Genomic DNA, 144,179 nt, shown 5'->3' with positions numbered 1-144,179 from the left:
AGAAACTTAGAAAGATCATATTTTAACATAATTTTATAGTGATTTTAATCTATATTATACAATGTTTGATATAATATTAGACATTTTTATGATTTTATAGGTCTTTTACAGCCTGAATAATACACCATCACTATTTGTACTTCAAGGTATGAGACCATTATGCAACACAAATTATCAAATAATATATATAAAAATGCTGCCATTGATTGCCTACTGTATTATCAAAAAAGAAACAAACAATAGAAAAATAGTATTACTATTTTGTAGAAATGTTCAATAAAAAAGTAACTACATATACTTTCAAATTGATGATAACATTAGGCAACATTATTTAACCTTTATTATTTATCAGGCATCAGAATTAGTCTGTTCATGTATTATATGATTGAATCACAAAAGTAGTTTTATAAAGGAAATACTAACATTATCTCTATTTGCAGATGAGGAAACTGAGTCTCAGTAACTGGTACATTTTTATATAGACAGTAAATGGGAATGCCAAAATTCAAACCTAGGCAATCTAGCTTGAGAGCTTATGATTATCATTAGAGTTTTCTACTGCCTCAAACCACTGAATGATCCTCAGCTGTGGCTGTGGGAAAATTATTACTTTTGTTACTTCTGAAATGTAGTTGTCTCTCAGTTAACATTTTATAGGACAAATAAATTAATGAGTTTGATAGTATTAAATAAAATATTGTCTGTATCTTACTGTACTCACTTATAATAATGCATCTGTCAGTTTTACTCTTTATCCCAATGATCTAAGTGATAATTATAGGGTTAATTTTGTCCCAATTAATTATTAAAGTAAGCGACAAAGGAGATGAAAGAGAAAATGAGTAAAAGATATGAGGGGAGCAAGGAGTAATTGATTTTTAAATTCTCAAGGTTCAATATGTGCTTGAAAGCTTAAACTATAGACTTACACTTAAAGGGTACATCAAGAATTGAGGAAAAGAGAGAAAGGGAAGTGAGTAAAGCATTGGAGAGAAATCAGGAAATTTCCAATGAAATAAACAAAGAAATAAAAAAGGACAAAATTTTCTGGACCCAGTTTTATCTCAACCTAAAAAGAAACATCTCTCCCTCCATGCCTGCCATAAAGTTTACTATGCTTTTAAAAATTCTCTTCTATTGTGTATTTTAGGTTAATTTTATAAGCACAATGCTTAGTAATGCTGAAAAAGAAAAAATAAATTGAACCAAATTCTGAAGCAACACTCCATGATGTATGCAAAGAATGCTCAAACTATAAAAGCCCTAAAGAAATTTGAGATTCAATTTACAATTTTTATGTATAAGATTTCCTTGGGAGATTTTTTAAAAAGCTTTTTATATTTCTTAATGTTTTCCATCTGCTGCAGAACTTTCAAGTTGCTACAGTACAGTTGTACAGAGAATGCCTAGGACCTTTTTAATATGTGACTTCCATCCTGGTAGGAAATTACCTTGTTGTCACGGTTCACTTGATAGCACTTGGTGGACCAGCAGGTCATGGTTTAAGGACTTATGCCATAGTGGTAATTCATAACCAGTTCTCATTGCACTTCAGCATGGTTCTGGGTCAAAAACACCATTATCCTTCACTTCAAGTTCATACATGTTTCGACACATCACTTTTACTTTGATAAATCTTCTCTCGAGAATAGGAAGTAATTTTAATCTTAAAAAGATATTGTGAAACTATAGACAGTGAATAAGAAATAATTTATTGAGACAAAGCTATATTCCTTAAATTTATCCCATTTAGTCTCCATACAGAACACATGTACACATTCACACACATGTACATATCCTCCCTCAAACATTCATTCTTCATTTCTGTGCTTCCATTTACAGAAAGAGAAAAAAAAAGTACTTGGAGCTTCTCTTTGCAGACTCTAATCCATGCCCTCATGTTTATATTTTAAATTAAATATGAAAAGCAAAACCAAAAAAAATCTAGAATATCATATAGGTAAATATCTTTATAACCTTGGAGAATATGAAGATTTCTTAAGTATAACACAAATAAAACTAGCTATGATGGAAATACTGATAAAGTGGAATACACTGAACACACAAAAATGTGTGTTCGTAACAGACACTGTTAGACTGAAGAAACAAAGAACAGAATGGGAGGAGATATTTGCAAGTAATAAATCTTAAAAATGAGTTGTATCCAGAACATATAAAGAACTTATACAAATCAATAAAAAGACAGCTCAATAAAATTGGGCAAAATATTCATAGGAACATGAATATCTCCTTCAAATTTGTTACGAATCAGAGTTAATGTTAAAAAAGCAGTATAATACTAACACACCACCCCCTAAGATGGCTAAAATTTAAGTCTTAAAATATAAAGTGTTGGCCGGGCGCGGTGGCTCACGCCTGTAATCCTAGCTCTCTGGGAGGCCGAGGCGGGCGGATTGCTCAAGGTCAGGAGTTCAAAACCAGCCTGAGCAAGAGCGAGACCCCATCTCTACTATAAATAGAAAGAAATTAATTGGCCAACTGATATATATATATATAAAAATTAGCCGGGCATGGTGGCGCATTCCTGTAGTCCCAGCTACTCGGGAGGCTGAGGCAGAAGGATCACTCAAGCCCAGGAGTTTGAGGTTGCTGTGAGCTAGGCTGACGCCACGGCACTCACTCTAGCCTGGGCAACAAAGCGAGACTCTGTCTCAAAAAAAAAAAAAAAAAAAAATATAAAGTGTTAACTAAGATGAGGAGCAATTTGTACTTCTAGCACATTGCTAATGGCAATATATTTACAAGCACTTTAGAAAACTGGCATTATCTCTTAAAGTTGGACTTTATGCCTAGGTATACACTAGAAATAAATGCATATAAATATGTATTGAAATACATGCAAAAAGTATACACAGAATCATTATTTTAAGTTTGAAGGAATTCAAATATATATTGAGTAATATGGGTAAAAAAATTCAGTATATTTATACATTTCATGATGTTAATTGAAGTAATGAAAGAAGCCAGGCATATAAAAATACACCTGGTATGATTCTAGTTAAATTATAAAAAGTAAATACTTTTTGAACTTCTAACACCATGAATTTGTTTTTCCTAAATTATAGTGTGAACTCTGGGCATTATTATGGCATACACCTGAGTGGCCACCACCTGGCCAGGCCCCCTTAGTGTCCTAATCCCAATCATTATCTCTATGTTATGAATTTCATATTTGTATCATTAATTGAACCAAGTGGCTGAACTTTCCAATTCCCAAGGTAAGGTAATTAATAAACAAATGAGACTTATGGTGGAGAAAGTAATGTCTCTCCTATGTCCCCAGTGTTGGCCTCAATGATTTCTATAAGCAACATGAAAAGGAAGCTAGCTGGTCAGCAGGAGAAGCACTTCAGACTCAACATGATACCCTATTTGTTATTCCCTATCTATGATGGTTATCCAAGCCTTCTAAGTCCCACTCAGTCTCTCAAGCAAAAGTCATTGAAAATTAGATCTGTGAAATGTTTTAGAGTTACTAGAACCCTGATAGATGGCAAGAAGAAGATGGCTTTGAAAATATTGAGACATGTAACTCACTACGTCTTCAATACTTTACTTGACCAAAGCTTACTTCCAATGGTTAATAAATAGCACCTTGCCCATTCTGTTGAACATACTGTACCCATTTTTAAAGTGATAAAATGGAGGTTTGGTAAGATTTATAGCTGGTAAATATTATATTATTTTCAAATGTTTTTTTTTTTTTACTTTAAAGCTTATAATGCTAATTATTAAAGGCCATTTTAGTTATTATAGATTTTATTTCTGATTTACTCACCCTTATATAGACATGATGTTATAATGACAATTATATTTCATAATGTGTCTATTCATTTATTCCACCAATATTTATTGAGCATAGTTTGTAGATATTGTGCTAGATATTGGAAACTCAAAAGTAACATGTGTTGCATTCTTGAAGTTTATGTTGTAGTGGGGATATCAGATGGCTACAAATATAAATAAACATAATAGATAAATTATACTGAATATTAAAAGGTGATAAATTGTGAAAAAAATCAGGATTGAAGAATTTGAAATTCTGAAAAAATAATTGCAACATTAAATAGAGTGGTCAGATAGGCCTGTCAAGAAAGATGCAACTATGCAAAGACTTGAAGGAGGAAATGGAATGAATTCTTCAGATGTCTGAGGAAAATATATTACAGTAAGATAAAAAGATCTCAATATTTTAGGAAGGCACAAATGAAATCAAGGAGTTGGATATGAGACTAATTCACCACTCCAGGAGAGATTTGATTCATAGCATTAGAGGTGCTAAAACCTGGTTATATATTTTTTTTATTTCAATGGATTTAGGGGTACAAGAGTTTTTTTGTTACATGAATGAATTGCATAGTAGTGAATCTGGTTGTATTTAAAAAATAAATTGAACATAATTCTTGATGAATTAGATGAGGAGAGTAAGTGGAAAAATGGAGTCAAATAACGCTTCATGTGTTCTTACTGGAGCAAACTGAAGACAGTTGTCATTAATTGAGATGTGGAATTATATAAATGGAGCTGGTTTGAGGGGAGTATAACTTTGGAGCATGTGTAGTGTGAGTTGCAGGTAAAATATTGAAGGAATGATGGTGACTAGGATGTTGAGTATGTGAGTCTGGGTTATAGGATAGTGGTCTATATATACTAGAGATATAAATTATAAATCATCCCAAGTGAGTTTGGATGATAAATAAATATATATAATAGATGATATTACCAAGAAAGTGAGTGTAAGTAGGTGAAGAAGAGATGTCTAACAAGTAAGCATATGGACACCCAAACTTAGACAACCTAGGAAAATAGGAAAAGTTAGAAATTAAGACTAAGGAGCACAAAAGTGGTGTGAGAGAAACCTGGACTGGTGTCCTAGAAGCCAAATAAAGATCAACCTTGATAAACTCTGTTACTAAGTAAAATTAGGACTGAGAGTTGAACAATGGTTTTAATAATATGAGTTATTGGTGTCCTTGGATAGTAGAGTACAGTAGAATGATGGGAAAGAATGCCTGAGTGGACTAAGATTAAAGGAGATTGGGAGAAAAGATATTCGACTATACACAGTAAATATAGAAAAAAAAAAACCCTTTGAAGGGTTTTTTCCTATAAAAGTAAAAGAGAATTAGGGAGCTGGAGAAGAGAGTCAGTTCATGAAAAATTATTTGTAATTTTATGTGTTTATTTTAGGTGAGAGAAATAACAATATGTGTCTTGATGGGAATGATAAGCGTAGATGGACAATTTAATGATGTAAAAGAAGACAGAGAGAATGCTGCAACATTTATCCTCAAGCAGTAGAGAGGTGAGGGACTGATACCTTATTTACTTACCTATACTTGTTTCCTGTTTCATCCTATCTGTGGACAAACACATGATTTTCTTCTGTTACTTCATTGTCACCTTATGTCTGACCGAGGTTACTGTGCTGGAGGCCATGTTAAAAACCTTCCAAGGTTAAATACACTTGCTTTTTTTTTTCCCTAAGTTTCCCCAACTTTACTGAGGTATAATTTGTAATTAAAATCACATATATTTAAGGTATACAACTTGATAATTTGACATACATATGCTCTGTGAAATATTCACCAAAATATAGGTAATTAACATATTCATCACTTCACATTGATACCATTCCTTTTGTTTTTATAACATGTAACATCTTTTTTCTTAGCAAATTATAAGTGCACAATATTGCTAACTGTACTCACATTGTACAGAACTTATTTATCTTGGGTAACAGAAACTTTATATCTTTTGTCCAACATCTTCTCATTTACCCCTTTCTCCAATTCACTTTCTATCACTCAGTAGTAACTACTGGAACAAAATCAGCCACTTCCAGAACCAATTCCAAAATATGTTTTCTGGGCCACTAACAAGTATGAAAGTTATGCTAAGTAGCATTGGATCCCATGGCATATGAGTCTGTTTGGGCTGCCATGACATAAATAGTGCAGATTGGCTGACACTAAGCAACAGAAACTTATTTTCTCATAGTCCTCAAGACTGAAAGTCCAAGATCAACATGTCAGTAGAATTGGTTTCTGATGTGGTCTCTCTCCTTGGTTTGCAAACAGTATCCTTCTCTGTCTTCACATGGTTTTTGTAACTCAGAGAGAAATGTCTCTTCTTCTTGTATGAGGACATCAGTCTTATTGGATCAGAGCCCTGCCCTTATGATTTCTTTTAATGTTAATTATCTCCTTGAAGGCCATATCTCCAAACACAGTCAAATCAGGGCTTCAGTGTATACATTTCCGGAGAAACAATTCAGTCTATAACATGTGGATACCATCTAATTTGAAATTGTCATGTGAACCCTCTTCCACTTTATCCACATGATGGTCGATATTTGATGTCATCCAGCCTATACTGGAACAACATCAAAATGCCAAGGATAGACAATTCTGATCCTTTTTGATTCCACTTACCTTTTTCTGTGTGAAGTTAGCAAGTTGTCCATGCTCCTTGCTACTTCTAATGACATTCTTTCTTCCCCCATGTCCTATCCCAGCCCCCCTACCACCCCTGCCAGAAATGTCTCTGTGGGAGCCACAAAGACAATCTAGCTAAGGCTTGTCTCCCATGGCAGTTGACTATTCCCCATTCAACTGGGGATCCTGAAAAAACTGACTCTCTCTATATCAAATTTTGCTTAGAGGATCAAACCAAAGAAGGGAATCACAAGTAGTAAGGCAGCAGCAGAATTGTGTTAAAAATTACTTTTCTAGGAAGGAGAGACCTGATGTATGTATATATGTCAATAAAGAGGTAGAAGAAGAAGGGATGGGAGAAGTCTTTTGTACTGAGAATAATTATTCATTTAGGAGTTCAGACACTGTGACCTTATAGAGACTTTACCTTTTTTCAGTCTCCAAAGACTCACAGACATAAGCAGATTTTACTTGGTTTACAGATGAGGACTGCTCAAGCTCAATATCCCTTGGTACACATCAAAGAGTACAGCCAAGATTCCTTGGCTATGCCTTATTTGAATTTCATAAAACATCTTTAATTAACAAACTTTCCCTTTTTCTTTTTTATGTATGTTCCAGGTCAAGTTATCACCCATAAAATGATGAGATCCCAGAGGCTAATTTTTGAGGAATTAATGAAAAGTAATCATAAATGTATTTTCTAAGTATGTGATAGAAGAGAGAATTTAAGAATTAAAATAAACAATGAAAGATATAGTGCTATGACTAATTTCATTATGGCTTTAGGCCTTATTTTGATTTTAATTGCTTTCAATTTGAATGAAAATGTTTTCAATCATAATTTTTTTCCTTTGCTAGTTATTTGTTAGACAACTAAATGAAGTTATTTTACATATTATCTTAGCTACATTCTACTACAGCTTAATCAAGACAACAATGAATCACAAGTGAATCACCAAGCTGGAGCCTGGACTTTGGTTTTTAAAAGTCCATTTGCTTTGTATTTGTTAAAAATAAAGTGCCATTAAAAAAATTTAGGTTCATCTTTTTTTATGGATACTAAATGGAATTAGTTATGTGCTTCAAAGAATATGCTATTTTAATTATTGTATATTTCTAAGTTATTGTCAATATTGAGTTATACCTATTATTTATTAGTAAAATTCATTTGAAAACCAACAAAAGCTATTTCTCAATATTATTGACAAATGAGATAACTTTGTCAGTAATAATCTTTACTGGAAACCTTTAAGATAAAATTTTAGATCCATTGAATGTGGAATTCTTCAAACTACTTCTCTATTGACAAACCCCCTTAGAGGTAATATATGGAATTTATATTCAATAATGCATACTTCTAAATTCATCTCATACTGAATAGTTTTATAAACAAGAAAGAAAACTTGGTTTCATATAATTCATAAGAGAAAATGTATAAATAGCTTAAAGACTATAAAATGCAAAGCATTAAAGAAAACAATATTTTTTTATCTATGAAAGTAGAAACTACCAATCTGATTGTTCTAAGCTTATCAACCCTCAAACAGAAAAAAAAGTGCTGATGTAAATCATATTAAATCTGGGACAAGGAAAGCTCAACTCAAACAATGCACAGACATTCTCAAAATGTGAATAATTCCTACTGTTTTATTATCTGGAGTGTTTATTTTTACTCTAGTATTTGTATGGCAAAAAATGCATGAAATGTATTTGTTTACATTTAAGATAAAGGATACCAGTTGGCCCATCATTATTTAACATAAAATTGTTCCAGTCATTTTGAATGGGGTAAAAAAACAAAATAAACCATGATTACTAAAGAATATTTCTCTAGACATTTGGATTCCCATTTTAGATATTCTAAGTATGGTATATTTGCTTTGACATTTTTCTCTTTCCTATGATTAGTCAATTGCATCTTTCTGAACTGCAAGGCATGTGAAAGGTTATTAACTAGAGAAGTTCATGAGAAATATGATGAGTTCAGAATAGTTCTGGTATTGCTTCATTATAAGCTAGAGTAGAACTATGTGATAACTGATTTACAGAATAGGTTAGGTACTTGATAATGAATAATATGAATCTCTGACATACCATCCTATTATAAGTAACATTTGCTATAGAAAAAACCTTGTTTACATTTTAGGTATATATACCCTGAGGGTTAGTAACTTAAAACAGATGAGGTAAAGGGGAAATGAAACATTTATCTATCACTAATGGCTGTTTTCATTTTGAGCAAAAAGGACATGTCTGTACTTTTCAGTAATAACAGAATCTATCTCCAACTGTCAGACTTGGGGAAAAAATGTTGTTCATATAAAATTCATAGAAATAAAGGGGTTCCTGTCACAATGCTTTCTAGAGAGCACTGTCAAATCTCTCTAGGCCTTTAGTTTAAATGTCATTTCTAGTCAACTGCATGGATTTTTAAAGTGTTTCAGCATCAGCCTTTTCCTAGGGATGTATTAGGTCTTTCAGAGAATTTATGTTTTTTAATAAAAGACACTCTACTGACAATCCTTATAAAATTCCCTCCTACATTGTGTCAATTGTAAATGACTGATGGAAGAAAATATGCAGACATTTTTAATTGGTTTTCAAGTAGTAGAAAATGGACAAAGGTTTCCAGGATAAGAGCTTCATGAATAATAAGATCAACCACAAAGGAAAATTATAGTGGGATACTCCTAGAATTCCACTCACTACACGGAGGGTTAATTGTGAATCAAGATTGTCCTGGGATTCCTCCAAAGGGATTCAATTATTGAAGGATAAAAATTATTCTGTACTAAACTAGATCCATATAAAAGGCCATCCAGTTATGGTAAGCCTTAAAATGATCTCATAGAGACATTCCAATAATATCTTAATCTCTCTCACCAACCTTCATATCACAAATACCCATATAAATTTAGGATATTATTTTCCCCATTTTATACCTTATAATTCTTAATAAGTTTTGTAGATGCATGCCCTAAATGGGGTCTTTTCTTTCTTCCCAAAAATACTTGCAATGGTTTCTGGGGCTGGTCTTGGTCCTAGGTAGATTGTTGTCTTGTATACAAAACATCTATGAAGTCATTTTTTTTCCACCTACCAATCCAAAAACAAATTCAGACTTTTTAATTACAAAAACAATCCACAGTAATAGTCTTTTCTACATATGTCAGGTATTGTTAGCATTTGTATTTCAGTTTATTATTTGTTCAGCCTTCACAATTCTAATTTTAAGTTTTCCTTAATAGCAACCAAATTAGATCAAACAAATTAAATATATGTTATGTGAATGAAGAGAAATGTTTTAAAACTCAAATCAAATGGAGAAAATAATTCCATGGTTGCTAAATTTTATAGTCTGTGTCCAATCTGGAGACAGAAACCACACAGTTATTTGAATGAAGAAAGTTTGATACAAATCATTATTAAGCTATGATAGAATAACAAAAAATATATAAAGAGAACTTTAAAGAATGTCCTAGGGCTAAAGAAGAGTACCCAAGGAGGAACAAACTTGAAAGGAAGCCTCTTCCTTAGGACTGTAGTTCAGATCTCTTGGAGAGAGTATGGTTACATCCCATTGCATAGTGGAGAAGTTTACTAGGTTGGTTGTGGTAGAATTTCTAGGGAAGCAGGAAACAACCATCTGAAGAATGGGTGACCAAGGATGGTGAACAGTCACGCAGAAAGACTCAGAGTGCATTGCCGGCATGAGGACTGGAGGACAGAGTGCCTGTGTTGGGAGGAACACAGAAAGCTAGTCATGGGACCACACCAGAGCACTGTGATCACCAAAGACTATTTACTCTTGAGATTCCTGAGGCAAGATTTTGATATACCTTCACATACTCAAACCACTGACAGACCATGCAGCAAGAACAAGAAAAGGCACAACTCAGAGCACTAGAACAAGGAAGAAAATCCCTCTTCTTCCTGAAATGACCCTCCAGCAACCTGCACTGACAAAGCTTAATATTGTCCTCACTGTAGGGAAGAGATGCTCAAATTGTCCAATCATTATAGTATAATAGAACAGGTATTGTAAACTTTCAGCTAGGAGGAAGCATACTGATAACTAATACACTAAAATACTGAACACTTTTATATTTTTCCTCAAATCTAAGAATTATATTATTTATAATATTAGACAAACAGGTAAATCTCTGATGGTGGTTCTCTGCTTTGCCATTTGGAATTATTTCTAATAGGTGAGGCAGTGAAAATTAAGACCTTTCTCAAACTACTAAGTTGGGAAACTGATGTTTCTGTGGATTTAACACTTATATAAGAACAATTCAATATAAAAACATAAAACAATGTCTATTTCCACTTGAATCATTTTTCAGGGGTTGTGTCAGAGACACTTAAGTCTACATATAACTTCTGATTTCCAGTAGTTTTTGCTTTTTTCTTTGACATGGCTTCACATTGATTCAAATCATGGGTTGTGTGAAATATAATATTTGTTACTATATTGACTTACAATAAATATTCAAACATTTAAGATATAGGCAAATGATTAATTCAGCACAGATTGTCAATGTAGTTTACAGAAAATTTGAAAGGCCAACTTTTACATTGAAACAGAGGGATGTAGAGAAAATAGAATTATTTTTGAAGACGATATATGATTTTGCACTCCAGATATTCAATTTCTTAGCTGTTTAACCTAGAACATGTTTTATTTCATTTGAAATATTTGCAATGCAAAATATAAATTATACAACATAAATTTTAAAAAATAGTAGCCAGTGTAACAATACACTGAATTAGGAAATAGAATATTACTAGGGTCAATAAAGACAACTATGAGCTCCATTCCCATTCCTTTTACTTGTTTATATTCTAGAAGTGATGACTAACCTGAAATGTGTCTTTATCACTATTTTACTTTTTTTGTTTTTACAGATTTGTATCAAATAAACAGGTAATTCTAAATATTACTAGGATTGCTTGTCCTTTTAAAATTTTTAACTTAGTATAATTTCTACTTTTCTCCAGTCTTGCCTCATTCACTCAAAATTACATTTTTAACATTCATCTATACCAATATATAACAGTTGTTTATTAATTTTTTTATTTATATATTATCCCATTGAGAGAATCTAACACTATTTATCTATACATGTTTCTTACATAGCCATAGTTGTTTTCAATTCATTGCCCTAGCTAACAGTGCTTGTTTGAATATTCTACATATATATCCATAAAAACAGAGATTTCATAGCTTATATTTACTTATTATGAAAAATACCAGGTTGCGGGCTATGTGCATATTAAAATTTCAAAGTAGCTGTACAAATCTATACTTCTATAGTATAGTATTCCAGTTTCTCACATTTTCCAGACACCTAACATTTTGCCAATATAATGGATATAAAATGTGTTTTGCTGTTAGACAAAATTGTTTTATTGATTATAAATATTACCTTGATTATCTGTTCATATATTTATTTGATGTTGTGTTTTCTCTTATATGAAACTACGGTTCTATTTCTAGCCTACTGTTTTGCTTGTTTACTGATCTAGTTTTTATTTATTTAGTATATGAGTTGCAATATCTTCTCCCAGTTGGCGATTTTTCTCAGGAAATTATGGATTTTTTAGATGAATAGAAATTATTAGTTTTAGATAAATTATCAATATTTCAGTTTCCAATTGTTTTTATGAAAACATTCATCTATTCATCTATTTATAAAGACCTATACTTTTTCCTTTTCTATTGAAAACCTTGATATACCTTTTATATTTGAAGTTAAGTTGCTATAAATTTTATTTATTTTTTGATATGGAAATCTAATTGGATCAGCACTATATTTGTGGAGTTTATCCTTCCCCAGGAATATATAATGTGACTTTATAAAAGTGTTCATGTATACATTGATCTGTTTCTGTGCTCTTTATACACTTTTATTGATGATTTTTGCTGTTATTTTACGAGTACCAGATGACATAAATTACTCTAGCTTTGTAATAAGTCTTGCTAATTGCTAATTGTTAGGGGAAAATTGCATTATATTAATCTTTTTCTTCTAGATTTTCTTGATTTTTATAAAGATTTTACTTTTCTATGCACATTTAAGCAGCAGCTGTTTAATTCTTTTTAAATACCCTGTTGAGATTTTGACTGGAATTAAATGGAATCTAAAGATCAACTTGAGCAAAATGGACAATCTTAATGTAATGTCATTCTTTCCATGAACAAAGTATATATCTTTACTTATTTAGAACTTTTATCAACTAAAGAAGCCCACATCTCATTATCTTAATCATGTAAATCAGATTTGTCAGGTGTAAGTGAGACCTTGGATATGATCCTGGCGGGGGGCAATTTGTGGACCTGTGAAACTCACGCAATGAGTTACTTGTTCCCCATATACACTGATGGGGCACTCATAGGATAACAGTGTCAGATATTCTGGGTCAGAGAACTACATTATCCTTTGTCATAAAAAGAAATTTCTCTTAACCTGTTTTTAATATTTTAAATGTAATATTGATATTAATATGCTCCCCTGATATAGGACATAAAAGAAAACTCACAGAGCAAGGATATCTGGGCATTATTAGGAAACATGCTAGTCATTTTGTATGTACAGCATGCCAAGAATAATTAATTTCTATGTGAGGGTTTAATCAAAGAAATTCTTTCCCAGTTTTGGAGTCAAGATGGCGAGGCAGGCATGCCTCCTTTTATTTCTTCATATGCATGCTAATATTCCTTCCAGTTCCATTAGCTTCTGTTAGGATGATGAGAAGAAGGTAAAATTGGATAAGATGTGTTATATGGTTACAACAGAATATGGAGATTGTGACTTATATAATTTTGGTCAAATGTAATCCTTTTGGAACTAGGAATGAGAAATTGCTGCCTCTATTCCCATGATAGTTGTAGCAATAACAAAATCAATAAACCTTTCTAAGATGCAGTGAGCCAGAGCAGACTCTGTCTTTTTTGTTACCATAGAATGCTGAAGTACTGCAGGGGTGGGACCCATGCATTCTAATGTAAATAGAATATAAAATATAAATGAACAATATAATTAGAGAATAATATGTGTTTTATATCTTTATATATAATACATTTATTATAATATATGGAAAATTATTTTTTTCATAAAATCAACTACATTACAGATAGTATGCAATGATATTTACATAATTAGTTTATAATTAATGTAGATTTTGCCTCTGTAAAATGGAGTAAATAAAAAGAACATATTTTGACTTTTTCCTCTAAATCTTAGCTTCCTTCTTTGATTAAAAAAAAAAAAAAAAAAGTTTGTCAGTATTAGAGTTACTAATGCAGAAGGGAGCCCAGTCCTCTCCTTTGCCTGGAGAGGAATTCTGAATGCTCCCTCTGGTGACCTTTCAGGCTATGATGTCTTTCTTTTCTATTTGCCTGATCCTAAGAACTTTCTTCCTTAGAGACTGTATTCACCAACTTCTATGGAGTATCTGAGAAATGCTTTCTTCTGTGATGGAATGCTAACTCCAGGGATGTGCAGAAATCAGAATAGCTATTTGCTATGAGTCTCTACTACTCTCAGTGCTGAGTTGAACTACACTGAGAGACATCGAAAGGGAATCCGTGAACGTGGCTGACAAAAATATGACCAACCCTTCATCCTGATCCTTCTGCAGCTTTAAGAATTCATGCTGTCTCAATTCTCCTGTCTCCTTTCAAACCAGCCTTGCTCTTCCTGTTCAGTTTTTGCTTCATTAGGTATAAATGAAGACTCAATTTTTCAGTTTCCTAATGTGAATTTTAAACATGAGGAAGATATATTAATAAATAAATACTAAAATTAAAATATTTTCTATTTGACATTTTAGAAGTCTGTCTGAGCTATTAGCCCACTAATTATCAAGAAGAGAGTGTTATTACATTGTTAAGGCAGTAGGTAAAATTCTAATAAAGACAATAAAAGCAGTAACTTCTACATGTTTTAATAAAAAGGGTGGTATTACAGGAAATTCACTGTTTTTCACTGAAAATCTACCAAAATGAACTTGGATTCAGCTCAGCCTACTTGCTGAAATCTTCTTCCTATAGGTCAACAGGTTCAATGTGAATTCTCAAGCATTTTCCTTGCTGTATTACTTTTCCAATTGATACATACATCATTTTTTCCTTGAATTTATTTATTTTTTCCCAAATTCTGTGAGGCAAAGAAACACAATGTAACCAAAATGTCTAAAAAAAAAAAAAAAAAAAGTTTTGTTAATAGGAGGTGAACAAACAGATGCATACATCATTTTGACTTTTAAAACCAAGAGTCAAGTTGTGCCAAGGACAGATGCCTACTATTAGTAGCAGACAATTACTTAGTGGATTTGTTTTCAAGTTTATCAGATTGTAATGTGCCTTCTGGTTACAGTGGATCAGCTTTCATTCCAATTTAAATAAGTATGTCTACAGCTAAATACAGAATGTACTGGTTGTACCAAGTCTTTATTAGTGTTTTTCTTCTACTTGACACATATTTTGTTTCCCATCAACAGAACCTAAATTAAATGGTACATTATTCTTAGGAAGATTTGATAATAGATCGCATCCTGCCCCTTAAAGCTACTGTTGAACACTTCAGTTCAAATAATAGTAATAATAATAAACTTTCAAACACAAAAGATTAGTATAGAAGGTAACCTATAGAATTAAAATTCACACACACACACACACACACACACACACACACACACACACACACACACACATTTTCCAGAAACAAAAAGACAAAAAAGTATTATCCAGAAGAAACAACAGCCAGGGATTTTACCCTGTATACATGATGTAGAGAAGGTTGCCCTCTGCTGTTAAAAATGTGTGACTTTCTGGTAGAATTGTGGAATTGATTGACATTATTCTTGAAAATTCCTGTCCTTAATATTCAGAAATTTTCTCTGTAAATATTCTTCTTCAGAATAAGAACATATAATTAACAAATATAAAAATATTAGATAATGAGTAATTTCCCATTCTCAAACTTGGAAATATTACTGCCTCCTATTTCAAGCTTGAGGTTTCATTGCACTCTAATGAATGTAAATTTCTAACCACACTGGTAATTATTGCTAAGGAAAATATTATTTTAAAACCTGATTTGATATTGATATTTGATATTGATATTGGACATTAAACTAAGCTCAAATATACTGAAGCTTTAGTTTTTGGCTTTTGTCAGAGGAATTCTATCAAGCCATGGATGAAGAAGGTAGGAGACCATAAACTGAATATTCATAACGTCTATGTTGTTAATTTTTTCTACATTTATAACCATCAGAGTTATGTAATTTCTTGACATTTGATAGATACTACTGGTAAAAAAATATATATATAGATAAAAATAATAATTTCTCACTGAGAAGTAAGGAAATGATAGTTGAACGTGTGGGAACAAATCTTTCTGCTGCCATGCTGTGATGAATTTGAGGTTGATTGAATTTGCTTGGTAATGCAGCAGTAGCGGAAATGAAAATGCGATGTCAGTTCCAATAGCAATTAACCAGAATGATTACAAATGTCTAAATGATGGTGCATTAGAGTTGACATGTTTTTGACTACAACTTGACATAAAGTCATGAAGAGTTTGTCCTGACTTAACTCCAAACTTTAATAGAAGCTGCCAGAATAGATAGAAGCATGGCAGGTCTGCTCATTTAGCAATCGTCAACCTTAGAGTCAAGTGCATTGGCCATAATAGGTGTGTCACACATCAAATGTGAAGACATCTGTAATTATGTTACTTCACACTACATATATTTTTAACCCTAGTACACTCATTTCTTAAGAATTATAAAAAATGGATAAGGTTTCCCTCCCAATTCTGTATTTTGTAGATAGATTTTAAATCCATTTATTTCCCATTTTTCTCCCCAAGAGAAGGACATTTCAAAAGATGCCTAAAGATTTGGTTTGCCTTCAGGTTCTGTGTGCTCTGGTCCACACTGTAATAATAAAAAATTCTTAATGTGAAAACACTTTCTATTTAAATTTTAACCTAAGAGACAGCTGATGAATTAGGTATAATTGTTTATATTTTTGAATTCAGGAAAAAGATGAATAGTAATCTTTTTTAAGATCACAGCAAATAAGTGGTACAGCAAGGACTTGAACTCATGTTTCCTGTTTCATAGCACTCTTGATTCTGAGAGTCTGTCCTTTTAATGTAAAATTTTCTAGAAAGACTTAAATATTAGCTTGACTGGAATTTAATTTCAAAATTCATCTACCACCAGCAGGAAAGTGTGACTTTTCTCTGAGTATTGTTATTATTTTTTTTAGTTTGTATCTATTTTCAGTAATTTATGTCTTCAATGTAGATAAACATGAGTTGTATTTTGCTCTTAGAAATAAAGTCAATATTTGTTGTAATTTAACAATAATTTATTGAATAAACATTTTTCATTATAGGAGAAAATAACTAAAATATGAAAGGAAATCTATGCTGAGCAATAGCTTACAATCTCACTGTGGCAACAGAGCACAACAGGGAAAAACGAATATGAGTAACTGTTAAACAAAATAATAGACATGTGTATGAATAAGTGTTAAAATAAAAATATAAAGCAATGTTTTTTCCAGCATTATTGAGAATAAAATTGGCATACAAAAACTGCACATAATTAATGTAGACAATTTGATGAGTATGAATATGTGTACTTATGCTAACTTCACTGCAGTCAAAGCAATAAACATATCCATCACCTTTAAAAGTTTCCTTGTGTCTCTCTGTTTGTGTTTTGTGGTAAAAACACTGAATATATAATCTACTGTTTTAACAATTTTTCATGTGTTCAATACTTTATATGTTATGCCCTATCTGCATTATGTTGTACAGCAGATCATTGGAATTTACTCACCTCTATAACAGTAATTTTAAACCTAGTGAACAACAATTTTACATATAGTTCTCCCTCCATTCCCTGGTAACCACCAATATATTGTCTACTTCTACGTGTTTGTCTATTTAAGATGTCACATATAAGAGGAATCATGCAGTATTTGTACTTCTGTGACTGGATATTTCACTTAGTAACATCTTCTATTCCATCCATGTTGTATAAATAGAATTCCCTTCTTTTTCAAGGCTGAATAATATTCATTGTAGGTATATGCACATTTTCTTTATCCATTCATCTGCAGATGGATATTTGAATTGTTTCCATATCTTGGCTATTGTCAACAAGTGCTGCAATGAACATGAAAATATAGATAGCTCTTCAAGATCCTGATTTCAAGTCTTTTAGATATTGTTTTAGTCCATTTTATGTTGCTACAACAGAATTCCTCGAGCTCAGTAATTACAAAGAAGCTTACTTAGCTCACAGTTCTGTAGGCTGGGAAGTGCAAGAAGAATGACATCAGCATCTGCTTGACTTCTGTAAAGGGTTTCCTGCTAGGTCATAACAAGGTAGAAGATCAAAGAGAAAGCAGACATGTGAAAAGAGGCAAAACCAGAGTGGACTCGTCACTTTATAACATCCCACTGTGGGGGTGGAGGACAGCAAATCCCTTCCTGAGAGAACTAAATCCAGTCGCCCAAGTGTGAGAACTTACTACCAGGAGAAGGGCATCAAGCCATTCATGAGGGGTCGACCCCATCAGCCCCTTGACCCAAACACCTTCCACTGGTCCCCAACTCCTGATACTGCCACACTAGGGATCAAATTTCAACATGACTTTCCACAGGGACAAGATACATACAAACCACAAACCATAGCAGATGAATACTCAGAATTGAGATTTGTGAGTCATTATGAAGTTTATTTCTACTTTTTGAGTCACCTCCATACTGTTTTCCATAGTGGTTGTATCATTTTGCATTCCCAACAACTATGTACAAGGGTTCTATTTCTCCACAACCTCGCTAAAACTTATGGGTTTTTTTTGATAATACCTAACAGGTATGAGGTACTATCTTATTGTGTTTTTTTTTTATTTCCATTTTCCTGATTTTTAGTGATGTTGATGAAGTGATGATTTTAAAGTTTTTCCTTAATATTTAAAGGACACTTTTGAAAATGAAGCATTTTCTTATATACTTTTAACTGACAACTAAATTTTCCATAAGTGTAAATAGTTTAAACATTTATGATTATCTGTACATAAAATACAATTTGACTTTTAATTCGCTATGATAATGAGGCTGTAAGTTAAAAATTTTGAATTGTTATTGTTATAATTGCTTTTAAAATAGAGTTAATGATACACAATTGTATTGAAAATTTAGTGACTATTAAATGTAAAAAATAACATTGTAAATGCTTCTCTTTCTGAGATTACATGTTTTTATAGTATTTTATATCAATATAGGAATATGATTTATTGCTAGAATTAGACTAGTTCAACATAAATTTAATTTCTTTTTTTTTCTTTTTAGCCTCCTAGTTGAAGTGCTACACAGCCTTGTGTACATAAATAAATAAAAATTGTGGGAATTTGAATCCTTTGGATTATATGCCAACAATTTTATGACTTTTTCTAATAAACAAATATCAAAATGGTAGTTCATCTATTGATAAGATATATTTGTATTTTTTTCAAATTTTTCTCAATCAAATAATTTTAACATATGTGACTTGTAGAAGGATTGTGTCCAGACATAAAGTTAATTATTTTCTTTATTTCTTGGACACACACACATGTGTGAGCACACATACAAACACACATACAAATAAGCTTTATTAAAAATGAATTAAATATCTAATAATCATATCCATTACTTTTTCTACTAGAGGTACCTTATCTATGGAGTTGGAAAGACCTTTAATGAAAAGTTTATATGCAATATCTTAAAAAAGAGGAAAAGGGATTAGGCTTCTACTAGCTTTAACAGTCTCTCTCAGAAATCAAATTTTTCTATAATTGTTGAGAAACATAATAGTTAAGGTTTTGAAAATAAAACTGCCTATGCTGCCAGTATTCCACCTAAAAGTACTGTATATCTGAATTTTATTTCACAACATCCTAAATGCACATCACACATTCCACGCCATATGCCATACCTTACTCTAGACAGACACATGTGAACCAGTAAGAGTCATAAAGCCCTTCCAAATGGATGGTGTCTTCTTTAAAGGAGGTTTCTCAGGCAATGGTACTTAAACTACTCTTTTTGTTTGACCCTTCAATGCACTATAGGAAGATTCATGGTAAATAAGACACATAATTTTCTTCATAAAGTAGGAGAAGACAATAACATAAGAAGAGAAGGGAAAAGAGAATGCACACAAATCTTAAACAAGAAGACACTCTTAATGAGATTAGCTTCCATAAAGGAGCACATCTAAGTTGTAGATCCAAGCTGAGTCCATGAAATCCTTCCTACTTGTATATTCCACAGAAAGTTTTTACTTACCAGAGTGGAATGCACATAAATTATAAGGTCACTGATGTAAAACAATAAATATGTAGAATTACATGAAAATTAAAAAAAAAATCTGTGTTGAATTTGATGCCAATAAAAGCTTTCATGGAGGATGAATGGATTGATCTGTACCCATAAGTATGAGTAAGAGTTTGATAAGTGAGCAGTTGAGGACAGGTAATTCCAACTACAGCTAAACACAGCAAAGTTTTTAAGAATTACAAGACACTGTACTTGGGAGGGAAAGAAGAAAATAGCTTAGCTAAAGTAAGGAATTTAGTTGAGTAAGAGGTGTGATTAACAAAGTCCATTGTGCCTTTATTTGGGGGAGGGCTGTGCTTAAACTTTATCTTATAGAAAAACACTTGTGTAAACTTTAGAACTACCTGGGAGTAATATTTTAAAAATAATATTGGCTGACCAATATTCTCAGAGTACACAGGGATTGTCTCTAAATATCTGCTACCTGCATTAAACCATGTACTTAGATGATATTTATATAGTATAAAGATGGTAAACCTTTGTTATAATTGTTTGGAAATATTGAGTGTTTTTGAGCATGGAAGAACACTTCTGACACAGATATTTTGGAAGAATAAAACTAGTTATAGGCTGAATGGATGGGGAAAGACTGGAAAGTAAGTGAACCAGTTGGTCATGTACAACGGTTAGGCCTGAACAAGAGTTATCTCAGGAGCAATGGGAAGGGAGCAATGGGCAGGTAAGATACTTTACTGAATTAATCAACTGGACCAGGTGAAATATTTAGCTGAGTCAAGGGAAACTGTAAGCTTACCATCTGAGTGAGTATAAGGTGATGATGACATTGGTGAAACGAGGACAGGGACATTACTATTAGAAGATAATGAGGTTCTTTGTTTATATGGTTATTACTTCTCCATATACTCTAATTTTATTATTTTATTTATGTTTAACTTTATCTTCTAATAAGTTAATCATTTAATTATTCATACATGATTCTTTGAAATTCCCTAAATGCCACTTATGTTTCTAAGAACAGAAAACAATATCACTTCTTATCCATTTTTACTAAGACCAAGTGTAGTATCAGAACAGAAAAAAGAAACTAGTAACTTAAATCTACCACTTGATATATGTTACCTAAAACAAATAAGAGTATTGAATAAAAGATTATTTTACATCCTATTATATATAAACACTACAGTTTTCTAATCTGCAAAAGTGAAAAAAAAATAAGTCTAATACAACTTGCTTCCCCTAGTATAGCAGAGAAATGCATCATTCATCCTTCCTTCCAAATATGTTACCATTTGATTTGGTCTTTCACTGACCTTAATTTCTCTGGGAGCAGGCTCTTGTGGAAATGCTTCACGTCATGTTTGCTCAAGGAAGGAGACAAGTGAGAAAAATTTGTAACAAAGGTTTAGTAAGGAACTAACTGACATTAAAACAACCTATCCACTTCAAAATCTTGATTATTTGCCAGAAAGCCTAGAACAATTTTAGAAAATAATATAAAGATTGATAGGGAGAAAAAGAAAGATATAAAATAATGAAGACTCATTTTTATTCCTCAACTTATTATTTTTAACTCAAGGGAAGAGTACACTCTTGGTAAGGAAATATTGTATATAAGAATTCATTTCCTCAAAACCCAGTGCAAATATGTATAAGTTTAGCTTTATACATAACTCAAATATTATTAGTCCTTCTTACCTTGAAGATCTTCAGTTTGCTGTCTTAACACTTTTTCTGGTGTTTTAGGAATGTCTGTCCTCAATATGCTGAATAAGCACTAAATTCATCCTATCTCAGTACTTCCCAAATGCTTCAATTTCACTCTTAACACTTGACTGCAGATATTAAAATGCAACCAGGCATAAAATATACCTATATAGCTCTTATATATTGTAAAGCGTATGTGATCATGAGAGAGAAACTCATGCATATGTAGAGTATTCCAGGAACTCATGTAGGAAGAGTTTCAAGAAATTAGGATCAAAAGATCTTCAACCTACCTTCTCTCCCATCCTCTTCTTGCTTCTTATATGTGCATATTTTGTTAACTAAATATACTCATAGCAATTCATCAGCATAGTGGAGTTGATTTCAGGATTCTGAATACAGTAGAGGAGGCAGGATATTTTATTTATCAGGAAATATTAAACTGGGTGAATAAAAGAGGGAAAAAAGAGGATTCTTGCAATTCACTATGGATTACAATGACAGAACATCCAGAAATGGGAGAATATTGACAAGGGTTGGTTCTTCATGCCACTTTACACTTTTAGATTACATAGCTTAGAAATGATATATCCAGAGACAGAGTCAGGAATGGTAAAGACCAAGTCTAATTATACTCTGAAGCTTATATCTGAAGAGGATATCATTGGTCCAAAATAGGGAATCCAGACAGATTTGATATCAAAACATGTACTTAATTTGGGGCAGACTTTTTATCTTTAATCTTTCAACCTGAGGATAGTAAATGGGAGCATAGAGCTCTCTCCAAGTGGTGAAAATATTCAAGCTAAGAGTTTTATTGCTCAAGATGGTCCATGTTAGATGGAGTGGAATCGCAGGAAGCTGAGATACAAGAGACCAGTCCCTGCAAAACGGACTGGTGAGATTGAGGCAAAGTTACCATCTATCTCTAGGCAGGTTTCTAGTAGAGATCAACCTGTACCTGAAGCTAGGCTGTGAGAGGCCAGAGGACAAATGTCATGTCTTACTGTGCTTTACATCCTTACGTGGAACACAGCAGTTCCTGCCAAAATGTTTGAAAGAATAAATGATGAAGCAAACAGAGCAGAAAAAAAGTGGTATAGACCAAGTCCACATGTGAATGGTTGCAACAAAGAATGTAGACTAATACATATCCTCATAGTTTATGCTTTCCCAGGCACAGTGTGATTTGGAAATTAGACTCTGCAGCTGAAGATAACAAGATAAATTTCAGAATTCACTGAATTGTGAGACTGAGCTTTGTTTCATATCTTCTGCTTTAGTTGATATGCAAAGTAGAAGTCCTCAGTTGCAAAAGATAAACTAATTGAAGAATTGCAGACTGATATATCAAATTCTAGGTCACTCATGACTCATTCTAGCACATACTTTATTTTCTGTATCCAAGTGGCTGTCAATTGATGAGCAACTATCAGAATCTGCTAGAAATAACTGTTTTTGTGCAAGTAATTAGGAAATGTTTTTTCTTGTATCCAAAATGTCTTTTAGGAAAAAAAAAAAAAAAGAAAATTGTCTTGTATTTAAGCCTTCATGAAGTCCCTCATGAGATAGAAAGCTTTATTAATTGGTTTATTTGGAATAACACCCTACATTTGAGTAAGTTCTTGTAGGCTACTCCTTACTACTCAATGTGTGGTCCTTGGATCCTAGTATCAGCATAATCTAGGAATTGTATGGTGCAGAGTCTTGGGTACTTTCCAGACCTACTTAATGAGGATTTGCATTTCAATGATATCTTTAGGATATTCACATTTGCATTAAACTTTTAGAAGCAATGATCTACTAATATTGGATTTGGAATTGTCTAGAAGTTTTCTAACTAAATTGAGTATAAAGTAAAGAAATTTAACATATATTTAGTTTTCTTTCATAATGTTCGGATTCACTATTGAAATCGTTGGTGTCAGTGTATGAGTATGTGGGCAGGGTGTATGTGTGTGTGTGTGTGTAATTTTTCTCTTAAGCATAGTATACGAACAAAAAAGTAACAGTAGAAACTTGATAATGAAAGAAAACTCATACCCTTGTTCAGTGTAATGGAAACAATAGAAAGTGGAAGTGCTGTAACTAATTGGAGATTTGGAGATTGCAAGTTTCACCTCAAAGAGGCTTCTGACATAGTCCTGTCAAATTGAAGCCCTCTAAGAATACAGCCCCAGAGTTGCCAGATCTTCATATTTTTCAAGATATGGAAATAAATAGTTTCTTGCAAAACTGTCCAGTTATACTTACTAAAATCTAATTTAATTTTATTTAAAAGAGAAAAGCACTATCCAGACCAACACTTTATACAAAAATAAATACAAATTTACTGTCCAGGTTGCCAGTTATGATCTGTTTCAGTATTATTGAGATAAAATAAAAAATAAATGCATAATTATTTGAAAATGATTGTCATATAATAGATGTAATATTTGCCTATATTATTGATCTGCCCTAAAAATAGGACCCCAGCCTATTTTAGGCTAACTTTCAAGCCTTTGGTGTCAGTAAGCTTCATGTTGACAATCGTGTGCTCTCTTTCACAAGTATTCATTCAATGTACACCTATAAAACTGCATTATCATCCATATTCCTGTGAAACTATTTACACAAAAGTATTTATGAATGCCATTTATTGAAAGCTTGCTATATATCAGTCACTCTTTTGTCACTTTGTAAACTCATTTAATCTTCAAAACAACTCTGAGTAAAGTTTTCTCAGTACTGTTTTCTCCATTTCCTATTTAATGGAACCAAGAAACAAACAAACAAACAAAAAAACTCTGCAAAATAAATAAATAAAGTCAATAAAAAGACTTCCTTCTCACTGACTCCCAGACAACTGAGGTCTCTTGGCTATATAGATGTTTTCTAACTGCCAGAGGCCACCTTCCCACCTGGCCAGCCTCAGCTTAATCTCTAGAGCCAGGAAAATCTCTCTGGTAGCTACATCACTGGCTATAGAATTTCAGCTTTCTTCCTTGTAGGGGTGGGAAGATGTGATATCTTTCCTCCCCATCATAAGGATCAAAGATGACACTCCTATAACAAAAGGCAGGCAAACAAGGGGAAAGCATAACAGATTTATGTAATCGGAAGTTTTATGTGACAAAGGAGTCTTCAAAATGGAAACCTAAATATACAGGGAAAACTACCTGCTTTTATGCTTAGATTTGAAGACTGGAAAGCTGTCTAGAAATACTATTGGGCAAAAGGATATGATCTACTGGTCATAGACTGAGAGGCCTTTCTGTTCAGATTCTCCTTGGCCTGTCAGTGTAGTATTCCTTTTCCCTGGGCAGGGGGCAGAACGCTTTTGGAATGAAGATTTTATGACCTACTATTAGATAAGAATTACAACTAAAACTCTTGACAAAATACAAAAAAGCAACTTCCTGAGGACTTTGAAAAAGAAATAAAACCAGGAAAATTTGAAGAAGTAAATTTTATGGGGGTGTTTCCAGTTTTTGCTTATTTTTTTCTATTTTAACTCCTGCTATGACCTGGGAACAAGTGGGAGGAAGCTTCCATGAACACCAAAAATTCTAAGAGAAGCAATTCTTTCTGTCCAGAGGGCCAAGAAAGGAGTGCTTGGAAGAAGTAGAAAATGGGACAGTATGCCTACTTTCATTATTTTTTTTTTCTTTTTTATTATTTTGTAGTTTGGTTGCAAGGGCTGATCTGAATCACAAAGTTTCAGCTGCCATAGCAACATACAGAATTAAAGCTCCAAAAGAAACCTCATATTTTCTGATAAGAGAAGAGGGAAAGGGGCCCTCATATGGCCGAGAGTATGGAGGGTGTTCCTCATACAAGATTGCTGAAGAAAAAATACCCCTTAAGTCTGTGTATGAAATGGCCCAAATCTCATGCTCGGGACAGGTCCATAGCCTGCAGGATATATCTAAAGTAGCTTAGCTAAGACTATGAAAAATAAACTATCACATAAACCATTGCTCAAAGGCCAAACAGTGCTATATGCATGAGGCAAAGACAAATCAGTATAGAAAGGGTTTTGAAAACTGAACTGGTGCTGGTACCACTATCCAGAGAAAGAAGACAAAACTGTGGTCTCAACCCAACTGGATTAATTGCCTCCTAAAATAAGGCAGAACAAAACAAAATAAAAACATCAATATTCTCCTGAGAGTTTTAACAGGAACTGGAATCTCACAACTTCATATTCAAAATATCTAGAATACCACCTGAAGTTATTTGACATTCAAAGAATTAGGAAAATGTGGGAAGAAGTAAAGGAAAAGCAACCATTTTCAAAGGGAAAGCAATCAATAGATTTCAACGCTGAGATGACTCAGATGTGGGAATTATCAAGGACTATAAAGCAGCTCTTACACCTGTGCTCCATCAAGTACAGTTATACTCCTGAAATAGATGAAGAGGCAGAAGTTCTCAGAAATGAATAGAAACTTAAAAAGAGACAAATGCTAGTTTTGACATAAAAAAGACAATTTTGGAAATAAAAATTCACTGGATAATCTTAATAGCACAACGAAGAATATAGATGAGACAGTGGCTTTAGGATAAAGAAATACAAATCATTTCATCTAAGTCACAGAGAGAATGAAGACTAAAAAAGAAAAAAAAAAGGCAAATAAACTAAGAGTTTTGGACTTGTGGGGAAATATCAAAAGGTCTAACAATCATGACTGTGGAGTACTGGAAGGAAAGGAGAAAGAGAATGACTCAGAAAATTGATTTGATAAAACAATGACTAAAAATTCTAAAATTTCATGAAAAACATAAATATAAAGTGTCAAGAAGCTCACAAACTCCATAAAGAAAAACTCTAGAAAACCATACTCAGACAGTGAAACATCTAAAAGATACAGAAAGAAAAGAACAGTCAACCCAGAATTGTATAACTGGCAAAAATATTCTTCAGGAATGAGACAAAATAAAGACATTCTTAGATGAAAGAGAACAGTGAAAAATTTTCAACAGCAAGCATGCTTTACAAAAGATACTAAAGTAACTGTTCCAGTTGAGGTGAAATGATACCATAGGGAAACTTAGAACTTCAGGAATAAAAGAGAAGCAAAAAGATTTTTTAAATACTGGCAATATCTGAATGAGTTAACTATTTTTCTCCTCATACGTTTTTAAAAATATACATGAATGTTGAAAGCACCAATAAAATTTTAGTAAGATTTTTAACATTGTTGTAATATGTATATGAAAATACAAGTAATGAAAAATGGTCAAAACAATCTTTAAGAAGAAGAACAAAATAGAAGTGTTCCTACCATTAGCTATCAATATTTCCTACAGATACTCTGGTGAAAACAATGCAGTATTGCACAATAATAGACAAATTGGTCACTTTAACACAATAGAGTTAGAAAAAATCTACAAATATAAGGACATTATGTATACCAGTTGAAATTTCATATAACCTATGACTCAGTGAGTCTATTCCTAGTTAAAACCTTATAATTTCATGTGTATGAGAAGACATATACAAGGCTGATTTATTTATAATAACACCAGCTGGAAACTTTTCAAATATTTATCAACAGCCGAATTTTCAAGTAAAGAGTGGTTCATTAATGCAATGGAATACTATACAGCAATAAAAAGTAACTATAGATTCAAGAATCAATATGTATGGAACTTACAAATATAATATTGAGAAAAATAAACTTATGGAAGAATACATGTATAATTATTCTGTAAGGTTAATAGACATGTTAAATTATTTTAAAATCTGATTGTGTTTTTCTCTCAGGGTTAGATAGGGAGATATCATGAAAGAGCACACAAGGAGACTTTAAGTTACTGGCAATGTGTTGCTTAATTTATGTGTCAACTTGACCGACCATGGAGTTCTCAGATAATTGGTCAAACGCTATTCTGGGTGTGTCTGTGAAGGTATTTTTGGATAAGATTAACACTGCATTGGTAGACTGAATAAAGTGGATTGCCTTCCCTAGTGTGACTGAGCCACCTCCAATCAGTTGAAGACCTGAATAGAACAAAAATGCTGACATCCCAGAGCAAGAAGGAAATTATCCTGCCTGGTTGCCTTTGATCTGGTGATCTGGGACATACGTCCTTATTTTTTTGCCTTCAGACTCAAATGGAAACATTAGTACTAGCTAGGTCTGAAGTCATATGTATGTATGCATATATGCTTGTGTGTAAATTCAAATAAACCCTCAGTAATTAAACACAGTGGATATTATGACTTTAGAATCAAGTGCTTTTTATTACAGTTTATATATTAAAAATACAATTTACTACCCAGAAGCATTTAAGAAATAATAAGAACGGACTATAACACGTTGATTTTTATAGACTGGATACTTTACAGAGTCCTTTAACAGATTTGTTTCATTCAACCATGTTTTGATATTTCATAAAGCGAAGTAGATATGAAGCACTTTTCCATTATTGATGCAGCTATTTTTGTGCTTTAGTATTCTTTTGGAAAGAAAAGTGGCACTCTGGGCAACCACATGACATATGTCACGTAACAAAAAGATCGTTAAGCAATTTGAAGCATTTGTGTTTCAGTCTGTGTCATCATCTACCCCTTGAACCAAGAAACAATATAATTGATACAAAATTAGCTGTCCTCCATACTCTCCATTCATTTACATATCCAGGTCAAACATATGGCCTTGCTTATTTAAAAACACATCTTGCAGGAGTGCATTGACTGCATTGTGATCACTTCTGCAGCACAGAAATTACAACAGCATTTGTCATATCCCATAATTGGCACTTATGTCTGTCACCAGTTATCAATCTTAATATAATATTCAACTGGTAATTATAATACAACATTTGAAGATAGTATGAAATAACTAGCACTCCCAGAACATGAACTAGTAGCTCATCATGATGGTTCTGGGATGCTTTCGAGAATGCGATGGAAGCCATGTATCTTCTCCCCTGAAATATACTACACACGAAAAGTTGTATAAACTACAGAGCTTAAAGATGCCCTGAAGCCACTGTAATAATGAGATGGACCATCTGCCCACTGAGCTTTCAAACGGTGTAGTGAATTTACCAGTGAGGTAATGTGCCAGAAATATGTTTCTTTTAGAAACTTTGATCTAATCTTGAGCTAAAATTAAACTATGTCTTCTGATGGTTCTCTCCTTCCTTTTTGCACCCATGTTTGAATACAAGAGGAAACCTGCACAAAAAGCACATATTCACACACTGATGTTTTATGAGAATTAATACTCACTATCTAAGTTACTGGGATAAAAATGGAAATAAATAATGAAAAAAAATAAATTATCTGCTAAAAATTGAAAGTTTAACTTCTAGGGAAGAGTTTCATGTATGGGCTAGCCATTTCTGCACTCAGTTAAGCAGATTATGTAAGAAACCTCAGCAGAGACAAAGTGACATTTGTAGAGTGATAACTATTTATTTTGATTATATGTCTCATATTTTACTGTGGAATACATAAAACAAAAGAGAATATAAAACATATATGTAGATTTTGAAGAATGATTATGAAGAAAAAATCTTTATCAGTATCTCTGCTTCCTATATTAGTCAGGGTTTCCCAGAGAAAGAGAACCAATAGGATGGGTATATGTATAGGAAAAGATTTAGTGTAAAGAATTGGCTTACACAATTATGGAGGCTGACAGGTCCCATGATCTTCACTCAGTAAGCTGGATACATAAATATATATGCATATAAAGGCATATGTATGAAGATAAATGTTTTTAAATGAGCTGAAAAGAACAAAACATCTATATATTTATGTTTCTACAAATATACATAAATGTGTATGTATGAATATGTATGTATAAGCAATCATTAATTATGTATTATAATTACCTTACGTCAGTGAAGAAGCTCTAAATAACATTTTAAATTACTAGAGTATTGAAAATTATTGCATACACTCTGTCAGTAAGCATTAATGATTTCAAAGTGCTTGGTTAAGTATTTTAAATACTTAACATTAAATAAAATGTACTTCATTCTAATATTATAGTGAGAATTTTTGGTAACTGCAAATATTACAATATCAATATTTCATATTAATTATATTTTCTTATGTAACTTTTTCTTATTATAAATACAGAGTTATTGGGTTATAGTTTCACCTTCCAGAATGCTGAAGATTAGCCAATACAGCAAATACCAGACCTAAGGTATATATATATATATATAATAACTTAATATAATACAAAATATGTAAATTAACAAGTTTTCTTTTAGCTTTCAAAAAGTGGTACCCTTTGATATTTTTATTTTGCCTTAAAATGTTCTTATTATAGACATTTGTAAGCTTAAAGGGGAAAAAACCCTATATACATTATCATTTTAGTATGATTTTTCTTTTGTGAAGGGACTAAAAATGGTGAAGAGAAACTGCTTTTTAATATTAAAAAATTTTCATATTTTATTTAAATGAAGGAAATATGTTAAAATTAGATGATATATGGGAGACTATATATAAAAACATACTATTTTTATTTCACTTGAAGATTCTACATAGAGAGTCTACAGATCTATTTAGTGTCACTGATGAAATTGATCTCAGTGAAGAGACAGTGCTTATTTCTAATGTAAATATCAGACATCATGGTATTCACTTCATTTTACATGAATATATTGTTAAATAGTACATCTTGCACAAAAGCTATAATATATTTAGCTCGAACATAAAACTGAATGCTAAATAATCACTAAAGATTCTTGATTTATAATGTTCTAATTTTATAGTTAGAAAGGCAATTTAAAATGTTTACAAACAATGATCTCAGAGTAGATGTTTATAGAGTTGATTACAACCATAAACAAACTGATACCAAGGTTCCTCAGGTCATTAAGCAGAAACTAGAAAGAAAGACATAGTCAAAAGATATATGTAAATTTTTTTTTTAACATTTGAAAGTTCAAGAGAAGAGCACATTTACTGCATTTAAGAGCAATAAGATGTTTTTGAAACATCAAAATAAATATATTCTACACATATATTAGTCTGTTCCACCTCTTTTCCTATGACAGAAACAATTGCCTCATAAATATTGTCTCTCTATAAAAATATTTATGGTGGGAGGGCAAGTTTGATACCAGTAATTCAGTAACATATATAGGTGGAAATGTCATTGACATTTTGTTCTTATTCTAAGTAGCTATAATTCTTCTGTGTGTGAGACAGAGGTAGCAGAAATGGAATAGAAAAGGATATTTTAAATTCTCACTTCAGATAGAAAATAGTGAAGTGGAAAGTTGCAAAAATCATAATTCAAAACATAGATGATAGATAATGTTTTATAAATTAAATGACTAGACATTATCAGGCTTGTAACATTTAAAACATATGAAATAAAATATAGAGGATAAAGATTAAAGTAGAAGTGAACACTAATTTTTGCAAACAAGTTTAAATGATAAATATATAAATAAAAATAATAAATATTTAAAGTGATATATGGATAATTAATTGACCTGATTTTGACATTTCCAGTATGTACTCTGAGCAATCTGTCATCTTATTGATGTAAAATTTTGTTGAACTTTGATGTATTTTTCTAATATATTGATCATATTTCAATATCATTTTACTAATAAATAAATATTGCTAAAATTACAGTTAATGACAACTTATATATCTACTCTAATGTTGGGAAATATTAATATTTTAAAAACATTTGTTGTAGATGTTTACAACTTCCTATAACATTCTCTTCCTTTTGATGGTGCTAAATTTCCCAACTATCAATTTCTTCTAAAACTTTTTCATTTTAATTTGTTCTTTAATCTCTACATATGTTCTCTCAGCAAAAACACTTCTTGTATGCTCCATTCACATAGCCTGTTAATATGTGTGTTTGTGTGTGCATGTGTGCATGTGTGTGTGTGTGTGTATACTCTGTTAGTAGATGAAAGTGGCACGTCCCATCCACAAAGACATTTTTTTGTTAAACAGAACCAGAATCTTAGATACCAAAAGTGTTGGAACACTAATGATCATTTAGACTTCCTATGGTAAATGAAAAAATTAGTAGGATGGAATGTTTGCATGAGAGTTATCTTTGTCTTGGAAGTTAAATCATGTAGTAATTGACTGCTTGCTCAGATTTCTCAATGTGGCAAAAAAAAAAAAAATCATATTCATCTGTAGAATCCTAGTATTCTACATCAGTGATTGAGATTACTTAGCCAAACAAAACTTTTCCCATATGTAACCAGCATGTACCAACCTTAATTATTCAGAATAATAAGAATTAAAAAAAATATATACTGACATTTAGGATTAAATTCTTAAAAAGTCAAGAATGGTCCTAGTATCTATGTATTTTAGATACTAACCACCTAGTTATTCAGTGCAACCCAAGTTAAGCTTGTTAGTTTTCATTCTTCCCTGAGTTTTTAGCCCTAAGTTTTGTTTATAGTTTAATTGATTGGCATTCTCACCATAAAATCCTTCTGATTCATGATATGCTGTCTTTAAAACTGTTCTTTAAACAATACTGCAATTTTACCTTTCTTAATTACAATTTTCATCGAGTTGAATTAGCTTTGAATGATTTTTGACTATTTCCAAAATTTAAATGCCTCCTTAAATAGTAAAGACTCACTATCATTATACACATAAAAAGGAAGCAGCAATCCCCAAGAGTGCTGTGAAACTGTTTTATAAAATGATAGCATGGTTCCAAAGAAACTGTTAGAAATGGACCAGTATTTTTGGAAATATACAAGTTCTATTATATTTTAAGGAAGTTTAATTATTTTATAGTGACAATATTTATAACACTATCAACAAGGAAGTATTAATTATAATTGCTCTCAAACATCTCTAGTAATAGTGGAAATAATTTGTGTCTTAAAAGTCAGCAATTCAATTCTCTTAAATTGGAATTGCTGAGATAAAACCTAGATTGAGTTTATGTTTACTGTTATACTTTTCTTCTTTTTTTATATATGAAAGCTTTAAAATGCACTGAAGCATATAAGATTTCAAGGGGCATGTTTAGTATACATAAAAGAAATTATTTAAGAGCTTTAACAGCATTATTGTTAATTAAAAGCATCGTTCATCTTATGGTGAAAATGGTTTTCAAAGGATTTATCTATTTCAAAATTATTTTATCTGCAAGATTTTTAAATAAATATGTTTGTTTTGAAATGTTTGCAATATTTGAAACTACTACACTTTCCAAGTGTAATAAGACATTGATAAAAAGAAACAATATGCAACCACCTATATAAAGTTGTAATAATTTCTCTCTTAAAGCTGAATATATACACTCCTACTGAAAATGAAACAGCCATCCTGATCAGAAGCAGAGGCAGCATCCATTTCTCAGTGGAGCATCTTCCAGAGATTGTGACTAGGGGCAGCAAGTGCCAGTGACAGCATTAATGCAAGGTAGATTCTAGCTGATTTCAATAAGTTTAATTCTTGGGGTGACACCTTCCTTTGAAACATACAGCTAAATAATTCGTGGTCATGAAGAATTGACAGAAACAATTCATGTACCTACATCCTTAATCAGAAATGTCTAGGATCATCCATAATGCTCTTAAGCCAAACCTGGCATCAGCAAAGCCATATATATCCACATCCAGAGGAGAAAGAAGAGCTGGTGCTCATGAACAGTGCCATTGTGTTCAGCTTTGTAGAATTGTGGGCATCCCACTTCATCACAAGCTGTGATCTCAGCTGGGTTGTTCTGATTCTGAATTTGACCCACAGATTGACCGTGATCCTTTCACCCACAAAGACATTTACACTTTCTCTGAAATTTGAAAGACCACTTTCAATTTCAGTATTTATATTCTTGATCACTGTTTAGGTGCACAAATGTCATATCAGCCAATTTAAATTATATTTTATTACTGTAAAAATGGCTATACAAGGTGTAAAACATGACAATTTATCTCAAGTTGGTGGTCATTTCCAAATGAATACATTGATATAGTAGGCAGTCATTTTTCCTAAAAATGCAAATCTATTCTTTTTGCTTTATTGTGGATCTCTTATAATGTCCAAAATAAAAACATTTTCACCACCAGAAAATGAATGTGAGTTTCTGGTATAAAAGGAGATGATTATTATTTTTAATTTTTATTTATTTATTTATTTTTATTTCAAAATGTAAAGGGAGGATAAATATTTTTTACATGCAAACTCTGTATAATGCTTAATTCAGTGCTTTTGGTGTGTTCATCATTGAGACAAAAACTTATCTATAGGATGGATTTGTAAAGGATATTGGGGTAATGATTGCAGGAGTTTATGAATTCATCTCCTTTTTGAATTCATTTTCTTGTTATTTTATATACTTACAATGTTATAGAATGTTATTCTATACATTTCAGATTTTCAAAATGATAAACATCTTTGAAGGAAAAAAATTATTTCATATTTTTACTGACTACAATTTTTTACAAAAAACTTCAGTCCAAAATACTTAATAAAATTTGTACAAATTGAGTAACATATTTTCATAGTTCATCAATGTTATTTCTCACAATAGTAATACATTAATAGATAAAATTGTTAAATTTGTATTTTTTTTCTGTGTCTAAGGTAGGGATTCATAATCTGTGTGTGAAGTCAGTAGTCTCTCTGGGGAATGGCAAATGGTATTGAGAGCTCTGCAAACCTAGAAATGTTATGCATGTATATTTGCAAATGTTCATTTGCAGTTAAGGGGCTTCATTGGACTAGGAAGAATAGAACTGATTTTATACTTGGATATAATATATGGCATCCCTACCAGAAATATGATGGGAGAGAAAATACCTGTTTCATATTCTTTGCTCTACTAGCCTTATAATTAGAATGTCGATATATACTCGTGTATCAGAACAGTTCTAGTTTACACATGTTATGCCTTCTTAATTATTAGTAAAGATAGCTTTGCTTCCCAAAGTTTCCCATTTTAGAAGATAAATTATATGGTTATTCTTATGAGCATAGATTTTAATCCAAAGAAAAGTTTCACTTCATCCAAAGTTAAGCTATTAACATTTCCTTCATAGGGTTGTGGTAATTATAAAGAGGTTAATATTTAAAAAATTTTAAGAACAGTGTCATATACAAGTGACATATATGTTTGTTAAATAAATACATTTTAAAGAAAATAGATTGGTTTATATTGCTTTTATCAAGAGAAATGTTCTAATTTTCTACCTTTAAGTCTTTCCTCATTGCATTATTTGGGGGCATACCCTTTTACTCTGCTTGTCCAATTTCCACTTTCCTTTAATTCAAATGCATGTCCTGCATGAATTCTTCCTCAAGCATCTATGAGACTTCTTTTAAAATCTTCCATAATTCTCTACCTCTATTGATGTACTATCTGAGAGAAAATCTGTTTTGGTATTCACCTACCATTACTATAAGATTATAATTTTCTTAGATATTAAGAACAAGTTGTTTTTTTTAAATAAATATTCTATTCTCCACAGCACTTAGTAAATTTGTGACTTGAGTTGGTATGTAATATAATGAAAGAGAGGTGCCTTAAAATCTAACCCTCCTTTGGGAATAGTTCAATTTTATCAGGGAGAAGAAAAATTCTTAATGTATTATAGAGAACTACACTCAGGAGGAATAAATTTAAAAATACCTACAGTACTCTAACCACTATAGTAAACTAGCCACAAAGGGGATAGTCAGCCTTATGAATGGACGTACTTTGAGATTGACTACTCAAAGAATAGAAAGTAGTCTTACTTTGTATATTGTAGAAGTTCTTGGGAAGAGAAAATAGTCTCCATCTCCTCCAAGTCTTCATTTTAAATTCCAAGTTATATCTTCCTATCACCTTGAGAAGTGAAAATGATTCATTTTAAATCAGCAATAACTTCAGCAAAATAGAGACACAAGCCGAAAATGAAACTAGGTTTGTGACCCCAAACTCATAAAACTGTTTCCATAATCTTATAGTTTGTTAATTAATTTGGCCTATGTAGTTTATCATTGAACCTTGTGAAAATAGTATTCATGAGAAAATTTTAAAGTCATTTAGTTTTTAATTAGAATAGTCATAACAATTTTAAATGTGAAGAAGAGAGTTTAAGTACTTTTCCTTCAGGTTAAATGGAACTGGTATCTCCAAAATAATTCATTAGAAGTCTCTAAAATTTGAATTTAGACATATTTCATGTTTGTTGGCTATTTGTGTTTTTTATTTGTGAATTTTGTAACCACATCTTTAAAGATATTATAAGGCTGGTATTACCTTGCCACTAAAACCAAACAATGACTGATGGAAACTGCAGGCCAATATGTACCACAAATACAGGAGCTGGCAAAAGAAGAGACAGACAGAGTAAGAGCAAAATGGAAAGTACCAAAATAGGCCTACATAGTAAATTGAATTTCCAAAAAGGCACAAAGTCAGAGCAATGGAGAAAGGATAGTCATTTTACCAATTATGCTGGAAAACTTGAACATTCATAAAGAAAGAATAAATAAATATATAAACCTCAACCCATACATTACTTCATATACAAAAATTACCTCAAATCTGAGGTTGTTAATTATAAAAATATAACAGAAAAATTTGTGACCTTGGATTGAGCAAAATTTTCTTGGTTGTGACAAACAAACAAATTGATACATTGGACTTCATCAAAATTATAACCCTTATTAATGTGGTGTGTCATATTGATTTGTGTAAGTTGAGCCACACTTGCATCCCATGAATAAATCTCATTTGGTCATGGTGTATGATCTTTTTAATGTGCTAATGAATTAGTTTGATAGTATTTTCTTGAGGATTTTTTTGTGTAACTGGGATATTGGCCTGTAGTTTTGTTCTGTTTTGTTTTCCTTATAGTGTTATTGCCTGGCTTTGGTATCAGAGAAATTCCCAAAGTAGAGATACATCTGGCCAATCGTATATAAAAAGGTGCTCAACCTCACTAATTATCAAAGGAATGCAGATCAAAACAACAAAAATCATAATACCACCTCACAACCATTAAAAGCCTATTATAAAAAAAAAAGTAAAAACAAAAGATAACAAGTGTTAGTGAAAATGTAAAAAAATTAGAATCCTTGTGTACTGTTGGTGAGAATGCCAAATTGGTTCAGCAGCTATAAAAAATAGTATTGAGGTTCTTCAAAAAATAAGAATGGAATTATCATATGACCCAGCACTCTTGCCTTTGGGAATGCTTCCAAGAGAATTGAAATCAGAATCTGGAAGAGATGCCTGCACTCCTTTATTCATTACAGCATTATTCACAATAGCCAAGATATGGAAACAACCTAAATGTCCATCAAGAAAATGTGGTATATACATAAATGGAATATTATTCATCCTTAACAAAGGGAGAAATCTTCCATATGTGACAACATGAATGCGAAATAAATAAATTCTAGATATCTGTCAGTCAAAATTGTGCCTATAGTTAATAATATTGTATTGTGTACTTAAAAATGTGTCGAGAGGGTAGATTGCATATTGTGTTCTGACCACAATAAAGAAATATGTTCCTCAAAATGTGTTACTAATAAAATCAAAAGACAAGCTACAGGTTGAAATAAAACATAAGTAAAACACATATCTTCTTATTACTGGCCTCTGAGTAGAAGTTTTTCCAAGTTCTTGATATTCCTTGGGAAAAGAATTTCAGGACACAGTATGTAAGGCAAGCAAGAAACAGCTTTTTCTTGAAAGTGAAAGTACACTTTCAGGGAGGAGAGTAGGCAGGCTTAGGAAAGAACAGCTGCCCTAAGAGAAAAATGTTTTAGTCTTTTATAGGCTTACTGATCAAGGAAAGAAAATTAAAGGCTGAGGGTTTCATACTTTACATATCTGTATCAGAAATATCATGGTTATTTCAAGGGCAGAGAAATTTTAAAACGACAATACAAGTGATATTGTAATTAATCAAAGTTCATATAGGGTGACTGAGATGTTTAACCATCATCTTGATCAAAATAAATAGTTTATTCCCCCCACTCCTACCAATTTCCTTTTTTATCTGTTTGTAGTCAATTCCTTTCATCAATCCCAGTTTCTTGACAACCACAGAGCTCTAACTTGGTGAAATAATTATACTTGGATTGTAAGAAAACAAATAACTCAATATAAATTTGGAAAAGATCTGTATAGACTTCATCAAAAAGAATATATGGATGACATAAAAGCACATGAAAAAAATGTTGGACATAATTATTCATTAGAAAGATACAAACTGAAATCATCATGAATTACTATTACATATCTATTAGGATGGCTAAACAAAAATCAAAACAGAACAAAAAAACACTGAAATTACTAAGTGTCAGTGTGTACATATTGCAAAATAGAATGCTCACAATTACTAGTGGGAATGCAATACTCTACATTCACTTTGGATTGGCAGTTTCTTATAAAGTTCAACATGTACTTACCATACTACTCAGCAACTCCACAACCAGATATTTGCCCTAAAGCAATGAAAGCTGATATTCATAAAAATTGTATGCAAATCTGTTGTTACCAGCTTTATTCATGATCTCCTCAAATTGGAAACAAGCCAAATACACCTCACTGGTTAAAGTATAAATAAACTGTGGTACATCCAAAGAACAGAGTAGTATCCAGCAATAAAAAAGGAAGCAACTAATGTACTTATTGCACAACAACATAAACAATTCACAAATATTAATACATTATGTTAGCATGAACGAAGCCATATTTATACCTTATACTGAATACTGTATAAGATTAAATTTTTGTTACATTCTGGAAAATCCAAAACTTTTAGGACAGAGGGCAGCTCAGTGGTTGTCAAGGAATTGGGATTGGTGAAAGGAATTGACTACAAAAGAATAAAAGGAAATTGGTAGGGGTGGGGAGAGTAAACTATTTATTTTGATCAAGATGATGGTTAAACAACTGTGTACATTTCTTATAAATCATATATGCACAAAAGTTTTCATAATGCTATATTCTTAAACCCAATGTTTTATATATTTTGTCAAAAAAGAACTTTATTGTCTAGTTTATTTTTTGACATTGAAAATAAAAACTAAGAAAATTACAGTGATTCTACATTCAAGTCAAACTTTTGAGATATTGGAAATATTAATACTCTTTGTTGTCAGGGTATTATAGAGTAATGAACATATGAACATATTAAACTAAACTTATTTTAAAATCCCAATTTTGCCACTATGGATAAAATCCAACAGTTATGTTGTGACATTTAGTTAAGCCACGTTTTAAAAACACTTGTCATATAGGTTGGCAATTTTTAGGTACTCAGCAATAATTAGGTTTCCTCCTACCCCTTCTGCCTATAAATGAGACAAATGAAGGTACCTCATTAATTTCCTCCAGGGTCAAAGCTCGTATTAATAGTTAGTAAATGGGAACCTAAATTTATATTTCTAACACTGCGTTTCATGATGTTTATATGTACAAAACATTCCCTAACTCCTTACTATGAGCCAATCTTGATGTTTCATTGACAAATTGTGTCTTATATGAAGCAGACTATGAGACATACCTAAATAGAAACCACTAATACTACTTCGATAATACAATCATCATTAATAACTGGATACCAATAATATAAGATTTGGATATCTAAGAATTTTAATGGAGCAGAAAGAACATTATTACAATTTTCTTAAATGGTTTGTTTTATGAGGCTTAACAAAATTACTAATATAAATGTAGTGCTCTTTAGTTTACTAAGTGCTTTTCATATTAAAAGAAATCAACCTATATAATATTGGTCAATTTAATTCATACATTATTTTTATTGATATTATCATTATCCTGTCCTATACTGAGTTGAAGAGTACAAGATACATAAAACCATCTTCCCAGAGAATGGGAAGTGACAGCTTCTCGTGAGAATAGGGTTTTATAATAGTTTCTCTGTCCAAATAAATGGCTGAGAAAGCTTCACTCCCCAGCCCACAAATACAGCAAGAAAGATCATCTCTTCTTAGGCTTCTACAAATGGAAGAAAACTGCCTCCTGACAAATTAAAACTCCAAAGCTTTGCCTCTCAGATATGTGGCATCCACATTACCCGTGTGAATGCAAAATCCCAAGCTGAGATCTTAAGTATCATCACTGCTACTACACTAATGAAAACATTGAAATAGTCATCAGAAATTAATGCAAGCCTATTCTCTGGAGAAACTTACACAAATCAGATCATGTGGGACTTCTGTGGATTGAGAATTTACAATAAAAATGTAACTTGTAAGTGGAATCACAGAATGACAAAAGGAACAAGAATATTAAAAAATAACCTAAAATTAACTTATAGAAATGAAAAAAAGTAAGTAGATTTAAAAACATAGCAAATGATTTAAACATATATTCTACACAGATAAAGAAGTAATTCATCATCTGGAAAACAGATTTGAAGAAATTATCCAGAATACAGCACTGAGATCTGAGGAAGTGTGATTCAGAGACATGGAAAATAGGATAAGATGTTCCAAAATACAACTAATAGGGGTTATTGCCTCTGAGGCAATATTCAAAAAGATAATGCCAAATGATTTCAAAGAATTGAAGAAAACTTGTGCATCTTTCATACTGACAAAGCACATACCTGGACAGTTTTAGTGGAACATGGAATACCAATGACAAAGACTGACCTTAATAGTGATCAGAGACAAAAAGAAAGTACCACGATAATTAAGATGACAGTAGACTGCTCACTCACAAAGTACTAAATGACAAAATACAAACTACTGGATAAAATCACTTCCACCCTAAAGTTTTACACACCGTGAATTATTACTGAGAAGAGAAAGCAAGGGGGAAACATTTTTAACCAAACAAAGAAATACTAATCGATGCACTTTAGGAAGAAGGATCATCAATTAGAATATAGTAAGATTGGAGTGACAAGAAAATAAATTGCTAATCCTTATGGGATCTAAATTACTATTGACTTTTAAGTTAATAAAAATATTGACTAATTGTGAGAGTTGAATAAAATGAGGTAAAAGTTATGTACAATAAAAATCACTTGCAGGATGACATCTATTGTTGATAAATATTTCATTATCTTTAGTTCTTTACACTGACCATCACAAAGATAAAAAGTAACTTAAATTTTTATTACATATGATATAAACACTGAAATCATTCTTCAAATAATTAAAATAGATTATATATATTAAGAACTAATACAAAAGAGAGGAAAACAGAAAAAATGAAATACAGAAAACTTAATAAATCCAAGAAAAGTTAAGAGAAGGGGAAAATTAATCTCTAATAAAATCCTTTTAGTGCAGTCTGAGATAATACTATATAGGTATATGTGTTGTTAATATATTTAAAATTGATAAAAAATAATGTATTACCACTTCCAAAAGAATTTGCACTTGAAAACTATAAAATCAAAAAAGTGTGTTTTTCAATGTTATACATCATACATCACTGAGCATGCAGGACAATGCATATGGTAAAATTTGTTAGAAAGTTTTGAAGAAGATATAAATTCTCAATTTGGAAATATTCACAGGGGATAAAAAGTTGATTTGGGTAGAACTATAACATTGTACCTAAAATAGTATTTTTCTTGGTTGAACAGAGACAAGAAATATAGACTTATTTTCTTGAAGTTAATGATTATATTCTTTATCATGGTACCCCCTTTAAAACTTAGTACACTTCCTTGAATATAGTAGGAGCTCAAATAATATTGACTGTAGCACTGAAATAGTACTTATCATCTGGGATACAGTGTAGGGGGAATAATTACCTCATCTGAGTAATCTGGCTTCTTTAAATGGCTAAGGGTATGTGGTTTTGCTGAATTATGTCTCTAAGATTTGTAGATTGGAGGATGTCATCATTAGAACGAGTTTGAAGACTGACCTGAACATATTTCACAATTATTAAGTGTAAGCAGCTTGCTTGCTCCAGTATATATAGTTCTGAGAAGCAATTAGATCACACACAATTTAAACCCAGGGGCTGAATTAGACTGATTGAAATGTCTGAAAATCATATTCAATTATGACATCAAAGTCTTAGGTTGAATTGCTAATGTTGTTTGGTCAGAGTAATAGAGTATATTCCATTGACACTTTAGCATAAATTAAGCTAAACTTAACTAGTATAACTGCAATAATTCGGGCTGAAGAATTCTAATGTAGGATGAAATCTAATTCTAGTGTAAGATAGAAAATAGTCAACACATGATGCTGAATATTTCTTCTGAGTAAAGTATGAGCTACAGGGTAAAATGTGTCCTAGTGTATACAACATGAAATGGACTGAATAGGCTTTGAACAATTTTTAGAGATGTATTTACTAATGTTTCTTTAAAAGGGCCTAAAGTTAGTACTTAACAATTATGTTTTATGCCTATCTTTAATGTGAATTTTTCTATTTTAAAAATTAGTTTATCTAATAATTTAAGACTGCATATATATATGCGCAATAAATATATTATTTGTATGCAGAAAATTTTTGAAAATAATAACAGTATAAAATGTTGATTTGGGTAGAGCTAGCACTTTGTACCTAAAGTAGTGTTTTACTTGGTTGAGCAGACACTGGCAGTATAGAGTATTATTGTCTTGAAGTTAAGGATTGTTTTGTTTAGATATCATGTTAAGAGTAATGGGGATACAAAATGAAATAGATCCAAATTCCTATCTTTAAATTTTCTTTCTCTCAGGATACTATTATACAAATAGCAATTACAAAATACATGATAGAAACAATGGAAGCACTTGAAACATGCATAGATAATTACATAACTGATGGTTGCTGGAACCTATAGCCATTTTTTAAATATATATATATATAATTTTTTTTTGGTTAGATTTTATATCTTTGCCTCTCCCTAGTTAGGGTTAGAGGTATGGCCTTCCCCTCCACAATGCTCACCATATCCCTCAGATGTGGGTCTAGCCCCCCAACCCCCGAATCCCTGGTGAACACCACCACCCTTTGAGCACCATCTTGATAATTGGTCAGTATCAATTTGACAGCGAGTACATGTGGAACCCATTTTTCTGCTCTTGTATCACCTCACTTTGGATAATGGGATTAAGCTCGATAATCCTGGGAGAAAATGCTTCATCAGTTTGGTAAAGTTACCATGATTTTAATAAACATCAAGAAAGTTTTAAACTAAAAAAAAAAAAAAATAGTGAATTGTGCTACCGTAAACATTTCGGCGCAGATGTCTTTTTCATAGAATGTCTTATGCCCTTTTGGATAGATGCCTAATAATACTATTGCTTGGTCAAATGGTATTTCTATTTTTAGATCTTTGAGGTATCTCCAAATTCTTTTCCACAAAGGTTGCACTAATTTGCAGTCACACAAGCAGTGTAAATGTGTTCCTGTCTCTTCACATCCTCACCAGCATTTGTTGTTTTGGGATTTCTTGATACAGGACAGTCTCATTGGGGTTAGGTGATATCTCATTGTGGTTTTGATTGCATTTCTCTAATGATTAGAGATGTTGAAAATTTTTAATATGTTTTCAGGCCATTATTCTGTCTTCTTTGGAAAAGTTTCTGTTCATCTCCATTGCCCATTTCTTGATGGCATTGTTTGATTTTTTCTTGCTAATTCTTTTGAGTTCTAGATAGATTCTTATCAGACTTTTATCGGAAGTGTAGAAACCTAATATATTCTCCTATTCTGTAGGTTGTCTATTTGCTCTAATGATAGTTTCCTTGGCCATGCAGAAGCTTTTTAATTTGATCAGATCCCATTTGTTTATTTTCGTTGCTGTGGTGATTGCTTTAAGGGTCTTCATCAAGAATTCTTTGCCTAGGCCAATGTCTGAAAGGGTTCTCCCAACATCTTCTTCTAGGAAGATTTCATGCCTTAGGTTTAAGTCTGTTATCCATCTTGAGTGGATTTTTGTGAGAGGTAGGGATCCTGATTCAATCTTCTGCATGTAGCTATTCAGGTTTCCCAGTACCTTTTATTGAAGAGAGATTATTTTTCCCAATGTATATTTTTGTCTGCTTTATCAAAGTTTAGGTTACCATATGCAGATGGTTTCATCTCTGGAATCTCAGTTCTATTTCAAAGATCGATGCTTCTGTTCTTGTGCCAGTCCAGGCTGATTTAATTATTATTGCTTTATAGTACAGCTTGAAGTCTGGAAGACTGATGCCTCCCAGTTTGTTCTTTTTACTTAAGATTATTTTGGCTCTAGGAGGTTTTTTCTTGTTCCATGCAAAGTGAAAAATTATTTTTTTCTAGATCTGTAAAGAATGATGGTGGTATTTTGATGGGGATTGCATTTATTATGTAGATCACTTTAGGTAATATTGACATTTTAATGATATTGATTCTACCAATCCATGAACAAGGTAGATTTTTCCATCTGTTTATATCCCTACAATTTCTTTTCTGAGTGTTTCATAGTTCTCCTTATATAAGTCTTTCATATCTTTCATTAAATATATTCCTAGATATTTGATTTTCTTTGGTACTATATTGAAGAATTATTGGGTCCAGGAGGAAATTCAGAGGGAAATCAAGAGTTTCTTTGAACAAAATGATAATGGAGACACATGCTACTAAAACCTGTGGGATACAGCCAAAGATTACCTGAGAGGAAAACTAATAGCAATAAATGCTCACATTCAAAACACAGAAAGCTTAGATAATGACAACCTAATGAATAGACTCAAGGAATTGGAAAAAGAAGAGCAAAATAATTCCAATCCTAGTAGAAGAAAAGAAATAACTAAGATCAAAGCAGAACTAAATGAAATTTAGAACAATAGAATTATATGGAAGATCAACAAAACTAGAAGCTGGCTTTTAGAAAAGATAAACAAAATTGATAGCCCTCTTGCCAGACTGACATTATGTTTGACTGCTATAAAAAACTATATGCCCCAAAACTACATAATGAGAAGAAAATGGACAAATTTCTGGATTCATACAACCTCCCTAAGTTCCCCTAGGAGGTAACAGGATTTCTGAATAGACCAATCTCAAGCTCAGAAATTGGAGCAGTAATTAACAATCTCCCCAAATGGAAAAATCCCAGACCAGATGGCTACACTTCAGAGGTTTACAAAACATACAAAGATGAACTCATACCTATACTACAGAAATTATTCCACAACATTGAGAAGGATGGTATCCTTCCTAACTCATTCTATGAAGCCAATATCACTTTGATACCAAAGCCAGGAAAGGATGCAACAAAAAAAGAAAATTAAAGACTAATATCCCTCATGAATATAGATGCAAAAATCCTCAACAAAATTTTAGCAAATAGAATTCAGCAGCACATAAAAAAATAATTCACCATGACCAGGTGGGCTTTATTCCAAAGATGCAAGGCTGGTTCAACATACACAAGTCTATAAATGCAATTCACCTCATAAATAAAAATAAGAACACAGACCATATGACTCTCTCAATAGGTGCAGAAAAAGCATTTGACAAAGTCCAACACACCTTTATGATAAAAACTCTTAACAAAATAGGCATAGGTGGCTCATACCTTCAAATTGTCAAATCTATTTATGACAAACCCATGGCCAACATCATACTGAACGGCAAAAAAATGAAACCATCCCCACTTCGAACCAAAACTAGACAAGGATGCCCACTATCTCCTCTTCTATTCAACATAGTGCTAGAAGTCCTAGTGATAGCAATCAGGCAAGAGAGGGGTATTAAGGGCATCCAAATAAGAGCAGAAGAGATCAAACTCTCATTCTTTGCCAATGATATGATATTATACCTAGAAAACCCCATGGATTTGACCAAGAGGCTCCTAGATCTGATAAATGAATTTGGTAAAGTCTCTGGTTACAAAATCAACATACAGAAATCAGAGGCATTCATATATGCCAAGAACCATCAAGCCAAAACTCATATCAAAAATGCAATACCTTTTACTATAGCCCCAAAGAAAATAAATAACTATAGCCATTTATAACCCAAAGTTGTAGTCTCCCTTGTAAGCATTTGCAAAACACTCATTTGCCCTTTATTAGTCAGGTAATGCATTATTCCATTTACTCATTCATTCAGTTATTCAATAAATATGTATTAAACACATTCTAGTGCCATATAAAATTATAGGTTCTGAGAATATGCTGATGGCTAGAGAGAAAGGACCCCTACCTTCACTGAGATTACAGTACAGTGGAGTAGAGGTCTACATAATTAGAAGTACTACAATTAGTGTCAATGAATCACTGGAGCATGTAGTGCAGGAAGCAAGTTTGTGAAATTTGTAGGTAGTATATGAATTCATTCCCTATCTAGTATTAACAGAACTGACCATGACATTGAAAATAGTCTCAGGAATAGACCCAGGTTGGATAGCAGAAGGAATTAAGATGCTAATGTGACTTGACAGTTGTGAAGATCCCTGGATAGATAATTTTGAGTGTTCAAAATTGCTACATTTCTCCAGCAAATCTAGAAAGGTGTAACCTAATTCTCTTCCATAAAATAGTATTTGTATTGGATATTAATGGGTTGTGCAGGAAAAGAAGGTTCTGTGATCAATTAAGTTTGAGAAAGTATTTAGAACAGCGGGATAATAATTTTATTCATGTTGGATATCAGGAAAAGATAAAGAATATGTAGTATTTGCTGAATATATTGTAACATTAAACTTTACTTTGTAGAACATTTTAAAAATGTAACATTCCAAAGAACACACCTTGTGAGACATGTGATTATGGATGTTAGAACAGTCTTGAAATAAACCTATGCCTAATGATCTTTGATAAATTATACTTTACGCTAAATAAGGAAATAGATGGCATATTGTGATCTATCATTGTAATTTACACAGTTGTCTAAGTGCAATTTTAAAATGTTGAATGGAATGACATATTTTTGCACATGTATAATAGATGATCGTGGAGAAATGTTTCACTATGTTGAATTCCTAGTAAGGACAATAATTAATAACTCTAAATCAAAAGTGGTGTTAAGCAATACAAAACCAGAAATGTAAAGTTTATATGAAGATATCAGGCATAGCAACTTTGCATAAACAGTTTTTACTGCCCGGTATACTCAATTAAATAAGAAAAATGCAGGTAGGGTGAAGGGAGTACTAGATTTACATTTGGGATTCCAGGAGATCTAGCTTCCTTGTCTACGACCTTGGCTTATCATGTCATGTCTGAGTATGTTTCTATTGACTAATATGTCCCCTACTTATGCACCACAGTTTCTTTCTTCTTTTAATTCTTCTTTTACTTTTAAGCCTATCCTGACTGTGTGTTTTAACCTGCCTGGTGGTGAGGAGAATCAATTCAGAATTGATTTCAATTCTGTATAGCATTAACTTTGCTGCCAAAGTGTTTTTACATCCATTACTTCATTTCACATTTTAAACAACATGTTGAGGTAGGGTGGATACTGTTATCTTTATTTTGCAGATTAGAAAACTAAGACCTTGTCCTGAATATCATCCTTATGCATAACTGCCCCAAATTTGTTTTAATAGCCCTAATATGTCTAGAAAAATGTCCATTATTATGTGTCTTGTCTTCTTGATATATGTTGTAACTTACATTACCATGCTCCCTGACTGCTGGGCTCTTCCATTCGGATACACACATTGAACGGCCTCTATTTGAAGTGAGACATGTAAGGAAGGAGTGTGCAGAACTTCCATTTTACTGGCATTCTTGGAAGGCAGAGACCTCTCAGAGGTAGCCAGGATGCATGGCAGTGACCCTGGTGGTAGCAGTTGTCTCATAAGAACTTTCTTGTAGCTTAATCCTGTCTCCCTAAATACCCTGACAATTTGGTGATAATAAACTTTTATAAATCCCTTTGCAATTTAAACTAGTCAGTGAGGTTTCAATTGTTTGCAGCTAACAGTACAGGATTTGAGACTTGTCTATGGTGACACAGTGGCAGAGTTGGGACTAAAAACAAAAAGGAAGAGGTGAGAATGCTTGTAAGGTGAGGAAAGCAACATTTAGTTGTATATTATGTATCCAGCATTCTATCACAAATCTATTAAATCAATGTCTAAAAAGTTATTACTACTTTTTATATTTTTATTTTACTTATAAGACATTTGAATATACAATGATTTCATATTTTTAAGTAGTGAAACTTTGCACTATATTTTTTTATATGTCTTAAATTTTTAAATAACTATCAGAAAATGATCTGGCTCAGGGGCCACCTTTGAAGGGTTCAATAACATTTCACAATTGCTTTTGTATTATCAACATTACTGACCTCAAATTCCTTTCAAATCCAATTGTTTTTATTTGACACTCCATGAATTTATTTTGAATATTCACTCTCACTCTTTACTAGTATTACATATTACTTTTAAAAAATTGGATAGAAAAACTCTGACTACTTGATAGGTGAAGATGGGAACATATTTTTCTGTTATTTTTGACTAATATTTGTTCATATTTATTGTTTTGTTATATATAATATTAAACATCTTAAAAGAATTAAAATGTCCCATGGTAAGGAAATTATCATTTTAATAAGTATTAAAAATGTTAGCAACCTCATATGATAGACTAATATGAAGCCATGAAATACAATAACTTTAAGGTACATAAAATGAATAGGGAAGTGGTCATGGTAATAAGTATTTTACAAAATAAATATGAATGTTTTGTTTGGCATGAAAATATTTTTTCTATATTTGGAAAGCAACTGCTTTATTTATACTCTCATACAAGAACGAAACATTCTAGGTTTTTCCCATGATTTGTTATAATATCTCTATAGGGTATAGCCAGAAAAACTACAAAAATATGATGGGGAATGGTGTCTCTCCAATATAGTGGAAACATGGCATAATTACAACTCATCAGATGTTCTTCCATATGTTCACATTAAAGTGCAGTAATCTTGTAGATTCACTACCATTCTTGGGTTTTATATATTAGAAAAATTGTAAATTTTGAGATATTGATAGGATCTAAAAGATTATTGTTTTAAAACCTTGACTTTATAGGTAAGGAAACTAAGACTTAGAATGTTGAATATAAAGAATGTAGAATAGAAATTGTGTTGAAGGACAGAAGTGCATTAGGTAATGAGTATAAATGTAATATACCATTCAATTAATGGGGCAGGCATTACCAGAAACTGATACAGTAAGAGAGATAAGACTTAAAAGTATGTATGTGCTGGCAACCCAGGAATACAAAAAGCCAAGGACTCATTTTAAGTTCAATGAAATAGAATAGAAGATAGCACTAAGATGGTAACACACAGAACTTTCTAGGTTGCCTGGCTTACAGCTCTTCTTCCTCTAGTTATCTAAATATAAGGGTTGAAAACTGCATACAAATGAAATAAACAATAATTAGCAACAAAAAGTCTCAAGAAAAGATTTTGGAATAGATTTGTACTGACTTCAAGGAAAAGATGCCAACACAAAAGGATGGAATACTATATTTTGATAAGAAAAGAGGAAGTACTGAGCCTGTGAACTAGAGAACTTCTAGAGTTCTTCCAAACTCTGTATTTCTCTCTGGGTTGTGCAAATATACTTAATGTGGTGGCTACCTATTTGACCTGGTACCAATGATATAAAGAAAGAATTCTAGACTGTCAAAAGGAGCTCACCTTTTTGCTATTTTGAGTGAATTGATTTAGTTAACAGTAGTTGTAGCTGCTTGATACATTTTCTGCACCTGAAAAACAAAATGAACTATTATTTTTTCTAGTAGCAAAACATCCTTTGAATACAGATATATTCATAATATACATAATAAGCAGGTTCTAATTGCCAGGAATAATTTTGGCACTGGGCATATGCAGTGAACAATGGAGTAAAAAATGCTTGGCCTCCTGACGTTTATATTCTGGTGATAGAGTATGTTTCAGAAAGAGAAGGGAGTGCAGTGTGGCTAGAGCAGAGTGAGAGAAGAGTGGTGGGAATTGTGAACAGACAGGTGGGAGGGCAGGTGCAACTGATAAAGATTCTGTTAGGCATTTTATAGCCTTGGCCCTTTAAATGGCGAGAGGGAAGTCCGAAGGGACTTTGAGCAGAGGATTGACATAAGTACATGTATGTTTGAAAGGAATCTCTAGTGACACCTGACACCACTGGCAGTAGCTGGGATGAGATAAGTGGATGGGTTTTGAACATATTTTGAAGAAGATGCCTTTAGAATTTACTGAAAGACTGGATGTGTAATGTGAGAAAAAGAGAGACATCAATGTTGACAAGATATTTGGCCTATTAAACAGAAATATGTTTACACATTAGATTCTACATCTATAGAAGGACAAAAAAGCAGAAAATAGACAAAATGGTTCAGAGGAAAAAAAAATAACTTCATCAAGGTTTGTCTCAAATTCATTTATTGCCATCTAGTGCTTCCTCACTCCTGCAATCTGCATCTCCATGAGGACACTAGTCAGAAAAGAGACTCAAATCATAAGCCATACCTCATCATGGCCTTATGTTCATTCTGACATCCTTCCCAAGCCCTTAGTGATGGATTCCTATTTTGAGTCTCATCACTACAACACAGGCATGGTACAGCATGGTTTTTATCTTCGTTTTTCAAAGTAGAAAATATTGAAAAATTGATGATGGTGAGTGTAGCAGATGCTATCAACACCATCCATATGCCTTTGGCTCTCACTCTTACTGTGCCATTGATGACTTGTTGCTGCCAAAGCCTGTGATCTCTGCTAAAGGACTCCCTCTGGTTGATAGAGCATGCTTGGCCCACGTGCAAGGCAGGCCAAATGTCCTGAGTGTTAATGCCTTCAGTAGAAGCTCTCAAGCAACGATGGATGGGAGTTTTTGGGTACATTTCTGACTTTCCTCAATCCTCAGGTGGAAAAACTCTGAGGAATGTTCAATGCCATCACCCAGAGGTTCTGGGGCTAATTGAGTCCCAATTGTACAGAGCAGCAATTGACTCATGAATGCCTCCTGTAGGGAATATTTTTCATTTTTTTTTTCACACTTCTCCACTCACCTACCAGTGCTTTCTGGGATTACATTTCAATTATTCTACTTAACTGTTTCTAAGAGAACCCATCAGAGCTAGCTGAAAAATATTATTATTCCAACCTATATCAAAGAAAGGGGACATTAAATATAGAATTTGGTGTCTGAGGAATAAGCTAAAGCAAATATAAATTTATGAGAAATTAAGATTTGACTTATCATCCATCATTTCTTCCTAGGAGCTCCAAGTGCATGTACACACACATACACACACATACATGTGTGTGTATGTGTGATGTGTGTGTGTGTATAAAAGCTTGTGCCTAGATGAAGAATCCATTACTGAAAAGAGATGGTCAAAGTAAATTTTTATATTCCCATGCAGAAAGTGAATGGCAAATGTAAATAACATAGGCAAGTTTTTCATTATGAGAAACATGTGACAGGTAACATGAATAATATAATGCATGTTGTCTTCTTTGTATTAGTGATGTCATCAATTAATCAAGTAATTTGCTACCTAAAAATGTTCAGCCCTTCTTGGAAGACAGAATTTATGGCAGAACTTTTTGATTGCATTGACCATTCTTTAAATCTTTTAAAGTTTTAAATACATACAGATTCATAGGAAGTTTCAAAAAATGTATAGAGAAGTCCAGTGTACCCTTCACCCAGTTCCCCCAATAGTAATATTATATATAACTATAGTGCAGTATCAAAAGCAGGAATTAAAATTAATGTAATTCATATAGTTTGTTTAAATTTTACCAGTTTTAGATGCACTTATTTATGTGTATGTGTTCTATGCAATTGTATCACCTGTGTAGATTTGAATAACTGTCACTATCAGCAAAACATAAAACTATTCCCTCACTCTAATGCAATTCCTTTATAATAACACCCTCTGACTCCTAATATTTTGGTGTTGGCTTTTTTTTTAAATTAAGCATAATTCTTATAAGATTTCATTCAGTTTTGTTATATGTATCAATTATTTGTTTTTTCTAATGCTGTGTAGTATCCATGATACAGATGTACCACAGTTTGCTTATTCATTAACATTTTTAATAGATTATTTCAATAGATTTATGGAGAACAAGTGGTTTTGTTACATAAATGAATCATATAGTGGTAATGTCAAGGCATTTAGTATACCCATCACCCAAATACTATAGATTGTACCCAAAAATAGTTTTTGACCCCTCACCTCTCATTCCTCTTCTGAGTCTGCAAAGTCCAATATACCACTCAGTATTATCATGTGTAACCATTATTTAGCTCCCACTTATAGTTGTTGCAAAAGATAAAATTCCATTCTTTTTTTATGTCTCAGTAGTACTCCATGGCAAATATAGGCCTATTTTCTTAATCCACTCACTAATTCATGGGTATTTAGGTTGATTCCATATCTTTGCAATTGGGAATTATGCTGCAATAAACTTTTGAGAGCAGGTGTATTTTTTTACAAAATGACTTATTTTCCTTTGGGTAGACACCCAGCAGTGGGATTTCTGGGTTGAATGATATGTCTACATCTACTTGAGAAATCTCCACACTGTTTTCCATAGAGGTTGTACTAATTTGTGGTCCCAACAACAATAAACAAGCATTCGTTTCTTTCTGCATCTTCATTAGCATCCATTGCTTTTTTAACCTTTTAAGACCATTCTGACAGGGGTAAGGTGATGTTTCATTGTAGTTTTAGCTTGCATTTTCGTGATGATAAGTGATGTTGAGCATTTCTTCATGTTTGTTGGCCATTTGTCTATCTTCTTCGAAACACTTCTGTTTATGCCTTTTGCCCAATTTTTAATGGGATTATTAGTTTATTTCTTATTGGTTTGTTTGAGTTCTTTGTAGATTCTGTATATTAGTCCCTTTATCAGATGTATAGTTGCAGATATTTTTTCCCATTCTGAAGGTTTTTTATTTACTCAGTTGATTATTTTCTTTGCTTTGAAGAAGCTTATTAAGCTAATATCAAGAAACAGTTTGGTTCCATGTGACATGTAAAGCAATAAATATTTTTTATTCTAAATATGCCATAGAATAAATCAAGACATACTGTGATAATACAAATTTGTTCATTTATATTACTATTAATTTTTAAATAAACAGATTAAAAATCTAGAATGCTTTTTAATTATTTTCAGTTTTATAGGTGTATACATGAGCCACAGGAAGCAAAAGAAAAAAGCATTTATTTGTGAGCAAACCATATAGCAAATAGATTTATATGCTTATACTGATATAAGAATACAGGAAAAATGTTCTCCAATTCCTACAACCACTACATAGTATATTGTTTTTGCAATTGTCAAGAAGTCACCTAGAAAATTGCACATGCTACTGAAAAAGCAACATCAGCTTATTTTAAATTGCTGAGATAAGAGATTTTATAGCCAATACAAGAAACAGGTGTTTATTTTTATGACAGTACTACTCCCTGTAATAACTACATGAGGATTCCAAAATGAAATATTGTATTAACACTAAATAATTCCAGTGATGATGATGTAATGCTCAATTAAAGGTAATTTGTTTTGCTTGTGTTCTGTGGTAATATGAGTAACTTTAACAATTATTTTCATTATAAAATGTTGATGATTTCCATGTATTAATGCCTTCACACTGCCTTATAATATGTAAAATTCAAAAGTACATAAAATGTTCCATCAATTTTATTATCTTAATTGTTTCCATAAACTCTTACATAGAGTGTTATTGCAGAACTCTTTTTATTGAACCTATTTTATGCTGAGTATACTGTACACATCATTGCTTATTCATTGCAATATCTCTGCATAATTCAGTTTCAGATGGTGTCGCATTCAGACTTACTTAAAATGATGAACTTTATTTAAAAGTTAAAGTTAAGAATAACTTTGGTGGGCCATACCCCTTCTAATTGTGATGTCTCAAATTCTTTTCACTTTTCATGTTATTGATTTATTAGAAAACTTACCTGAAATAAATTTTATGAATAACTACAGTTTTAGCATTTGCATTTATTAAAGTAAATTGTGTAAGAACAACTATTGCTGATTCAACTTTTCTTGTTAGGTTTACTCCTTGAACTTTTCTGTTTCCTATCTACTGCCAGGCCCCTACAGCCATGTCTTCTTTCTTGGTACCCAATTTATGAGAGAGACTTAGTCAGAATTTTCCTTCCTCATCATTATACACCTGTGCATTTTTATACTCATATCCCTTAACAAAGATGCTCCACTAAAGGAGACATCTGCCTTTCCTCCTCAATATCTGCCTATGGCTTATAATTTATTTAGCTGTCTGAATGTTTTCTTTTTCCAACAAAAAAAAAGTATTAATGCATGAATAGTATATTATAACAAGGGCATATCCTAATAAAATTAACCACATTTCTACTGATATACATTTGATAGCTTTATTTTTAAAATATTTTTAAAGTAATGCTAAAATAAATTCTCATGAATATAACACTTATTTTTATCTTTATAGTTTTCTTTTAAAGTACAGTATTTGATGTCCTTGATTTCATTCTCTTGTCAAACTGTCGCTCTTTGCAGATGATATGATCTTATATCTAGAAAAGATGAAAGATTGTGTCAAGAGACTCTGGAATTGATAAATAAGTTCAGCAAAGTCTCAGGTTACAAAATCAATGTACATGAATAAGTGGCATTCACATAAGTCAACAACAGTCAAACTGAGGACCAAATAAAAGACTCAATGCCTTTCACAATAGCAACAAAGAAAATAAAATATCTAGTAATATATTTAACTAAGAAGGCAAAGGACCTGCACAGGGAGAACTATGAAACACTGAAGGAGAAAATAGCAGAGGGTGCAAACAGATGGAAAACCAGATCATGCTCGTGGATTGGCAGAATCAGCATTGTTAAAATGTCTATACTACCCAAGGTAATCTACATATTCAATGTGATCTCTTTTAAAATGCCAACATCATTTTTCACAGATCTAGAAAAAGGTAATTCTACACTTCATATGGAACCAGAGAATACCCCGTATAGCCAAAACAACCTTAAGCAAAAAGAACAACTAGACTTCAAAATATACTACAAGGCTATAGTAACCAAAACAGCATGGAATTGGCACTAAAACTAGGACATGGAACAGTGGAACAGGACTGAGAACTGAGGCATAAAATCATCCTCATATAGCCATCTGATTTTTGACAAAGCAGACAAAAACAGACACTGAAGAAAAAATCCCTATTCAACAAATGGTGCAGGGAAAATTGGATAGCAATGTGTAGAAAACTGAAACAAGATCAACATCTCTCATCTCTCACAAAAATCAACTTACAGTGGATAACAGACTTAAAACTAAGAAATAAAACCATAAGAATTCTATTAAAAATGTTGAAAAAACTGTTATAGACATTTGGCCTAGGCAACAAATATTTGAGGAATAACCTAAAAGCAATCACAGCAGCATCAAAAATAAATAAATGGGACTTGATCAAATCAAAGAGCTGTGCACAGCCAAAGAAACAATCATCAGAGTGAACAGACAAACTACAGAATAGGAGAAATTCCTTCATGCTATATATTCAATAAAGGACTGATAACTAGAATCTGTATAGACCTCAGGAAAATCAACAAGAAAAAAATCAAACAGCCCCATTAAAAAGAGGACACAAGACATGAGCAGAAACTTTGCAAAAGAATATAGACAAAATGGCCAGAAAAGATATTGAAAAATGTTCAACATTTCTAATCATCAGGGAAATGCAAATCAAATCACAATCAGATATCACTTAACTCCAGTGAGAATGGAATTTTATCCAAAAGTCCCAAAACAACAAATGGTGGCATGTATGCAGAGAGATAGGAACACTCATGCACTACTGGTGGGACTGTAAACTAGTCCAACCCCTGTGGAAAGAAATATGGAGACACCTCAAAGAGCAAAAAGTACAATTACCATTTGATCCAGTAATCCCATTACTGGGTATCTACGCAAAGAGAAAAAAAAGACAGTCTATAAAAAAAGACATCTGCACATGAATGTTTATAGCAGCACAATTCATAATTGCAAAAATGTGGAAAGAACCCAAGTGTCCAGCAATACATGAATGGATTAATAAAATGTGGTGTATGTATACCATGGAGTAGTACTCAGCCACAAAAAACAATGGTGATCTAGCACCTCTTGTATTACCCTGGATAGAGTTGGAGCCCATTCTACTAAGTGAAGATCACAAGAATGAATAAACAAACACCACATGTACCCACCATCAAATTGGTAGTAATTGATAAACAGTTATATGCATTATGGAAGGGGAGGAAGGGATGGATATATTCACACCTAATGGGTACAGTGAGCATTGTATGGAGGATGGGCATGCTTGTAGCTCTGACTCTGGTGGTGCAAAGGCAATATATGTAACCAAACTGTTTGTGCTCCCATAATATTCTAAAATTTTTAAAAAGTACAGTATTTGAAAATTACCACAATCATTTTGAAAAATGCTTCAAAATATTGTTGTAGAAATTCATAATTACACACAGACACACACACATATCAAAACAAAACAAAACAAAACAAAACAACCACAGATGTAGACATCCATCAACAGGGTAGAAAACTCAATTTTCCTCCCATTTGCCAATCTAAGGGATTATAGTTTTAATTAAACTTATACCAATTTAATATTATAATATAATCTTTTTTTTTCTTTTTTTTTTATTTCGGCATATTATGGGGGTACAGATTTTAAGGTTTCAATAAATGCCCATTTCTCCCCCTCCCCCCAAAAGTCTGAGTCTCCATCATGACCATCCCCCAGATGGTGCACATCTCACTCATTATGTATGTATATACCCGCCCCCCTCCCCCTCCCACCTGCCCAATACCCTATTACTGTAGTACCTATGTGTCCACTTAGGTGCTACTCAGTTAATACCAGTTTGCTGGAGAATATATCTGGTGCTTGTTTTTCCATTCTTGGGACACTTCACTTAGTAGTATGGGCTCCAGCTCTAACCAGGAAAATATAAGATGTGCTATATCACCATTGTTTCTTAGAGCTGAATAGTACTCCATGGTATACATATACCACATTTTATTAATCCATTCTTGGGTTGATGGGCACTTGGGCTGTTTCCACAGCCTTGCGATTATGAATTGTGCTGCTATAAACATTCGAGTGCAGGTGTCTTTTTTGTAGAATGTCATTGGATCATTTGGGTAGATGCCCAGCAATGGGATTGCTGGATCAAATGGTAGATTCACTTGTATCACTTTAAGGTATCTCCATATTGCTTTCCACAGAGGTTGAACTAGTTTGCAGTCCCACCCGCAGTGTAGGAGTGTTCCTCTCTCCGCAACCATGCCAGCATTTATTGTTTGGAGATTTTTTGATAAAGGCCATTCTCACTGGGGTTAAGTGATATCTCATTGTGGTTTTGATTTGCATTTCCCTGATGATTAGAGATGTTGAGCATTTCTTCATATGTTTGTTGGCCATTCTTCTGTCTTCTTTAGAAAAATTTCTGTTCAAGTCCTTTGCCCACTTTTTAATGGGGTTATTTGATTTTTTCTTCCTAATTTTCATGAGGTCTAAGTATATTCTAGTTATCAGTCCCTTATCGGATGCATAGGATGCAAAAATTTTGTCCCATTCTGTAGGTTGTCTGTTTACTTTCATGACTATTTCTTTGGCTGTGCAGAAGCTTTGTAGTTTGATTATGTCCCATTTATTTATTTTTGTTGCTGCTGTGATTGCCTTTGGGGACTTCTTCATAAACTCTTTGCCCAGGCCGATGTCTAGGAGAGTGTTTCCAACTTTTTCCTCTAGAGTTCTAATAGTTTCATACCTTAGGTTTAAGTCTGTTATCCAGCGTGAGTTGATTTTTGTGAGAGGTGAAAGGTGTGGGTCCTGTTTTAGCCTTCTACAGGTGACTATCCAGTTTTCCCAGCACCATTTATTGAAGAGGGATTCTTTTCCCCAGCGTATGTTTTTGTCTGCTTTGTCAAAGATTAGATGGCTATATGAGGATGGTTTTATATCAGGATTCTCACATCTGTTCCCCTGGTCAATATTCCTATTTTTGTGCCAATACCATATTGATTTAATTACTACAGCTTTGTAGTATATTTTGATATCTGGCATATTAATGCCTCCCATTTTGTTTTTGTTGCCTAGAATTGCTCCTTATATTCAGGATCTTCTTTGGTTCCATACGAAGCGTAAAATTATTTTTTCTATATCTGTTAAGAATGCTGATGGGATTTTAATAGGTATTGCATTGAATCTGTAGATCAGTTTGGGTAGTATACACATTTTGATGATATTGAGTCTGCCGATCCAGGAGCATGGTATGGATTTCCATCTGTTTACATCCTCTGCTATTTCCTTCCTCAGTGTTTCATAGTTCTCCCTGTAGAGGTCTTTCATGTCCTTGGTTAAGTATATTCCTGGGTACTTTAATTTCTTTGTTGCTATTGTGAAGGGAATTGAGTCTTTGATTTGGTTCTCAATTAGATTGTTGTTGGCGTATATGAATGCCTCTGATTTCTGTGTATTGATTTTGTATCCTGAGACTTTACTAAATTCATTGATCAGTTCCAGGAGTTTCTTGGTTGAATCTTTGGGGTTTTCTAGATACAATATCATATCATCAGCAAACAGTGAAAGTTTGATCTCTTCTGCCCCTATTTGGATACCTTTGATTCCATTTTCCCGTCTGATTGCTGTAGCCAAGACTTCCAGTACTATGTTGAACAGAAGTGGAGATAGTGGGCAGCCTTGTCTTGTTCAGTTCTAAGTGGGAATGATTTCAATTTTTCCCCATTCAGTATGATGTTGGCTAGTTAATTATTTTGATACTTAAATATTATACATACATTATTAATCATTCAATATCTTATATTTCTGGAACTTGTTTATATATATATATATATATATGTATTCATTCCCCATTTATAATAGGATAAAAACATATTTTAGAATATTATTTTGGCAGCCATGTGTGTTACGAAGATCAATTAGAATGACATCACCACATTCCATGAGTGGATTATGATTGCATGTATTTGGGTATCAGGGGTGAAAATATGAGACAAAGAGAAAAAAGAAGAATTTGTTAATCACAAATAAATGCTTGGGCCTCAGGTCAAGTGACTCAGAAAAAGGTGAAACATTAATTGAAAGGAGAATTGGTGTAGGATAAAGACTATGTATTAAATATTGGAGGTGAGGAGTTTAGTATGAGAATAGCATGTCCAAGCAGAAATGGCTCATACACAATTACAGATATAGGACAGTGTCTCAGTTGAGAGGAATGTTCACACGAGTTATTTATAGACACAGACTCACTAAACATCACCTTATTCAGACTCTAACAACTGGTGTTGTCAATGTCAGAATATGTATTATGTAACTTCAACCCTTAGCACTGCTCAGAGGTAACTTGGCTTAAATATAATAAATTATATATTATTCACACTAATGTACAATGCAAATGTGTAATTTTAAACAATAGAATTTTTTCCTGCTTCATAAAGTTTTGGTGAATTTATATTTGTATGCTATCAATGAGTTGTGATTATCCAATTATGAACAAATAAAAAATTCATCATGTTTTGTAACAAGAGAATTTGAAAAATTATCCAGAGTCCTTATTTTGCTCCAAAGCTTTTATCCCCTTTCAATTGCAGAAACCCAATTACTTCTCAAACTAAGATAAGGTAGCTGTCTAAACAACAGCAGCTTTCCTCTAAGCCTGCTCTACAAATCTGCTTCACATCTCCTGCCACAAACATCAGAACCCAGAAACATTGCATGCTGTTATAGGGAAATGGGTGAATTTATAACAACTACAAAAGGTAGAGTGGAAAATCTAACTGCAAAATGGGAATTGCCTCAATTTTGTTCAACATCCAAGGGACACCTGGGAAATGTCATTTTAATCTGCAAGTGGCAGCCTCTAAGGTGTCTGTCAAGAGAGGACAGAATGGAAGACCGAAGAGCAAGTGCAGGGCTGGGCAGTTCCGGCTGTTGTTGAGGATTCAGGCACTGCCTCCATCAAACTATAGAAGCTGTTTGAAGGAATTAAATGAGAATCAGAGTGTAGCTCTGAGACACCGGATTAAGAAAGAATAAAAATGTTCTCTGATTTATTTCTAATTCTACAAGTATAAATACTGAGAAATATGGTAACTGGAGGAACATATGAGAGCTGACAAGACTTCCCTGAGACCTCACCCAGAGGGTGTGGAGCATCAGTGCTCTTGACATGGCTCTGTCCATTGCCAGCCTGGGCAGTACCTGGATGAGAGGGTCCCCGCCTATTTCAAGGCCCTACATGATGCTGAGAGGAAGTCAAAATGTTTCTTTCAGTCTGAATGTGCATGGATCTTGGGACAAGGGGTGGTCAGTCCTCCAGAGATCCCTGAATTCTTGACATCTCTGGCAAGCTGAGCAGGGCATTAGAACATGCTAAAGCCCTGACTAATAGAGCATTATGTAGTTTGTAGAGAAAGACCCTACTACATTTCCGATTGCAAAGAAAAGTAATGTAAAATAGATACTGAATATATGATCAACCAAATTAATTGATCTAATCTCTTCAATTGCATGATGAAAACGTACAAGAGTTGTTTAAAACACAGAAGCTGGAAAGTCTACAATCAACCCAAATATAATCAAATGTGAATATAAGAAGAGAGAAAATATTGAAGGATTCAAAAGAATAAACTTATAATTTGTTTCTTTTTCATTGCAAATAGGTGAAAGTTATGTCACACATGCTGGAATTTTGATGTAGGCACATTTATATATGTATATCTCTAAGTACATTCATCTCTTCTCTGAATGATATTATACATAGAGGTATAAATGTTTCCAAAGTTATCTCTATAAATGCACTTACAGATATAACAGGATCATTCTTTTATTGCTTTTATCATGACTATAGAATCATTTCTTTTTCAATGTGGCCTATCTCTTTTCTAAATAGTTCCTCTAGTAAATAAGTAGTATGATTTTATTTTTTCAATGTGGGCTTAAGATTCTTATTGATTACTTCTGGAAAAGCGAGAATCCTACAAATTGCATTTGCTGAAAAGATCAATGGTCCATTAGACTGGCATTTTATAAAGACCTATACTAGATGCTTCGGTGGAAGGCTAGAAAAAAATTACCTTTCATAAAACACCTGTCCAATTGTTCAATATTACACCACAGGGGAAAATTTTTTCCAAACTCCAGCTGGTTATCATTTTATGCTTTGAAGCACCAGGATTGATGACCCTTGTAATTTTAGCCTGGCTTGTAAAATTGCACATAGTTTATTATTTATATTCACATAAATGCCCATTCTATTGTTTTAATCTTCCTAAGATATTGGCTACCATAATTTTTGAGAGCGGCAGGCTTCAAAATAAGTACTTTAAAACCTGATTTCTGAGAGAAACAAAAATTTAGAGACTAACTGAAATACAAATATATAGGACGAGTCTATCTGACATTTGTGCATTTCAGATTGTCTTCAAATGTGGGACAAGCAGAGCAGGGTGAACAGGGGGCAGCTATGGAAATAGTTTCTCATGTAATTTCTGTAATATCTTCTTTCTCTATTATATTTTTGCACAATGTGACTTGATTCTTTATTCTCCTTACCTTCATATATAATATTTATGTTTATTTTTTCTCTTCCCAACTAAGGTACTAGAGATATAGTAAATAATCGTGGCCCTGGAATTTAAAGATCTGGGATTTGTTCCTACTTGGTCATTGACCAGCTTCATGGTCTTGGAAGAATCACTTTCCTTTCATGAGTTTCATTTGTTTGCTAGGTCTTGCCATCTGCATCATCTGTAGACACTGATACTTTGGTCCTACATGCCTAGGTTCCCATGGGTTTATTCTTATCAAAAATTTTAAACTGGAATTAAGAAAGTCAGATATCTAGTGAGTCTGGAGTAGGCCTTTAGTTCTAGATGCTCATCAAGCCCCAGGCATATGCCAACTACCTTTGCAAATGTTACTGAGGGTCTGCTATTTTTCTTTCTGTTCCCCATGACCTTGCCATGCTCTATCTCCCCAGGGTCACAGGCCCTGGTGAAAGTCCTGTTCCAAGAGAGGATTGGTTATGTATGTAGAATGACAATGCTGCCAGACATTAGTCCTTAAGTACTGTCATCTGAGAAATACTGCTTTTTTATCTTGGCCATTACCATAGGCCTCTTTCTATATCAACAAAAGGATGAAAGTCATTTTCAAGTGCCAATAGCTTACCCTGCTGTTATTTGATTCAAATGTCAGCTTTTCTCACCCCAGAAACCTGCTGAAATATACCCAGCAAGCTTTGAGACCAAGATTATCTGTAATATGATAGTTCTCATTTGTTGTATTAAAGAAACGAATGAGATTAACTCAAAGGCCTTGCTTAACACCACATTTTATGATACACTATTTTAATACAATGCATGATATACAAGATATACTCATTAAATATTCACCATTTGAACAATAACAATAAATAAATAAATGGCATATCATGAAATACAGATAACTGCATTTTATGAAAAGAAAATACAAACTTTAAACTACTTAACACAATAATTATGTCCTCCAGATCATATATTTCATTCTTGTTAATGGTGTAAGTTTCACAGATGAGGTCAAATGAACAGATATTAACCACACTTTCTAGAGATGGGTTCAAAGGAATGTTTTTCCCCTTCCTGCCATTGTATGATATTTTGAAAGATGTCTGAGGAAGGAGGAAAACAAGAGAATAGACTTTCCTCTCATGGGAGATATATTTACATCAACATGGGGTATGTAGAAGTTACTGTATAAATGAATAGCCATTGATAGAGGTTTCTGAGGCCTTTTATGTTATATTTGATACTAATAGTCAAAGGAAGGCTGGCAATGACATTTTTCTAATCCTTTGTGCAGAGTTCTAAAGAGAGTAAATATTTGAGTAATTTTAAATAATAGGACACAGGTTACCAGACATTCAAGTGTCAAGGATAAGAATTGAAGTAATAAATCATTAGCAAAGAGTGAGAGTTTGATCTCTTCTGCTCCCATTTGGAAACCCTTAATTCCACTCTCCTGTCTGATTGCTATAGCAAGGACTTCCATCACTATGTTGAATAGAACATCACTATGTTGAATAGTGGGCAGCCTTGCCTAGTTCCAGTTCTAAGTGGGAATGTTTTCAATTTTTCCCCATTCAGTATGATGTTGGCTATGTGTTTGTCATATATAGGCTGTATCATTTTTAGGTAAGCTCCATCTATGCCTATTTTGTTGCACATTCTTATATAAAAGGGTGCTGGATTTTGTCAAATGCTTTTTCTGCGTCTATTGAGAGGATCATATGGTCTTTGTTTTTGCTTCTGTTTATATGGTGAAATACATTTATAGATTTACATATGTTGAACCATCCCTGCATCCATGGAATGAAGCCTACTTGGTTGTGATGGACTATTTTCTTGATAAACACCTGGATTCAATTGGCTAGGATTTTGTTGAGAATCTTTGCATCTATATTCATAAGGGATATTGGTCTGTAGTTTTCTTTTTTCGTTGCATCCTTCCCTGGTTTTGGTATCAGGGTTATGTTGGCTTCATAAAATGTGCTGGGGAGAATCCCATCCTTCTCAACATTATAGAATCATTTCTACAGGATAGTCACCTGTTCTTCTTTGTAGGTGTGGTAAAATTCGGCTGTGAAACCATCTGGTCCAGGAATTGTCTTTTTAGATAGGTTTTTTATTTCTGTTTCAATTGTAGTACTTGATATTGGTCTGTTCAGGAATTCTATTTCTTCCTGGTTTGAGCCTAGGGAGGATGTGTGTTTCTAAGAATTTGTCCATTTCCTCTACATTTTCCAGTTTGTGTGCATAGAGGTTTTTGTAGTATTCATAAATTATATCTTGTATCTCTGTGGCATCTGTTGTAATTTCTCCTTTATTGTTCCTGATGGAGCTTATTAGAGATTTTTCTTTTCTGCTTTTCATTAGTCTAGCCAAGGTGTGTCAATTTTGATTATTTTTTAAAAGAACCAACTTTTTGTTTTATTAATCTTCCATATAGTTTCCCTGCTGTCAATTTCATGCACTTCTGATTTGGTCTTAATGATTTCACTTCTTCTGCTGGGTTTGCGGTTGGTCTGTTCTTCTTTTTCCAGCTCTTTGAGATGATTCATTAGGTTGTCTATTTGTGATCTTTTCAACTTTTGGGTATAGGCATTTATAGAAATAGACTTTCCTCTCAGGACTCCTTTAGCTGTGTCCCACGGGTTTTGATAACGTGTGTCTCCTTTGTAATTTAGTTCAAAGAATCTTTTGATTTCTATCTTGATTTCCTTGTTTATGAAGTGATCATTCAGCAGAAGGTTGTTTAATTTCCACGATTTTGTGTAGAAATGAAAGTTCCTGTTAGGGTTGATTTCTACTTTTATTCCATTGTGGTCTGAAAAGATATATGGTATAATTTCTATTTTTTAAAATTGTTTGAGACATGCTTTGTGTCCTAAGATATGGTCAATCTTAGAGAATGTCCCATGAGCTGATGAGAACATATATTCCATGGTTTTTGGGTAGAATGTCCTGTAAATGTCAGTCAGGCCCATTTGTTCTAGAGTTCTGTTTAAGTCCATTATTTCTTTGTTAATTTTCTGTTTGGAGGATCTGTCCTGTGTTTTCAGTGGGGTGTTAAAGTCTACAGCTATTATGGTGTTGTTTATCCATTTGTTTTGGTCAAGTAGAGTTTGCTTTATGAATCTGGGTACAACTAAGTTGGATGCATACATATTTAGAATTGTTATGTCTTCTTTGAACTGTATCCTTCACCATTATGTAGTGACCTTCTTTGTCTTTTATTACTTTTAATACTAATTTAAAAAAACTGATTTAAAAACTAAACTATCTGAAATCAACACCACCATACTAGCTTTCTTTTGGCTTCCATTTGCTTGAAATATTGTTCTTCAGCCCTTTACCATTAATCTAACTGCATCCTTGCAGGTTAGATGTGTTTCCTGAAGGCAGCAGATATGTGGCTTGTATTTTTTTATTCATTCAGTCAGCCTATGTCTCTTGAGTGGGGAGTTCAAGCCATTCACATTTACTGAGATAACTGATAGGTGGGGCAGATTTCTATTCATTATGTTGGGTTGAACTTTGTTGTTTTGTTTTCTCTTTTGAGCCATTGTGGTATCTGGCCTTTGATCTTTTGCTTTTGAGTGGATTTACATTTGTGAGTGTTTATTGTGCTGATCCATGGGTAACACTGTTTTGATTACTTCTTGAAGGGCTGGTCTTTGTTTATCTGAGAATATCTTGATTTCTCCTTCATATACAAAACTTAGTTTTGCAGACCTAGAAAACCCCAAAGAGTCAACCAAGAGACTCCTTGAATTGATAAATAAATTCAGTAAAATCAATACACACAAATAAGAGGCATTCATATATGCCAACAACAGTCAAAGTGAGAACCAAATCAAAGACTCAATTCCCTTCAAAATAACAACAGAGAAAATAAAGTACCTAGGAATATATTTAACCAAGGAGGTAAAAGATCTCTACAGGGAGAACTATGAAACACTGAAGAAGGAAAAGCAGAGAATGTAAACAGGTGGAAGACCATACCATGCTCGTGGGTCTGCAGAATCAACATTGTAAAAATGTCTATACTACCCAAAGTGATCTACAGAGTCAATGCAATCCCTACTAAAATACTATAATCATTTTTCAAAGATATAGAAAAAATAATTTTATGCTTCATATGGAACTAGAGAAGACCCCGCATAGCAAAATCAATCCTAGGCAATAAAAACAAAATAGGAGGCATCCATTTACCAGACTTCAAACTATACTACAAGGCTATAGTAATTAAAACAGTTTGCAACTGGGACAAGAACAGGGACATTGACCAGTGGAATGGAACAGAGAACCCAGATATAAAACCATCCTCATATAGCCATCTAATCTTTGACAAAGAAAACAAAAATATACCCTGGGGAAAAGAATCCTTATTAAATAAATGGTGCTGGGAAAACTGGATAACCACATGTAGAAGATTGAAACAGGATCCACACCTTTCACCTCTCACAAAAATCAATTCACACTGGGTAACAGACTTTAACCTTAGGTATAAAACTATTAGAATTCTAGAAGAAAATGTTGGAAATACTCTTCTACATTGGCCTAGGCAAAGAATTTATGAAGAAGACCCCAAAGGCAATCACAGCAGCAACAAAAATAAATAAATGGGACCTGATCAAATTAAAAAGCTTCTGCACAGCCAAGGAAACTGTCAAGAGAACAAACAGACAACCCACAAAATAGGAGAAAATATTTGCAAGCTACACAGCCGATAAAGGGCTGATAACTAGAATCTATTTAGAACTCAGGAAAATCAGTAAGAAAAAATCAAACAACCCTATCAAAAAGTGGGCAGAAAACTAGAGGAAAGAATCAAGAAGACAAGCATACAGCGGACAAGGGCCGGAAGGAGGGGTACCTGAGACCCCGGGAGACACCACGGGAGGAGGCTGCGGAGGAGAACTGGAGGCTGAGACCACCGGAGCAGCCCAGAGACCAGCGGCAAGGGTAGGTGGATCTGCTGTTGCCCCTCCCCTGCATTCGGGACTGCTGGTGGGCTCCCCAGCGGGTGGAGAGACCTGCGGACATCAGCCCAAGGACTGCCGCCGCCTGCCAACGGCGAGCCTGTAGCAGACGTGGCACCATGTTCCCAACTTCCTCCGGGCACCTCCGTGTGCACAGACCCGAGCCCCGCGGCAGGCGCCATATTGACTCCTCCCCCCCTCCGCCGACCCTACCCGCGGCTGCCCAGAGAGACAATACAGCCACCAGCCGGAGGCACCTCCAGGGAACGGGACCTTCCCGTTTGGGACCCCGCCCGCCCTCCCAGGTGCTGCTGGCACCGTGTTCCCAGGAAAACGGTGCCGACTCAGAGGCTGAGAGACATAGACCCAGCTTGGGCTCCCTGTGGGTGAATTAGGACCGGAAATCCTCTCCCTGGTGGGAATACAGTTTGAACTCTGGGACCCAGAGGTCGGACCTGCAGACCAGATCCCCTGCACCGAGGGCTAGCATTGCCCGGGGCACAGAAGGGTTATACGTGAACAGCCTACTGAGGGCTGTGTGCCTCCAGGGGCGGATCGGCGTCCTAGAGGGCAACCCTCCTCCCAGGAGGAGCCCCTGCGCCCAACCCAGGTGGCTTTCCTGTGCAGGGAACCTCCCCGCTGGCATCACAGTCCGGGGAGGCCTGGTAGCTTGTGGTCTGGCCTGCTGGCAGAGGCCCAGGAGTAGCTGCGGAGTTGGGGAGGGTGGAAAGAAGCCAGGCCTGCTGCAGACTGTGGGTCTCAGACAGCCCCACCCCCACACCCAGACTTTCTGGCTGAGTGGGACCATTCCAGCCCCGCCCTGACAGCAGAGAACAGAACTTTGACCCCTGCTAACGGCCTGAGGGCAGGCTTACCCAACCCAGCTCCGCCCAGAACAAGAGCTGATAACAGGACTCAAAATCAACACTATAGCCTGTTCCTCCAAGCAAATGCCACCTACTGACAGGGACGGCATCTTGCACAGCCTTTCCACGGCACCCACCGACTCAATATACAGGGAGTGGTCCAATTTCACCCACAGGAACCACCTAACGCCTCAGAAACTAAACAAGGTGTGTGAATACCCAAACAATAACCTAAGGAAAGAAACAACAACTGATCGACATTGGAAGAAATCAGCGAAAGAACTCAGGAAATATGAAGAACCAAACGGAAAACACACCCCCAAAGAGGAGCACCAGCCCACTAGAAACGGACACCGACCAAAATCAGGCAACCAATATGACAGAAGAGGAATTTCGTATGTGGAACATAAGAACACTCACCCAGCTGCAACAACAACTCAACAACCAACACCAAGAAACCACAAAAAGTCTCCAGGATATGAGAAAAGAAATAGACACATTGAAGAAAAGTGTAACCGAACTCCTGGAAATGAAGAATCAATTCAAGGAACTACAAAATACAGTGGAAAGTCTCAAGAACAGGGTAGATGAAGCAGAAGAAAGAATCTCAGAGCTTGAAGATAACACCCTCCAATTAAATAAATCAGTCACAGAAATAGAGCAGAGAAACAAGAGAAAAGAGCAAAGCCTACAAGAGCTGTGGGATTATGTGAAGAAACCTAATGTGAGGGTCATAGGGTTACAAGAAGGGGAAGAAGACAACACTCAAGGGTTGGACAAGCTGTTTGAAGATATAATAGAGGAAAATTTCCCAGGCCTTGATCAAAATCTTGATATACAAGTTCAAGAAGCTCAGAGGACCCCTGGGAGATTCAACGCAAACAGGAAGACGTCACGACATGCAGTCATCAGACTAACCAAAGTATCAACTAAAGAGGCCCTTCTAAGAGCTGTAAGAAAAAAGAAGCAAGTAACATACAAGGGAAAGCCAATTCGAATAACATCAGACTTCTCTAATGAGACTTTACAAGCAAGGAGAGACTGGGGCCCCATTCTCACTCTTTTGAAACAAAACAATGCCCAGCCTAGAATATTATTCCCTGCAAAACTAAGCTTCGTATATGAAGGAGAAATAAAAACATTCTCAGACAAGCAAAGGCTCAGAGAATTCACCAAGACAAGACCAGCCCTACAAGAAGTACTTAAAACAGCGTTATGCACGGAACATCATAAAAATAACCCACGAATATAAAAACAACCAAAACCCAAAGATATTAAAGGCCAGATATTACAATGGCTCAAGACAGAAATCATAGCAACAACATCCAACCCAACAGAATGATCAGTAATCTACCTTACCTATCAGTTCTCTCAATAAATGTGAATGGCTTAAACTCTCCACTCAAGAGACATAGGCTGGCTGAATGGATAAGAAAATACAGGCCAAGTATATGCTGTCTTCAGGAAACACATCTAACCTGCAAGGATGCATATAGACTAAAAATAAAAGGGTGGAGATCAATATTCCAAGCAAATAGAAGCCAAAAGAAGGCTGGTGTGGCAGCTCTAATTTCAGACGATTTAGTTTTTAAACCAACAAAAGTAGTGAAAGACAAAGAGGGTCATTATATAATGGTGAAGGGCACAGTCCAACAAGAAGAGATAACAATTTTAAATATATATGCACCCAACTTAGGTGCACCCAGATTCATAAAGCAAACCTTGCTGGAGCTAAGCAAATGGATTAATAGCAACTCCATAATCGCCGGAGATTTCAACACCCCACTGACGGCACGAGACAGATCCTCCAAACAGAAAATTAATAAAGAAATAATGGACTTAAACAAAACTCTAGAACAATTGGGTCTGACAGACATCTACAGAACATTCTACCCAAAATCCACTGAATATACGTTCTTCTCATCAGCTCACGGGACATTCTCTAAGATTGACCATATCCTAGGACACAAAGAAAATCTCAAGAAATTTAAAAAAATAGAAATCATACCATGTACCTTCTCAGATCACAGTGGAATAAAACTAGAAATCAACCCTAACAGAAACTCACATTTCTACACAAAAACGTGGAAATTAAACAACGTCCTACTAAATGATTACTTCGTAAATGAAGAAATCAAGACACAAATAAAAAACTTCTATGAAGAAAACGACAATGGAGAGACAAGTTATAAACTCCTCTGGGACACAGCTAAAGCAGTTCTGAGAGGAAAGTTTATCTCCATAAATGCCTATAACCAAAAGACAAGAAGATCACAAATAGACAATTTAATGAAACGACTCAAAGAGCTGGAAAAAGAAGAACAGACCAACCCCAAACCCAGCAGAAGAAGTGAAATCAACAAGATCAAATCAGAACTAAACGAAATTGAAAACAGGAAAGCTATTCAGGAGATTAATAAAACAAAAAGTTGGTTCTTTGAAAAAATAAACAAAATTGACACACCATTGGCTAAGCTAACGAAAAGCAGAAAAGAGAAATCTCTAATAAGCTCCATCAGGAATAAAAAAGGAGATATCACAACTGATCCCAAAGAGATACAAGATACAATTTATGAATACTACAAAAATCTTTATGCACACAAACTGGAAAATGTGGAGGAAATGGACAAATTTCTAGAAACGCACAGCCTCCCTAGGCTCAACCAGGAAGAAATAGATTTCCTGAACAGACCAATCTCAACAGCTGAAATAGAAACAGCAATTAAAAATCTCCCTAAAAAGAAAAGTCCCGGTCCAGATGGCTTCACACCTGAATTTTACCATACTTACAAAGAAGAACTAGTACCTATCTTGCAGAAACTATTCCACAACATCGAGAAGAACGGAAACCTCCCCGACACCTTTTATGAAGCGAATATTACTCTGATACCAAAACCAGGAAAGGATGCAACAAAAAAAGAAAACTACAGACCAATATCCCTAATGAATATAGATGCAAAAATTTTCAACAAAATCTTAGCTAACCGAATCCAGACACTTATCAAAAAAATAATCCACCACGACCAAGTGGGCTTCATGCCAGGGATGCAGGGATGATTCAACATACGTAAATCTATCAATGCAATTCACCACATAAACAGAAGCTAAAACAAAGACCACATGATTCTTTCAATAGATGCAGAAAAAGCTTTTGACAAAATTCAACACCCTTTCATGATACGAACACTTAAGAAAATAGGCATAGAAGGGACATACCTAAAAATGATACAAGCCATATATGACAGACCCATAGCCAACATCATACTGAATGGGGAAAGATTGAAATCATTCCCACTTAGAACTGGAACCAGACAAGGCTGCCCACTATCTCCACTTCTGTTCAACATAGTGCTGGAAGTCTTGGCTACAGCAATCAGACAGGAAAATGGAATCAAAGGTGTCCAAATAGGGGCAGAAGAGATCAAACTTTCACTGTTTGCTGATGATATGATATTGTATCTAGAAAAGCCCAAGGATTCAACCAAGAAACTCCTGGAACTGATCAATGAATTTAGTAAAGTCTCAGGATACAAAATCAATACACAGAAATCAGAGGCATTCATATACGCCAACAACAATCTAATTGAGAACCAAATCAAAGACTCAATTCCCTTCACAATAGCAACAAAGAAATTAAAGTACCTAGGAATATATTTAACCAAAGAGGTAAAAGACCTCTACAGGGAGAACTATGAAACACTGAGGAAGGAAATAGCAGAGGATGTAAACAGATGGAAATCCATACCATGCTCGTGGATCGGCAGACTCAATATCATCAAAATGTGTATACTACCCAAACTGATCTACAGATTCAAGGCAATACCTATTAAAATCCCATCAGCATTTTTCACAGATATAGAAAAAATAATTTTACGCTTCGTATGGAACCAAAGAAGACCCCGAATATCAAGAGCAATTCTAGGCAACAAAAACAAAATGGGAGGCATTAATATGCCAGATATCAAAATATACTACAAAGCTGTAGTAATTAAAACAATATGGTATTGGCACAAAAACAGGAATATTGACCAGTGGAACAGATGTGAGAATCCTGATATAAAACCATCCTCATATAGCCATCTCATCTTTGACAAAGCAGACAAAAACATACGCTGGGGAAAAGAATCTCTCTTCAATAAATGGTGCTGGGAAAACTGGATAGTCACCTGTAGAAGGCTAAAACAGGACCCACACCTTTCACCTCTCACAAAAATCAACTCACGCTGGATAACAGACTTAAACCTAAGATATGAAACTATTAGAACTCTAGAGGAAAAAGTTGGAAACACTCTCCTAGACATCGGCCTGGGCAAAGAGTTTATGAAGAAATCCCCAAAGGCAATCACAGCAGCAACAAAAATAAATAAATGGGACATGATCAAACTACAAAGCTTCTGCACAGCCAAAGAAATAGTCATGAAAGTAAACAGACAACCTACAGAATGGGACAAAATTTTTGCATCCTATGCATCCGATAAGGGACTGATAACTAGAATATACTTAGAACTCACGAAAATTAGGAAGAAAAAATCAAATAACCCCATCAAAAAGTGGGCAAAAGACTTGAACAGAAATTTTTCTAAAGAAGACAGAAGAATGGCCAACAAACATATGAAGAAATGCTCAACATCTCTAATCATCAGGGAAATGCAAATCAAAACCACAATGAGATATCACTTAACCCCAGTGAGAATGGCCTTTATCAAAAAATCTCCAAACAATAAATGCTGGCGTGGTTGCGGAGAGAGAGGAACACTGCTACACTGCTGGTGGGACTGCAAACTAGTTCAACCTCTGTGGAAAGCAATATGGAGATACCTTAAAGCGATACAACTGAATCTACCATTTGATCCAGCAATCCCATTGCTGGGCATCTACCCAAATGATCCAGTGACACTCTACAAAAAAGACACCTGCACTCGAATGTTTATAGCAGCACAATTCATAATCGCCAGGCTGTGGAAACAGCCCAAGTGCCCATCAATCCAAGAATGGATTAATAAAATGTGGTATATGTATACCATGGAGTACTATTCAGCTCTAAGAAACAATGGTGATATAGCACATCTTATATTTTCCTGGTTAGAGCTGGAACCCATACTACTAAGTGAAGTATCCCAAGAATGGAAAAACAAGCACCAGATATATTCTCCAGAAAACTGGTATTAACTGAGTAGCACCTAGGTGGACACATAGGTACTACAGTAATAGGGTATTGGGCAGGTGGGACTGGGGAGGGGGGAGGGACGGTGGGTATATACATACATAATGAGTGAGATGTGCACCATCTGGGGGATGGTCATGATGGAGACTCAGACTTTTGGGGGAAGGGGGGAAATGGGCATTTATTGAAACCTTAAAATCTGTACCCCCATAATATGCCAAAATAAAAAAAAAATTAAAAAAAAAAAGTGGGCAAAGGACATGAACAGAAACTTTCCAAAAGAAGATAGAATAATGGCCATCAAACATATGAAAAAATATTCAACATCTCTAATCATCAGGGAAATGCAAATCAAAACCACAATAAGATATCACTTATCTCCAGTGAGAATGGCCTTTATTAACAAGTCCCAAAACAGTAAATGTTGGTATGAATGTGGAGAGATAGGAACACTCCTACATTGCTGGTGGGACTGCAAACTTGTGCAACCACTGTGGAAAGCAATATGGAGATACCTTAAAGTGATACAAGTGAATCTACCATTAGATCCAGCAATCCCATTACTGGACATCTACCCAAAAGAACAAAAGTCACTCTATGAAAAAGACACCTGCACTCGAATGCTTATAGCAGCACAATTCACAATTGCAAAGATTTGGAAACAACCGAAGTGCCCATCAATACATGAGTGGATTAATAAAATGTGGTATATGTATACCATGGAGTACTACTCAGCTTTAAGAAACAATGGTGATATGGCACCTCTTATATATTCCTGGATATAGATGGAACCCATTCTACTAAGTGAAGTATCTCAAGAATGGAAAAACAAGCACCATATGTACTCACCAGCAAATTGGTATTAATGGATCAACACCTAAGTTGACATATAGGAATAACATTTATCAGGTGTCGGGCAGGTGGGGGAGGAGGGGATGGGTTTATACATACATAGTGATTGCAATGTGCACCAACTGGGAGATGGACATGCTTGAAGCTCTGATTTGAGTGGGGAGTGGGGCAAGGGCAATATACGTAACCTTAACATTTATACCTCCACAATATGCTGGGAAAAAAAAGACGTGAAGTAATAAAGATTTTATGGTTTGTATCTTGTTATAAATAGCTGTGGCTTCAATAAAAATAATACATTATTAAATTGAGTTTCAAATATCATACAGCTCATATATTTTATTTAATATTACTAATTCTGGAAATATGATTAACACTATTTTGGGGCTGGGCATTGTGGCTCATTACTGTAATCCTAGCACTCTGGAAGGCCGAGGCAGGTGGATCATTTGAGCTCAGCAGTTTGAGATCAGTCTGAGCAAGAGAGAGACTCAATCTCTACTAAAAAATAGAAAGAAATTAGCTGGACAACTAAAAATATATAGAAAAAATTAGCCAGGCATAGCTGTGTGTGCCTGTAGTCTCAGCTACGTGGGAGGCTGAAGCAGTAGGATTGCTTGAGCCCAGGAGTTTGAGGTTGCTATGAGGTAGGCTTATGCCACAGCACTCTATCCCAGGCAACAGAGTGAGACACTCTCAAAACCCCAAAACAACAAAAGAAAAACAAAATCATCCACTATTTTTCCAGGCAATCCAAAGATACAGAATAGTTTTCTCTCAATATTTCCTGGCGTAGTAACCCTCATGTAGGCTTCAAATAATTCTGCACATTAGATTTGAAGTTATATGGATTTGAGCCAAAGTTTAGAAAACATTATTGAATTCCTTGAAAGAGGGAAGGAGGGAGAGATATTTGTGTACATATACTGATATACAATTATTGTGCTTTATATTATTTTGATTTTGATGTTTTGATATATGATGTTGCTGAGGTGTAGTCAGGTTTTGTTTACTGATTTGTGAAATAGTGTGATGATTTTTAACCTTTCTAATACATAAGAATAACTTAAGCATTGGTTTAGAGAATATATTCCCTCAGTTGCTGTCATACAAAGTTATATTCCCTAGTCTGAGAGAGGGCTCGTTAATTCAATTTTTTAAACAATCTCTGCAAATAATTATTTTGCCAGTTGTTAATAAAACATATTTTAAAAAAAATGTGACCAGGGTAATATTATCAGCAGGAATAGGAAGTCATAAAGAGGATACTGAAGAAGAAAAATAGGTAGTCTGATTTGAAACATGCTCAAGAGGACATGTCCAGTTGGAGTGAGTATGTAAATTTGGAATCTGTGACCAAAAAAGATATGGATTTTGAGAAATTTTCTTGAACCAAATCATGTGGAGAAGGCAAATGGTGAGAAAAGTATCTAGGAGATTTCTCAACATAAGTAGATATGATGTTTTACCATAAGAAACAATATTCTTGGCCAAATCAAACATTTAATTAATTATATATTCTGAATGATATTTCTGGGATTTTTCTCTCACTGGTCAAATTAGAGTATTTTCATTATAAATAATTAATATATAATTAATTATTATTAAAATCAACTATTCTGACTAAGGAAAAATTCTATAGATCTATTTGATTTAATAAATTTTACATTTTTATGTACATATTCTAACTATTTTAACGAAGTAAACACACAGCAACATGAGTTAATCTGTTTCACTACAATTCAATGCAAACCACGATTGTCTATAGTACTAATAAAAGTGTATGCAGAAATTCAAATATACTTTGTAAAGGCAGTGTTATCCAGTCTTAATAAAGAGGGGAGTTCCCCTGGTGTATTCTGTAACTAATTCAATAAAAAATTCTATAAAACATTTAAAAAAATGTTCTGAGAGCCACTTACCATATCAGCCTTTGGCTATTCTATAATCACTTTTCATTATGGACTAAAATTAAACAGTTATAAAGCAGGCATAATTTCATGGCTAACCACCCAAGAGCTGGAGAGAGTTAAAAGCAATATAAAATCTTAGAGGTGGTGTTATTTTTAAATGCCAATCAGTTTCACCTCTTTTTACCTTAAGAGAGAGAAATGCCTAGGGAGTTTTGTTGTGATCAAGAGCAGCTGAAAGGCATCATGATTAATTTGAATTTCTAACACGATGAACAGTAATGAAATATGAGTGCATGTAATTCAGTACAAGAATGTGTGTGTCTGAATAATAGATGGTGCCTATGCCTTTTTCACTCAGCTATTATCAGCCCTTTTGTTGTTTTTCAAAAAAAATATGCATAAAGGAATGAAGTAGTATCAGTACTCTTATCTATAAAAGCCTATAAATTCTGAAGGCCATGTCTGTAATATGATATATATATATATATATTCACAAAAAAATCCCCCTTTATTTGTATATTTTAAATACAAGGATGCAAAAGTGCTCTATAATAAATAGTATATATGTAAAATTCACTTGTTTTTCAACTTCACAGGAAAAAACCTGGACATCCTAGTGAATTACTTAAGTCAGAAGGAATACTAAGTAATTCTAATTTTAGTCAGTTTTTTAACATGTGAAAAACATATCATTTTTTCATTCTAAATGTGGTACATATCTTTTGGTAAGCCAGTATTTTTAATTCAAACAGTTGATAAAAGGTAAATAACTATATTTGGCAGTGTCTGTTTACCTTAAACAACCAAACCTTCCATAGACAGCAGTATGAATATGAATTATTCATAGTACAAAATACGTATTTTATGATTTTTCAAGTAAGAGTTAAATACACTGGGTGGACTATAAACAATAGAAACTTATTTCTCACAGTTCTAAAGCTATGTCCAAGATCAAGATGTTGGCATATTCAGTGTCTGGGGAGGGCTGGTTTCCGGGTTCATAGATGGCCATCATTTTACTGTGCCTTCACCTGGCAGAAGGGGCAAGAAGTTCTCAGGATTCATGATATTTTGATAAATCTACCTATTTATTTGTTATTTTCAAATTACATTTTCTCCTTTCACACAGAAAAACTTAAACCACAGTATTTGTACTTTTATTCTCAAAAGTTGGTTTTGTATTCAAATCGTCAAATGTTAACTTATCTTCTAATTTTTATAAATGTTTCTTTCTAAATGATTGTTTTGGAAAGAGGACTTTTACAAATATGGGCCTTTACAAATCTTAACTAATGCATGTAACTTTCAGTTATCTTGCTTTCTTTTAAAATTAAATCCTTATATCCTAATTTTCAACCTTTATATCTCTACCAATTTTTATACATATGCATATCTACTTGAGAACAATCATATCAGGAAAACCATATTAAAAATCCTATAATGGGCAGTCTTGGGCCAGGGGCCACTTTGGAACATTTTTTTCTTTTTATTCAACCTCCACTTCTTTCCAGGTATGGGGAACGCAAGAGGCAAGGAGTGGAACTCCAGAGAAGTCCAGGGAGGAATGTGGACATTCCGAATCTAAACAAGAGCAGGCAGAAACAGGAGGCGATCAGCAGGTTGCCAATCAACAGAGCACAGTGGTACCGGGAACCTCAGTAAAGAAGGGGACCAAACGGAAAAGGTCTGCCAAGCATAACGAAGAGTCCTGCCCAAAGAAGGCGGCAGAATGCAATGAAGAGCCCAAACCCCGGAAGAAGATACCAATTCCTCCCTTACCTGCCAAACTGCCCCCGGTGAATCTGCTTCACCGGGACATTGTACGGGCCTGGTGCCAGCAATTAAAGCTGAGCAGCAAAGGCCAGAAATTGGAGGTATATAGACGGTTATGTGAATATGCATATTCAAATCAAAAGGATATTCCTTCCACAGCCAAGGAGGCCAAGATCCGGGTATCATCCAAAAGAAAATCAAATGTAGAGAAGGAAATGTCCCTGAAAAGTTCAGGGCAAAGGCTGTGTTGTGAGGGGACTGATCTTCCTGTAGTATGTCCTCCCCCTGAGGAGGGGTTCCCTGCCCCCGAGTCTGCCTCTCTTCTTGAGGGAGTTAATACAGCTGTGGTGACAACTTCTGCCCCGGAGGCTGTGTTGGCTTCCTGGGCCAGAACTGCAGCCAGGGCTGGGTCATCCATGGAGGCAGTGGAATCTCCACAGGAGAACTGTGATGTCAGGTGGTGTGTGGTCCATGGGAAAAGTCTCCCTGCAGACACAGATGGTTGGGTTCGCCTCCAGTTTCATGCTGGACAGGCCTCGGTTCCAGAAAAGACGGGAGACAGAGTGAGTGCACTCTTCCTGCTTCCTTCCTGCAACTTCCCACCCCCGCATCTTGAGGACAATATGTTGTGTCCCACATGCGTTCAAAGGAACAAGGTCTTAATAAAAAGCCTTCAGTGGGAATAGAATACCGTGAAAAAGGACTCATCTTTAATTGTAAATAAATAGCAGAAAAGTTTGACTGTTGATTCCATGGTGCCACTAACAGCGGAACTCTGGTCAACTTCATACCTGCTCACAGGCCATGAGGACTGGTGTTTTAAAACAAAGACAGACTGTTACTTCTTCATTTACAAAACATTTTTCAAAGTTCTCTTAATAACCTGGGACTTCTAGCTTGACTAAAGGCTAAAAACACAAGGCACTTTGTTAATATTGTATATACTTATAATTGTTTTGTTTATTTTGTGCCTAAAATGTTTAAGCTTTCGATGGGGGCAAAGAAAATATATGTAACCTTAACATTTGCACCACCACCCCCCATAATATGCTGGAAAAAATAAAAGGAAAAAATGTTTAAGCTTCCTAGTCATAATACATAATAAATGTTGAATATATGAATATAAAAATAATTCATCTGTTTTGTTTAGGGGACCATATTTATTGCATGCAAATTTTTGTTAAAGTTCTTAAAGGATTAGAACAAAAAGCAAGACTTTCTCTTACATGATTCATTTGTTTTTAAAACCACTTTATTGAAGTATGATTAACACAAAGCTTTATTTGTAGAAATAAGCAAAAAAAAGTTGCATATATTTAATGTATCTGAGTTTGATTAGTTTTTAATTTGTGTACTTTCTAATTTATAATGCTGTCAGTTTTGGAAAAGATCTGCTGTTTTTCACTTAATGTTTTAATGGCAATTTTCAATACTGTTTTATTAGTAAGAGCAGGGACTTTGTTACCCTCCAGTGAAGCTATGAAAAGTAACACATTGGATAAAATGTGGTATATGTATACCATGGAGTACTATTCAGCTTTAAGAAACAATGGTGATATAGCACATCTTATATTTTCCTGGTTAGAGCTGGAACCCATACTACTAAGTGAAGTATCCCAAGAATGGAAAAACAAGCACCAGATATATTCTCCAGCAAACTGGTATTAACTAAGTAGCACCTAAGTGGACACATAGGTACTACAGTAATAGGGTATTGGGCAGGTGGGAGGGGGGCGGGTATATACATACATAATGAGTGAGATGTGCACCATCTGGGGGATGGTCATGATGGAGACTCAGACTTGTGGGGGGAGGGGGGGAAATGGGCATTTATTGAAACCTTAAAATCTGTACCCCCATAATATGCCGAAATAAAAAAAAATCCTATAATTATTCTCTATTGTCAGACAATCTACATTCAGTCTTTTCAAGCAAAGCCAAATAGAGCCCCAACAGTTTGAATAGCTTTCAAGAGAGTGCAATGACTATCTCAGGGGCTCTTATATCAATATTTCTCATTACCAGTTGAGGACAGCATTGGAATCCCATCTCCTATTTTTACCCTGGCTTCAACCCCACTAGTTCAAAGAGACACTATGTTACCAATACTCTATTAAGAAATTTGAAAGGGGTGTGTGTGTATATGTGTATGTGTGTGTGTGTGTGTGTGCACGTGCACTGATTGTGGCTGATAAATTGGTTGAAATGTTCTTTAGTCTTGTCAACAAAGGCTTACTTTATTCCACTGGATTTCTCTCTTCTAGGGATGAGAGACAAGCTTTCAACTTTTCAGGATTTTCTGGCTTCTATCCCAATATCTACATCATAATGTTTGCTCAAACTCAGAAGACAGAAATTATTCAAATAATGAGGACTGATTCACTCACAAGCCATATCTAATTTCAAAGTATCGTTGTTTTTACACTGTTTTACATTATTAGGTACAATCTGTTCGATAATTCTCTGCTATTGACAGCCTCCCTTATCACAAAAATATTTCAATTAGCCTTTTAGGCTAACTCTTTACTGCAGGCATCTTGGAAGCAAGTCTACCACCACAATGACATTCAGAACAGTGATTCAATTTCCTGGCTCACCAGCTAGACCAGGAATCACAGTCTTATTATGTTTCAAGGAATCTGTGATAAGAAATGCTTCCTTTAAATTACTTAAACAGCCTGAGCCCTGCAGGTTGCTAGGGGTTTAGGACGTACTTTACAACTACTCATGTACATTTATGCTGCAATAAAATCAATTTTTGGAAGGAAGTGGATTATAGAAGGTTTGCAGGGCCAGAGCAGAAGATATTAAAATTAGTCTCTCTGCAAGAATTTGTTATTTCATGGCAAACACAAGAAGAAAGAACTGTGATGAATCATGGACTTTTCCAAAAATAATTTTAGAATTTAAAATTTTTCTTTTTAGCTATCTCATAGAAAGTAAACACTGTGAATTACATTTTTCATGTCAATTAATTTCATGTAAACTTCACAAAAACTGTGGAAGGCAGGGATTGATAATCTGGGCTTCTAAGGTGCAGAAACTCTCTCAGTTCAAATGATTCGTCCAAGATCACGAAGATTCTGAATTGTTGGGCTAAGATTATAATACAAATTTTACTCCAAAATCCATGTTCCTTCTATTATATCACACCATGAGTCAAGGCAATAGATATTTAAGAAGTCATTCTGTGTACACATTAAATGAATTGTGGGTAATTGTTTCAATCATTACTGCTGAAATTTCATGAATGCTTCCGACACTGTGTTAATGTATTTCTGCTTATATAAGAAATACGTGTTTATCTATTTTTTTGAAAAAACATAGAAAATAAAAAAAATATGAAAAGAGTAACAAAAGGTTATAAACAGAATATAAATTTTAATTCACTAATGAACCTGTCATTGAGAGGCAACCAGAGTTCCTGTTGAGATCATGTCTGAGATAAGCTGCTCATTATCACCACTGTTACTCTTTCTGTAAATTTTGGTATAAGAGAAACCAGTTAGAGCCAGCCTCATCATTACTGTGTAGCAAAGATACAGCCATTTATAACTAGTTAAGTGGCTTTTCTTAAAACCATGGGTAAGATATATCTCTATGTATCTATTTATATATCATCTACATCTCCATCTATATCTATACATAGAGAGAGCAAGTTCATGTCATAATCTAATCTCAAGTAGAGGAAGTGAAATTTCCAGAAGAATTAGAGACTTCAGAGATAATGTTCCATACAAGGGGATGAGTGATATTAAGAAGATAGAGTCAAACAAGAGAATGGCCCTAAACTTTTCCTTTTTTTTTAGGTGACAGACAAAATTGTATGTATTTATGGTGTACAACATGATGTTCTGAAGAATATATACATTGAAGAATGACTAAATCTAGCCAAACGACATGTGCATTACCTCACATAGTTATTTTTACAATGGGAACATTTTAAATCCACTATGAGCATTTTCCAAGGATACAATATATTGTTAACTATAGTCACTATGTTGTGCAATAGTAGATCTCTTAAACTTATTTTTCTATTTAAGTGCAATTGTGCACCTTTGACAAACATCTCCTCAACTTTTACCATCTCTCCATCCTCCCTTCCACAAACACTCAGTCCCTGGTAACCACCATTCTGCTGTCTACTTCTATGAGACAAACTTTTTAGATTCAACATATGAGTGCGATCATGTGATATTTGCCTCTCTGTGCCTGACTTATTTCACCTATCATAATGTCCTGCAGGTTCAGCCATGTTTCACAAATGACAAGATTTTTCTCCTTTTTCATGGCAACATTATTCCACTGTGTATATATACACCACGTTTTCTTTATTTATACATCTACTAATAGACAATCAGGTTGATTCTATACCTTGGCTACTGTGAATAATGCTGCAGTAAACATGGGAGTGCAGATATCTCTTCCACATACTAATTGCACTACCTTTGGATATATACTCAGTAGTGGGAATGGTAGTTCTATTTTTAATCTTTTGAGAAAACTCCGTATTATTTTCCATAAAGGCTATACTAATTTACATTCCTACTAAGTGTGTGAGGGTTCCCTATTCTCCACATCCTTATCAACATGTGCTAACTTTTTATCTTTTTGTTAACAGTCATTCTAACAGATGTGAGATGTCATATCATTGTGGTTCTGAATTGCATTTCTCTGATGATTAAGCATTGTTTTATATACTCATTGATCATTTGTATATCTTTTTTTTGAGAAATGTGTATTGAGATACTTTATCTATTTTTAATTAGGTTATTTGTTTTCTTGCTATTGAGTTACTTGAGTTCCTTACATATTTTAGATATTAATCTCATCAGATATATAGTTTGCAAATAGTTTCTTCCATTCTGTAGGTTGTCTCTTTACTCTCTTGTTTCCTTTATTGTACAGAAGCTTTTTCGTTTTGATGTAATCTTATTGTCTCTGTTTGCTTTTGTTGTTTGTGCTTTTGGTTTCATATCCAAAAATTCATTGCCCAGAACAATATCATGGAGGTGTTGAGATATGTTTTCATCTAGTAGTTTCACAGTTTCTGGTCTTACATTTAAGTCTTTAATCTATTTTGAGTTGATTTTTGTATAGGTATAAGATAAAGGTCTGATTTTATCCTTGTGCATGCAGATATCCAGTTTTTAAACACCATTTATTGAAGAAACAATGTGTGTTTTTGGAGCTTTTGTCAAAATCAATTGGCCTTAAATGCATGCAATTATTTTGTGGTTCTCTGCTCTGTTCCATTCATTTGAGTGTCAGTTTCTATGCCAGTACCATGTTGTTTTGGTTACTATGGCTTTGTAGTATATTTTGATATTAGATAATGTGATGCCTCCAGCTTTGTTCTTTTTGTTTAAGATTGTTCTGGCTATCTGGTGTCTTTTGTGATTACACATGAATTTTAGGACTGTTTTTTTTTCTATTTGTGGGAAGAATGTCATTGGTATTTTGACATTATGTTGAATGTATAGAGTGCTTTGGGTAGTACAGACATTTTAACAATATTAATTCTTTTAATCCATAAATAAACGCATATCTTTCCATTTATTTGTGTCATCTTCAATTTCTTTCATTAATGTTTTATAGTTTTCATTGGAGAGATCTTTCACCTCCTTAGTTTAATTTATTGCTAAGTATTTTTCTTTGGTAACTCTTATAAAAAATTGTTTCCTTAATTATCTTTTCCAGTTATGAATAGTTCAATAGTTCACTACCAATTTTGTAAGATCATTTTATGTCTTGCAACTTTACTGAATTTATCAGTTCTGAAAGTAAAAAAAAAAAACAAAAAGGTGGAGTCTTAGGATATTCTATATATAAGTTTATAACATATGAAAACAGACATAATTTAACTCTTCCTTTCCAATTTGTATGCCTTTTATATGTTCATCTTGCCTAATTGCTCTGTCTAGGGCCTCCAGTACTATATTGAATAGAAGTGGTGAAAATGGGCATATCTGTTTTGCTCCAGATCTTAGAGAAAAAAGTTTTCAACTTTTCCCTGTTGAGTATGATTTTACCTGTAGGTTTGTCATATCTTTTTGCACTAAACTTTTTAATGAAGTTACAACTTCTGTTCATTCTATACTCCACTACTGTTTTGAACTTAACCAGATTTTTGGCAAAAAACTTGCATATTTCCCCATGTGGTCCTTATCCTGCTAGAATTGCTTATTTTGGGACTATAACTACTTCTCAGTCTTCTTATAGGATCTCTTTGGGGAGCAAAGATAAGGATCATCAATCTTGTTTCCCCACTCTCTACTCCATTATAAGGTGAAGTCATCACTGCTTAGATGTAATGACAGAGATATACACCACTAATACAAAAAGGCTGTAAACTAATTTTTTTACTTCCAGTCACAGATAGCATGAAACAGGCTTAAAAACAAAATATGAGATGATATAATTTTATAGACTCCCGTTATTATATAATATTATACCAAATCATTTTCTTATGTCATTAAAAATACATGAAATCATGACTAAGGCTGAATAAAATTTATTTATAAGGGATTCCAATAATGATAATTTTTTATTCATTTGCATTGAAGATGTTACCATTTTTTTAAGGTAATGAATGTGCTTTATGTAGAATTATGTGCTTATTCCTAGGATAAATTCCCAGAAGTTGATATACTGAGTTAAAAAATATTAACATTTAAAATATTCTTGATAAGTATTGCCAATTCATCCTCCAAAGAAATAGTTCTTCTAACAACTCCTAGCAGTAGGAAAAAAATCTTTTCACTAAACCCTTGGCAACTCTGAATACTATCATTAAAAATGTATCTAGTGTCTTAAATTTAAATTATTCCTATAATTGAGATTGAACAGTTTTATGTTTATTTGCATTTGTTAATTTTTTTAGTTATGAAAAATAATAAAATTATTCATTTTCTTTTTTTATGATGGATTGTGAAATTGTCACTACCATCCTTAATTTCCAAAATCATCATTAATGAGCAGCATAGTATAATGGAAAACGCAAGAGCTATACATACAGAAAGACTTAGAGTTCAAACTCTAGCTCTGATTTTTTTTTTATGATCTTAGATTGTAGCAGATTAATCTCTGACACTAATATTCCTCAACTTTAAAATGGTGATAATATTTTCAAATCCTTATGATTTCTGTGTATCTAAAATGAAATATATACATATATATACATTTATAATAGATATATAATAAAGCCTCAAACATGATTTTTTCTTTTGCCAATACATATAAAAATATATTTTATCAAATACATTTTATCAAAATAAGCAAGTTTTCTCAGAATTCTATATTGCCTTTATTATCTCTTCAATTGAACTCTAATTGTTTTGTTGTATTTAGAATTGTTCAGTGTTCAAGACTTTTAAATACATAGCTGGGGTTTGTTTTGTCTGCCTTGTATCCCAATGTTCAGTAAAGAGTGTGGGTGGGAGACAGAGCAAAGATATAGAAGTTGTGCTTGGTAAAGTGCTTGTTTGAAGAGTTGGAATCATGGTGACTACCTGCTCTCTACAACAGTTTAAAGGTGTTGATGACTCCCCTACTCAATTCTTATCTTTATAGGTAGGTACTATTTTTTTGTATTTGTGTGTGTGTGTGTGTGTGTGTGTGTGTATTTGTTGTGGAGCTAACATTCTAGAATTTGGCAGACATTCAGCACACAAATATCAAGTATGGTATGCCAGGCTTTGGTTAAGTGTCATGGATTTTTTTTAAATGGCTGTGTTAGGGAGATAGACCTATTTTAAATAATGTAAACAGGGAAGACTTCAATGATAAGTTGACCCTTGAGCAGAAGAGGTGAAGGAGAGAAGCATGAATTTATTTGCAAGAAATGTGATCCAAGTAGAACACATAGCAAGAGCACAAGTCCCGAGTAAGGAACATGATTGTTGTCCTAAAGAATAGTCAAGAGGCTGCTGTGGCCAGATGACATAAACAAGGGAGAGTTGTAGGAGATGAGGTGGTCGTTGGACAGGTACAAGACCAGATCACAGTCTGCACTACATTGTAAGGACTTAGCATTTACTCTGAGTGAGATGGTAAGTCATCGGAGGGTTCTGATCAGAGGCATGGTAAAATCTAACTCACCTTTAAAAAAAGTATCTTTGTGTTTCTCTGTTGAGAATAGAGTGTAGGAGGCAAAGGCAGTAGGAGGGAAACCACCTAGAATGCCATGGTAGTAATTCTGGGGACAGCCGATTGTACTTTGTATCAGGATGGCAACAAAGGAAGTGGATACTAAATGAATTCTGGAAGAAAGAGGGAATGGGATTTGCAGCCCCTTTAGATGTAATAACTGAGAGAAAGTAAGGTTAATCCTCACAATGCCTTTAGAAAATACAGACCTGCAATAGCTTAAAATATGCCCAGTCCTCAACTTAGTCCAGAGAGAAAGGTATGATGTGAATTAGTACTCATCCTTATGACCCTCATTAGATTACTTTTTCTTAATTAATTCTTCATTAGATATTAACATTTCCCCTTACGAAGTTTTTTAGGAGAGGTCGTGTCTATCAGGGCGACTATGCCAAGTATTTGAGTAATTTTGACTGAAAACATTGGCCATGCCAGTGTGTATATAAGCAGGATGGTGAGACAATGATGCCTGGAAATAAAATTCCTGTAACTTATTAAGATAAGTTGATAATAAATGATTCTTTTACATTTTTATTTAATTAAAATATGGTATAATTGCCTCTAAGAGGCAAACTTTTTTTTTAAGACTAGTCTAGTGCAGTAGTGAGAAGAGGGAGAAGCAGTAGAACAAGGAGTTCAATCTGTAACTGACTGAAAAATCAGGTGAGTTAACTCATTACCTTTGGACCAGCCAGGCAGGCAAACTTTTTAAATTATTTATTCTTTGTTGGGGACTTGAACTTTTCATATCCTAGCATAATTCTGGGCATTTTAACAATATAATTAACAGGCATAAAATTCAAAATTCTTTTCATCTGAGTTAGTACAAAAATAATGTAACTGAGATACTGCTAGAATTTCATATTATATTTGGACTTGCCCACATTATGAAAAGCAAAATTATACTCTAAATTTGATTTTTTTATTTTTTAAAACATCTTTTGGAAATAACAAAAGAGTACAAAGTCTCATGAACCCTCCACCCAACTTACCAATTGCTGAAAGTTATCTAACTATAATACAATACCAAAAACCAGAACATCGACATCAGTGCATAACTATTAACTAGTCTGCAGGCCTTACTCAGTTTTTATCACCTTTACAACCTGCATTCATCTGTGTGTATGGGTGTGTGCGTGTAATTCTGTACCAATTTATCCATTAATAAATTTGTGAAACTGCTACCAAAATTAAGCCACAGAATAATTTCAGCACCATAAAAGAAGTCTCTCTCAAGCTACCTCCTTGTGTTTACATATACTCCCCCCACATCTTCATCCCTGTCTCTGGCAACTACTAATCTATTCTCCATCTCTAGTTTTTATATAAATGGAATCCCACAATATTTAACCTTTGGATACTAACTATCATTTTTACCAAACATAATGATCTGGAGATCTATCAGGTTGTTGCATGTATCAAACAGTCCATCTTTGTATCTTTTTTTCTGGATAACATTCAATTTTATAGATGTAGCAGCTTTTTTTTTAAAACCATTCAGCAGTTGAAGAACATGTAGATGATTTTCAGTATTTTGCTATTGCTAATAAAGCTGCTATGAACATTTATATAGAGATATTTATATGAATATAAGTTCATTTCTTTGGACTAACTATCCAAGAGAGCAATTGCTGGGTCATATAGTCAGTGCACATTTAGTTCTATAAGAAAATGCCAATCTATTTTTCAAAGTGGTTATAACAATTTATATTCTCATCTATAATATATGAGAGATCCAGTTTCTCTGCATCCTCATAAACATTTGGTTGATTATCACTATTATTTTTAATTTAGCTGATCCAATATGTGTGTAATGGTATTTTATTATGGTTTTAATTCCATTTCCTTAAAGTCTAATGATACTGAATATCTTTTCATGTATGTTTTTGCCATTCTTATTTCCTCTTTGGCATAATGTATGTTTATATATATGTTCATTTTATAATTAAATTGCTTGCTTATTTTTACTGTTGAGATTTGTGAGTTATTAATATATTCTACATACTAGTCTTTGTCAGATATGTGGTTTGTAAATATTTTCTACTAATCTATTGTCATTTTCTTCTCTCACCTAGATCTTTCATAGTACAAAAGTTTTTTTAATTTCAATGAAGTCCAATTTATTGTTATTTTTTATGGATCATGTTTTTGGTGTCCTAAGAGCCTTTGCTTAGCCCTGCATTCCAAATATGTTTGTTCTCCTAGGCTTTCTTCTCAAAACTTTACAACTATACTTGTTACATTTAAATTCATGATTGATTTAGAATTAATTTTTAATATATTTTATTTTTAGGTTTAGGCTGAAGTTCTTTATTTTTCTTTTTCATTTCTTTTTTTTTTTCCCTACTGATACCCATTTGCTCTGACACCATTTATTGAAAAAGCTATCTCTCTTCCCTTTTATTTGCTTTTGCATCTTTGTCAAACATGGATTGGGCATGTTTGTTTCAGTTTCTTTCCTTATTCTCTATGCCATTGATCTATATATCTGTTCCTTCAGCAAAACCATGTCAACTTGATTATTGTAGACATACAGTAAGGCAACACAAGGTTGAGCAATTCTTCTCACTTTGTTTTGTTTTTAAGTATTTTAATTAGCATTAGTTCCTTTCTCTTTCCACGTAAATGGAAGGATTAGCTTGTTTACATTTACAAAACATCTTGGTAGGATTTTATTAGGAATTGTGTTAATCTGCATATCAATTTGGGGAGAAGTGATATGGATATTATATTGAGTCTTCAAATTATGGATATGGTACATCTACATTTATTTAAATAGATCTTCTTTGATTTCATAATTGGTGTGTAGCTACTTTCAGTATATAGATCCTGTATGTGTTTTACTTATTTGGTTAGATTTATAACTGGATATTTATTTTACTTTCTTAAAGAGTGATTATAAGTGGTATTGTGTTTTTAATACTTGTTGTCACATGTCATGGGGTTCATAGACACTTTTCACTTTTGTTTCCAAGCTATTACTGAGCCTGCTCAGTAATTTTTAAATTTCAGTTATTTCACTTACAAATTTATTAATTTCACTTTGATAATTTTATATTTTCTCTCATTGTTTAGTTTTCTATCATTTTCTATTTTAAAATATGTTGATAATTGCATGTTGAAACACTTTTACAGTATTTTAAAATCCTTTTCAGATTATTCCAACATTTATTTCATCCCCTATTGGCATTTGTTGATTGTCTTCTCATTCCATTTGTGGTTGTATTGGTTCCTGGTATGATGGGTGACTACTGATAGTGCACTGGACATTTTAGGTATTAGCTTATAAGGTTTGGGATCCTTATTAATCTCATTTTTAGTGCATAAGTCACCTTGTCTAGGTGTTACATGATGGTCCAGGTGCAGATGGATGTTCAACTCCCTGCTAGACCTATAAAAATTACCCTGATAAAAGTGGAGCATGGCTTCACACTGCCTCATTGAAGATGGTTAGGGAATAAGAGCAGTTCTTACCCAACCCTACTCTACTTTTCCAGAAAAAACAAAGTGTCAACCAGCATTGCCTCATTGCCACTTAGTAGGGGTGTAATAAGCTCAGATCCCTTCTGGGGGGTAGAAACTCAGCTCCCTGCTGGATTCTGCTCACACTAGATTGGAGGAGAAGTAGAATGCTAACTATAGTCCTTACTCTAGGAAAGAATCTTTCTTTGCTTTTGCTTTTTGTGTCTCCTGGTATCCTTCGGCCTGTGGCAACGTAACTCAAATTTCTGCTTCATCTTCAATTGACTTTCTCTCTGTATCTCCTAAAAGGATGCAGGTTATTTGATTTAGGGCCACCCTACTCCAGAATGTGGATAGTCTTAATGTATTTACATGTGCAAAGATTATTTTTTAATAAAGTCACATTTGATAGTTCCGGAAGTTAGACATATCTTTTTGAGGGACACTATTCAACTAACTAAACTGCCTTTCAAACTTTTCTTATTTTTGTTTTGTTATGTACATTTTAGTTGAAAGACAAAAAAAAACTCAGAGGAATAGTACTATCTTTATTGGTCAAAGTCTTATTCCTTTTTTAACACTTATTTTATTGCTGGTATATTCATTAGGAAACTGCTATACTGTAGCAGATGTTTTAATTATTCTGTTAACTGATAGGAACAGCCTTCTGATGATGGAATTCTGAACATGAAAACGGTCCCTGATTAAAAGGAAACATCAATACCTTGAGGCCCTTTGTCTTAGGTTATTAGCTATGTCCTTTTCTTACCTTCTATTTAATGCTTATATTAGTTACCTGTTTCCAATAGAGTGATGCATAGCACACAAACCATCCCACAATTCTGCAACCTAAAACAGTGATCATTTATATTGTAGTGAGTGTGTTGGTCAGTATTTTACTCTGAGATCTGCTGGGTGGTTCTTCTGGTCTTTGCTGACCTAGTATGAGTTCAGGTGTGTTGATTGAAATGACTATATCTTTGCCATTTGTTTTCCATGATCCAGAAAGCTGGACTGGACACAGTCTCATGGTAATGGCAGAGGGTGTAAATGAGCATAGATACACAGTGGTTTTACCCTTGCTGCCACCATTTTGGCTAAAAGGAGTGACATGGCAGGACTGACCATCAAAGTAGAAGGATAAGATTACATTGTCACTCGGGCGATTTATGTGATCAGTCTGCCATGATGCTGCTGAGGTTCTGGGGTGCCAAATAACATCTGTACCATGGTATCATCTTCACTGAGAGAAAGAATTTCTTAGAGTCCACTGCCTCAGCTCAAACAAAACATTCATATCAACATATACTATGTTGATCTCTCAGCATTTCCTGCTCCTCTAAATTTTAGGTAAATGGTATCTTCCATCTAATGGCAATTGGTTGTCATCAACAAATTGACGATTGAAACAGACCTTCATCATTTAGAAGAGTTTCTGGGATCATGATAAAGCTCCCGATATATTGCTAGAGTGAGAGGAATCAAGCCATAAATTGTCATTTTTAGCTGAGATTCATAACTGAAGTTGATGTGTTCCTAAAAAGAGGTCTATGTTCCAATAATGACTCCTCTCTCTCTACACAATCAGAAATTCTGTTTCCTCATGATATTTGTCTATACATGCTTTATCCTTCAAAAATTTTTTAAACTTAATTCACATGGTGGAATTAAATTGATGCAACATAGTAAGCGTATAGCATATATACCAATAGGTTATTTAGAGGGGAGATAACTTTTTTAGTGCTTATTAAATGTTCTCAGAGTTATGGAATCTGATAAATCTACCCACAAGACACTTAGGTCTAATTCCAAAACTCTAGAAGCTTCTGTTCATCGAAATAAGTATGCTATGATCAAGCTCAAACAAGGCAAATTTTTCATTTCTTTAGCCTAGTTTTCAAAAATTGACACCTTTAAGTCATCCAAAGTGCCATAAGTGTAACTAAAAATTCATTGATTTTTAGTCCCTTGCTCAAGTCATAATTGGATCTAAAGCATCATTAATTTATTCAGTACAAAAGAGGTACCTTAAATTTCTGCTGGACTTTATTTTGGAAATATGTGAATGATAGAGAGGGTCAACCTGTGAGTTTGCCTCAGAAAAAACAATTTAGCCTTGCACTGGTTATGTTTAGTTTCACACGTCATGAAGGTTTTTTTTTTTTTTTCATTTTTATGACAGGATATATAAAATAAAACCTAAGACAAATTTTTAATACTCAAGTAAACTGAAATTAACAGCATTTCTCTCTTCCTATTCCTATTAATAAAACTTGCTTCTGAAGAAAGACAAAGCAATTGGGTCAATAATTAAATTTCTCATTATTTAGTAGATAGAATGAGTATGTATTATCTATCATACATTATATAGTATGTAGAAAAACCATAAGAAACAAACCCTCTCTTTTATATAAGAACTACAGGAAGGCCAAGTGTGGTGACTCATGCCTGTAATCCTAGCATTTTGGGAGGCTGAGGCTGGAGGATGGCTTGAGGCCAGGAGTTAGAGACTAGCTTGAGCAACCTGGCAAGACCCCATATCTACAAATAATAAAAGTAATAGGGTGTGGCAGCATGCCCTGTAGTCAAAGCTACTAGGGAGACTGAAGTAGGAGGATCACTTGGGCCCAGGAGTTTGAGGCTGCAGTGAGCTATAATCATACTTCCAAACTCATTTAGCTCAGGCAATAGGATAAGACCCTAACTCAAAAAAAAAAAAAAAAAAAAAAAAAAAAATACCTACAGGGCAGAAAGAAAAAGCATGAGGGCAAGACCCTGCCCATGAGGTCAGAAGATGCAAAGTTGAGAGCTATGATTGCTTGATTAGTTGCCACTTTTCAAACCAATTACACACTCATGACTTCCTATTCATAAAAAAGAACCTGTACAAAGGATACCAAGATAAAGGAATATTATGTGGTCCTAAAGAGATCACACCCATTACATCTATAATCAAACACATCTCTTTGGAAGCCCAGTACTTGAGTTGCAAGTATATATATTGCCTTGGTACCAGCACTGGAAAATTAGATGAGAGATAAGAATCTTTCCCTTCCAATTCTTACATACCACACCCAGCAGATATAACTATTTGTATTTATAATAGCCTTATCAAGTATGCTTACTTTTAGGTAAAATGGGGAAAATGTTTGAAAATGTTCCATTAGTGGTGTGTATAGAGTGTAGAGGTTGGTTTAATTTCAGGACAATACACATGCCTGAAAGTAATTTCTGCAATAGATTTGGTTGTTGCTTTACTTGGTACAACCGTGAAAGTAATTGAACTCACCTTGCCTCTTTTCAAAAGGAAAATTTATTATTTGCTTTCTATTTACTGCGTCCAATTCTATTCCAGAATTCATGGTATAAAACTTAAAATCGATTTGAATATCACAGAAAACCAGGAAGCACTATATTCAAAGCATTGTTAGTATTAAAATCCTTAAATAAGAAGTTATCATGATGCTTAAAATCAATATAACTTTTTCTCCCAGCTGCTTGCTGTGTTATATCAAGTAAGTTTATCATTTCTTGTTGGAGTTGCTCCAGCTGTGAACTCTCTAGGATGAGTTGGTTTTTGCTTCAAACCATTCGGAAAGTTACCTCTCTACTACCAAGATGTGAAAATGACTCTTCTGGCAATTACTTAGGCAGATATTTTTTAAAAAGAAAATGCCCTCTTTATCAAAGGGCTACCCCTGCTGTTTTAATGAATATTACTTCTTTTGACTTAATGCTACAAGGGGAAATTATTGTATACAGAAACTGTTTTCATTTGTATAAAATAATTTATAAACTCATGACTTATTTCTCTGGAAACGCTTTAAAGCAGCAGTGCATCTGGCTTGTGAAGATGATGAAGCATTATTCAAATAAAAACTCTTGCCACGCAGACATTAATAAATGTGACTGACACAGCTATGGTTTTAAAACATGAATCTATTTTTAATTTTTAAATACTTTGCTAAAACTAAGGCAGGGAGCAAAAATGCACATAACTAGCCAGGAACTCATTCAAATCCTATTTTAATATTTAACAAAGTGGATGCAATAATGCATATTTAAAGTTTGTGTGTGTGTGTGTGTGTGTTTAGAATTTGTAGGAAATTAGTTTAATTTTGTTTCTCTAGTGCCTCAGTCCTTATAACAGCAAACTCTCACTTTTAAATGACAACTGAAATATAAAGCTTTTCATTTTGAATACCACCCAATTTTATTATAATGTTCTTTTTATTCATTGATGACATATTTCAGGGCATGACTAAATTTATGGCCGCAAATTAGATGGGCTGCTTGAGTCAAAGTTTTCCAGTTGCACATTGTCAGGAACTCAGACTCCATGACATGTTTATAGGAAACCAGGAGCTCTCCATAAAAATGATAATAGCTATTTACCAACTTAAATTCTGGCAGCCTCCTCTCAATTTGTCTTTAACACTTGTCATAGGATCTATCATAATCCATTGACAAGCAAAGAGAAATTCTCAAAATAATTGCCAAAGACAGTATCGATTTGCTACAAAATTCTCAGAATTTGTGCTGTGGTTCATGGGTTAGACCTTGCCTGAAACTTCCTCATCTGCTTCAGGATATATCAAACTCATGAACCAGCTAGATCATAGTCTACCAATTGATAGACCCTCCTGACCAGTGAGGTGGACCTTATAGAGAGTCTCTTATTGCTTGAGGCCCACTCAGAGCTGGGAGCCTTTTGGATTATTTGGTAAATGAATTAGGGGCATATGTCCCAAATAGGAACATACTTCCGATGCAATGCCAAGGACTCCAGCAAGCATTGGGCTTCCTTCATAGTGCTAAAACATCATACAACGATATCTTCACTGTGGAAAGTATAATCCAGTATGCCGTGGACTTTGCTACACTGGCAAGATTTTAGAGTTTCATGGGAAATTGCTCACTCTAATATATATCTAAGTAGCTCTTGCTCTTAAAATGTTAGATTTGCTGTAGAACCCCATAATTTAACTCCTAGGAATATACTCAAGGGAAATAATAACTTGGATCTACACAAAGACTTGTAGGTAAATGTCCATCATGGCATTATTCATAATAGTCAAAATGTGGAAATAATCCAAATGTCCACCATGTATTGACTTGGATAAATATATGGTGTACCCATAGAATATAATATTTGGCAATAAAAAGGAATGAAGTACAGGTACGTGTTACAACTTGGTTGAATCCTCAGTATTTTATGCTTAGTGAAAGAAGTCAGACCAAAAGGCCACCATATATTATATGGGTCCATTATATCAGTAATCCTCAACCCCTAGTCTTTTTGGAACCAGGGACCACTTTCAGGGAGATAATTTTTTCATGGACCAGGAGCAGGAGGAGGGTTTCAGGATGATTCAAATGCATTACATTCATTGTGCAGTCAAACCTCTCTGCTAATGATAATCTACATTTGCAGCTGCTCCCCAGCACTAGCATCACTACCTCAGCTCCATCTCAGGTCATCAGGCATTAGATTCTCATAAACAGTGCGCAACCTAGATCCCTCGCATGTGCAGTTTACAGCAGGGTTCATGCTCCTATGAGAATCTAGCGCCACCAATGATCTGACAGGGGGAGGAGCTCATGCGACAATGTGAGCCACGGTAGCAGCTGTAAATACAGATAAAGCTTTGCTTGCTGTCCCATTGCCACTGCCACCGCACTCACCTCCTGCTGTGCCACTCAGTTCCTAACAGGCAACAGACCAGTATGGTCTGCAGTCCAGGGTTTGGAGAACAGAGCATTATTTGACATGTTACAAAAAGGAAAATGTATGGAGAAAGAAATATTTGTAATTTCCTAGGGCTGAGAGTAGGAATAGGGAGTGACTGAAATAGTAGTGAAGTTTCATTGCAGAGTGTTCCAACATTTGATTGTGGTGATGGTTATACACTCTGAAAATTAACTAAAAGTTATTAACTTGTACACGTAAAACAAGTGAATTTTATAGTATATAAATTGTACTGCAGCTATACTGTTTTTAAGAATTCTATTATATAAAAAACCATTTCAGAAAATTCATGTTAATCGAGGAGTAAAAATAATCTTCATTTTATAATCATAAAGGACACTTCATTGCCTAGAATAGGAAGTTCCAACTCTTTAGTTGCATTAATTGTAGTCTAGGCAGGACTGGGTAAATAATATTCTGAGAGGCCATTTTTTTTGTATTAAAAACTGATGGAATTTAAATCAAGAAATTTTTACTCAGGTGAAAGAAGAGTTGGTAACTGGAGAGGAGAATGAGGCAGAAATTAGTGGAAATTCTTCTAGCTCTACTTTCTAGGGACCTACAAATATTCTGGTTTACAAGGACCCTGAGCCTAGTTGTAGCCACTGCCAGAGAGGCCACCAGAAGAAGATGAAACAGGCTTTTTCTTCTTCTGTCTTCCTCCACCCTCCTAATTTTCCAGGGTCTCCTATTGACTTAACTTTGATTGCAAACCAGTGTGCATGAACCCCATCACTCCCTGATGCACACAACAGAGCAAAGAAAAGGTAAAAATGGATCTAACGGCAAATATGCCCAGAACTGGCTCATTGGTATTTAAATTATTTCATTGCTTGTGTCCAGCTGAAGATTTTGCTCATACCACATCCCATAATACCAAATATTTTCTAGGCTCTGTCTGTTAACTGATGTTAGACACCTCTTCACGCTCTTTTCGGTTTAAAGCGCATCTCAGAACTTACATCTTCTGGGGAGCCTTCATTTGCTATGTACACACTCAGTGATAACATTTTACTTTAAAACTACTGTATAAAGTATGTACTTTATCATTCAATTGACAAATAAAATCAGCTTCTCTGTTTTTAAATTATTTTTTGTTGATTTTAACTACCATAAAGGCAAGGAATATGCCATAGATATTAATATCCGGAACAGCTAAGAAAAATAATGTCCAGAAAACAATGTATTTTTAACATCTGTTATAAAATGATGTATAGTTTGTTTTCCAGAGTCTGTGAAGGCTGAAATTAAAGGGTGACTCTTAACACACCGTGGCAAATTAATATTAATATTTCCTTTTGTGTTTCCATTTGTTAATTTTATTGTGAAGATATGCCTCAGACTTGACATGTTGCATTTCCTATTGAACTAATATCATAAAGGTATAAAGCACCACCTAAAGCTAACATATGCTTTTTTCTTATCATTTTATTTTCATTTTCTTATCATTTCATTCCTCCAATTCAATGAGTAAAGTTAACTGGGTGATGAAACAAGTACTCCAAAAGATATATAATATCAAATAAAATGAACTGGATGGGGAGCCATTAGAAGTAATAGTGTAGCTCATTATCCAGGGAGGGGTCCTTAGAATAAACTCTGAAGAGCCAATATATTGCTAGTGCAGAGAAAGGAGATTGATAATTACATTCACAGGAATATAGGAATTATACATTAGATTATACTCATGGTCCACCCAGTACAATATTCACTTGTTAACAGGAGTTCTAAAAGCAAAAAGAAGGCTTCAGTAGTTAGGATACTCCATTTTTCTTTAGTAGCTATGTATGGCTCTACCTTTTATAAATCAACCCATTTTATAAATGTTTCTAGAATTCAAAACATATCCTACCAGTAGATAGCTTGTTGAAATGTGTTCTGTAAATGTGTTCTGTAAATTCACTACCTATTGCACAAAATAGTATTTCCTTTGCAAAGCAAAACAAATAAATGCACTGTCTGAAAAGACTGTGGGCTGCCAGATTCAAAAGATGCCAGTGTTAACTTTGTAGCTTATTGGTTCATCTATTCACTGTTTCATTTGTCCTTTTTATGGGAGTTGTTTCTAAATCAATATAGTTTGTTGCTCTTTTGCTTTCAGGTCTATTCTTATTTTGTTTTGATAGACCAGCTGTTAATTTGAGCAGAAGCCATCAGTTAAATAACAAAAAACAATAGACTGAAGATAGAAATGTCATTTTAATCTAAGTATTTACTAATTATTTATGAATATTTTAAAAGGTTAATAAATTTTGGCTTAGAAAATTTTCCAGAGTGATAAACAATTTTCTTGATTTACACTTCTAGTAATTTTAAAAATAAGTATTAGACTGGGAAACACAATGAAAAGGACCAATTGTGAAAGGAAATCAAGCATTTATATGTAGCCAAGCAAAGAGGAAAAAACAGTCAAACTAATTAGTCCAGTTGGCTAATGGTCTTTTTAATGAAATATCTGGACAGCTGCACTGTTAGCTTGGGGGGCATAATCTAATATACATTGGACTGAACTTTTTCAATTACCCCAAGTAGTTCTAGCATGCTAAAATTTACTCAAGATGACAGTGGCCTTAGTTTTATACACCTTACCCTGCTTTTACATCCAATTGTATATCAATGATAGCTTGTTGGAATTATGTTTAATAGCTAGCACTATATTCATGAATGCTATATTTATAAAAGTATGGGCAAGGTGGATGAAAATCTCTTTAAAGTGTATCTATATCTTTCCTAGATGACCTATATAAGGAGCTTATTTATCTGTAAGAACTGAGATGGCTCAGATGACATAATGGAAGAACTTATTATTTGAATCATTGTAGTAAATATTAATATTATTTTAGGTTTAAAAAGTATTCAATCTCATTATGTGATGTGAAGAGTGTTATCTGCAATCATAGAGAGTACCAGGGTCAAAATGAAATTCCACACTTCTCAGAACTTTCAAATCTTCTACTCGAGTTTCAATATTGAAGCTTCTCAAAATTAATCAGAATATATTAGAATATAATTAAGTAGCAATTCTTTATACAGAAAGTTCAAATGCAAATATTTCCTCTTCGCTGAGTACAGAGATTGTTAGGTAAGCGAATTGCAATTTAAGTGAGAGTACTATATTCTTACTCATTTATTCAAATTAATGTAATTATTATCTAACTAATTAGCTAGAAATATGACTTGTTCTATTATTCATTAAATGTAAAAATTCTTTCCAGAATAGAGGATTCAAAGTTAAAAAAATATGATCTAAAGCCTCTATAAAAATACTGGTAGAAAGCTGGTAATACCTGCCAACAGAAAAGTAGTAATTTACTACAGAAATAATTTTGGTTGGGCCAAATAGAGATTGGAAATAGGTGGATTCTATACTGATTAGTTTTTTCAGAAGTAGGTTGCTTTATTTAAGGGAAGCAGCTTGTCATTTCTTCATAAGCCCTGAGTCCATGAAATTGAACTTTTAATATTGTAATTAATTTCCAGTCCTTAATATTTATGTTACATTATATTATATTAAATAATTAATTTATGAGCCTAATATTTCTGGTCCTATTTCAAGATAATTGCAGCTGATTTATTTATGCTGACTTTACCACATTGCCTTAGTTGTTTTGTGGATGGGTCTTCATTGAACTAGACTGTATACATTGACTACAATCTAAGTACTATTCATTGGGGATCCAAATACTAATTATCTAGCTGTTTAGACTTAAAATTTCTCACCTTTCTACTAGGCCACCTACATAGTACACTAGTTATAGATAATTCTTTATTATGTATTTGTTAATCATCCATTGTTGGAACCATGGGTCTTCATCATCCTGGGAAGAAGTCGTTTCTTTCCAGTGGCTCCAGAGATCATCACTATTAATAGTGTTTGTGTCTATCATTCTGGCTTTTATTTTACTTTCTGCTATTTTAGGTGTAAAAATTAGAAAACAGTGAATAATTTGCATAACATGGGCAAAAATCACTGAATAAAATACAGTTCACACTAATCATAACAGGTATTTTTTTTCTAATTTTGTAAGTAGTGATTAATTTCTCATTATTTTTCTGCATATATGTGGTTAGCATTCTGTGTAACTCATTAATTAGTAAACATTAGAGTTATAGACTATTAGACCAGGAGACCTCAGATATTAGGCTAAGAGACCTCAGATATTCATCATTTTACAAATGATAAAATTAAAGCACACAGAGGCAAAATAATAAAATAAAGGATAAAGGACTAAATATATAAAATAAATAGTAGTTAAGACAACATTAGATTCAATCTGAAATACAGCCATCCACCTCCCAAATGATTTAGTTTAGTTTTTTGTTTTGTTTTGGTAAGAAATGGTTATTTTATAAAACTAAGAAATCAACCAAAAGTATAGCTTATTAATTTTATTGTAAAAACATTAATTAGTGACTTTTAAAATTTATTTTTCTGCTATAACTATACAACTGATGACTGCATGCAAATATTACTTCCAGTCACATAAAGACACCTTCTTTTTGGTGATATCTAAGTCACTTCCTCACAGTTGTCTGTGTGGAAGCACTCACGCTCAAATATATTTTGCTAATTTCAATGTGTACCTCTGCTTTTCCATAAAGCATTCCTCTTCCCAACCTCCTTGTGATTATCCTCCCCTAATTCACTGCAAAAGCCATTTAACTCGTATCCTGTCATTCTTTATTGCCTAGAGACAAGCCCAGAGGAGCTAATTTTTATTCATCTTCATTTCAGCTTCCTGAGATTAGACAAGTTCTGGTATTTTGCTATTAGATATTTTTAATATCGGAGTGATACATTAATAACATTAAATTTTTTTCGGTAATGAAATATAACAATGATAGCTGAAATAGTTCTTGCTTTCTTGAAAATATTAGTTTGGACAGCTGGGCTCTTGCTTTATAAGCTTTCTTTTTGATTTGGAAGTTGAAGGCAAAGCTCTTCCAAGTTCTTTTTGTCAGCCCACTTAACAACTCAGCTTCATCAGTATAATCTCTCTTTCTTTATATATGACATGTCTCTGTTTGAAGCACTTTTTAGACCACTATACAGGATGCTTTTCAAGAAATGGTGTTTCCATATAAAACACATGTAATATTCTTATTAAATAAAAAATATTCAACTCATTATATGTAGTAATCACATCAAACTAATAGATGTGCACCTAAATTACAATAGTTCCTATATAGGCCACTTTTTAAATGACTATTTTAACTACTTTTACTAATGTGCTTGATTGACTCAACCAAAGTTTTTGGAAATTCTATATTGTGTGAATAAATGCAGATCCTCATATGTAAATATGTAAAAGTGTACCTTTACATACAAGGTAAAAGTAATTTTTGAAGTGATAAGCAAACATGAATTGGACTAAATTCATGCAATAAGAATCCAAATTATAAATTCAGCCTCTCATTCCTCATATTTGAGGATAATTGATGTCTTATGTTGAATAGATGTTTCTTGTTATGGGATAAACATCAAGCTATGGTGTTTAGACCAGCAGAAATATGGAGATGTTTTTGGCTGTTGAGTTTGGAAATAATGTGTTTTATTCATTTCTAGGTGGATAAATCTCTTGGTAAGCTGTAGCATGCATGAAGATTCAGGTAAAGCCTAAAGTGATGGGAGACAACAAAAAATGTTATTTAGTTTTCTTTTCTATTCATTTATTTTTAATTGAAAAATAATAGTGTCTATTTTTAGAGGAAAATGTGATGTTTTGATTTATGTAGACATGGCATAAAAATTCAGTCAAGGTAATTAACATATCCATCACGTGGCCAAATTATCATTTTTTTTTTTTTTGGTGAGTGAGAGCATTAAAATCAATTTTTTTTAGCAATTTTTAAATATATAATACATTGTTATTAACTGTGATCACCATGAAGTGCAATAGATCACTAAGACTTATTTCTCTGGGTGATATAAACTTTGTACGTTTGGATCAGCATTGCTCCTTTCGCTGTCCCTACTGCTCCTAACCCACAGACTAAAAACCAACTTTCTACTCTCTTTTTACATGAGATCAACTTTCTTAGATTCTACTTATATATATGTATGTGTGTGTGTGTGTGTGTGTGTATATAATATCACACATTGTCTTTGTGGCCAGCTAATTTCACTTTCACTTAATATAATGTTCTTCAGTTCTATCAGTGTTCTCATGAATGACAAAATTTTCTTCTTTTTTTAATATTGAATAGTATTTTATTATATACATTTGCCACATTTTCTTTGACCATTCCTCCACTGACAAATGCTCACATGGATTTCATATATTAGCTATTATAAATAATGCTGAAATAAACATAGGTGTGCAGATATTTCTTAGACATACCGATTTCAATTCCTTTTGATGTATGCCCAGAAGTAGAATTGCTGGTAATTCTGTTATTAGTGTTTTGAGGAATCTCTATAATAGTTTCTACAATGGCTGCACTAATTTACATTTCCTTCAATAATGTCAAGTGTTAACCTCCACATTCTTGCCAACATGTGTTATCATTTGTCTCTTTGACATAGTCATTGTAACAGGTATGAGGTGGTATCTCATGCAGTCATGTCTTCAGACTCCATATATAATTCTAATTCTGTTGATTTTCCATGAAATCTGAAGTTCCTTCCTCCGTTGAAGTCTTGATCCTTTCAAAGTCATTCATGAGGGCTGAATTTAACTTTTCTCAAACTCCTGTTAATATTGATATTTTGATCTCCTTCCATGATTCACAATGTTCTTAATGACACTAGATGCCATTTCAGATATGTTTAATCCTTTCCAGAAGGTTTTTGGTATACTTTGTCCAGATCCATCAGAAGAATCCTATCTATGACAGCTACAGCCTTAAAAGATATATTTCTTAAATAATAGGACTTGAAAATTGAAATGACTCCTTGATTCACAATGTGCAGAACTGATGATGTGTTAGCAGGCACAAAAATAACATTTATCTCTCTAAACATCTCCATCAGAGTTCTTAAGTGACTTGGCACATTTTCAGTGAGAAATAATATTTTGAAAAGAATCTCTTTTGTTTTTTTTTTTCTGAGCAGTAGATTTCAACAGCGGGCTTAAAATATTCAATAAACCATGCTATAAACAGATGTGTTCTCATCCAGGATTTGTTGTTCCATTACAAAGCACAGGAGTAGTAGATTTAGCATAATTCCTGTGAACCCTAGAATTTAATAAGTGGTAAATTAGTACTGGCTTTCAACTGAAATTCACCAGCCGCATTAGCCCCTGGCAAGAGATTCAACCTATCCTTTGAATCTTTGAAGCCAGGGATTGACTTCTCCTCTCTAGTGATGAAGTCTAGATTTCATCTTCTTCCAATGTAATGCTCAAAATCTATTGTTTAGTGCAGCCACACTAATAGTGATCCTGGCTAGATCTTCTGGATAGCTTGCTTCAGCCTCTGCATCAGCACTTGCTGCATTATCTTACACTTTTATGCTATGGAGATGGCTTCTTTCCATAAACTTCATGAGCTAATCTCTGGTAATTTCCGCCTTTTCTTTTGTAGCTTTCTCACCTCATTCAGCCTCTCCAGATTAGACTTTGGCATAAAAAAAAGATTGTGGTACTTTGATTGTCTGTACAGACCTCTCAAACTTTCTCCATATCAGAAATAAAGCTGTTTTGCTTTATTATCATTTGTGTGCTCACAGGAGTAGTACTTGTAAAAGAAATAAACCTACTAACTTAGCAAGCAGAAAAAAACAAAAACAGAATAATTCCAAAGAATTCCATTCCCAAACATACACTATTCAACTATTCAACCTTTTGAAATATTAATAAAAAGAAAAAAAAAATCTGTAAAAATCTTTAAAAAAAATTTTTTTAATACATAAGGACACATTTACAGATTCTGAGTAGACATATCTTGGGGGAAGCAACATTCAACCCTCGACAAACAGTATATACTAATCCTCTAAAGGCAAGTGCAATAAGTTAAGACAGTTTTCTACTTTCTTAAGAAAGACAAACTCACTTTTGGACCTGAGATTTAGTGACGAATATGCTTGATATCATGATTTAGAGAAGTGAAGTGGTTGACAGCTCATGTAAAGAATTTCAGTCTATCTCATTCTTCTCAGCTTCACTTCTCAAGATGGCCTCTGTTGTACCTGCCATTCCTGAGAACGACACTTTCCTTGGGTTCTGCTATGCAGGTCAGTGTTCTTGTCACTGAACTCCAGTCTTTGGGACTCCATAACTGTAACTTCCTTTTCTCGTGGTCATCCATCTGTATTTTTCCATCTGCTCACTGTTCTTCAGGAAACGTTCAAAGCCTAAGGTTTACCAATAGTCTCTCCTATTTTTTTGTTAATGAACAATTATGCATTTAAAAAATATATGGTGATTATCATTCATATGAAATCTCAAAAAAGTAAAAAATGGTTATTGTGTTTATAATATATCAACTTTCCACCTCAGAATCCTCCTCTATAAAATAAGATTAAAAATCATCCATATTACTATATGTATATGAACTTTATATTATTATTTAAATATTGAATGTGCTATAATGCACATCAAAGACTCGTTACATGGTAGGAAGTGTTCTATAAAGCTTGGCTATTATACAAAGTGGATCTCTACCCAGAAACTTAAATAATTAGTAAATTATTTGAGAATTTATCTAAGAAAATATATTTATTTAGACCCCTTTACAGATTTTTTCTTTATTTTACTTCATTTAGGAGTAGATATTAATTATCAGGTGAGTATTTGCTACTGAAACAATAAAATGCAAAAATTTTCTCTTTTTAATCTCAACAAAATGTAACACAATTTCTTAGGACTTGTCAAAATAGCTTGTGCCATTTCCCATCCCACAATTTTGAAGGGCATATAGATTAATACATGAAAATAATTTGTGTAGTTCTTCTCTTCTTAAATTTTTCATGGAATAATCAGTTAAAGGGAAAGTGTTCGTGCAGATCACACCATGCGATACTAAAAAATTCATAACTACAAGCTGAATTGTGAAAGACAGCCATAATTTAGTGCTATGCTTGCATAAATTACATGCATTAAAGAAGTGTTATTTATCATTTTAAAAATTAGGCAACTGAATTCACCCTCAGTAAAAAAAATAAATAAATAAAAAACTGATTTTCTCTTTACTGAAGTTAACTAAAGTGCAAATTTGTTCTTTCACAACTTTTCACCCTTTTGCTAGATAGGAAGTTACTTTAATTCTGAATCTATAATAGTCATGCTAGAGTAGTGATAATAATTATTGCCTTTAATTAACTAGTAGTTTTTGGAGCATAGTGTCTTTGATAGATGATATTGTGTTTTGATTTATTCTGCATTTCAAATGATTACTATAGTGCATGGCACATGGTAGGTATTCCATATATTTGTACTATTAAAATCATTTCATTATTATTTGCAGTCAACTTTTGAGTCAACTGAATTATATGAAAATATGTCCTTCATAAAGCAATAAAACTAAGACCACTGCTTATATAAAATGTTTCATAGCTAAGACTATGAAACTCTCCATATATGGCATTACTTGGATTTGAAATGAGTGTAGCAGATATGTTTCCCATATATTTTATTTTCATAGTAAAAACTATTTATTAAGTGCACATCATGTTTATCTATTGAACACATATTTTATAAGCCTTAAAGTACCTAGCAAAAGGTACAAACAGTAAAGTCCTCTTTCCTCTACTGAAATAGACTGCACTTCATTAGGAAGATGCAGGATTTGTCATTAGAAACAACCTAATGATGCCACAATATGATTAAATGGAATAATGTAATCCTATTAAATAAATTATGTTTACTATGGAATACATCTTACATGTGGATATTTAGTGACATGGGACATGCTCATAATTGGTTCAATTACAAATGTAGGTTGCCAAACAATATAAATAGTATATTCACAATTATGTTGAAAGAAAAAAAATACTATATTCTGAAATGATAATGGTGGTTACCTTTTATAGGCAGTATTTGTTTGTATTTTAAAATATTTTTCTGTATTCTATTATTTATGCAATTAATTAATTTTAAAATTATGTAAAAATAGCAAATGCTATTCAAATAACTGAATCTAGATTTACTTGCTAAATGAGTAGAGTTAGGTCAATATAATTAAATTGTTAAGGCTAATAACAGTCATTAGCATTAATTTTGAAACACATGTTTTCTCTTATGACAAGTATTCTGCACTGGTAAGCACATTTAAAGAATATGTCTTTAAATATATCATTCTAGTAAGGGTACAATGGTGTAGCTGCTTTCATGTGAATATCTTGATATAGGAGCACTGTGATAAGACACAAAATATCGTATTTATTGAACTTTCAAAAAATTTTAATTAGAAAGGATGTGCAAAACAGACATTCTTATTATATCTACGAAAACCAGCTAAATCACTGATTCTCAGACCTACCTATTAGTGATGGGTAGTGCTCAAAACTAGAATGTATTAGACATAGATTATAGAGCTGAAGAGAACTAAGGATTAAGCATTTATATTGAAAAATAATTACTTTGGTAGAAAATGTACTATTTCAACTTAATCCTTCGGTGTAGAGTTTTGTACACTGGCTATGTCAGAAGTAGCCTGCTGAAAGCATGTGTAGATTCCATTCATAATGGGGTAACAGGACCGGATTTAACCTCCCTTTTTAAACTACCATAACACTGTACAGAATATATAAAACAACTGTCCTCAAACTTTGGACGACAAACAACTTTGAACTTATATCCTTATGGGATGGTCAACAAGCAGGGGAAAGTGCAAAAGCCCTAACTGTCTCACTGCAGAGCAGGGGGCATGATCCCAAACAGAACAAGATGATGTTGCAGAATGATGGATACAGAGAACAGAGCCAGTGAGTCTGTAGTGGATTGAAGTCGCAGGACAGAGTTCTCAGGATGAGGGAGATGTACAGGAAAAAGGGGCTCAAAATCTAAATAGACTTAATGAATCTTTGCTGAATACTTAATAGTGCACATGTGCGGTGAAACACCATGAGTAGGGCCAAGTGCAATCCTGAAACAGTGCCTTGAGCACCTCCAAAGGCTTTCCCAAAGCTGGGAGTCATTTCCATTCTCACCAGACAGAACATATAATCTTCTTAAACAATTAGGGCATTCATTGCTTAATCCAAAAGGGCAATGTCATAATAGTGTGACTAAACCATTTATAGAGTTAAATGCTGCAATAAATTCTCTCTCTAAAAGAAGCTTTGAATGGATTAAACAGAACCACAGATAATATAACTGTCTACCAGAGCATAGTACAACTCACTAAGAAGGCAAGAAAACTTAAACACCCAACTGTAAAATTCATAGCAGCCAATCTAAAGTCATTATATGTTCAAACAGGCAGAAAAATATCCTCTATATTAGAAGAAATTCCAGTCAATAAAAGCTGATATCAAATTTGGGAAGAGAAAGAACATAGAAGGCAGTATGCTAACTATATTCAAGTATTCAAGGGAAACATATGAACATAATGAGGTGAAAATTAAAAGGTAAATATACTTTCCAGAGTTGAACTTTATATCTAAACTGTGAATTCACACAATGGAAATAATGGCAGTTTAGATCTACTAATTACATTGGTAAATATTGTAACCAAATTCCTAAAAATGAGTCTTAAAGAGGAAAAAAATCTTAAAAGTATCTTGGAGAGATAAATATATTTGATAAAATGACATATTTTAAAAAATGCAGACTTATCATCAAAAATGTGCAAGCCAGAAAAAAAATTTAACAATATTTTTTAAACAAGCATTGAAACAGTTAAGCTAAAATTCAATATTTTATGAAAATGTCTTTTATGAAAAAAGATGGAGTAAATTTTTAAACAACAAAGGCTGAGAGACATTATCACTAGAAAAATAAAAGAACATTTTTTAAAGCAGAAGGAATCATAGCAGATGAGAACTTGGAACTATATAAAAATGAAAAAGGCAGAAAAGTTATGTGAATAAGTATAACACTTTTTCACATTTTAAAATTCTATTTAAAAGTTAAATGTTTATTTAAAATGAAATACTAACAATATGTTATGCCAATAAAAGTGATATGGTAGAATATTATTTGAGGAAAGACACATATTATGAACTCAGCATCAAGCCCTAAATATAGAACAAAGATGTATAGCTAATAGCAGGGTTAAAAGGAATGATTAATAAAAATCCTTTATCCAAGGCCTGGCCTGGTGGTTTACCTGTAATCCTAGCACTCTGGGAGGCCGAGGCAGGCGGATTGCTCGAGGTCAGGTGTTCGAAACCAGCAAGAGCGAGACCCCGTCTCTACTATAAACAGAAAGTAATTAATTGGCCAATTAATATATATGTAGAAAAAATTAGCCAAGCATGGTGGAGCATGCCTGTAGTCCCAGCTACTTGGGAGGCTGAGGCAGTAGGACTGCTTGTGCCCAGGAGTTTGAGGTTGCTGTGAGCTAGGCTGATGCCACGGCACTCACTCTAGCCTGGGCAACAAAGCGAGACTCTGTCTCCAAAAAAAAAAAAAAAAAAAAAATCCTTTATCCAAAAGAAGGCATAAAAGGAGGAAAAAAAGGAACAATAAACAGTTGAACAAATATAATACATATCAAGGTGGTAGATTTAAACCCAACAATATTAATAATAACACTAAATACAAGTGTTATAAGTACTCCAAGTAGAAGGTTGAGATTATAGACTGAATAAAGCAAAACTGAACAATATGGCTGTCTAAAGGAACTTAACTTGAAGTACAAAAGCACAGATAACAGTAAAGAGATGGGAAGACTTCTAGGTAATACCTTATCATAAGAAAGTAAAGGTTCTATATTTATACCCAAAACAGTAAATTTCAAAACAGAAATATAGCTACAGATAAAGAAAGATATCTGATAATTATAAAAATGTTATTTTATCAAAAAGATATAAAAACCCAGTTTGGGTAAAATCAATAATTGAGCTTTAAAATTAATTAAGCAAAATGTGTTAAAAGAGAAAAGCAAATGACAGTTAAAAATTTTCATAATCTACTCTTAGTAGTTGATATAAAACCTACAGAAAAATCTCTAAGGATATAGATGATGAACACAATGAAACAACTTGACATAATTGATATATATATGTGTGTGTGTGAGTGTGTGTGTGTATATATATATATACATATATATATATATATATGACAATTTCACCCCAAAACAGTAGAATGCACATTCATTTAAAATATACAATGAATATTCACCAAGATAGGCTAAATGTTAGGGCATAAAAATAATAAATACAAAGAACCAACTCATACAAAATATGTTTTCTGAAACAACAGAAATATATTTTAAATCAATACAGAAAATTATCTGGAAAAACTCAAATATTTGAAAGTTAATCATTTTTAAATATTCCATGCTCCTAAGGGTAAGAATTACAAGAAAAATTATAAAATATTTTGTAGTGAATGAAAATAAACTAGCAATATGAACAATGTTCGGGATGTACCTACAACAGTGATTATAGGGAAATTTAGATCTACAGATTTTTATATTGAAAAAAAGAAAGGTATCAGAATAGTTATCTACATTTATACTTTAAGAAACATGAACAAAACATGAAATAATGTAATAAAAAGATGAAACAGAAAACAAATCTATATTAAGCAAAAATTTTATCAATACAAATGAAAAACCTATAGCTAAGTTTATTAAGAAAAAATAAAGACACAAATCATCAATATCTACTTTGTGTCAATAAATTTAACACCTTAAATAAAGTGGAAAATTTTTTTGAAATACCCAAATTGCCAAAACGTACTCCAGAACAAAAGGAAAATATACACAATTCTGTATTTAGTAAATAAGAATTTAAGAATAATTTTTTTCTACAAAGCAAACTTAGAAATAATTGGGTAGCATTGGTGATCTTTATGAAACACTGAAAGAAATAATTCCAATCTCACATAAATTATTTCAGAAAATAGAGGAACAGAGAATTATTTAGAACAATTCCCAACTTATTTAATAATGCCAGCATTACATCCATACCAATATAAGACAAAGACAATAAAAGAAAACAAAACTAGATATCAATGTTTCTCATGAAAAATCCAAAAATCAATCATATTTTTATGAATTTGAAACAATTGTAAAATGATAGTAAAATGTGTTTTCTAATATCATTTAACATAAAATCTGGGCATAAGTCTAATGAAATATGTATGAAAATGTGCACAGGAGACAATAAAACACTATTGAGAGAAATTGAAGAAACACTAAATAAATGAGTGTATATACCATGCAGTGATTTCATTTTCCCCAAAATTATCTAGAGTTTGTATCTAATATTAATTAAATCCCATACCTGTATATATGTGTGTGTGTGTGTGTGTGTGAACTGAGACGCTAATTCTAATACATTTGGGGCAATGAAACAAGCTAATAAATAACATTTTGAATAAGAATCAAAACCTTGGGGAACCTAGATTACCACATGCTAATATACTATAAAATACTTGGCTTATGATAAAAGATGACCTTTCCAATAAATGGTACTTAATTGAATGTTCATATGAGAAAAATTATCTTTGACTCCTAACTCATACTCAAAAATAACATGGCTGTGCAAATCTACAAAAGAGGCACTTGACTTCATGAATTATCAGATGAGTACAAATTGAAATGATAGATAGGTGCGAACATACTTTCCAAAATGATTAAAATTTATGAGACATATGCTTAATATTAACAAAGATATGAAATATTTATAAACACTGCTAGTGAAAGTATAAATTTTCGCAAACACTTTGGAAAACCATTTGGAAGTATTTACAATAGTTGGGCCCCTGCATTACTGTGGTAGGTACAATGGCCCTCCAAAGATGTCCACACCTTAATCCCTTGAAGCTGTAAATATGATCTCTTACTCAGTAAAATAACTTTTTCAGATGTGACTAAGATTATAGACCTTGAGATGGGGAGATTATCCTCTATTATCTGGGTGGGCTAAATCTAATCACATGAATGGTTGCAGGGAATTAATCACAGAAAGATGAGAAAGAACAAGAATCAGAGAGACATGATCATTAAAGCCACTGTGGCTGGATTTTAAGGTGGGGAAGAAGGTCCAGGAGCTAAGGGTTGAGGAAGCCTGTAAAAGGTGAAAATGGCCCCCAATTGATAGCCAGCAAGTAAGCAAAAACCTCAGTTCTGCAATCCCATGGAATTGAACATCACCAACAACTCAAATGAGGAGGGATCAGATTTGTCCTACAATCTCCAGAAAAGACCACAGCCCTATTGATACCTCACTCTTAGCTAGACCCATGTCAGACTCCTTTACAGAACTGTATGATAATAAAGTTATATTGTCTAAGCCAATAAATTTATAGTAACTTCTAAGCTAATAGCTGCATAGAAAATAAATACAATTACCTATGATCTAGATTATCTAATTGTAGGTATGTCCCTACCAGAAACTGAAAATAACACAAAAATTCCTCAAAAGAAAAGTGACTAATTACATGAGATCTATTCATATAGTGGTATATATACAGTAATTAAAATAATAGCATAGTCATATCTCACAAAGATCATATTGCATGAAGGAAACATAACATCAAAGAGTACACAGTATGTTATTCATCCATATAAAGTTTAAAAATAAAATAAAAGTATCACATTAGGAATCAGAAAAGTAATTACCTTTGTGGAATAATGTATTTGACTGAGAAAGGGCCACAAATAGGAATCCTAGGCTGCTGGTAATATTCTTTATTTAAACTTTATTTATTTTTAATTGACAAATAGTAAAATTCTTATTGGCAGTTATGCAATTTTATTTATTTTGTATAAATTTCTGGAGTTATATATTTATTGTGTGCCTTTAATTATAAATGCTTCATTATCTTTGGTAGACCTTGATTTTGTATTTTCAACCACTGCCGTGGTTAATTGTAGAGGTGGTCTCATGCAATACTCATCAGTGAACTGATTCTGGCACTTAAACTGTTAACTAGTCCTCTGCATGGTAAGAGAAAGAATTTTGAAACTTCTGTACCATTCTGATCAAGTAATTTCCTGTTAATTGACTCTGATAAAAAATCAAAATCAACTTTTATTTTGTGTGTGTTTGTTACTTAATTTCATTTCATTATCTAGTAATTTATACTTTATTTTATGAAGATATTACTCTTATATGGATAGTTTGAGAGTTACTGGTCCAGTAGTGTGTAAGAGCATGTACAGTGAGCTGAATTAAAATGCAGCTTTAATATGCAGTCAAATAGGAAAACCTTCCAGCAAAAACTTGTTTCTTGTTTTATAGATTTTTTTAGACTCAGAATAACTAAAGCTTTCTTTTAAGGGCAGAAATGTGGGCATTTGCAGATGAAATAAACTACAGGATTTCTAGGGACAACTAATTCAGTCTCATTTTATGAGGCATTTGGAGCAGTTTTCAAAGATATAGAAAGTGTATTTGCATATCATTTTGTGAAGCCTGACTTTTCATTAAAACAAATGACTGTGTTTCTCAATTAATTTTATTCATTTCCAAGTCTAAAATTTTTTGTGTGCACACTTAACAATGAAAGAGCTGTTACTGTGTTGGCTTCACTAGCTGAAAAGTATCATCACACACCGTTAAAGCATGCCTGTTTTATATAACTTAACAGATGATTCTAAAGGAAAATAAATTAATGACAATAAAGCTCCATTTTTCATTTTATTCATAAATCAAAGCAAAGCTTTGAGAGTTTACTTTTCACATTAAAACATTTATGATTATTGTGAACATATAGCAAAGTTTAAAAATGTAACATTAAACATTATTTTGTAGTGATAATATAAATATAAGTTCGGCAAAACAGAATCATAATAAATAATATTCTTAGTCTTAATAAATTAGAAAACTAAGGACAGAAATATGCTAAGATTTTACTGCAGCATACACTTAGTGTTTAAATGCATCCAAGCAAGCTGCAAAACCAATATAAGTAGACATTATTATAGTTTTTAAAATATAGAAATTTTTTTAACATTCACAATTGTAAGGTACATTTAATCTATATACATGAATTGCAAATTTTGTGCAAAGCAGACATTAAAGTAGAAATACTTCAGAATGACAACATCCACTTTTCTCTGTTTGCTACCTGTTGTCAATTTGATTTCAGAAATTATGTGTCTCTTTAAAGAACTATTTTATAAATCAATCTAAATTTTTATAATGTGTTGAATGGTTTTTAATGATTCCTTTAAATTGGTTGTATTTTGTTCAAAATCATTTGGACATTTTTAATCAATGTGTTACTAGAATTTACTTCAGTTTTAATAAATTGCAATTATCAACAACAAAACTTAAAAACAGAAAGATATCTAAATATATCTTTACAACAGCAAAATAGAATAATTCAAACCAAATACTGAGAGCTTGAGTAAAAGGGTTAAAAAGCCTCCCTGTACACTGGAGTAGGAGAGCAAATCTGAGTTTACAGGAAAATCCAGAGCTAACCATGAGCAGCTATTATAGAGCAACTGCAGAAGACACGTGGGAGTGGTATGGGATAGGGACTGGTTTATAAGTCTCCAGAGGCTGTTGTCTATGCATAGCTACTGCTTTTGTGAGTTTATAGCCAAGCACGAATGATGAGTCTAAGTTGCATAGAGGTGTCACCTGTAGGTGACCAGGTCTAGCAGTAAGGAGAGTATCTGAACAGAGAGGAAAAGAGCAAGGAAAACCTGAAATCTTCAGCCTAACACCATGACAATGGCATAGGAACTATTGCTTTTTTCCTTTATGGAAAAATTTTTGCTTGGGAAACAAAACCTCTAGCACTCCAAGGCCAAAGTCACAGGAATGGGAAACAAATATTCACTAGTGGATCATTTCAGGTAAGAAGACATTTGTTAAGAGATATGATTTTCTACTGTGCTCGTTCAAGTCCCAATTCTGTTTACCAGACATAGAGTTTTCTTGTTCATATGAATTAAATAGGACTTCAGTAGGTTGTCCAACTACTTTTCCCCTAGAATACTAATAGCAAATATTGTTATGTGTCAAATAATTTTAGTTACTGCATCAGTAACTGATTACTTAAAAACTTTATGCTAAGTTAAAATATTCAGTTGCAAAAAACCACATTGATATTATTTTTTTTTCCATTTATGTGAAATATCTAGAAAAGGCAAGTCTTTAGAGACAGAGTAGATTAGTAGTTGCCTAGAGCTATGGGAGGTAAGTGATGAAGTGATTGATAATGGGTAGAGGGTTTTTGGAGAGTGATGAAATGTTCTAAAAATAAACTGTGATGGCGATTGTGATAGTTAATTTTAGGTATCACATTTACTGGATTAAGAGATACATAGATGACTGGTAAAACATTGTTTCTGGGCATACTGTAAGGGTGTTTTCAGAAGAGAATGGCATTTGAATCAGTGGACTAAATGAGGAAGAGCTGACCTCAATGTGGGCAGGCATCATTCAATTGGCTTAGGGTCCATATTGAACAAAAAGACAGCAGAAAGGTGATATACCATTTGATTTTTCTCCAAGTTCTCCAAATCTAATAAACAGCTTCATTCTTTAATATATTAACCATTGCATATCACCAGAAAGTCAACAGTTGATCTTGATTCCATTCTTAGATGAGACTTAGATTGGCTTACATGGGGAGAGGGTAAGAGTATTTTACCTGAAGGAAAAAAAATAATAATCCAGTATTTGGTAACCAGAGGGTAGACAGTGTTATTCATAAATGGTCGTCACAAAATATTTCAGGACCTTAAACTTTTACCATGGTACAAAGCAATGTTGCAAACGTCGGAGACAATCAAATGGTATGTCAATTGTACCACACACATTCATTGTGCAATAATGAAACAAGAACTATAACCATGACAAATATTCCCATTAAGAAATGGGAAGACATGCAAACATGTGGGAGAACCTACTAAGTGAAATCCCATTTAGTAGATACTTTGATGTAACAACTCACTCTAGATGTAGAAAATATTTCATTATTAAACCTGAATTATACTACCTGGAAACAGTGCTATTTCATCATTATATTTGTTGTTGATCTTGGTTTCACTCTCAGGAAGATTCATTCTTTTTCCTCATCTCTCTTGGTTATATTGAACATTGAAGAACATAGAGCATACAAAGATTTCTCAGTTCACTTCTTTCCCATAAAATATTGGGAGCTCAAGGGTCATTTTAGATTCGGGGCCATCATACAATTTTATAAGTCAGTGTTCTTGGTTTCTTTGGCAGTCCCATTCTTTAATTATTCTTATGTCTTATTTAGAAAATTTGTGCCAAACTCAAGGAAAAAAATTATCTCCTGGGTTTTCAAAAACAGTTTCAGAGCTTTGGTCAACATTAGGTCTTTCGCATATTTAACTTAATTTTTGTACATGGTGCAAAGTCAGGACAGAAGTCCACTGTTTATATTGGTTCTTAAATTTTCCCAACACCATTCACTGAAAAATATTATCTCTGCTCCATTGAAAGACATTGGCAATTTAACAGAACACTATTTGATGATAATATTTGATGACCCTATGTGTGGATACTCTTTTCTGCTCCAATGATCTGTATGTCAAACCAACATCACTGTTTCTACATCATTGTAGCTCAGAATCAGGTATTGAAAGTCCTATAATTTTGTTCTTTAAAACAATATTAAATTAGTTGCAATGATATTATATTCATTGCATTTTTAATTTATCTACCATTTTCTAATTACAACCACCCAAAAATCTTTGATTGAAATTTTATTGAGATTGCATTAAATTCATAGTTCATAATGTGGAGAAATTACATTTTAATAATAGTAAGTCTTCCATTTGTAAACCCAGTATATCTTTCTATTTATTTTGGTAATTTTTATTTTCTCTTACTATTTTACAGTATTCAATGTATAAGTCTTATAAATTTTAAAAAAATATATTGCCAAGTGTTTTATTATTTTATGTGTTCTTTTGTAGTTTCAATCTTCAATTATTTCTGGTTTCAATAAACTAATAGTGGGGGACTTCAACTCTATACTCACAGCATTAAACAGATCAGCAAGACAGAAATTAGCAAAGAAAAATTAGATTTAAATTTTATTTTAGAGCAAACAGACCTAACAGACATCTGCAGAACCTTCTACCCAACAACCACAGAATATACATTCTTCTCATCAGTATATGGAATAGTCCCCAAGATAGGCCATATTTTTTAGGTCGCAAAGCATGTCTCAACAAATTTTAAAATATTAAAATAATATCAAGTATCTTCTCAACCACAGTGGAATAAATCCAGAAATTAAAACCAAGAGGAACATTGGAAACTATACAAATACATGGTAATTAAACAACATGCTCTTCAATAATCATTGAGTCAATGAAGAAGTTAAGACAGAAATTAAGAAATATTTTGAAACACATAAAAATGTAAACACAATATACTAAAACCTATGGGATACAGAAAAAGCAGTACTAAGAAGTAAGTTTATAGCATTAAATGCCTACATCGAAAAAGTACAAAGATTACAAATGTACAATCTAACATCACACTTCAAAGTGCTAGAAAATAAAGAACAAACCAAACCTAAAGTTAGCAGAATAAAAGAAATAACAAAGATCTAAACAAAATAGAGAACACACACACATGCAAGGAATCAATGAAACAAAAATCTGGTTAGTTTTAAAGATAAACAAAATTGATAAACCTCTACCTAAACTAACCAAGAAAAGAAGAAAGCAAATTCAAATAAACAAAACTAGAAATGAAGGAGACATTACAACTGATAACAAAGAAATAAAAAACATCATAAAAAACTATTATTAGCAACTATACACTCAAAAACTAGCAAGCCTAGGAAATGCATAAATTTCTGAAAACATACTAGTCCCCCAAAATTGAACCTGAAAGAAATAGAAAACCTGAGCAGACCAAGAATGATTAGTGAGATTGAATTAGTAATAAAAAATCTCCCAAAAAAGATAAGCCTGGAACCAGGTGGATTGGCAGCTGAATTCCACCAAAGATACAAAGAAGAACTCATGCCACTTTTTTATGTGTTTGCTGGCCCTTAGTCTGTCTTCCTTTAAAAAGTTTCTGTTCAAAAATAAAAAAAGGAAAGAACTCATACCAATCTTCTTGAAACTGTCCCAAAAATATGAGGATAGGAAAATTCTCCCCAACTCATTCCACAATGCCAGTACCACCCTGATAAGAAAACCAGAAAAGGATACAACAACAACAACAAAAACAAAAACAGAAAACTATAGACCAATATCCTTGGTTAATATAGAAGCAAAAATTTCCAATAAAATACTAGCAAACAGAATCTAACAGCACAACAAAATAAATAAATAAATAAAAATAAATAGATAAATACTATACCATGATCAAATGAGTTTTATTGCAGGAATGATAAATGGGATATATCATATAAACAGAATTAAGGATAAAAACCACATGATCACCTTAATAGATACGTCATGCTGGTAAAGGTCTATAAAAAAGGCAAAATGGTTTTACAATTTGTCTTTTTAAATGCCCCACCCTTTTTGGGAATTAAAACTTACATCGCTGCCGGAGGCCAGCAATCAAACGGCAAGGAAATATTCTTTGCTATTTATGTTCTAGCATCTTAAACCACAGGAGATGACTCTACAGAATTGTCTGGACAAAGCCAACTAGAATTGAACAATAGCCCCAAACCACGACACTGGTCTCATAGACCCAAGCTCAAACACTAAGACCCCCGCTCCCCTTTAAGATACCGTGTATCTCTGCTTAAAGACAAGATGGTAGTCTTTTGAGATCATTTGCCAGCACATTGATAGACTTCCCTTTCATTTTCCTCAAACCACTTGTCCTCATTCTTCATTCTTACCAACTTGGCCCTGGGGACAAGTACCAAGCTTTCAGTAACAGATGTGGAAAAAGCATTTGATAAAATTCAGCATCCTGTCAACAACAATAAAATCCTCAACAAACAAGGCATAGAAGGAACATACCTCATATTAATTAAATAATTAATTTTAAAAAACCAATATTTTTGTGTTACTCTATTGTTCCAAGATGTTAATAAAACATTATTTTTAATAGTAGGATTATTATATATTACAACATATTTTCTACATATAAGATTAGTTCCTTCAAAGAATGTATTGTTTTGCTTTTTCTCTTTAAATCGGTATGCCTTTAATCCATGTTCATTGATGAGGACCATGAGATTTATCTTAAATAAAACTAAGAAGGAACATACTTAATTCACCATTAAGGATCATGTTGGCTATAGTTTTTGGTAGATTTCTGATGTTTCCTAGTATTCCTAATATAGTAAGATTTTACTCTGTTTTTCATAAAAGAGTATTGAATTTTTCATATTTTTATCCTACATCTAAGACATTTGTAGTCTTAATTTTTAGACATATAGTTTTAATTTTTAGTAATACGGTATATTATATTGACTTATTTTAAAATATTAAACAAATTTTGCATTTCTGGGATGAGCTCCACTTTTTCATGACGCTTTATGCTTTCTATATATTTATGGGTTTTAAAATATTGATAAATAATTTGTACTTACGTTCAAGAGATATGCAGGTTTTTTTGTTTTCATTATTTGTAATGCATTATTATTGTTTGGTATATTATAATTCTGATCTTCTAAATCAAATTGAGAATTCTTTCCTTCCTATATTTTCTCAAAAACAATTATTGTAGTATTGATGTTATTTAATTCTTAAATTTTGGTAGAATCCACCAGTGAAGACAATTGGGTCTGGGCTTCTTTTTAAAGGCTATGTTTTAAGTACAAGTCAAATTTATTTAATAAAATTAGGGCTATTTGGGTTATATATTTCTTGTTGAATGAACGTTGGTGCTTTGTTCTTTGTAATGACTTTTTTCCATTTTATACCATATTCAAATTTATTGGTGTATTCCACTTATAATAGTTTCTTATTATCTTTTTAATATCTGTAAGAGCTATAATGATGCTTCCTTTTTTCCTGATCTTAACTATTGTTATTGTTTATACTTTCTTTTTTGTTTCCTCATCCAATTTGTTAGTTTTATTAATTTTATTTATCTGTTAAAGGAACAAGCTTTTTATTTCACTGTATTCCTTAACTATTTTTCTGTTGTATATTTCATTGATAACTTCTCTTTAATTTATCACTTAGTTTCTTATCTTTTACCTGTATTTAATTTGATTTTCTCCTAGTTTTCTGAATAGGAAGTTAAATAACTTATTTTGAGATAAACTATTAAATAATTTTGGATTTATCTATTTCTCTATCAATTCTATCAGCTTTTGGTTTCTGTATTTTGAAGTTCTGTTTTAGCTGCATAGCTATGTAGGATATTATTATGGCAACCCAATCTATTCACCTCTTCATTTTTTAATATTTCTCCTTTTAAATACTTTCCATCTTTATCTTTAAATAAAGTGTGTGTCCTGTATATAGCATATAGTTGAAGAATGCTAATCATTCTGACAACCTCTAATTTTAATTTGGTGCTTAGATTATTTATAATCCATATAGTTGTTAATATTATTGGGTTTAAATCTACCTGATATCTGTCCATCTGCTATTTATTATTTTTTCCCCATTATTCTTCCTTCCTTTGAATTACTTTATATAATAACTATTTTATCAATAATACTGGTTTATTAGTTATGCATCTTTGTTTTGCAACTTACTGGTTTTCCTAGTGTTACAATGTACATCTTTAATTTCTCATATTCTATCTTAAAATAATAATAGACAATTTTACATAAGTGAAAGGACCTTGCAGAAGTGTACTTCCTCATTCATCCCTCAATCTCTGTGCAACCATTTGTGTACTTTGACTTCTAGATATACTATTAGCCTCAGAATACATTATTTTTACTTTGGCTATATACTGTCAACTTTGTGTGTGTGTGTGTGTGTGCATTTAAAAATGGGGTCTTGCTATGTTGCCCAGGCTGGCCTCAAACATCAAACTCTTGATCTCAAGTGATACTCCTGCTCCAGCTTCCCAAGTAGTTGAGACTACAGGTGTGCACCATTGTGCCTGCCTTTCCTTTATGTTTTAAGAAGATTAAAAATGATCATAAGCATATTTATTAATATATTTACCTACATATTTATCATTTGTATCATTTGCAGTCCTGTGTATTCCTTTGTGTAAGTATAAATTCCCTTCTGGTTTCATGCTCTTTTCCACTAAAGACCACTTTTAATATTTCTTGTAGTAAGGGCTTCTGGTATAAATTTCTCTCAGCTTTTGTTGGAGTAAAAAAGCTTTTCATTTGCTTTAAATTTGGAAAAAGAATTTCACTGGTTAAGAATTCTAGCTTGACCTTTTTAGTTAATCAGTTGTTTAAAATAGGTCCCTCATTGTCTTCTGACTTGCCTTGTTTCTGTCAAGATGTCAAATGATCTTATTCTTCTGCAAATAGAACATTTTTCTCTCTGTTTATAAGATTCATTTTATGAAAACTTTCAAAATAATTTGAAACTGGTATGCATTGCCATGCTTTTCCCTATATTTATTCTGCTTGTAGTCTTTTAAGCTTCAATCAGCGGGCACATAATTGTTATCAATTTAAAATAATTTTGGCAATTATTTATCCAAAGATTTCTTTTCTCTCCTCTATCTATTCTATTTATACAGATGGTAGACTATTTTATAGTTTCACAGATCACTAATCTCATTCATTTCTTTTTGATCTCTTGACTTATTATAAATACTTCCTACTAGTATATTTTAAGTTACTTATCTTCTTTTTTGCAATGTCTATACTACCATTAATCCCATCCAGTATATTTTTCATTTTTTATAATATATATTTTTTATAGTCTGATTTAGGTCCTTTCTTTACCTTCCATTTACCTTTCATCATGCTCACATTTTCCTTTATCTTCTTATAATACAGATCTTATTGTATAAGAGCTATTTTCTGTTCTTGTTTTCAAGTGTTTGTTTTTTTTCTTGATCCTCCATAATTTATGATATTTCTGGATATCTTTATAATGATTTATTTTTCTCCAAGTTAAATGTCAAGTTTTCCTCCTCTTTGTACCTGGTAATTTTTTATTGGATGATAGATATTGTGATATTTTGTAATTGGTTTCTAGATTTTGTTATATTCCTTCAAGTAGTGTTTTTCTGTTTTTATTCTGGCATGCAATTTTGTTATTTTCCTGTACATGTGATCATTTCAAGTCTTGCTTTTCATACTTGCATGGCAAAGTCAGAGAAGCCTTTACTGTAACCTTAATTTATCCTCACTACTAAGATGTTAACCTTCTGAAGACACTATTCAATATACATATATTGTGATGACTGACCTCTTTAGTGTATGGGAGCACAAACTATTTCTTTATTTGTGTGAGCTCAGGGAATATTTCAACGTACTCTTTCATCGTGGTTCTTTTTCTGACCTTGATGAATCTCTTCTTCCTTATATGCATATCAGTAATCAGTCAAAGCCTCAGAAATGTCTCTCAGGAAAAAGGATTTGATAAAACTTTGAGGCATGGTTAGGATTTTAAAAGACAGAGTGCCAAATAGCATCCCATATGGAGGGAGCAGTGTGAGCATACCCTTAGATTTAAGAGGATGCAGGATTTATGTGTGTGAGTGTATGTAATGTGTGTTTGTGTGTGTGTGTGTGTATGTATAAGTATTCCAGTCTAATGAAAGCAAAGATTTTATGGAGGATGGATGACAAGTCAATTAAGTTAGGCAATATCACATGTGTAATGCCTTGAATTTGGACCTTGAAGATTATGAATTTTATCCAGTTGACATTGAAAACTTGGGAAGGCTTGATGGAGGCATAAGCTATTATTATATCTTTATTTTAAAACTTCAGTTTTCACCAATGGTTAGAAAGTGGTCCAGATAACACTTTCTAAAATATAGTAACAGAGAAAGTAAGTAAGTCTATTGAAATTTTGTAAACTTTAAGGAAAATTACATTATAATGCATTATATAAATTTTATTTAAGCAACCTTAGGAATTAGTGGAGAGAAAAATGCAAAGCTAAAAGAGAAGACTATTGTTTTATTTTAGAGGCCTTGTTTTCCAAAACAAATATGCAAAGGATCTATTTATGTCTTTATTAAAGTGGAACCCCAGAAGATGAAGTTCAGTGCTACCTGCAAATACAGCTTTAACATTGATAGCATTTTTGTGTCCTACAATAAAATAAAAATTAGTATCTAAAGATGCTATGTTCAATACTTTTGCTTGATAGTATATATTATTTTAACCAGAAAATATGACATATTTTAATTCACCAATAAATTGTTACTATCTTACACCCGTATCTGGTACAAGTTATTGATATCAGCTCCATTTCTATATCACAAATTTTACTGTTCTGGTGACACAGTTTGTGACTTTATGGCCACCATCAAATTAGTGTCCGTAAGTGCTGATGGCTACATTTTCCCCTTGGTCTCTTTGAAATAGGGTAGCAGCTGCACTCTATAAACTTAATCATATAAAAAAAAAAATCTGTTTTTTTTTCAAAAAGTACCACATAGCAAATGACTTGATTTTATTTCATTTAATTTACTTCATCATGATTCTACTCCCCATTAATTTAATTGGTATCAGCATTTTTCTGATAACAAATATAATTTTCTGTTTTATAAGAAGGAAAAGATACATGTTTTAGAATTGGACTGTAAAGGATTGAACAGCTAAAGAATGGTAATCGTGAAAAGAATTCTGTGAAAGTAAGAGCAGTGACGTCATTGATTGTAATCATCGCAGTGCCTTCCGCACTGTAATTATGCTGAGTGTACTGAACCTCCAGTTTCCAGTAATTGGTGACTTATTATGCTCAACCTCCTACAGAGACATTGCCCCAAGAACTGAAAGAATTTAAGTGTAATGAATCCTGTCACCCTTTCCAGTAAAATAAACATATTTTTAAGTTTCCTTTTTTTTTAATTTTAGCGTATTATGGGGGTACAAGTGTTAAGGTTACATATATAGCCCATGCCCCCCACCCCCAGTAAGTGCTTCAAGCGTGTCCATCCCCCAAACGTTGCACCACTTACTCATTGTGGTTGTATATACCCATCCCCTCCTCTCCCCTCCCACCCTCCGGATACCCGATAAATGTTACTTCTACATAAGTTTCCTTTTTTTAATGGAAATGTCTATTCTACTATTCAAGTGGTATTAGTCTGCTATTAATCCCACTTGAAAATTTCAGGAATGTAACCCAATTATCATGTAGTTCAAAAAATATAAGAGTGAAACAAGATTTGCTACTCATTTTTACTTCCTTTAAATACACAATATAAATTCTATTACTGTATTAATAAACTCACTATACCAAAGTTCTATGGAAAGAAATACAGTTTTAAAAATCAGCAGAGTGACAAGAATGGTCAGTATACAGAGGCATGTGCCCTTCTGTTAAGTCTTTTGACTACTCTATTTTTCAATTGAATTGCCAATTTTCTTGTTATTGAATTATAAAAGACATATATATTCTACATATATGTCATTTAGCAGATAGGCAATTAACAAATATTTCTCCAGTCTATGGTTTGTATATTCATTTTTTAAATAGTGACTTGAAGTGAAAAGGTATTTAATGTTTATGAAACTTTATCAGTGTTTTCTTCTATGGCTAACGTTTTTTGTGTCATATCTAAAACCATTATGCCTAATTCAAAGTCACAAAGATTTTCTTATATATTTTTCACTATATCTTTTATAGTCTTAAATATTGCATTTAGGCCTCTGATCTATCCTAAATTCATTGTTGGATACTATGTGAGGTAAGGATCTAACTCTGAATGTGCATGTGTTTGTGTGTATGCATTGCGTATTTCAGTGTCCCTGCACCAGTTTTTGGAAAGCATATCATTTTTCCATTGAATTGTCTTGGCACCTTTATCAGTAATCAGTTGGCCAGAAATTTAATAATTTAGTTTATAGTATAATTTTGTTAATTGATCTATATGCCTCTCCTTATCACATTATCCTACTGTCTTGAATCCTGGAACTTAATATTAAGCTTTGAAATCATACAGTATAAGTCCTCTAATCTTGCCCTTCTTTTTCAAAGTTGTTCTAGTGATTCTAGGTATTTTGATTTATTTATAAATTGGAGGATTTGCTTACAAATTTCAACACACAAGCATCTATTTTTTTAATAGGCATTGTCTTCAATCTATAGATCTATTTACTAATTTGAGTCTGCCAACCCATAAATATAAAATGTCTCTAATGTATTTATATTTTTAAAAAATTTATCTTAGACATATTTTATAGATTTAAGTAAGTATATGTTGAACTTTTTGTTAACCTTTTTCTTAAGGTTCTTATCCATTTTTATGATATTTTAATTGTAATTTTTATTTTTGTATCATTTATTGCTAGTACATACAAATTTAGTTGATTTTTGCATATTAATGTAGTATCATGTAAACTTGTTTGATTTATTTAATTTTACACCTTTTTTCCCCAATTACTTAAAGTTTTATACACATAGGATAGTGTCATCTGTGAAAAAAGACCATATTACCTTTCCCTTTTGAACCTGGATATCTTTATTTTTATGTATTGTTTTATTTCACTGCCAAAGTCTCAAGGATAATATCAAGTAGAATCTGTATTTCTTGTTTTAAGAAGATAATATTTAGTGTTTGATAAGAAAATTTAGCTTTAGTGTTTTATGATCGCAGACATTTCCTTTTATTACTACTTGTTGACATTTGTTATGAAAAAATAAGTTTTGATTTTGTCAAATACTTTTTTTTTGTATCTATTGATATTATCGTGTGGTTTTGTCCTTTATTATATCAAAGTGGTATAGCACATCGTTTGATTTTAGGGTGTCAAACCAACTCTGTATTCCTAGGCTAAATTTCATTTAGTCATGGCATATATTTTGTATATTGTTGAATTGGTGTTGTTATTTACTTTCTTATTAGGTTTTACATCTATGTTCCTAGGGATATTACTCTTGAATGTTTTTTCTTGTGATGCCTCTGTATGACTTTGATATTAAAATAATACTGGCCTTTTAGAATGAGTGAGAAAGTGTCTTCTACTAATCTATTTTCTAAAAGGGTTTGTGAATATTTGTTCCTTAAATATTAATATGTATCACTTTGAATTATGACTAGCCTTTCTGATTTTCTTTGTAAACTTTCCCTGCGTAACAGAGTAAAATTTGTTAAAACTACAATTCCTAGCTGCCTGAAACACTGTTGAGAATCAAATAAAATTAAGTTAAAACACATGCCATTTTTCTTTAATCTTAACCGTGACCACAGTTTTTAGGAATTTCAGATTTTCACATTGCTATCCAATTCAAGGGTTCCATTACTTTGTTAGCTAAGGTACAGTAGGATAATATAGGTGACCAAAAGTTTATGATAGTGTTTAGAATACAGGAAAAAAAATGCAGAAATAAGAACTAAGAGCATGATATAAGATTGTCAAATGGTAATTGAAATCTGGATAAAGCAAGAATATGAGAGAAATAAGCAGACCTTACTGATTTAATGTGTTCTTATCATCTTTAAGAACAATTTCATATGTTTATTACAGACTATGCAACAATCTTCCACTGTGGTTGACCTGTAGCCTTTATATGCCAGATAGTAAGAGAATAGGAAAGGAAAAAAAATTAGTAATCACAAGCAGATTCTGAGTAATTAAACAAGGCCTGACCATAGTGTGAACAGCATTCATCAAATGTAGTGTGTGTGTATGTGTATATACATGTGTGTGTGGCACGTGTGTAAATGTGCATGTATGTGCATGTGTGTATGTTTGTGTGTATGCTTATGTATCTATAAAATGAGAAGCCATCTGGCCAGGGATTATCTTTTTATAAGATTTAATTATGAATTCTATCTTTTGTTATATATGTATTCAGGTGTTTTTTTTTTTCATTGTTTATTATTTATTTATTTATTTATTTCAGGATATTATGGGGGTACAGACATTTTGGTTACATGGTATGACTTGCCACGCCCAAACCATGATTTGAGCCATGCGTTTTCAGCCTACAATGCTCACCAAGTCCATTAGTTGTGAGTTTACCCACCCCACGCCCCAATCCCTGAAGAATATTACTACTGTGTGAGCACCATAGTGTTGATCACTTAGTGCCAATTTGATGGCGAGTACACATGAAGCTTACTCTTCCATTATTGGACCTCACTTTGGAGGATGGGCTCAAGTTCTATCCAGGAAAATATAAGAGGTGCTATCTCACCTTCGTTTCTTATAATTGAGTACTATTCCATTGTATACATATACCAAATTTTAATAATCCACTCTTTAATTGACAGGGACTTGGGTTGTTTCCACATCCTTGCAATAGTGAATTGTGCTGCCATAAATATTCCGGGGCAGATGTCTTTATTATAGAATGTCTTTTGTTCTTTAGGGTAGATGCCTAATAGTGCTATAGCTGGATCAAATGGTATTTCTATTTTTAGCTCTTTGAGGTATCTGCAAATTATTTTCCGCAAAGGTTGCACTAATTTGCAGTCCCACCAGCAGTGTAAGAGTGTTCTGTCTCTTCACATCCTCACCAGCATTTATTGTTTTGAGATTTTTTTGATAAAGGCCAATTGCAGTGGGGTTGGGTGATATCTCATTGTGGTTTTGATTTGCATTTCCCTAATGGTGAGAGATGTTGCGCATTTTTTATATGTTTGCTGGCCATTATTCTGTCTTGTTTTGAAAAGTTTCCGTTCATGTCCTTTGCCCACTTATTGATGGGGTTGTTTGAGGGTTTTGTATTTATTTTTGAGTCAGTTTTAGTACTTGCTGTATTTTAGAAATTTCATTTTGTTTTCTAATTAGCTAACAAAAGTTGTATATTAAATGCACTTTTAATGACTAATAAGCATATGGAAAGATTTAAATATAATTAGTAATAATGGAAACACAAATTTAATACACAATGAGACGTCTCTGTATACCTAATAGAACAGCTATAATTAAAAAATGAGAAAATAAGTTTTGGCTAGGATAAGGAGCTCCTGAAACCCTCATACATTCCTTATACATGAGAGTGTAAGCCACTTTGCCAAACAATTTCACAGTTTCTTTTAAAGTTATGCCCAAATTTATTATATAGCACAGAAATTCCACTCCCCAGTAATCTACAGAAATTAAACTGTATATCCACACAAAGTGTCTATGTGAACGTTGACATCAGCATTATTCATAATTGTCAAAACTAGAAATAAACTAAACATTCATCATGGCCGAATAGATAAATAAAATTAAATTATACATCCAGATGCTGCTCAATAATACAAAATAACAACCTACTGATGTATCCTTTAGTATTAATGCATTCTAAAAACACTTTGCTAACCGACAGAAGCCATTTGAAAGAGCCTCTATAATATGTGATTTTCTTTTCTTTTAATAAATGACTAAAAATTGTACATTATTATGACAGAAAGCAAATCAGTGGTTGCCTCTAGCTGGAGGGAGGTGGAAGTGGGAATTTACTGCAACCAATTTCAAGGGAATTTTGGAGGACAATGAAAAAGTTTCAAAGCTGCATTGTTTGATGGATGGACAGCTATATAAATTTACTAAAAGGCATTTATTTCAAAAATTCAGTTTGGTGAATTTTATACTACTCAATATTTACCTCAATAAAGTTGTAAAAGAAATTAACTGTTGGTTTAAATTCCTATGCTAGAATCCTCTTATCCCATTATATTCATATATAAATAAGAAAGGTCAAGTTTCTCTCCTAACCTACCATGAAGCTCTTGCTTACTGGCCTCTGACAGATGTACTGATGGTATAAAACCTGTGTTGGAACCCACTTATATGGTCTTTCACCTAGTGGTTGGCCCAGATAGTGTGAAATCTTAAATCTACAGTGTATTCCTTAGAGCCTGTGTGTTCTTTTTCCATTCATTGATATTTTTGGTATTTAGAAGGGCAAGATCCTAATCAGCAGAAATATCATTATTTAAATTATCATTCAGGCTGGCACTTACTAGCAACTATATTCTGCAGCTTACAAATTCATAGAGATATATAGCATTGGAGAAGAGAATACATTTGATTTTTAGACTGTACTACACAATTAAGCTTTTCTAGATAATATGGATTAGCATACACATCAGCCTATTAAAAGAACACTAAAAGAAGAAAATAAACCATCAATTTAAAAGCAGCTCAATGTCCGATATGAAAAAAAGATTTCAGCCATTCTTCACTTTTAGGTATTTAATAAATACCTTTTTACTTTGTATAAAGGCATACAACTAATGAGACTAAGTTTGTTTTCGTTTTCAATCTGCACATTAATTTAAGAGTGAAGAATCTTATTTAGCCAGACCATCTTTTCATAGTGGGCCCATTTGGTTATATACACTTGTTACCATAGGCTTGTCACTCAGTAGTTCCAAGTTTCCACCGGGGAACATGGTGTAATGATTGTTTCGATTAGATATCAATAATTTAGCCCAAAGACATCTCTTGAGGAAGCCTACTGTCTTCCCATCTGGGTAGAGAAATACTGACATGGATGAGGCCAAGAGAGATCAGGGGGACAAGGTACCACGTTTAACAAATGTTTACTGCCAGGCCTTCTTTGTGTCCATATCTGCTTGTGATTTCCCATTGATTTTTCCAATCCTGTTCTCTTGTTAGCTGACATTTAAAGGGCTGCAGTTTTGCCATACTGAAAGACTGCTGTACAGTCTGTAATCAGCATGTAAACTCTCTCTGAAAAGGGATAAGAACATATTATATTAGCTTCGTCTACTGATTCCTCTCATATTCTTGCTTTATCCAGATTTCAATTACCATTGATTCAAGCTCTCATCACTCTAGTTCTTGTCTCTGAATTACTTTTTTTCTGCATCCTAAACACTATCATAAACTTTGGGTCACTATATTATCCTACTCTACCTTGGCTAACAAGATCATAGAACCCTTGAATTGGATGGCAATGTGAGAATCTGCTGAAATCCCTTGAGGTTATGGCTACAATCGAGGCTAAGGGGAAAAATGACACATGTTTAACATGCTTAATTTTTTATTTGATCCTCAATAATGTTGTGATGTGGCTAGGACTTTTAATTTTAACATATTTACTATGTCATGTAAGCAAAGATCATAAAGTAAATCTGAACAGCCAATCATAACTCAATGTGGCTCCATTTAAAGGATTATGGAAGTAGGTCATGAAATTGCAATAAAATATATTCACTCCTATGGACTAAGTTGAATTTTAAGAATGTACAGAAGTTTCTTATGATAGAATTTCTATAGCTGACCATGTCAGACTACAGTGTCAATAACTGTGGAGTAATCATTACATTTCTTGGACATCTGTTAAACACCTAGGAAAAATCTTTGCCTTTAGCAACCAACAGATCTTTTCATAGTTTAACTGTGCCATATTTTCTGCCAATATCTTGTATTTTGTATTTGGCAAGTTTAGGAAGGAGAAGGAGCTGTTGTTGGGCCATGTGTCAGATGAAGAAACTGAGTCTTTGAAGCTGCCCAAGGTCACATACAGCCTGGGGCACGGATGGGGTGCAGATCTGGGTGTGTGTGACACAGACCATGGAGCATTAGTGACCCGTGAGTTGGGCCTCCCAGAAGAGTTGGTCAGGGCAGGGCAGAGATTCCTCTCTGATTTGCAGATTCAGGAAACCATAGGACCAGTGAGCTATTGCATTGGGGTAAGATTTGGGCAGTGCATTGGGAGTAACAGGGACAGTATTTGGTGAGCAGGGGCACCTGTGCCAGGGCCCCGAGGTAAGCAAGTCCATGGTAGACCTGGAATGGCAGGACCTGTTGAATAATAAAGGGCTGTGGATAGCATGGGCCTAGCATACAGGTAGTGGGAAGCCACTCAAGGCTTTTGAGCAGGGGAGTGACGTGATCCTGGCAGGGTTTAGGAAGTTTGATTGTAGAGGTGTTTGTGGGATCGCCTGTGGTGCCAAGTGGCTTTACACACTGCTGTAGCTGTGATCATGTACAGAGCTGTTGCAATTTGAAGCTGCACAGAAGGAGGTCAGCATCTCTGAAAGGTCCCTGAGCAAACCGCATCCAGGAGAAACAAAGCTTATGAGCTCTACAGTGTTGTCTGAGGTAACCACTTAGGATAGAGAAAAACGCATTGTATGGGGAGAGGCCGGCTGACAACAGGAGATGGGTGCCAATGCTTCCCCTCCCCCCAATGTCACCACTCACATCGCTGCTGCTGCTGGAGAGGAGTCTTCAGGAATTCTTGCCTCTGGGAATAGGCTTGTTCCCCACTAGATAAACTCTCTCCCTCCTCCCCACCTTTTCCTCTGTCTTTCTCTCTCCTCCTCTCTCCTCGTCCCCAGTCTCCTCTCAGCTCCCAAGCTCACAGCACACCTGACAGGATTGTAGTCATGGCTCTGAGGAAGGGGTTGTACCAGGCTCCCTTAGTGGCCCTGGCCCAGGCCTGCCCCTCCCCTGCAGCACCTGTTGGGTCAGTTTGGGGCTCCACCCTCTCCCTACTGGACTTGGACTCAGACATCCCATTTCTGCCTTGTCCTCATGGTTGGCGCCTTCTCAAAAGCCCCTTGGTTGTGGGTGCTACAGTGACACTCTCCATGGAGCCCCCAGTCCCCTTGGCACTTGGCCAGGACCCTGCCCAGGGGGGTAAGGACACCTGTGCTTCTGCTCCACCCTGGCTCTTTCTCTTCTCACCAGCTTCGCTGATTGGTTTTCAGCTCCCTGTTTCTGAGCACCTACTAAGAGCCATGCTCTGGGGGTTCCCTGGAAAATGAGAGTGACAGAGAGAGCATGAGACAGAGAGACAGACATGGTCTCCCTCTTCATGGCACTTCTGAGTTAGCAAGACAGAGTGTAACAGGCCCTGCAGCGCCCATGATAAAGTGCACTGTTAGTAAATAGGTGCAGGTGCTGTGAGCACCAACTCACTCCAAGGCATTCCCCTACAGAAAAGCCTCAGTATGGTCTCTAGGAAAACTGTACAGAAGACAGGTGGCTAAGCCAGTTTGAGGGTGTCTGTGAGGCTGCTTAGGGGAAGCGTTAGCTCAGCTAAAACCCACCCACAGGGAGCAGGAGGAAACCCTGGGGAGAAGGCAGTGTTCTGTGTTTCTGCAGGGGTGTGGGATTCACAGAGGTATGTGTGTTTGTGAGAACCTGGGAGTGACCCTCTTGTGTGTGTCCTGAGTGTAAATTTGAGTTTAGGAAAAAAGAACTGTAAAAAATATTGAACTGTAGATAATTGCCCGTATGCTCAAGCATTTACACTGAAGTTTGCTGATGTCTGCAACTTACCTTCAAATGTATGAGAAATAATATCGATTGGTGTCTGAGGGCTGGAAAGGCAGTAAAAGAAACAGCAAAGTGTCATTTGTAGCATCTAGGTGATGGGTCAGTGGGTATTCACAGCATAACCGTTATAACTTTTCTGTATGTTTGACATTTTCCTAAAAAATGCTATGGAAAGAAAAAATAATTCCACTATACACCCACCAGAATGGCTTTTTTAAAGAAAAAAAGATGGACGATAGCAAGTATTGGCAGGGACATAGAGTAGCTGTTAGGAACAGTGTAGATTGATGCAAACAGTTTGAGAAAGATTTGGCAATAACGACTAGAGCTGAACATGTGCACGCCCTGTGCCCAGGAGTCCCACTCTTAGGCACACACCCAACAGAAATACCCAAGTGTGTCCCCCAAAAGGAAGGCACACAGATCTTAGCAGCCCTGTGGATCAGAGCCTCAGCTGGCAAGGGACCCGGGCGTTCAACCCCAGGAGTTTGGGAATGTCCTGCCCAACTGCAGGACCAGCTGCAAACCCTAAGTGGTATCTGTGTAGGGCACCGAGGTTTGGGGCTCTCTGTTGCTCAGCCATAGACAACTGAAGCTGTGCATATATTGCCCATGTATCAATTTACATTAAAATGACTGTAGGATAAAATATGTCTGCGCACACACATTTTTTCATTTGTGTGTATATGCACACAACAGAAAACTGATTCAATCCCTAAAGCACTGATGTGGAAACTTCTGGTCTTAAGCATGACAGATGATATTTCCATTACTGTTTAGAAGATAGGCATGAACTAATAGTCTCATTCCACTGAGAAATATTTTCTAATATATACTTAAAATCCTCAGCTTTTTCTCACTTTTCTAACTTTAATTTTAATTTCCTTTCTATATCAAAGAAGAATACATTCATGTCCCTTCCTCCTTTTGCATTTTGTTGTCAATTGTCTTCTCTAAGTCAATGCCAATTAAAATATGTAATAACAACTCTCCTTAAAACTAGAAACTAAGAGCTTTATAACTACTAGGTATTATTTTATGTTTCACTTCAAGTACAGACCATATTCACGCTTGGACTTAAAGTTGCACATATTAGATGATAATCAAGAGTATGACTGCAAATTACATCCCCTTCTTCACAGGGGAGATATTCCTACATGGCTAAGAAGAACATGGGTTGTGTGGTTGATCCAAGGAGTGCAGAAAAATGTGCTTCAACTTAAGTGCTCTATAATGCATTACCACAGAAATAATCATCCGAGCTCCTGCACCAAAGTGGATGAACTGAGGCTGACTGAGCACATGCCACGTGCCAGGTGCAAACTGCACCCCTGCCGACCTCGCTCATGCTCCCGCTAGGCCTGCAGCACAGGGACATCACACTCCTGTCTCACAGTGCAGGACATGGGCAGAGGCTGCATTACTTGTTCTAGTGACACAGCCAGGCGTGGTCTTGCCTTCCTAGAGTGTCTGGTTCCTTGCTGGGAAGAGGGTCAGGAAGCTCTCTGTGGATCACGTTCCTCCCTGGGCCTGGGCTTTCCATTTCTGAGCACGGGAATGGCGATGCTGGCAGTTCCTGGCTGTGGGCTGTGGGCTCCATCTGGGCAGACGAGTGAGGAGGTCCAGCTTGCTCCGCCTGCCTGGGGGCTTCCCTCCTCTGGGGCAGCCGCTTGGTAAACTCGAGTTGGAGCAGCCTCTGGGACCTCAGTCAGCAAACAGTCTCGCTCAGCAGATGCCCTAGACTGTGTGTCTCCCACTGGAGTTGGGGGCTTCTTTCTGGAAACTGAGAGCCCTCCTCTTTCTCTTGTGCCTAGAGAAGAGTTTGTGAAGATTGGGAAGGGCCCCAATCGGCGACACCTGCATCTTCTGCATGGTCGGTGTGGGCCAAATGCTGCTCCAAGTGTGGGATACGGAGCACTTGGGCCTCTCCGACTTTGTCCCCCTGCCAGTCCTGCAGGCCATCTTCCCAGAGCTGTCTCGAGCCTTGGGGGCGGGGGGGTGTCCTCTGGCCACTGCTCTGACCAGCCTGGAATTCTAGGGAATTATATTCTAGGGAATATAATTATTCAGGGAGTCTATGCGAAGAGAAAAATGACATCTAAAATCTGAAAAGCATGTAAGAGAAAACATAAGCAGGAAGTAGCAGATTTTAAGCAACATCAACAGAGTTTTCAAGTAAAGAATAACCCTAGCAACAAATCCAACATGAGAAGACCTCTGCCTCCCTTCATTGCCAGTTTGGCAGTTGTGGTGTTACATAAATACAATATGTGTGTATTTCCAAGAAGTCTGATACATGGTCCCATAAAAAGTTAAAGAAAAAAAATAGGCCCTCCTTGTTTATACTGCAGTTGTGCGGGCTGTCCATGGAGCGTGAGGTTACCCAAATCTGAGAATCCCAAGGAATTCTCACAGAGAATCATTTCAAATCAAAATGTGAGAAAATTAAGAGAAATCCAACTAAGCTAGGGGTTTTCACCCCAGAGATATTTCAGGACCATGAGATAAAGATACCTCACAATGCCAAGTAATCATGATCAGAACAAGACCAGCCACAAAGCTGACCAATTGAAAATATGAGTTTCTAACATAGGGCGTCTCATTATCTCCAAGCCTGTGGCCTAGAATTGAGTCCGAGGCCGGAGCGGGAGGAAATCACTGAGTTTAGTCCTTAATGGAGGAGAGAAGCCTGTAACCTGGAACACCATCACATCCCCTGTACTCTGCTGAGATAAAAACAATGGCATTCTATGTGGAAGCATTGCAGAAAAGGCCAGTTACATTGCGGCTGTGGCGTTCTTGACTTCTGATGTGACGCCGTGGAACTCTCATAGCGCCGCCATATTTAACATGTCCGGCATCCATTGCAAGGAGTTAGCCCCAGTGCATTCATTTATCTAGTTTTCTTCTTATCAGAAGAGTTCACTTGCTAATGAAACCAGCTTACAGGCACAAAACAATATATACTGATTTCAGGTATCAGCAGTCACAACAAAAGTCTATACCAGATTAAACACTGTGTTACATCAAGTTTCTGAACGTGTAGGTCACATTAATCCATACGAACACAGACACTTGGCAGGAAGTGAGGATACTTGAGATATTACTTAAGAAAAACCCTTTTAACTAATGAATTCTATTTGAAGATCAACAAGCTTTACCTTGTGTATAAATGTGTGGCAAAATCAAAGTAAATAATTTTACAGAAAAACACTTAAAATGAGAATCTCAGATTTGGGATTTATTGATTTTTATGTAATCGCTGTTATTCTTATTTATTTTTTGTTTGTTTTTAATATGGCTTTAGACAGGAATAAAAGATTCTACTCCTTGTAGATATTGAATGTCTAGGATGAGAAGAGAATTGAGACAACCTGATTGGAGGCTGTCAGGAGTACTTTTAAGCCTCTTATCCTTGAATTTCCAGACCCTAGTGAAATAACAAATAATGGTAATAAGTAATGGTAAGTATATTACAAAATAAAATTCAGGTAAAAATAAAACAAATATAGCTAATAAAAATTTAAAAACAATTTCTGCTAGACTACTATTAGAGTATATTTTACCAACAACATTTGACATTATTAAAAATCAATTTCCATTACCTGAGAAGGGCAATATCACATTATGTTAGTAAGAGTATAAAATATTTCTCAAAAATTTCCCGAGGTAGGTAACAAAAGCTCTAAAATCATGCCTATATTGGTTTGCACAGCAATTCAGTCTAAAAATATTGTCCAAAACATTGATCAAGATTTGACAAAAATACTGAATACATTAGTTACAGAATTAATATTAAAAGTTAAAAAATAAAATCATCATAACTTCAAATCATAAGCTTTGCTGCAAAGTCAAGGCTTTTTAAGAATGTTTTAAAATGTGGCAAAATATTTAATATGCAGAGTAAAATGACTAATCTGGAATATACCATAATACTGTATATGATCCCAAGTATCTAGAAGAAAATTTGTGTGCGTGTGTGTGTATGTAGTTAAGTATACCTAAATTTTATGAGGCAGTGTATTTTGAAATATTTTCTATCTCACATATTCAGGTAGAAAGTAAACAATAATTAAATTTTAACAAAATTCCCCAAGCCAGCAAACATCCTTAGGTATAAGCATTCTTATTATCACAATTTGTTTCTTTTATTGGTTGGATCCTCAACTTTGTCTATAATTGAGGATAAAATTGCATCTACTCCTGGGATCAGTTATTCATTAACAATCATTTATTCATTCACTAAATAGCTATTGAACCCCTACTATGTAACAGACACACTCCTAGGTGATGAAAAACAGACCCTGAAAAGCCTCTGCTGTCATTTAGCTTATATTGTGTGTGAACTTATTATAGGTCGAGGGCCGGAGAATGCTCTGAGCAACAAGTGGAGAAAATACATGTAAAGTTTAGCATCGTTCCTGGCACAGTACTCAATAGGTAGATGAGCTATTGTTGTTATTATCATTTTCCTCCCCTACCTAATTAAAATCTAATCATATTCTTAATCATGCTCTTTATTGACAGCATTGTCTGTCAAATGATGTCAAATGTCGGCCCAATGTAATATTCTGTCTTAAAGACCATATATTTTTTTACATCATCCAATTTCATCATCACAAGTCTAGAAAACTAGCTGGCATTCAATAAGCATTCCAAAATTGAACTCTAAGTTCCCTTTCTGATCTAAAATATTGTGAGTCTCTAAATGGTATTGGACTTGTGACTTGTGATCCATATCCTGAAAGCAAGTCACTTGAGACACCAGAGGTGTTCCATTTATCATCAGGGTTACCTGATTGAATTGTGTCAAGCGTTTGTTTATTGACAGTGGGTGGATATTATTTACTGGTTTCCAGCAGTTAGGTTGTACCTCATTGTAAAGTTCAAAAGAAATCCAGCAGCTTCAATGAACCAGGATAGCTGTCCTTTGGGAAAATAAGCTGTAACATAGGTGTGATACAAGAAGAACAGATCTCAACCTGACATTAAAAGGGCACAAATCTCTCTCTGGTTGTTATAAGGATTTGACATGGCAGCTGGTGAACACTTGACAGACAGCTATTCTTTAAGATTTGGAGGTAAAACTAGATACCATCAGCTATTTATCCGTTTAGGTTCTTTCACCTACTTGGCAGCTATGTATTATCCTACAGTTCTTTGAAGGGCTTCCTGTCTCTGCCAACTCTGCTTTCCTAGACTTCCAATGTTCTCTTGACAACCTCAGCCTGCCTTTATGTCTCTCTGATTGTGCTTTCTGTTTATAGAATGTCTTTTCCCCAAGGCCAATCAATGAAAACCTGATCCTTTTATAAGGCTCTGACTTTACTTAATTAATTAATTTCAAAGCTTTATCTTATTTTAACTCTTGAGTAATCCTTCAATTATCTTCTACATAGTATTTCAATGGAAAAGTCTAAACCTCCATCTTCCAATAAAAATTTAGACCTAAGGTGATTTTACAAATCTTATTTTCCACATAAAATTGCCTAATATATTATTAAAATTATTAATATTTATTTTGTTAAATTATATTCTGGATTTTTAAATTCTTATGTCTACATATACTCTTGCTATAAACATTGCAGAAGAGTATACCACCTCAATTTATTCTATAAATAACCACTAATTAATGGATTTTATATTATTTACTAGATCAATTAATAGTCAAATTCACATTTTCTTCACATTGATTTTAAACTAATAATGATTCTTACAGTTATAACTCCTAGATTTACAAAATAGAGGCCAGGTTTTTTTGGACATGATAATAGTTTCTAATGATATAGCCTCAAAAATATCATGCTGTTCGAGTTTCTGCTTTCTTGTCTTTTTTTATGACCATGGTGATTATATGTCCAGTTTACCCAGGACAGTTTCAATTGACAATGATTGCCTAGAATAATTATTATTATACTTCATTTTTTTCATTCTAAACATTTTTTGGATGATTATTTCTATGGTAATGCATTATAGAACACTCAAATAGAAGTACATTTTTCTGCACTCCTAGGATCAACCACACAGCTCGTGTTCTTCTCAGTCATGTAGGAATATCTCCCCTATGAAAAAGGGGATATAATTTGCTGGAAACCATACTCTTGATTATTGTCTATTACATGCAACTTTAAGTCCAAGGGTGAATATGAACTGTACTTGAAGTGAAACATAAAATAATACCTAGTAGTTATAAAGCTCTTAGTTTCTAGTTTTAAGGAGAGTTACTATTGCATATTTTAATTGGCATTGACTTAGAGAAGATAATTGACAACAAAATGCAAAAGGAAGAAGGGACATGAATGTATTTTTCTTTGATTTAGAGAGTCAATTAAAATTAAAGTTAGAAAAGTAATAAAAAGCTGAGAATTTTAACTAAATATTATAAAATATTTCTCAGTGGAATGAGACTATTAGTTCATGGAATGAGACTATTAGTTCATATCTTCTAAAAAGTAACGGAAATATCATCTGTCATGCTCAAGACCGGAAGTTTCCACATCAGTGCTTTAGGGATTGAATCAGTTTTCAACAAGGATTAAAAGATATAAACTCACAGGAATTTACCATCAACATTATTATAAATTGATAATTTAAAATAATTTTGAGTATTTGTTTTTTCAAATAAATCCCTAAAATGTGAAAAACCTAATTAATCATTTTTTTCAAATTTTAAAGAAGAGGCTTTATTAGCTTTCTACTCATAGAACATATAATTCAGTGTCAAATTAGTAGATGAGAAAGAAAATTTAGTTTAAATAACTGCCTGGTTATATTCCTGTTAAGGAGTAAGTTGTCCTAAAATTTTCTCTTAATTAATTACATTTATTTATAAATGTTTTTGGAATATTAAAATAACTTCTTAAATCCATTTATTTACTAAGTTGAATCAGTTTTATCAGCTTTATTTCTTTTAAAGCATACATACTATTTTTATTATGTGCAATATTATATTTCCTCATGTTATAGGCTTTAGCTTTTTTGAGTTTCTTGAATTTGCTACACTATCTTGCTTTAAGGTTCTTGTTTATTTCTTCCTGGAACACTTGCTTCCACTCTTCAGTAAGCTGAGTCATACCCATCATTGAGGTCTACACTGTTACCTACTTTAGGATGTTCTCAATTTGGCTGTTTGGACTGGTTAGGTCCCCACATTATATGTAATTATCCTCATACTTGCAATTATTTTTAAAAGTTTGTTTTCTACGCAGACTGAAAGCTCCATAAGGGACAAAAGCAAGCCAATTTTTGTTGTTGTTGTCTTTATTCAAAACTGTTTTTACTTCTTTGATTATATAATTAGGATAATATTATGTTTTGATGGCCTCTATCATTGGCTACCAATCAAAGATTTTCTAAAAGTTCAAATTAAATGATGCATTTTCAACATTCTCTCTCTGCCATGCTTCTACTCAATCTGGAAAGCAGATAGTAAGCCTGTCATCAATATATTTTCCCCTGTATTGCAATATTTTACTTCTTTATTTTATCCTGTTTCTCTTCTATGGCCTTTGTTTGAGAAGAACACTTACTGATTCTCAAGGATAACAGAAAGTGTAGGAAGTCAATCTAGTGAAAAGAGCCAAGGATAATTATAGATGAGTTAGAGATAATTTCGGTACTTACTATTTATATGACATTAGTTAAGTTTCTTAACCTTTCCAAACTTCTAGAATGTTAAATAAGAATGTTAACCTCAGAGTTATGAGAGGAAGTATAAATAATTTACTCAATAATATGTTTTAGAAACAAGATGGAAAAACAGGAAAGAAATGCTTTTATTCAAAGGAGTATTAATTTGCAAAAATCATAATTCAGCTATTAATGATTTGTTATTAGTACTACTAGACATTATTTGCCTCATAGAAAATTAAAATATTGTTTTTGAAAATATAAAATTGAAAAGGACAAGAAAACAAGATCTGTTAATGTTCAAGAAATACATTACCAGCTAGTTTTTAAATTTATTTCTCTATTCTTTACCTTGAAAGATTAAGTGCAGTTGTTAAAGAGGAAGGTTGCCTTTTTTATCATATAATTTTTAAATTGTACAGGTCGACAAAAATGTAGATAAGACTTTTACTAATTTTACCTTTGCCTATTTCTATTTGCCCTCTTTTTATTTATTTCAAAATATTAAGGGGGTACAAATATTTTTGATATCTAGCTTCAGTCAGGGCTATAAATGTGCCTATCACCTCAATAGTTTTCATTGCACTCATTTAGGTGGGTTTTTGACCTCCCCGCCTCCCCTACTCTCCCTGCTTGATTTCCAATGACTTTTCCTTCCCTCTGTGTACTTGTGTGCCTATCTGTTAGTTCCAATTTATTACTGAGTACATGTGGCATTTGTTTTTCTATTCTTCAGACACTTTACTTAGGATAATGGTCTCCAGTTCCTTCCAAATTGCTGTGAAGGGCATTCATTCATCCATCTTTATGGCTGAGTAGTATCCCCATGGTATACATGTTCCACATTTTGCTAATCCACTCATGAATTAATGGGCACTGGGTTGATTCCATATCTTTGCACTTGTGAAGTGTGCTGCAATAAACATTCAAGTGCAGGTGTCTTTTTGATAAAACGACTTATTTTCCCAGACATGGGATTGCTAGGTTGAATGGTAGGTCTATTTTTAGTTTTTTGACAAATCTCTATACTGTTTTCCATAGGAGTTGTACTAATTTGCAGTTTCATCAACAGTGTCTAAGTGTTCCTTTCTTTTTGCATTCATACCAGCATCTATTATTTTTGGACTTTTTAATAAAGGCATTCTAACAGGGATAAGGCAATATCCAATTGTGGCTTTAATTTGCATTTTCCTGATGCTTAGTGATTTTAAGCATCTTTTCACATGTTAGTCACTTGTCTATCTTCTTTTGAAAAACTTCTGCTCATGTCTTTTTCCTACTTTTTCATGGGGTTGTTTATTCTTGCTGATTTGACCAAGTTCTCCATAGATTCTTGATATTAGCCCTTTATCACATGTGTAGATTGAGAATATTTTCTCCCATTCCATAGGTTGTCTATTTGCTCTGTTGATTATTTCCTTACCTGTGCAGAAGCTTTTTTAATTTAATCAACTCACATTTGTTTATTTTTGTTGCTGCTATAATTGGGGTCTAGTCATAAACTCTTTGCCTAGACCAATGTTTAGAAGATGGTTTTTTTGTACTTTTTCATCTAGAATTCTTATGGTTACACACCTTACTTTTAAGTCTTTTATCCATCTGGAATTAATTTTTGTGAGTGATGAGAGATAGGTATTCTGTTTCACTCTTCTGTATGTGGCTATCCAGTTTCCCCAGCACCATTTGTTGAACAGGACTTCTTTTTCCCAGCGTGTTGTTGTCTTCTTTGTCATAGTTCAGTTGGCTGTGGGTAGGTCATTTAATTTCTGGATTCCATATTCTGGTCCATTGGTCTATGTCTCTATTTTTATATGAATACCATTCTGTTTGGTTACTATAACCTTGTAGTATAGTTTGAAGTCTGGTAATGTGATGTCTCCAGATTTACTATTTTTTGCTTAGGATTGCTTTAGATATTCAGGCTCTTTACTTCTTGTCCATTTTCTTGTTTCAAATGAAGTATAGAATTTTTAGTTTCTAGATTTGTGAAATATGCCATTGGTGTTTTGATGGGGATTGCACTGAATCTGTAAAGCACTTTGGGTAGTATGGACATTTTAACATTGTTAATTCTACCAATCCATGATCATGATATGTTTCTCCATTTGTTTGGGTCATCTGTAATTTCTTTCCTCAGTGTTTCATGGTTTTTCTTGTAGAGATCCTTAGCCCAGTTGGTTAAGTATATTGCTAGGTATTTTATTTTCTTTGTAGCCATTGTGAATGGTGTTGAGTCTTTGATTTGACTCTCAGCTTGAATATTTTTGGTGTATAGGAATGCTACTGATTTGTGTAAATTGATTTTATCAATTCCAGGAAGCATTTCGGGTTTTCTAGACACAAGATCATATTATCAGTGAAAAGTAATAGTTTGATCTCCTCTTTCCTGATTTGGATACTCTTTATTTCTTTCTCTTGCCTGATTGGTCTGACTCAGTCTTCCAGCACTGTGTTGAATAGAAGTAGTGACCTTGGGCACATTTGTCTTCTTCCAGTTCTTGGTAGGAATGCTTTCAACTTTCCCCTGCTCAGTACGATGTTGGCTGTGGGTTTATCATACATAGCTTTTATAATTTTGACACACATTCCTTCTATGTCTAGTTTGTTGAACATTTTTATCATGAAAGGGTGCTGTATTCAATACTTTTTATGCATCTATTGAAATGATCATATGGTTCTTGTTTTTGCTTCTGTTTATGTGGTGAATCACATTTATTGATTTACATATATTCAACTATCCTTGCATCTGTGGAATGAAGCCCACTTTGTCATGGTGGATTTTTTTTTTTTTTTGATGTGCTGTCGAATTTGGTTTGCTAGTATTTTATTGCAGACTTTTGCATCTGTATTCATAAGGGAAATTGGTCTTTAGGTTTCTTTGTTATGTCCTTTCCTGGCTTTGGTATCAAGGTGATATTGGCTTTGTAGAATAATTCAGGGAGGATTCTCTTCTTAATGTTATTGAATAATTTCCGCAGTATGGGTAGCAGTTATTCTTCATATTAATAGTTCTGGTAGAATTTGGCTGTGAACCCATCTTGTCCGGGGCTATTTTTTGTTGGAAGAATTTTTATTATTGCTTCAATCTTACTGCTTATTTTTTGTCTGTTCAGGAGTTCTATTTCTTCCTGATTGAGTCTTAGGAGGTTGTGAGTTTCCAGGAATTTGTCCATTTCCTCTATGTTTTCTAGTTGATGTGCATGGAGAGTTTCCTATTATTTGTGGATGATGTTTTTATTTCTTTACTATCAGTTGTAATATATCCTTGTGATGTCAGGAGTTTGAGGTCTAGTTGACCTCTTTTGAACAATTCATTTTTGTAGAAAATGTATATCATGAGACAACTTTACTTTAATCATGGATATTTAACCTTCATAATATTTTTTTGAAATTTACTTCAGAAATTATAAATCTTTCAAATTCAGCTGGCTTCCTTAGCATTTAGAAACTATTTTATTTGGCTGCTGCTATACAATAATGTATTAGTTAATTCAAATTTAATGCAGGATATTCTTTCCCATGAAGAAACAATCACTGCTTTTACTTCAGCTCAGCCCAGCAGTTCAATTACTGATATTTCCTCACTCTACCACATTTTCCAGATTTTAGATGATTATCTTTCACTCTTATTTCTGCTTATCTTTGAGAAATACATTTTATATTTCATATCAGCATTATATATGGTTTTAGCAAAACCATTCATGTCTGAGCTAAATTAAGCTATATTTTTGGTTGTACTACATCCTTTAAAAACTTAAAATGAGATAAATGATTGACTAAGCAAGTCATAGTTTGATGTTTACACACACACACACATTTATATGTATTCTTCATATTTCCAATGTCATGATAATTTTCCAATGTTTGAAAACAATTTTAAGGTTGATCAAATCAGAAGTTTAAAATATACCTTTTGAAAAAATGCAAAGAGAAACTGTTTTCATGATAAATACTTTTGTTCTCTCAGTGATGGCAGAAAATTTTCTGTTGGTCAGTGCTGACATCAGAGGTATATGAGTATATATGCTATATGAGTATAACTCTATTCTCTGATTAGAAAAGTATCTTGTGAGTATCCCTAATCTCAATAGTGTGACATTCATTTAACAATTTAGTTCTTTCAGGGTTTTATTAATACTTAGTGTAATAATGGAAAAATATAAGACAATGATGAGCTGATCAATAAAGGCCAGTGTTTTAACAAATAGCACATATAACAAATAGCACATTTTTTGTTGTTCCTAATTATAAATAAAATCATGCATTGTACTTAGAAGTAAATTTCTTAGAAGAAAGTTAAATTTAAGTTTGTGATTTCTTTAAAAAAACAAAAACAGTATAAATATAATTTCCATCTTCCTGCTCCTTACTTCAAGCAAATATAAAGAAAATAACATCATACTCTCATTATTTTCCCTAAAACAATCTATAGTAATTTTATTTTATAATTCTCTTTTTTCTCATATCAGGAAAATGCTTGTTTTTTTTGACTTTCATTATTTTCTGTCATCAAATATTTATTTACCATTCACTATGTGCCTCGTTCTATGCAAAGCACTGACCCTAATATGTGTGTTTGACTATCAAGTTCATATATATACATACTTTCCTAAGGAAAATAAAAGGAAATACCACCACTAACAACAAAAATATATGAAATCTTCTAATAAAAACTAGACAATCTAAATTTCTAAAAGAATAATTTTTATTTCTATATTTTATTTGCTATCTTTGTTTTCTAGTCATTGGCTGTTTCTTTGCATAAAAAAAGACTATCTGTGAATTAAAGGAAGGAGGCTAAATAATGTTGACTATGACCACTTTAAAGGTGAATCTAGGATCTTTAAATTTTGTATAGACCAGAAAAACAGAGTTTCTTTCACTGCTGAGGTAACATTATACAAATTTCTGTAAGGACCTGCGTATGTCACTGAGTAAATTATCTGTCCATATCGCTATTTTTCTCTTGCCTACTTATGATTCACAACAGGGTGGATGGCTCTACTTACGGACTAAAGTTGAGGATCATGAGTGTGCAGGAATGAATTAATGCTTATATTTTCTCAGTCCATTTCAAATTAATGTCATATGGAATGGTCAGGAGAGATTTCACCCTCTCTTTTATGGCTGTCCTCCTGTTGAATGAGTTCTGTTAAATGATCCCTGTAAGAGACATCCTTCATTCCTGGCTCACAAAAATTGAGTTCTGAAGAGTGTTGTTTTTAGTGTATGGAATTCAACAGATGGTACCAAATAGCCAATATTTTAAACAACTTCCTGAGGGTAGATTTCCAGCAGAGCCTCCCCTCAACCTCATTGTAATCTGTCTTCAATGTGTGTTCATTCATTTTAACACTATCATGTGAGCTGCATTCATGTTCCCTAGGAGATGTAAGTGCACATGAGCAAATCTAGAGCTTGCACATGAGTTTAATAAAGGGTACTCTTCTGCTTATGTTGTCTTTAAACAATGTCTTTTTTTTTTTAATGATTGTGTTCCATTTTAAATTCAAAATGGTAACTATTTATCTTCTTAAAATTCAACTCGCCAAGGATAAATTATAGATAGCAATTTTTTCTTAGCTATCAACAAGATCTTTGACAGACACCCTTATCTTTGTTGTCAGGCTGAAACGTTCCATTCTGCAACAGGGAGAAAACATTCTTCACACAGTGCTTATGAATTTCTGAAGTCTTTATTGGTATCCTGCACACCTTCACACTTCCACAAGAAGAAAAAGTAGATTTATATTAGAAACTGTATTGAAAAATATCCCCTTCAAATGCACTCAAAGGACTTTCTAGTTGTTTTATTGCTATTCCAGAATACCTCCATGTCACTGAAATAACTTGAACTAAGCAAGGTAGACACTTTTCTAAATTTGTGGGAGGCTACCTTGAAAAAGATGATGGGAAAATAAATAGGCTATATTCTGCTGTTGTTATTCATGTTAGAGTTAGCACCTTCTCATAGTAAGTTACTGCTAAGTAGGAGTAAATATCTGAGCAGCAGTAAAAGATGAGCACCTACCATATATCTGTAACCAGCAATCCCACACTTTCAATTCCAATACAAGGTCAACAGGGCCAAATACACAGATATTCACACTTTATTTATAAAATACATAGAAAAATTTTAGTAGACAATATGTTGATGCCATATTAAATAAAATGAAGTTTTATACTATGTTTAAAATATTAGTATAGCTAGGAGTTGCTTCCAACAAGAAATGCTGATTTGAAAACTTATGGGAGATATTACATCATATTAAAATTAAGATGAATAATTAGAAGTACTTAAATATTTTCAAATGTACTACCCATTTCCATACCTGAGGCCTTATAAGGCCTTATAAGGCCTTTTTCTGGATATTCTACTCTGGAAAAAAGATAGCTACAGCAGGATTTGCTTATGTATGTATCCATTATTCACTAAACTACATACATGCATGAGACAGAATGCTCTAAAATAAGCACACAGTCTCAAACTCATATGACCAAACATCATATACATACATCTAGTCTACAACATATACGCCAGGAACCATCCTTTAAAAAAAAACACAATAAAATCAATTTCATTTGATCATTACTAGAGTTTTGGCTTTCTGCAGCAGGTGAGGGGCATAGTAGAAATGACTAGGGGCTGCTGGTTACAGATCTGATGGATAAAGTTTTGATGATCTGAAACTTTTGTGTTTCATAAATCAAAGGGGAGATTTATATTGGTTTAATATTCATTGAATTATTCCACCTCATCTTGCCTCAAAATTTCCTTTGGCTTAAAGGAAATAACATGATAACTGTATCTGATTGGGAATGTCTGCCAAACTTTTGTCTTTTGGAAGGGAGAAAAAATAATAGACCAGGACTGGATCCAATAGTGAAATAGAGAAAGTTGGTTCTTAGTGAGCTTCTCTCTGTGTTCCTTGATCAATGCCCTGATCTTTTCCTGGCTTCTTATCATGCCAGTGTACCGGGTCAAGAGGACTTTTCGATAAAAGGAACTAGAAATAATGCCAGGAGAGAGGAAGCAGGGCACATTGGTCATTTGGATGTTTAGGAAGTAAGGCTGAAGCCATGGAGAATCATAAAGTTATCAAAAACCCATTCCAAGTAATAATAGTAGCAAATGCTTCCACATAGCTTATTACTTGGCAGGCAGCATACCAACTGCTTTACATATATTAACTCATTTAATACAAATGACTACCCTATGATAGTACTATTATTTTCATCCACATTTTATAAGTGAGAGAAACAATGGAGTAGTTAACTAACCCATGCATGGAATAGATGGAAGAATTAGAGCCCTGAGCTTGCACTCTGTTGCCTCCCATGACAAGG

At 33.6% G+C, this 144,179-nt stretch overlaps 1 pseudogene; it reads left to right on the top strand.

Moving 5' to 3' along the window:
* Nucleotides 1-27,379: 27,379 nt before the first annotated feature.
* On the top strand, nucleotides 27,380-77,248 carry LOC105883277 (developmental pluripotency-associated protein 4 pseudogene; annotated as a pseudogene).
* The last annotated feature ends 66,931 nt before the right edge of the window (nucleotides 77,249-144,179 follow it).

Source organism: Microcebus murinus, chromosome 3 (assembly GCF_040939455.1).
Source record: "Microcebus murinus isolate Inina chromosome 3, M.murinus_Inina_mat1.0, whole genome shotgun sequence".
NCBI classification, from domain to species: Eukaryota; Metazoa; Chordata; class Mammalia; order Primates; family Cheirogaleidae; genus Microcebus; species Microcebus murinus.
Note: the sequence above shows the minus strand (reverse complement) of the source record. Positions and strands in the feature narration are given on the sequence as shown.